At 39.5% G+C, this 120,207-nt stretch overlaps 1 protein-coding gene and 1 pseudogene across 1 annotated transcript; one reads left to right on the top strand and one right to left on the bottom strand.

Moving 5' to 3' along the window:
• Positions 1-30,390: 30,390 nt before the first annotated feature.
• Positions 30,391-115,833, top strand: LOC139722680 (uncharacterized). Its single transcript, XM_071633974.1, has 8 exons — positions 30,391-30,523; positions 68,644-68,685; positions 71,171-71,341; positions 107,296-107,573; positions 108,267-108,348; positions 113,300-113,431; positions 113,922-114,009; positions 114,567-115,833. Exons 1-8 carry the CDS (start codon positions 30,391-30,393, stop codon positions 115,831-115,833), a joined length of 2,193 nt encoding a protein of 730 aa, XP_071490075.1.
• On the bottom strand, positions 72,379-75,194 carry LOC139722761 (uncharacterized; annotated as a pseudogene).
• Positions 115,834-120,207: the final 4,374 nt, after the last annotated feature.

The raw sequence follows: 120,207 nt of genomic DNA, 5'->3' as shown, positions 1-120,207 counted from the left end.
TTCACGCTTATTGAAAACATGAGATTCTTGGCACGTAGATTACAACTATGGTTTAAAGAGTTAACTGAGATACGCATACCGTATACGGGCATTTCGATGAAAACATTTAGATACATGTACAAGGTACTGTAAATAATATGAAAATCAAACTTGATACCAGCCCTTATCGGCAACCAATAGAGACTATGGAGGACTGCAGTTATGTGTTCAGATATTGTTTTGGGTGATACACGCATGCCAACTGATTCGGGATCAATTCGAGTCGAGCTAAGATTCCGGAACTGCAATGAGCAAACCATCATTATGAATAACAAAGTGACTGAGAATAATGCATGCACCAGTTTCTGTTTCGTGTTCTATACACAGAAAGTTGTTTCGTTTTCCAATTCTGTGCAGGCACACAGAGATTACAGAATTCAATCATCTTTGGCTATAACGCCATGGTCGCGTGCAAAATGGATGCAGCTTATCTAACTTAATCTGTAGTTACTGAATAGGGGACTTCTGTATATTCAATTTATACATTATTAATCGGATGATAGAACCTGTCAAAGAGTAAATTGCGGATATCATATACCATTGTCAAATTCACTTTCTGTTCTATACATAGTATCAATGGAATGTTATGAACCACTTCAGCATTACCAAATCATGAAGTAATATATCATAATTATTTCCCTGAAACGGCTGCATTTGTATGAGCGGGAAGAGTTTGGCATCAAACATAGCAAGAGTCGTGACTACAAAACTAAATACATGTATTATACAAGGTTTTAGGACACTTTGAATCATGCCCCCCCCCCCCCCCCCCCCCCAAAAAAAAAAAAAAAAAACCTACAACTTAGTGAAATGTTGTATACCCTACTTCCATTAACCTATGATCTTTGACCTTTGAATACATGGCCCGCATTTTTTCAACGAATAGGCATTTGGATGCAACGTAGGTATATTAGGAAGATACATTTAACCATTTCAGAAATAATTATGGAACAAATAGCAAAATATTGACACGTTCACTTCTTTCGTAATGACATGACAGAAAACTTTCCTCACCGAATCGTTTTGCCGCAATTCATGAGCAAGTCATGGATGTAATTTAGTTCGATTAAAAGTATACATTGAGTCATTGCAAAAGTATCTAATGAAAAGTATGCTTCAGAACTACATCATTGTCATTTATTCTATAACACTAATAATATAGAGCTATTGGTCCGCCATATTGCCTAACAGGTCGTTGTCCTCCTACGACGTTTGTTCAGCAAATAAGGCACAGAATTTAGTTTTGCACTTGTTGCCACAGACACTAATCTTCTTTACCGCTATTCTCAGACATGTATGCTGGTGCTGTATGAATTAGAAACGGAAGCTTACAAATATTCACCATCTAACAAGGCAAAAGCGAAGTGATGTCTCGTCCACGTATCGACTTTGTGCTCACAGAGATTTTCAAATGGTATAGTTCATTGACTTTTTGACTGTTGACGTAGTCGGACTTCACCAATATTAACACTTGACAGCAATCATTAGATGATCTGAGGAGTGAATTTGGTGGTCATAGCTCAATAGTGTGGAAAGTTATTGAAAGAACACCAGAATACTATGTCGACAGTGTTTATCAGGTGAGATACAAACATAGAACAAGTTCCAGTGGGTTTCAGGAGGTTACTTTTCCAGCCAGGGCTATAGTCTAGCTGGTAAATTGGGTCTTTGAGGGCATCTGGCGGCTACCCCCCCCCCCCCACACTTCTTAAAACGTCTGACAACGGCCATGCATATATCCTGTAAGTGTAAATAACAAGTTCCAGTGGGTTTCATTAGGTTATTTTTTCAGCTAGGCTAGCCTAGCTGGAAAAGTTGGGTCTTTAAGGGCGTCTGGCGGCTACCCCCACCACTTAAAACGTCTGGCAATGGTCATACATTTATCCTGTAAGTGTAACGATCAAGTTCCAGTGGGTTTCATTAGGTTACTTTTTCAGCTAGGCTAGCCTAGCTGGAAAAATTTGGGTCTTTAAGGGCGTCTGGCGGCTACCCCCCACCACTTAAAACGTCTGGCAATGGTCATTCATTTATCCTGTAAGTGTAACGAACAAGTTCCAGTGAGTTTCATTAGGTTACTTTTTCAGCTAGGCCAGCCTAGCTGGAATAATTTGGGTCTTTAAGGGCGTCTGGCGGCTACCCCCCACCACTTAAAACGTCTGGCAATGGTCATTCATTTATCCTGTAAGTGTAACGAACAAGTTCCAGTGGTTTTCATGGGGTTACTTTTTCAGCTAGGCTAGCCTAGCTGGTGTTGGGTCTTTAAGAGCGTCTGGCGGCTACCCCCCACCACTTAAAACGTCTGGCAATGGTCATTCATTCATCCTGTAAGTGTAACGAACAAGTTCCAGTGGTTTTCATGGGGTTACTTTTCCAGCTAGGCTAGCCTAATTTTGAGGGGTCCTTTTTTTGGCCCTCCTGGCCACACCCACCACTGATGACCAGCCAGACGTGCATTTCCATACTTAGGGGCATATGTACTAAATTGCTATATACATAAACATTGGTAACCTTTTCAGCTAGGCTGACCCCCGCTGGCTCCCGTACTACAAGGCGTTTAACCTCAGAATTCCAGAGATCCAGTTTGTCAGGATGTTCGGATAATTACTAGTCGTTACTACTTGGGAAGTTTTGTGCATGGATTCATCATGTCGAATACAATTTGTTTTGCTTAACATTAGCTTCAGAAGTCTAGTTTTCTCTTTCCTGAAAGTTTATTTTCAGAGGCACTCCCTTCAGGGAGTAGATTAGATAGGAGATATGACGTATGTCCATGTTCGTGAGGTAATCACTTAGGGGTAAGGCGGGATTTTTCAGTAAATGTGACCACACAAGGAGAGTCGAAGTGTGGTAAAATCAGGGGTGAAAAAATATTACCTCCCTGGTAAAATCGAGTGGATTCTTACATGTGCTTTGCAAGGTTCACCGTTATAACATTTGAAGTCAGGAAAATGTTGTCTTTGAACCGACAAGATGGGTTAAACTTGCTCTTACTTATAGCTTCATAGACACATCACAAGGAACTGTTATTTGAAATTTCCCATCCTATCTATTTTTACGAAAATTTAAAAGAAGAGATTTTCTTCAAACTTCCAAGGTAGATCTTAGGATGCCTAGTATTTTTTTCCTTTTTTTTTACCTCTGACGATATGGAAATGGAAATACCACGTAAGTCGAGTATCGAAACAATATTTTAAGGAGAAAGTAGTGCAAAGTACCATTAATAAAATGGCTTATATAATCAATGACCTTTATATGCACCACTCATTGAATGACCAATAAAAATACATATAATCACATAAGCACAAAACGCTTATGCTTGACGTCCGTGCAGGAGGCTGCTCGAGGGCACACATTATTTGCCATGACGTTCTCCATCTGATGAATAAATTTTCATATTCCTGTGGTTGGATTCAAGAGGATTTGTGGCGTTAGGTATCAGATGCGGACGGAAGAGTATGGAAGCTCCTGTAATCGCGACGTGAAGGACCTAAAGAGGAGAATTCTGATTGGCATGAAAAGAAAGAAGAAGAACGATGCGACAAAAGAAAGAACACGAAGCTGCAACAGATTTGTCTGACCGGCCGAAATTACTCGAGTTTTTATTTTTCAAGCCGTTATCAGTAATTATGGATCAAAATCAAATTATGCCCGAGAGACATGCATGAATCGCTTTGGTCTGATTCTAGCAGAGGGCATTGGTGACGTGTAGTCTGCATTCGTGGCGTTAAACTTTCATCTAATATTATACTTAATTGCGTGTATTTAAAGAATACGCATGAATACTTCATGGATTGAAATCCTGGTCGAGGGCTGACAGCTGATAAAGAAATGTTGAAAGAGAATTAGGAGAGGAGTGTGTCAATTTTGGACCAGTATAAAGTATATGCACCACTGACAGCAATATTCGGCAAATCAGATTTCAAGATCGAAAATTATTCCAATAACAGTATATCCCTTTCTTGTAAACCTGACTATGACATCATAATATTCTATTGATTTCGTCGGATTCAAAGTAGGTAATAGATAGTCTGATGAAGGCAGTATGTGATCCAAAGAGACCCAGGACTACCACTTTTCATCTGTATCAAAACTAGTGATCCGAATGTAGGGTACATCTTTACCCATTTATCAATGCATGTATCTGGCAATATATCTTTTACGCAGGAATTGCTCGGGGTGTTGTTAAAGCTCGTCCGAATGTGTAAATAAGGTTGCCAATGAGTTCGTCCAAAAAAATAAAGAAACCACAAAAAGTACCTGAGAACTGCCACGGGCTCTTTTCGGCAATTCAAAACCAGCGTAAGTTACAACAATAACATGTAAGAAAATGTAAATCTAAATGCGAACTGCCGACTGCCTGCTTCCTTCCCATTGCCTTGGTGGGATATAACACGCAACAGCCCGTTTCATAATACGATGTAATTATGTTATAAAGGATGGTGCTAATCGAGTAGTCCTGTGTGGATCAACACTTCTGCCAGGCTGGCAAGTCTGGAGATACATGCTCATTGCAATCCATGACTGCACAAATTCATCTGATATGTTAACGAGGATGATTGTGTTGTAGTGGCAACCATGAATCTCATCGCATGAGGTAGGGTCTACAATTTTATTGGTTTTACATACCTAGCATGTGGAACGATACCAACCGCCAATGTAACTATGGTAAGACCGCCTACAACAATATTCATTGCCAGCAATTATCTGCAATCATTTTCGTATCGCAATATCTTAATGTTTCTTTTCTAGAAATGATTGTCTCCATATCATAAATGATTACATCAGCCTACTTACATGTCATCCTTGCGATGATCTTGTCCAGTCTCGTTCTTTCTTTCCGCCCTGTCCTTTCCTCCCTCCCTTCCTCCCTCTCTCCCTCCTTCTCTCTCTCTCTCTCTCTCTCTCTCTCTCTCTCCATCTTCCTTGGTTTGTCTGCATGTAAAGTGATATTTTAAAAACAGGAACAGAAAGAGCCAGGATCACGAAGGTGATCAACGTCAGAGAAGACGAGCGATGAGCATCGTACCTTCATCCAAATCCTGGCTGTAAAGTCCTCCCAGATATCATCTCATCGTGCTAATGCTAACGTTTCGACTGGTGCGATAAAAGTTTAATGTCTTTACTAATACCTTGGCCGAAATGTCTGGTAGAATAGATCAGATACTGATCGCACTTTAGACATGTGCTCAACGCCTAATGCAGGTGATACAGGATTATCTTATGTACAGATATCATACCTCTTGCCTTTTAAAATAAATTGTATCAATGGTCCCTTGGCATTGAACAATTTTGTTTCTTTGTATGTTTGAATATCTATCTGTCGATTCTTTCATTTCTAATAGGAATAATCAATCAAAGAGCGTCTGAAGGACAATCAAAATCATAGATCAAGTACATGATTACTAGTTACTAGAAGGCTAGCTATGACTATTTAATTGTGAATTTCATCTAACCAAAATGTCTGTCGGGGTCACATCGTTTATAACGTTCTTACGTTAGAATATCAACATAGACATCAATGCAGGGGCAGATCTAGGAATTCCGTAAAGGGGAAGTGCCTTTACACATTTAAAGAGGGGGCGCACGCGCCCCCCCCCCCGTTATTTTTTTCTTTTTATTTCTTTTGTTTTAACAAAAAATAAAGAGGGGCGCTCCCCCGGTGCGCCCCCTCTGGATCCTCCACTGCAATGCCCCCCCCCCCCCCCCCTGAAGATACATCATCCCGTAATCCACAAAATACTCTCTTAAAAAAAATCGAGTGAAAATATTCACTCCTAAAAGAGTGAATACAAAAAAGAGTGAATTTAGAGTGAAATTGGATTGAGTTTTGAGTGAAAATGTTCATTTTCACTCGTTTTAGAGTGACCTCAGGGATCACTCCAAAATCTTCGAGTGATCCCTGAGGTCACTCCAAAATGAGTGAAAATGTTCTAACATTTTCACTCAAAATTCACTCCAATTTCACTCTAAATGCACTCTTTTTTGTATTCACTCTTTCAAGAGTGAATATTTTCACTCGATTTTTTTTAGAGAGTACATCATGGGTGTAAATGGGGATCTCTCGCACACAAAAAGGTAAATGCATTCGGTAGAAGGGACGGCTTATATTATATAGCACGACATCTAATTTCATGTGCTTGGATGACATTACATATTACACGAGTTCCGACTTATAGATTATGACGCTTTTGTCATTGATATTGTTTAGTATATGATTTAAAGCTGCCATTACTGCATTCATTTCATTCAATATGTCTTCTGATTAAAGCCACCTACACACATACACATACACACACACACAACAAAACAAAAACTTAACCTTGGCATGTATAATGCCTGTTATTATGAAGTCCCGACCATGCGCATTTTAAGTCGCAGAAAGAATTCGATATTGTGCTTGACGACCATGAGGGAATGTAATGACTCTAGTCATGAATACGGTCTATCCAAGCCTGCCGGACATTTTACAGTGCGTCCATCCCACCTTCATCATGTCACTTGTCTCCATTTACATTTTATACTTCTACAACGGTACCTACAGGCTTGTGCGTGTGCGTGTGTGTGTGTGTGTGTATGTGTGTGTGTTTGTGTGTGTGTGTGTGTTTATTTTTAAAACTTCTGTGTAGGTCTATTTGGTTTGTACCTATTTGGTGTATTTGCCTGTATCAAAATTAGTTCCAGGGCCCCGTTTTATCAAAAGATAGAATCGACTTTAAATTTCCTTACCATACAGGCTGCCATAGACTTACAGTTGAAATCAACTATATAATCAATTTTAACTCTTCATAAAACAGGGCCCCGGCATACTGCAATCTTTAATGCTTTTTGTATTGACCTATTTTATTCTCTGACTTGAATAAAGAGTCATTACTCAACATGTGAAACAAGTCAAATAATATGAATATAGGCCTATAGGTGGTCACCTTCCCCCCCCCCCCCAAAAAAAAAAAGATAATGGGCTCAGTCCGAATAGTTCATGCGCATTATCACTCTAACACTTATCCTCAAAACACCCGCACTCTACCAACGGTAGCCACACGTCCTACTTGCAAATACGCACATACCATTTGCAGTCATGATACTATATTATTATGCATATACTTTTTTGAGTTTTCAAACAGAAAAACAATTTCTACTAGAATTCTCACGATGTCTGATATCAACACGGGATGACATAATGATGATATGCGAATGCGCACATTCGATTATTTCGCTTTGGTAACACACTTATAAGATCGATTCCGACATGCAATATTTCTCATGAAGTCATCTCACATGATATCAAATTCCCATTACTGTGATCACTCATGTAGGCTCTTTTTATCTTACTATCTTGAATATCTGTGCAAAGTAGTGTATAGGACGGTACATTATAATCTCTTAAAATCAGATCTCCATATGATTCCATATATGTCTAGGCGCTGAGCGGTTAGGCAATAACAGGTATACCAATGTTAGAATCCAATTAATTGTCTATGGAAATGGCATTGGTATAGCGATATGGTGTAAATAGCAAGATCGTGATTAGGTCATGTGCACATTGTTACAAATGGCGTTTGTGCTTTCTCATGCATGGGCCCAAAACTTTGAAATAGCCTTCCAATATCTCTTCGACAAGCACCTTCTACTGATGCTTTCAAAAAGAACCTCAAGACCTACCTTTTCAATTTAAATTGATAATTGTTTACCTGTTTGTACATAATAAACTATGTACGTATATTGTTTGTTTATTGTTCTTATATCTTCTGTGATACTCTGTTGTAACGTGATACATATGTACTCTGTTCCACAGCGCCATGAATATCTTTTTAGGTAGAATGAGCGCTTTATAAGAGTCTCTCTATTATTATGATTATTATTATCATTACTATTTTTATCATAATTATTATCATTACTATATTATTATTATTAGTAGTAGTAGTATTTTTATTATTGTTATTATTATTTCTTTGTTCTCACTTGGTTAGGCACTTCCCTCGTTATCAAAGTGACATAATGCACTACTAATGCATTAGCGGTGTCCGGTGCCACCAAGGTTTAAGGTGGATTGGATTAACAACTAGAGCACTCGCACAGGAGACCCGTTCGAGCACATGTATCCCCCGAACCCGTCTCCCATACCCCATCTGGATTACTTTTTAGGCCAGAATGTTGTATAATATATGGCAACTGTCGCAGGATACAATAAAATCCGACGAGAAATGAGGCTAGTATATAGCACATACAAGGAATATGACATGGCATCCTATAAAAGTCGAAACAATGAGGGCACTGTCAATGAAAACTTTTGTTACCTAGAATAACCACCCACAAACCTCCATAGCAAGTTTGAATAAAATCCGACAAGAAATGTGGCTTATAGTATACAAGAAACGTGACATGGCCTCCAAGTCGGAACACTGAGGGCGCCGTCACCACAAACTGCTGTGTCCTTCATGTAGAATGACCACTCATACACCTCCTTAGCAAGTCTGAATAAAATCCGTTGAGTAACAATCAAGTTATTGCATAAATAAGCACTTTTGCAAATTTTGACATGATCAGGGCGACCTTTGACCCTGTAAAAGGGAGAACAGTGAGGGCAGCATTATCAATAGGTATAGGTGTATAGATTTGACTATGATACATTAACATACCAAATTTGAAAAAAAAAAAAAATCGGTCAAGAAACAAGGCCAGTGTCGCACACACAAGCAGACCCTGTTAAATTTACTTTTTCATGCATGAAGACGGAACAAGCGAGGGAGCCATCACCAAAAACAATAGGCGTCCTTGTTTTACCATAATACACCTTCATGCCAAATTTGTAGATGATCGAAGAAGAACTGCAGCCAGTATATCGCTCACAAGAAAATCTCTGCGGCGGACGCGGCGCAACGAGCCCAAATTCATAGTATCCTCCGAACTCTGTTCGGGGAATACAATTATTTGTTACGCGTGTTTTTATTTTGGACTTCTTCACTTCTGTTTCGGGCCACTAAAATTTAAGATTTCAAGTTTTTATTGGCCCTAACTGACCACCAGAGAAAAAAAAAGTTAGTGTTGAGACCTGCATAGGCCTAATTCATAACCTTGCCTGACGTTAAAGGTTTTGAGCATGTTCAAAACCTGTCCAGGATGAGTCGCGGGGATTGCCCGCATAGGTCGACGCAGAACACCAGCAGGAGGTCCGTAGCGGCTGCACCTCGCAGGCAACTCCCACGCAGGTAATATACAGTTGTAACGCAGGTACTTCGCAGTGCCCGTATGTCGCCCGTTATAGTAGAACGGTAATAGCAGGGGCCGCGGAATGTTTTTCAGTGTGTGTGTGTGGGGGGGGGGGGTGGGGGCTGCGGGACCGGGTGGATGGGTGGGGGTTTCAAGGTCAAGCCCCCCCTCCCCCCTCCCCCCCCCCCCCCCCCCCCGGCTTAGATGCACCGGCGTAGCCAGGATATATGATATTGGGGGGGGGGGGGGGAGGTGGTTACTATGCGAGGGAGCGAAGAGCCCGAACGAGCGGAGCGAGCAAGAGGGGGAGGGTGTGGGACAACGGCGTAAATCTATGGAAGCAGGAGCCCGTCAAAAACACGGATATACGTCGCGTAACTCGAATTGCTACGCGACGTAAATAATTGCGTCGTGTCGTTATTCCAATTACTACGCGTCGTAATTCGAATTACTACGCGACGTAATTATTTGCGTCGCGTAACAATTCGAATTACAATTCGTAATTCCGAATTACTGCTCAACGACTTAATGTCACGACATTAAATGAATTAGTGTCGTGCTGCAATTCCTAATGCTACACAACGTAAATAATTACGTCGCGTATTAATTCCAATTACGACGCGACGCAAATAAATACGTTGTGTTGTAAATAATTACAACACGACGTAATTTCGAATTGCTGCTCAACGACTAACGCAGCGAATTAACGTAGCGACGTTAAATCAACCAATGAAATCGTTCGTTATTTGCTCAGTGATGCATCACGGTGCACGAGCCAAAGGGCTAGACACTCATTTCCTACAGCATGTTTGTCAGTACAGAGTACTTGGTTAGCGCTCGCTCGCAAAGACAGTAATATCGACATAAGGTATGGCCCAGACGTTGACAACGTCAAATAGTATAGGCCGACATGTAAACATGTAAATCCAAAATTTCACCAAAAGTGTGCACCAGATCGCTTAATTTCAGGTCTGAAAATGCAAAATCTTCCTCGTCTGAGAGCGGGATATCACCCCCTCCCACACCCTCCCCCCCACTCGGTATTCCAACTCCAAGTCCCTCCCCCACCCACCATCATTAAAACAGAACGATGCCCCTGGGATGATTGCTTTATTGACTTAAAGTGAAAACTAAGTTTCGGTAAGTGCTTGAGAACCCGTCTAGCACCATTTCATTTTTGCTTGCAATATATCGAAAGAGTCCACTCAGAAACTTACCTGGCTGACGCGGTTTGCCGGAATGATGAGTCGGTTTGGAGTATTTTGAGAAAAATAATGATAGTAGGAAAACCGACTTTTATTCCAGAAGGCTCCAGACTAACTCGGTCTCGGAAAAATTCGACCCTACTTCAGACAATTCACACGCAGTTCGTGATCGCCACATTCTACTGGCCACTGCATAATACCAAATGAGGCCTAACTGAATGGACAGGAAAGTGCGTGCTTACGTAATCCTGTACAAAACAAAACAAAAATGACAGCGCGCGGTCCTCAGTTGCTGAGACGCGCGGTCATTGGAGTTTTTGTTGTTGTTTATCAAGCGCCTTTGACTGTTGAGGTGCTTGATAGGCGCACACTAATTTTGCATGCGCGCAAAAGAGGTTTTTGATGCGCACGTTGTAACAACTCGGACCATTACTGCGAGTAGCCAGAACACGAAGCGCTAGTTTATACAGGCCGCTCCCATAGGACAACACTGTACAATCAGAGGGACAACCATTACAACTCATCCCGCCGTCAAAGCGAAGCCGAGTTATCCCCGAGTCCGAGTTTAGCCGGACCCCGTTCGGGTAAGTACTGAGACTGAACCTTTTTGGTTAATATTTGGCATTTTCGTCGTTACCCATCGAATATCTTGTTATAACATCGTTATCCTGCACATTTCCTAAGCATACGTTCACATTTGGGAGCGAAATTTGATAACTTTTGCAGGCGTACCAGAACTTTGTTTGGGCTTTAAATCAAGAAAATAGAAAAATACAATACCTACAGGAAGATAATACCGGTACGTTGATACATACAAAGAAATGGAGATCCATATTACCATTCTATTGAATATATTCGGGCATTATTCAGGGCTGTGCTACGTTTTTAAAGGGGGGTCAAAATCACCTGTCAGTCAAGAAGAAAGAAAATCAAAAGATAAGAGAAACAACAACAAAAATTCTTCGTTCTTTCAAGGTCTGATTTTCCGCCAAAAGTCGGCTGACAAGCAAAACAAACAAAAAAAAAACCCAAACAAACAAAAACAAAAACAAGAAGTCTTCATATGTTTGCTGCCACTTCCCTCATACTTTAAATATTTCATGCAAAAGAGTGGTACATTCGATCCCTGTTAAGTCTGTAAGTGTGTGTGTGTGTGTGGGGCGCCAAGCTTCCCCCCCCCCCCCCGGCCCATCCGTTGGTAAAAAAAAAATAAATAAATAAAAAACTTACCAAAATGGTAATTCAAGGGTTAGTAAACTAAGCTATTTCCTAACCTTTTCATGTATATAAAACACACAAGCACACAACACGAACAATAATATCAGAGGATGTTCTAAAGTGCAGATTTTGGATATCCTTCCCCCATTTGGTCACTTAGATGCCCCCTCGCTGGTCATATACCTCCCCAAATCATGAATATAAACCGACACCCTTGACTACCAGTGGCGGATCCGCCCCCCCCCCCCCCTCCTCTTAATATCCAAAGCGAAAAAATGTAGCTACAAAAGGCAGTTTTTGGACTGCAAATTGTCAAAATGTTCAAACTCGCTCGCTCCGCTCGATCGCATTTAATCGCTATGCCATTCTTCTGATATTGCTGCCAGTAATTGCCAGCAGTTGCGCCGGGTGCGTCCCCCTTATTCCAAAGTATAGCTAAAAACGGCAGTTTTGAGACTGGAAAATGTCAAAATTTTCAAGCTCGCTCCCTCCGCTCGCTCGCATTTAATCAGTTAAATCAGTTATGCAATTCTCCTAATGTTGCTGCCAGTAATTGCCAGCAGTTGCACCCGGTGCGCCCCCCTTAATTTTCAAAGCGAAAAAAATATAGCTACAACCGGCAGTTTTTGGACTGTAAAATGTCAAAATTTTCAAGCTCGCTCGCTTCGCTCGCTCGCATATAATTCTTATGTCATTCTCCTGATGTCGCTGCCAGTAATTGCCAGCAGTTGCGTCCGGTGCGCCCCCACCCCCGCCCCCCTAATTTCCAAAGCGAAAAAATATAGCTACACAAACGGCAGTTTGGGGACAGTAAAATGTCAAAATTTTCATGCTCGCTCGCTCGCATTAATCGTGATGCCATTCTCCTGATGTTGCTGCCAGTAATTGCCAGCAGTTGCGGCCGGTGCGCCCCCCTTAATTTCCAAAGCGAAAAAATATATCAACAAAAGGCAGTTTCTGGACTGTAAAATGTCAAAATTTTGAAGCTCGCTCGCATTTAATCGTTATGCCATTCGCTTTTTCGCTTTGGAAATGAGGGAGGGGGGACGCACCGGGCGCAACTGCTGCTGACAATTACTGGCAGCAACATTTTAAGAGGAATTCAAAGTTTATTTGATGAAAATCGGGTTTGGAATGAATGAACCATCCAAAAACAAAGTAAAACAAAGGGATCGTAATAAAGTGTGGGTCCCACACTTTATTAGAATCGCTTTTTTTGGATATCTCAGCCATTTCAAAACCAATTTTCATCAAATAAACGTTGAATTCCTCATAGAATTACATGCTCTTTCATATTTCATAAGAGGTTTCTCATTATCTTATCAAAAAATGTTAGAAACCTGAAATTATGTCTCAACCAAAACTTACGATCCCTTTAAGCAATCAAACAGAAAGGCATGCACACCAGGGTGTACATACTGGATATTTCTCCTCACACACGAAGGTGATTTTATACTTTCAGACCTGAAATTCAGCAATCTGGTGCAAACTTTTGGTGCAATACACGGTGTACTTGGATTTTTTTATAGCCCCCCCCCCCCTCCAAAAAAAAAATGATAATGGAAATAATTAGGACTTTTTTTTCAGTTAATAGCAAAATCACGGCATTTAGCTCTTATTCCGCGAGTGCATCATCTGTTTGTATGTACAAAGTCTAATGAGGTAGAGGGGTAGGATGTGGGAGGGGGTGCCCTCCCGCTCGACGGAGCTTTTGCGTTTTTAGAATTGCAATAAAGCGATCTGAAGCACACTTTTTGTGGGAAATTCGGAAATTGTCATTCCCCAAAGTGTACTAAGTCTATAGAGAGGACCAATCAATGGGAGGGTGGTAAGATACCTCTCCCATATTCGAGGGAGCTTTTTTCATTTTTAGAACTGAAATTCAACAATCTGGCCCACATTCCTGTTGGCATGTCTGGAAATTTGTCAATCAGAGAAGTGCAAGTCTGTGAAAGGAGACATAGCAGGATGATGTGAGAGGGGATAAGCCCTGTTCTCCCTCCTACATGAGGAAGATTCTGTATTTTCTGATTGCAGTTAAACGTTTTGGTGCACACATTTTGTGGCATATATTTGGAAAACTCAAAGTGTAGCCATAGTCTACTTGTATGCACAGGGGGGGGGGGGGGGGTGCGAACAGGGAAAAAGCATGGGAGAGTGCTATCCCCACCCTTCCCGCACGAGGGAGCTTTTGCCTTTTTAAAGTTGAAATTGAGATATTTCGTATACGCATATTTGATGGAATATTTGGGAAATTATCAAAAAAAAAATGATCGGGGGAACTGAGAGAGAAAAGAGTTGATTAAAAGGGGATATTCCCCTTGTTCATGAGGGGAGTATTGATTTTTCAGAATGTAAATGTCTTGTGCACTCATAGTTATTCAGAAGCTTAAGGGGAGGGGGCGACCGCCCCATCGCCCCCCCCCCCCCCCCCCCCTTGCTACGCAGGTGCTTAGACGGGAACTTTATGTAAGGGCGGAATCTTTCGAAATTCAAATTCATGGGTGTTGTGATTTTTTCCCCGAGTTTTTCCTCTTTTTTTTTGCACGAACCAAAAGTGTGTGTGTGGGGGGAGGGGAGGGGGGGGGGGGAGCTGCAGCCCCCCAGCCCCCCCCCCCCCCCCCGGTTCCGCGGCCCCTGTATAGAACGTACGTAGCACGCGTTCAGCAGGTAAGACGCACGCGAAACTCTCCCAAATCCTTGTCAACCCGCAGAAAATAATTCTGCGTGCTGGAAAATTTCTACACGCAACAAGCCCGGGTAGCTTGCCCTGAAAGGTGTGACAGGGCCTTTATAGACCTGTGGTATCACTTCTATGGGAACATTATACAGAACCCTTGGACCCTAGATTGTACATGCTTAAAATGCCCAACAAGCCATCCGTGACTCTCACAACTTTCGTGATGTTATCAATGGAGATAGTTATTAAGTACCATGTCGATGGACTGAATAAAAATTCTAGAATGGTGGAAATGGTAGGTCCTACTAAGAGATTTTTTTCATGTAAATAGGGGGAGATGATTAAGGAGAAGAAGAAACTTGATATAAGTTATGATAGTGCGTACCCCATTGTGCCATTCGTGTACGGTAAAATAACAGAAAGCTGAGAAGACAGTTGGGGTCCGTTTATGGGTATGATTGTGCTTTCTAGGATGATAATATATCCTGGGCATAGAGAATTTGGAAATATCATCATCTTCATGATCATCATCATCATCATCATCTGTATCGTTACTGATTTCATGTTCATATTTCATTTTTTTTCTCTGGTGTTTTCCACATTTAGATACCACATTTGTGGGGATCAAACAAATAGTTCAGGTTTCAGATAACAAAATTGTCCACATGTTCATTGAAGGTGCATTTACAAAATTTACTTACGGCGTATGTTATCCAATGCTTCCCTCCATACAGTGATGGAACTTTCCAATTCTCCCACACGTTCACATACAACTGCATAGTTTGAATGTAATAAGCTATTAAAAATCAACGAATTATTGCTATTTAACGTAGGTCAATTTATGTACCGGTATGATAACAGTTTACTCCCACCTATCTTTGATTATATGTTTCAAAAAAAATCAATCATTCCATAATTACCCCACCCGACGCTCTAACGAGTTTCACTTACCACTTCTTCGAACGATTCTAGGAAAGAATACATTTGTTTACACTGGACTAAATTATTGGAATTCCCTGAATCACGATATAAAATCTGCTCCTTCTTTATACTCATTTAAAAGGAGATTGAAGTTTTTTCTTTTACAATCTTATAATGACGACCCCAAGAATCAGATTAGTTTATAGGCTTATTTTGATACCCCTCCGCAAAATCTGCATTGCCGTTTTTTTTATTTTTATTGCTACTACTGACTATGATAAGATCTTCTTTAACCTATACTTCGCAGTTGAAGGGTTTATTGTATAATGATTCTTTCTTCTTCTCTTTTTTCCTCAAACCTCCGAGGATCGTTGTATGTGTTGCATATTCCTGTCTATTCTGTTACCTCTTTGTCACGCTATAGTCTTGTTTCCTCTCACGTCAAGTCAGTTTTTTTTTCCTACAAGCAGTCTTGTCTCATGCTCATTATTTTGTTTGTTTGTTGTTTTGTATATAACTGTTTGTCCGTCTGTCTCTTAGTGGGCTGCCAAACTTTTTGTGCTACTTTGTTGCTATTTTCAATCATTTTTTGCATCGAGCTTTTAGATACAAGAGGGGTCCACATTCTACAAGCATTGTCTTTTTAGTGGGTCCCTCCGTTTTTTTCACACAGTGCATATTGGCAATTTATGTCACTTTCGGTACCTCAGCAACTATTGTAATGTATCGACACTGTTAGTTTTTTCTATTATTGTTGTTTTCTCTGTACAAATTTCCATGCATTGTTTTTGTCACTCAAGAAAGTGAGATTTACGTTTGTATATTATTCTATTGTGGAAAAAAAACGAATAAAATTTGAATTTGAACTTGAACTTGAATAATCGGTAGACAGCACAAAATAAAACATTGGATATCAAAATGATTAAAGAAGGGAACTAATAGATAAAAAGACCAACGAAGTGTTTTTCGCATCCTGAAAAGAGGAGAATCACTCGAGTGCTTGATATCTGCATGCATATCAGCCAGCTGGCTGATATGCATGCAGATATCAAGCACTCGAGTTATTCTCCTCTTTTCAGGATGAGAAACACTTAAAAACAATATACACACTCACAAATTTTTGTTGGCCCTTCCCGCCGGGCCACTCAGAGTTATCATTATAGTTTGTTTGTTTTTTTAATAGAAAAATTGAGCAAAGAAAATGGGATTCCATCGGGATTCGAACCCGAACCCTCCGGATTGCTAGCCCGGTGCTCTACCGACTGAGCTATAGAAAGCCGTCCCAGAAACTCTAAATTCTCAACGCTCGGATGGTCAGAAGCTCTGTGTTGTTGTGTGGCACACACGCACACACTTAAACCTGGCATAAACCCGAAGGATAATTCAACTTGGGGATAAATGCGAGGGATCATCGAAGTGATGCAGCTTTTTGAGTATGTAACAAACGCAAACGGAAGATTATTTTTCTAAAATAATGGTCGCTCGACATATTTTTCTTTTGGCCCTGGGCATTGTATATCACGTGTAAATAACTTTAATCACTCTCGTTACGCAAACATGTGGGGGCACGGTGGCATAATGGATAAGACTCCTGACTCTCAATCCTTGGACAAGATGTTATACCCACCATGTCCCCCTCGACCAAGGTATATAAATGGGTACCTGGCAACGCTAGGGTATAATAATAATTACAGCGCCCTCTGGTAGGGCAGTGACAACACTTAAGAGGCTATACCGTGTATGAATAAGACATTATTATCATTATTATTATTATTATCATTATTATTACTATTATTATTATCATCATTACTATTATTATTATTATTATCATTATTATTATTATCATCGTAATTATCAAAAGATATTCAAGTAAGACTCCTCGTTAATATAGTGGTTGTTTGCATACGCGTATAAAGGAAATATCTCTACTTCAAACTTGAAAGTCATTTGAATAATTATGGTTCCTGTTGTGTTAAATGAAAGAACAATAGTCAAAACGTATCACCTCTATTTTATGGTTACCAAACCAACGGGCTGACACTTTTCCAGTAAAATCAAGTAAACAGAGAGCAAGGCTGATCAGTATTCGAGCAGCTACATTTACCTCTGTGACATGATTTGATTAATATGATGAGCTCAATTACATCGTATGGTGTAGAAGAGCAATAACACAAGACTGGATTGAAGGACACTCTCCATTCTCTTTCACTTGTGGAATTTATCTTGAAAGATTTATAACATGTATAATGCATTGTGAGAAACTTGGTTGATCGTAGAATACTGGTATGTTGTTGAACTGCGCAATGATTTTGAGGAAGCATCTTTTCCTCAAATTTCTGTGAATAAAAATCTTAATGATGGCAAGTTTGGGGGACCTGTCGAAATGTTAAAATGGCATACAACAGGCTCCACTGCCTCAACGAGCTACCAGCTATTCAAAACATTATTGTTGAATACATTCAGACGGTTGAGTAGTTTGAACAGCTTTGTTATGAAAGAAAGATATTATTCAGAGGGGTGAAGGCCCAGGTTTGAGTTTCTTCAGTTTGTCTCCCTCTACAAACCTGATCTTTGTTATACTTTAAAGAAGCATATTCCACAAGCAGAATTCTGACAAAATAATCTACCTGCATCAATGGGCGCACAGTGACATAGACGTAGTGGATAAGGCTCTGGATCTGTAAACAGAAGGTCTTGGGTTTGACTCCTGCCCAGTGCGTTCATTCTTGGACTGCTGCTTGAGGACTGTCCGTCACCATGTCATGCTGCGGGTAGCCGAGGGTCATCTTGGAACATATCAGGTTGTAAATCCCCTTGTACACTTTCACGGATCGCATCACGGATCATCACGGATCGTCGTTCCGGGATCACCCGTGCTGATTCCGGCATTACCGTGTAGACACAGTGAAGTCATCCAAGGTATCCTGAGAGAGGAGTATGTTTTGAAACTGTCAAGGCACATATTCCGTAGATATAATGTGAACCTGACTGGTCAGTCCAGAGACGGTTCTTGCTTAAATGTGCCACTGAGAAGATGAGATAATTCCTCGCTTCTCGACCTTTCTTGCCGTCTCTACCGTCTCCGTGATTTCAGGGGTCCGAGAAGTCAAGAAGACGAGAGATGAAATCTCGTCATCTCGACCTTTGGGGGTCCGACAAGGCCAGAGCCAGCGGAGTGTTGTGAGATCTCTTCTCTTCATCTCGGGTCTGAAAAAGCGAGGAGGCGAAAAAGAGAGACGTTAGGTCTCGTCTTCTCAACAACTCGAGCGGATGCGAACTCCAACTGCCTGACTGCGAGACGACGAGATTTTACACCTCGCCTTTACGCCTTCCCGGACCCGGGAAGTCAAGAAGATGAGATCTTACATCTCGCCTTCTCGCGTTCTAGAACTGAGGTGAGAAAACAAGATCTCACATTTCGACTGAACAGGAAAGATCAAGTACATTTGTATTTGCCACAATAAGAACCCGACATAAATTAATGTTTATTGTAATCCTCTCCTTCAAAATTCATGTCAGCTAGATTAACAGGCATCAGGAGAAATGAGTTCAGGTGATCGTTAGCAAAGAAGTACTTGATGCCTTTTTTATATTGTGAACACAAAGATGACTTCAACGAACTACTGAAGTTCAATTCACTCTCCATCTTGTTATACCTTCTCCAATTATAAGGGAGGACGTTATGTTTTCATTGGCATTGGTTTGTTTGATTGTTTGTCTGTGTGCAAAATAACTTACACAGTTGTAAACGGATTCAAATGAAATTTGCAGGGAAAGTTGACTCAAGGAACAGATAAATCAATGTTGGTACTGATCCAGGAATTTTAATGGATTTTTGAAGGACATTTTTATCTTTTGGCAGATAGGGTTAATGAGCTTGGGAGTGCAAGCTGCGCGTATATAAGGTTTGCATACGCGCTCTATTTAAAAGCGTGCCCGGCTCGGGTGGGGCGCCACGTAGCTGGAAGCTGATGACAAACAAATAGCTTCTATATTGGGATATTGGGCGATTTTCAGTACGTGTGTATGGGTGGAAATGAGCTGCTTGGCGGAGGTCTGCGCTCTCCAAGCGCTTTTCTAGTTATAACAAGATATTGAGTTCATACTCATCAAACCTTTTTATTGTCCTTCATTTTCAAGGATCGGACTTATCAAAGACCTCTGCCATCTGGTGGTGGTCACGTTCATGAGTTGCACCCTTGTAAAAACGTAGCATGAGAGCTCGCGGGCACGTGCGCGTACCCATGCGTACATGTGTGTGAGATGTAAGTTCCTCCGTGTTTCTGTTTGTAAGATGCTTGTAGTCTTTGTATTCCACACCATTTTCTTTTCGGTCATCGTAATGTGTTCTCAGTGTAGGTCTATGTTAGTCGAGTACCTAAGGGGGGGGGGGGGGGGTCACCGTGCACCCCCCCCCCCCCCGGACTCCTCGAAACTTACATTTTCAGGATCCTCATGACATACCAAAACATAATCAAGATGTTAACAGGAACGAAATGTGGCTGTTCTAGGTGAAATTTAATGTATTCTATTGTTTTTCATAATTTCTTATGTATTTCTTTGTTTTTCAACTTTTTCAGCTTTTGTTTTTTCTTTGTTTTTCTATTGAAAATTGTCACTGACCACTTTTCTACCATAATTAGCACAAAACTAATCAATGAAAGTGATTAATTGTAAAAATAATCCGGTTTTCGTGACTTTCATAACAGAGCACCTGTTTTCCATAGGAAATGTACACAAAAGCACAAAATTGTGCCCGTTTTGGGACGACATTCCGTTACAATAATGGGTGTGACTTCGCAAAAGTATACGCGGATGTTGCAAATTTGGTCTCAAAAGTTGTGCGAGACTTGAACAAACAAAGTCAAGAAGCCTCGCGACAGATTTATAGCGCGAAACTTCGAGGGGGGGGGGGATTCCCCCCCCCCCGTACTTAAAGGGTTAATGTTGCATGAAAAAAAAAAATCAATTTTCACATAATCTCATTTTTAAGGAGGTGGTATGCTTTACTAAGTATTTATCCATATCTTTCTTTTTGATAAACCGAAAGTCACTTAACTTCGTGGGTGCGTTCGACATAAATGTATTTCTTCTGTTTCCACGACAACACGGAGTGCTATATATAGACAGTGTATGTATGTATGTATGTGCTTCGCAAACAAAGAAAAAACAAAAGTTGAAAAAGTTGAAAAACAGAGAAATACATAAGAAATTATGAAAAACAATAGAATACATTAAATTTCACCTAGAACAGCCACTTTTCGTTCCTGTTAACATCTTGATTATGTTTTGGTATGTCATGAGGATCCTGAAAATGTAAGTTTCGAGGAGTCCTGGGGGGGGGGGTGCACGGTGACCCCCCCCCCCCCCCCCCCCTTAGGTACCCGACTATGTGGCCTGATGCAGCAAAACAGGAATGTCTCTCAAGACTAAAAACCCTTGGGCCGCCATATTGGGGAAATCCAATATGAATCGAGCTCCTCAATCCAGGTCAGACCAGTATTCTAGGGGCAGTTAACTAAATTCGATCATTAAAGTCCTTTAATGGCAGTATCTTATCAGAGTAGGTGAAGACAATTCAGATGAAGGTTTTTTCTTATCTTTTTTTTTATTCTCTTTTTATCGAACGGAACCGTTTCTTTACTGAAAGCGCAAATGACTAGGGAAACTGAACACCTATTGATGTTGTATGGGATACTCATCCTGAAGAAAATAATCTTAACATTTTTGCGCAGCAACACTGTGCAGTCCTCTGAAAAGAGATGGTGATGGCACCACTCAAATCTCAATTTATGATTGGAAGAGCGTAGCGTCTTCCTGAAAATTAAGATTGAAAAATAAAGAACTGCCCTCATTTATCAGCGCACAGATATCCAAGAATAAATGGGACGGACAACTCATCCTGAGCACCTGATTAGAGACGGAAATATCAAACAGGAATTGTGATCTCACAACCCTTCAGCTTTCCAACAACTTAGATGCGATCTACGAAAAGATATCCTTACAAGGGATGACATAATGTTTTCTGAAAGCATTTTCTGAAAACAGTGTACAATCGCATGGATGAGCATAACATCACATTTTCGGTCGTGTGCTTTTTTTAAAAATCCCTTTGATCTGAGGGAGTTACGGGTGGGTCGTGGTATTGAAAAGATAAAGACCTTTTCAGCTCTTTCCTGTACAGCATACCTCTCTTCCAGAGCACAACATCAGGCACTGACAGGGTGCGACATTACTTCAGACTTGCTTTGATGTGGCATGCAAAATGCCTAAGTAGTATGGGTCAGCAAACCAGAGCTCACTGACACATTAACTACTTAAGTAATCGTGCTCATGTCCAGCAAGAACTGCAATGAGCAACAAGGTTTATGGGGCAGCCAGCGTCAACGAGGGTAGGCATCATCTCGTCATAAGGTGGGAGCAGATTATCAGAAACCACCCTATCTGCTCAAGCGGTGCTGTATCAACATTTCGAAGATGAGTGCTGCTGCAAGTGAGTTTCTACTGAAATCATGACAGCATAGGTCATGATGTGATCCCTGACTTCAGGGAGTGGAGTTGGAGGAAAAATGGCACAGGTACATGGCAATTACTAGTACTATCAGCCACTCTCCGCAATGCTTCATTACCAAATTTCATTCTTCTGCACCACAGCTGTTTCAATCCATGCATTTGGAAGTGGAAAACATGGAAATGGAAAAAAAATAATGAAATGAATGAATGAATGAATGAATGAATGTGAAAATGCACAATGTAGAGCAGTTGTCAGACCTGCCATGGTCAGTAGTTTGATATCGCTGCAAACTTAAAGTGGGGGTGGGGGAGGGGATTGAGGGCCTATCTGACGGGAGGAGACATTGTTGCAATGCCAGCGTCTCGAAGAAATTATTTTCGCTGTCACAACTAACGCGATTTCCAGGGCGACGTCCAAGACGTCTTCAAACAAAGGGACAACTTATTTGCTTGGAAGTCACGGGGATGTTGGCACGACTTTTGCAGTCGCAGGGACTTATCAGAGACATCTTTTCTCAGCGACTTCTCCATCTCGTCGCCATTAGGTTATTACGGCCTCCACAATATGCGGGGACATCTCGAAGATGTTGCAGACAAATTTAGTCCCCACGACATGGCCACAGTGATAGAGACTTCGCAGAGACTTCTCGGAGATGTCTCAGAGACAAGCTGGAAGACGGAAATAGTCTCTGCAAAAATCGAAAATGTTCGATTCTCCTGCAAATCCTGGAGATTGGGCTCGTCTCCAGATGCGTCGCAGAGATGTAAGGTAACAGTTGCTGTGGAGAGTAGAGTTGCAACCTATAGTCTTCAGACCAACGAGATACCAACTTATAAAGTCTTGTGATATCATACCAATTTGCGTCCAAGCACTTTGGATAGAATCTTAATAGACCCTAGAAGGTGTCATGAAGTTGTACTGTAGCATATCTAATCTGTGCCATGTTAATGGTGTCACTGTGGCACCTGTGAAATATGCTTGTTCCCTACATGGCGTCACCAGGACCGTCATGTTCTCTGAAGGGCATATTTAGCTGTGGAGGCACATAAAATTTCCTATAAGGACTTTAGAGTCGAACTTTCTTACACAAGTTCGAAAATAGCAAATTGATGCCAACCTGATGTACTTAAAACTCTCTTAAACACGACAGATTTTTTTTTTCTTTTTTCATCCAGGTTAGGAGTGATCTTCATGATTATTATTCCATTGAATTTAAATCTGAATTATGAATATCTATTGTGATTGAGGATCCCTGAACTGCAACAGAGAAATAAAAACACTTATCTTTTTAGTGGCAACGTCAAGGACGCTGGTAATATAGAGAGTAGCCCCCCCCCCCCCCTTATTGCTAAACTATTGATATATTAGGTAGCAATAGGATTCTATTTCTCATATATGTATGTTTTTATTGCATTCCTTGCAGATGAAGATGAAAATAATAATCCAATAATCAAATCTTGAAAACTCTTTGAAAGGGCATTACCTATAATTCTAACTAGCTCTTTTGGCTGTCATCAAAGCAAATGCATATATATTGAATTCCGCAAATATGACCAGTCGGTGATCACATTTCTTCTTAGCGCCTGTAATGTAAATATAATTAATGGAATGATTGTGACATGAATTATGATATTCCATAGCTTTGGACAGAACCTCACTTAAAAGCTTGTGTAGCCATATCATAACAGGCCATAATTGAAATGATGCAGAAAAAAAAAAGTATAATCATTGAAAATGAAATTGAAGGGCTACCAAGTCTACAAATTTAATTGTGAAATGAGGATCTGAGTAAGATCCCTTAAACCTAATTACTCTCAGAAAGGGGTTCTTATTAGAATTCATGAGTGTATACCTAGTGTTTGAAATCTTAACACGAAAGCAGATATATTGATGCATACTCTTGAGAAAGCCCACCTCTCCCTCTCTCACAGCCCTCAACAACCGCAATTCTATTAGCAGGGCTTACATTCCTCCTATATTGACTATAGGCAAGCCATTTTCTAAATTACCTATTGTGAATATAATGGTTTGACCCCAAATGACCTTTAGGGAGACCTTATAAGGAAAAGTTTACATCAGACCATAAAAATAACTTCAGAATCGAATTCCTTGACCCATAAAACTTCTAGAGCTGACTTTTCAAATTATTGTCACACTTTAAAGGTTTTTAATTGTTATACTGGCCTTTAAATGTAGGTGGCAGCCATATTGGATTTTGCAAATATGCCGCCCTGGAGGGCGCCCTTCACAAGAAATACGCCTTTTTCAGTGCAATTTTTACTGCAATTCTATTACCAAGGCTGGCATTCCTGGAATATTGACCATGGGCAAGCCTTTTTTTCAATAACCTGTTATGAATACAATGGCTTTCTGACCCCTATATGACCTTAAGGTGACCTTATAAGGAAAAATTGACTTCAGACCATGAAAAACAACTTCAGATTCGAATTTCTTGGCGCCCATCAAAAATCGAAATAGTATGGTTTGGGCTACATGTGTGCCAAATTTTGGTGCTTTTGGAAAAAAATTGAACCAAAAATCCCTTGCGCCCCCCACTAGTAACGGCGCACCGCTCGATGCCAACAAACGTGTCCGTACGCCCGAAGGTCGAGATGCATGCGTGCGCGGTAAATTAATACACGAGCGTACGGTAGGGCATATGTGTGCTGTAGCGGTGTGTGCGCGCGGTAAATGATCACACAAAACAGTCCAGGCAGCGTTTTTTTTTTTTTTTTTTAGACGGCACAGATTGGGGCATGGCGCGTATTAAACCTATGGGAAACACGTTGGGTTAGGGTTAGGGTTTAGGGTTAGGGTTAGGGTTAGGGTTTGAGGGTTAGGGTTAGGGTTAGGGTTAGGGTTAGGGTTAGGGTCCCCAATCTGTGCCGTCTAAAAAAAAAAAAAAACACGCGTCCAGGCAGTGGACTAGTGCATGACATAAGGAATGTCGTATTTGGAAGAGCCGCGTCTATTGACCATCGTATGACACAAAAACATGGCATAAAAGTGGACATTCCTTCCACTTGTTGCTGACATAATCAATATGTTGAAAATGATATCATTCCCAATGCCATCTGAGACAGTTCTTTCATTATGCTGGGAACCGAAATTTGATATGTTGAATTCTCTCTGTATTTTCTTTATATTGTTGTTCATCTATATGACATCACGAAATGCTTCAGTCTTCTTATCCAGCACTGATTGTACCGAAACATCACTGATGTGTTCTACTAATATTTCTGCATTTACTCAATTCAAATACATTTCCCCGTTAAAGGAGTTCAAGTGGTCAAAACGTTCTTCATCAGGGTCAGATTCAATTCATTATTTTCCCTTATTTCGATCCGTTACACCAATTCACTGTTTTGATGAATGGAAATTTTCCTCTTCAGGATTCTCAGTTATGTCGGCAGCAGCGTGGATGTACTTTAGTGCCAGTTGTGATTCAAATGTTGGCAACAAACAAGAGCCATTTTTTTTTTGAGTGGGGGAGTATATAGTTATCATCATGATAAAGGAGGTGTCAGTGTAGGGTGTCAGACGTCATTTAAGGGTTGTTTTACAATCAGGATACGAACTTCAGATTTGGACATTTTCAGGGTCTGCAAAAAACAAAAACAAAACAAAACACACACACACACACACACACACAGTGTACATTCATATAAAATATGGTGTGGCATGTTATCAGGCCTTTTCACCTCAACCTCAAACAGCGAAAATTGGGGGGGGGGGGCAGAGCTTACTAAATTCTAAAAAATGTCAAAATGAGCCACTCAGGGCATTTTTCGGTCTCATTTGATTTTTTTTTCAAAGTGGAGAATGTACATCTATGAAACCAATGACCACAACACAATAATATGGCATCAGGATGAGCAAATGAATTGTAGACATTGGAAAACTATATGGCTCGTGATATGTAGGACACAGTTTAAAAATTAATATCTAGGACATAATAGTTTAAGAATTCAGGTACGACACATAAATAATCAACATAATTATTTTCGTCCAAAAATGTCCTCTCCGGAAACATTTAAATGATTTTTTTTTAAAAGGCTTCTGTACATGAACAATGACATACGCTCTGCAAAACCTCACTCATACCCTATATATACAAACTATTTGTGTAACCCACACTCGTTTAATTTTCAGGTGGTGCACACATGAATTTTGATGGTTGCAGTTCCGTCCAAAAGTGTAAAAATGACATATTCATTCAGCTTTTCAAAGAAATGTTCATCTTTTAAATCTTGGATATGTAATTAGCAGTGCTAGTAGTTGTCTATCATTTACTTATTCATTTTCTCTCCTTTGTCTATCATTTACTTACACAAGTGCTTCAAGACTTATTCATTTGCTCTCCTACATTTAACTTCATATGTCAATAAAATATGTCCTCTCCGAATGGCAGTTTGTATAATGATGAACACGTGAATATGAAATTTAAAGAATAAATCTTCTTACCAAAATGTGTATTTTGTTTCAAAAACACACTTTACAACCATACTCACTCAATTTCTCATGATACAAGGGTTCTGTGGGAAGATGTTTCTTTGAATCTTCGTTTTTCTAACTTTCGTTGATTCCTTAAAATACTGTAAAAATAACGAAGAACACTCGTCATTCCTTGTTTTACTTTGGTACGTACACATTCTTTCTTAACATTTATCACACATCGAATACTCACAGAGTCCTTCCGGCACCTTCATTGATATCTATAATGATAGCATTCAATAATCTTAGAGGGGACAATTATTTTGCCACATTTACCCTATCATTGTGTAAAGAATATGATAAAATGGAGACACACAGTTACTAAGACTCATGCACAAACACATTGAAAAGATGTATGGTTATGTATCAACAAGCCTACACATTTATACATAGCAAATATTGTACTAGTTTTTCACTCAAAATATACTTAATACACAGTATACAGTGCATGCTGTATGCTCCAAAATATGAGAGTGCAAGACTCAGTTTTCTTCTAAAGTGACAAAAAGAACTGATACTGTCTGCAGACCTTTAAATTTGTTTTTCCAATCTACATAGTTAGTAGGCCTACCCAAGGAATGTTTCTTTACATTCAATGTGTATGCTCTCAAATAATGATGTTTCTTTGCATTCAGTCCGTTTGCTCCAAAATTTGTGAGAGTGCAAGCTGAGTTCTCTTACAAAGTGACAGAAAGAACTGATGCCATCTGTAGAACTTTTGCTTTTACAGTTCCACTGGGTTGTACCTAAGGAATGATGTTTCTTTATATTCATTCTGTATCCCTCCAAAATAAAATGTGTGAGAGTACAAGATTCAGTTTTCTTGAGAATTCACAGGTAGAAATAGTGTTGTCAGTACTTGTATGAAGTCATCGTGCATGATTGTAAATATTTGAATTCGTTCAAGCAGCTTCTTATGTTTAACAGTTTATGCTAGACAAATGGTTTGGATGTGAAAAAAAAAATCTGAAGGATTGCTGGATCGTACTGTTTGTAATATGGTTTGATAGTGATCTCCTGGTCATGGGTTTATGCTTTCATTTTGAACAACTTCAGCATCAAATTATTTGAATCACAGGTATTAAATCACTTTTCTAATAACTGCTTTGTAGAAAACAACATCTACCCAACACATGTTCTGTCTGTATGTTGTGTGTTTTTATGTGAATATCAAAGTGTCTTCTCCGAAAAAAAAATATTCTCCAACGACATTTTTGATGCTTCATGTGCTGCCAGTAAACATTAACTATCACTGCACATTCGACACATGCTCAACTATATCGTAAATGTTAAACATCCCTTTGAAATGCTCAGCATATTAGACTTTTTAGCATTTTTAAGGATTGACAGACCTTCATAGCCCATTCTTGAGGTGATCTTTAAGGGTCTCCTGGATACAATTCATTACTTTCTGGTAAAATTCTGACAAAAAAAAACATGTTTTTTTTTTTTTTTTTAATCAACAATCCTATTTCTTATAGATCAAAAAGGGAACAGATTTCACAAATTTGTATTTCTTTTCTCTGTGTCAAAAAATGTCCTCTCCGAATGATAAATTTTTGACACTATGTTTCTCATTCACCATTCATCAAGCTTAACATGTAAAACCACCTTCAACAAGTGCATATGTAAAGTACAATAAATCCGATACAACTGATTTGTTCTGACTTAGGATTGCTACCGGTTGCTAATTCTTTGTTGTCACTTGGCATTTTTAGGGGTGCTGATAGAGTTTCTTGCATGAAATACATCAATATGCTCTGAATTTGGATGTCATACCAAAGAAAATTTTGTTTTGCAACACAATAATCTTAATCTTCATAAATTCTTTCAGGGAAAACATTCTTTATTTGTATTCTGTATCTTCATAAATTAGGTAAGTTAAAAAAGTCCTCTCCGAAAAAGAAATGTCCTTTTTTTAACACTTCGTAATTAAGTAACCATTTATCGCATGACATTCAAACTTTACCTGTAGAAGCACCTTTGATATGCCTATCAGGCAAGCACAACAAATCTGGCATAACTGATTTGTGAAGTACAGGATCAATAACTCTTTACTATCATGGGGACAGCCTCGGGATTTTTTTTTCCATGAAAATTGTTAATTTGTTTGAATAAAAGTGTTTGAAACTGACAATAGTACTTATTTTCTTACTTAGCACCCTTCAATTGTCTTAAAATGTATCTATTTTTTTCAACTCAAGTTGTAATTTCCAGTCAGAGTGTGATGTAGGATGGCAACAGGGGTCTAAGGGCTCGATTTCTAACACCACTGACATGTTTTACACAATTAAAAGAAAAGTTGACAACTTTAAGCTCCAGTTTTTCAAAACAAAAAATCAGGAAATACGAACGAACCTTTTTCTCATCGCCGTGACACTGACAGGCATACACTGATTGTAAAACAACCCACAACGCTCTTTCTGTGTGTGTGTGTGTGTGTGTGTGTGTGTGTGTGTGTGTGTGTGTGTGTCGTGTCAATGGTTTGTTGTACTGTGTGCGAAATTGTCAAACGGGAAATCTGCAATGCGTAGTACAATACATTTCAAAGTCTCGAATACTTTTCAATTTCTTTTTGAATGAAATATATAACAACTGATAAAAAAAAATTGTAACAATATTCTCTCGCTAAAATTATTTACTCCTATGTGCACAATATCTTAGAATAGTCATGTTTCTATAATTACACATGAATATAAAATTCATTTTGAAATCACCTGGATACATTTCTGAAATTAGCCCTGCATCCACCGTCTATCGCAATCTCATAGTTTGTGGAAGTCTAATAAGGCGTGTGACAGCCTCCTGTTGTGGGCGGGAATCTTGTCAAATCGTTAGCAGCGAACCATGGAGTGTGAAGTCACTCGCCCTTGTATGACGGAGCCATTTATAGGAACTATTTCAGCAGATAACTGTGAAGTGTTGATGTCGGAGATACTTGCACGGATAACTCTGCTTAAACGTCAATAGACGATGAGTGCCTCTAACGTTCTAAAGCTCTTTACTGAACTAGCAAAGTTGCGATCAAATGATAAGACGGAGTTGCACATTCCGACAGGGGAAGAACTGTACCTTCAATAACTGACGTAGGTATACAGGTAAAGGTAGCGACGTACTAGTATATGACTAACTTGATGCCAACAACAATATCCTTACGTGCAGTATATGTTTCAAAAACTTTTCCAACACATTCGCAAGAAAAGTATAAAAACGTCGTTATACACTGTAATGTCGCAAGTATTCCTTTCACAATGGCAAGAAGTCGTAAATCTACCACAGAGATTTGTTTGTTTTGTGGTGACCCGGTAGTTGAGAACAAAATATTTCTCCTGTGAAAAAAATCGAAGTATCAATTCAAATAAGATTAACTTGTTGTCTTAGGAGCCATTTACGTACAGTAAGCTAATGGACGGTGCAACAAAAGCAACTATTCAGAGCACGAAACATGACATGCAGGTTGAACAATCAGAGCCGTAGCAGCATCGACTTAGGAGGAGAATGAGTGGGAGTGAATGGAGACAGACGGGTAAATATTCATTTCACCTAATTTACAGGGGTTAAATTTAATCTTTATTTGACAGCTCTAGTCCTGGTCGACTGTCTTTCCGATGTCCCATGCCTCGACGTCCAATTCATTTTCTTTGTCATATCTCTTGCTTCTTCATTTGCCGGAGGGGAGGGGGCTAGTGTTGGGATTATTGTGCCATTGATCTGAATGTAATGGATACGTGTGGCGCCTTGCAGCAGGCGAAAGTTTGATTCACGTCTTATAGAGAGCATACATCTTATCAAATTCCGTTTGTTTAGCTATCCCGTCGACTTTAAGCAGTCATGCAAATCAGTTGAAAGTCTGCGAAGCACAGAAGCATTTCTAAGTCCATAAAGTTTTTTTAATAATATTTTCCTTGTATTTTCCCACCCAGAAATAAAAGAAAAAGTAAAGGGCAGAATATTCAATTTGATGGGAATTTCTACAAAAACACATGAGGCATGGCATATGCCCTATGTACGGGAATCTATTCATACTCCGTAAGATATGATCCTTTTGAATAGGTCAAGCTGCTTTGTTATCCCGTTCCAACATTATTTTTTTTTTTTTACGCTTGTCACATATGAAAACTTCCGGAAGCCCGTCCGACCACCCAGAGCCCCTGGAGTCTCAAATTACGTCAGCGACCCCATCCCCCAATCACATCTTGCCTTCCGACGAGTCCTGCAAGCAGCTCGCCTACACCCGTCTTCAGCGTGAGTGCGGTCTGTCATCGACCGGAAGTGGGAATACTCTCCGTTCTCCCAAGGGTAGTATCGCCAGCTCTGTTTCAAGAACTTATCTCGTCCGTTGCATCCCTCTGCAACTATGTGAAGCAAGCCCAAGATGAGTGGGCGCAAGACATTGAGAACGTCGTTGAGGGCCAAAAGCGATTCACACAGGAAGTGCGATAATATCCGGTAATGCCCCAGGAATAGTCACTGCATGGAGATCCACATATATTACTGAATGTTTCTTCTTACTGCTAACAGATGAATAGGAATTAGCATGTTTCGACCGGGCAAACTTCGATCACCTATACAGGTGATTCTCTCACTTTTTAAAGTATCCAAAAGAGAGCAGGCAACAATTTGCACCCGAGGATATCCGAAGGATGCCCTTTGAACATTATGATGTTTTCTGTTCAAGTACATGTATAATGCATTTATTTTTAAGTAGACACATTAAAAGTGTAACCTATTCGCCGCGTATACAGGTATGACATACCGTATTTGACACTGATTTACACGAAAACATCTGCTAAGCCGTTGATGCGTTTTAGCAAAGTAACTTAAATGACTTGAATCATATCCTGGTCATACTTTTCTTTTCACTCACTGACACAAGGCAGCAAATAAAGCAACATCACGTTGCCTTATACCTTTATTGAAATTCTTAAAAAACAACAACAAACAAACAAACAAACAAACAAACAAACAAACAAACAAACAAACACTGTGATGATAGTAACGCCATTGTTACTGCAGACCTATTCCTGGCATAGACAGTACATTATGTACTTTCAAATGGGAGCACAATGACAATGAGCGCACGCAAACAGACAAATTACCACGTCACTTTATTTTGCGGGGAATCTTGTTTCTTGGCACAGTCACAAGTAAGTCATGGCTGAATCATGGCTCGTGCTCTTCATGTATATAAAATTAGTCAGTCGCGACCTGAAAAAACGAGAAATCGTTTGTATGCTTAAGGGAAGCAGGCTAGTGCAGACCGCCTGAAACACAAATCCCATGAGAAATACTGATGAATATACCATTTGACACACTTGATAATACCCTTGTCGATACTGGACACGTCCGATATATCATTTCTTCAGTTTTCACGCAAAACTGTCAAGATTTATCAATAAATTCAAAGGGAATCAAAATCTAAAAGTTCCGTGGATGTGACGACATATAAGCCTACGCGTAACAGGATCGCTGACGAGTTGTCAAGCTGGATGTGTGAGCTCGCCTTTAATAAGAACCGTCCTCTTTTTGCAGAAATCGAAGCAGAACAAAACTGTTACCCGAAATATAATCCCCGTCTTATAAGTGTCGTTTTTCTTGACTTTCAGCTTGTAGGACTTGATTTCAAAGAGGATTTCCTTGAAAAGGAAATTGCTCATGCTTCTTCAGGTCAGAGAAGCTAGCCGACGTTTCATTCCCAAATGCAAGGGGCAGATCAAACTGACGGAGAGGTTAGCCGGATTATGTCAGTTCAACATGAAACAGAAACCCATTGACACCGACTTTGGGTAGCACTGACATTGGGTTGCAAACCACATCAACGAGGTATACTCTTACACAGGAGACTTAAGGCTGAGGCCGCGCAGTTTTGTTCGGAAACAACTCTTCCACTTTGACCCTTCCCGCAGCGATGAATTGTCAACACTGTGCTTTTAAGGGCACAATATTCTGCACGTTAAATGTCATTCGGCTTTCGATTTTTTTTTTTGATAAAGTGCATTTACTTTCAAGAAAAATCATAACTTTTTGTAATACATTTTTTTTTTAATCACAGCGACATTTCATTACTCATTGTGAAACTGACGATACGTGTTTGAATAGTTACTTTGATTCGCATTATACTATGGGATCATGGTCAGAATGAGATTAGGCGCCATCATAGAAAAATATGAAAAAATATAGAGAAATAGTCACTTAATGACATTTGACAAAGATGTCGGTCTTTGGTCCGAACATGCTGTAGCAGGGTGGATAAAATCATAACAAAATAACGTTTTCTCTCTTTTTTTTTTTTTTGGGGGGGGGGGGTTTGAAGCTAGTAATCAGAAAATGTTGGGTGAATGGAGTTGAGTTATAAGTCATTAATGGACAAGTTCACCTTCATAGACATGTGGGTTGAGTGAATGCAGCAAGTTTAGTGGAACACATCAATGAGAGTTTGAGGAAAATCGGACAATCCGTTCAAAAGTTATGAATTTTTGAAGTTTCTGCTCAGTCACGGCTGGATGAGAAGACTACTATAGCTTGTGATGTCATATGAGTACAACTACATAAAGAAAGTACATGTATAAAGAAAATTCAAGATATTCTCACTTTTCTCACATAATAAAAGAACACTCGACTTCTCTCTTTCAGAAGTCAGGGGAAATAATATTACCCCTAACATACTAGTAAGTCAGTAACATGTCGAAGAAATGTGCACTTTATTCAAAAAGTCAAGTTTTGTGAAATTCTCTTTTTATTTTCTTTACATTGTTGTACGCATGTGACATCATACACTGTAGTAGTCTTCTCCTCCAGCAGTGATTGCACAGATGCTTTAAAAATTCATAACTTTTGAATGGATTGTCGGATTTCCCCAAAGTTTCACTGATGTGTTCTACTAATATTGTTGCCTTCACTCAATCCACATGTATATGAAGGTGAACTTGTCCTTTAAGTGTCGTGGAAAGTGCAGTTTCTTAACAGTCATTAATCATGCTACGAATAATTCGCAATAGTAAGTTTGTTAAACGAGTGTATCAATGGGCACAAGTTAAATAGTGTCACAACACAATTTCTCCACTTTTCTTTGGTTTTCCGGCACATGAATCTATACAGTCTCTTGATTTTGATGGTACATTTGTACTATACAATTTAATCAGCAAAACAAAGAAAAAAACAATTGTAGAAACTTAGGTGTCATTTTGGATGATAAATTGCTAAAAGAAAAACTTGTGTCAAAAAAAAAAATGTCGTTCAGAATGCTTCATTCGCATTATATTAACCTTGGAAGATTCGGAAGGTTATCCACAAACACGCAGCACAACATTTGGTTCATGCTTTCGTCATGCGCTGTTGAATTTTGTAATAGAATTTCTTTTTGGATTGCTGATCAAACAAATAGAGAGTTTGCGAGCTATCCGAAACTCCACTGCACGGGTGGTATCCAAACTTAAAACATGAACAAATTTCACCAGTTCGAAGAAGCTTACTCTGGTTCAAGTCCAAAGTTGTATACAGTTTACTCCATGTACTAGCTTTTGTATGTTTTGATTTGCTTGCTCGACACTATTTAAGAGAACTGTGCTTCAAATGTACACACCAGAAAGGAACATTCATTCCAAAAAACAAAACAAAACAAAAAACTTGTTATTCCCAACACAAGAACCAACTTTTATGAAGAGCAAATGTTTGCATAATTATGATTTATGTAATACCATGAACATATCATTTAAGGAATGTTCTATTATATGGAATAATCTACCTCAGAATCTAGACAAATTATCATTATCAATAGGTTCACATCTGCCTTGAAAACGATTCTCTTCACAATTTAAGCAAACATGTAACTCAGTACTGCTGCAATTGGATATTGTACAGTATTATACAGTAACCCCCAAAAATTACAATCGGATTCCACATTTACATACTTTAATGATTAAACAATGTGAATGCTATTTCAGGGTATGAAACTATAACTTCTTACCTACATTTTGCATAAAACCCCATTCACTTTGGTTAAGTGGTCACAGAGAAATGTGTATCGAGGTAAGCATATCACGGGTCCGTTTCCTCCAAGTTTAGCACTTGGATGCTCACGGAACTGTGTATTAAGGAGTGAATACAATGGACAAAACTTGAAGGGAATGGATTCCTGACATGCTCTGCAAAGATATTAATTTCTCTTTGACCACTGAAGCAAATAGAGTGGGGTATCCTGTAAGGTGTAGGTAATAAGTTATAGTTTCATACCTTAAAATTGTATTTGGATTGATTCACCACTTCACAAGTTATCGTTGCGGAAAGTCCGATTGTGCTTTCTTTTCTTTTTTCTTTTTTTTTTTTTTTTTTTGGGGGGGGGGAGACATATACTGTAGTCTTTCCCTTTCTTGAACGCATAGGGACATGTACACTGTGTTATGCGTTATATAAGCGTTGATTATTCTCATTATTATTCTTCTTCTTATTCTTATTATTATCATTATTATTATCATTATTATCATTGTTATTATTATTAACAAAATTATTATAATCATTGTTATCAACTTCGATTTAAACTTCTGGATGTGGATGACGAGACATTAATGCCAAGCAAAGCAAATACTTTGAATTATAAAACTGAAAACTGATCCTTTGATACGTTTTGAAGTTAGAAGTCCTTTTCATTCTGTCTGATTTAGTTTTTACAGTAAGTCTCTTTTGGTTTAAGTTACTAAGTGATCTGTCTACTTATTCTTCCTCTCCGCTTTATTGGAGATGGAACGCAAATAAAAAAGAAGAAAGGAAACACTTTTTCCAAATCGGATTTTACATAATTCTTTTATACTGTGATAAAAACTAGTAAATTACATATCAGATAAAACTAAATTTAATACTCTGTTAGCCTGTTAGGGTAACATAAAGCTCGATTCTATGCATGAATGCCAATAATAAAAAAGAAGAAAAAGAACAATGGTCTGTCATTGATCTGTTAATGCTCTTTCACATGGGAATAAATGATCAAGGGCACATAATAGCTTTATCGTTTAAGAAGAGATAGACTAGACTAAACTTCATGATTGAGCATGTACACTCTCTTCCTCTCCCTCTTTCTCACAAAAGAAAAAAAAAATAGAAGATAATTTGTTTGAATCAATATTCAAATAGGATCCGGAGTAGCCAGCCACTAGGGTGAATGCAAGAATTCTGTGAAATTGGATACTGAAAACAATCCAAAAGACAAGATGCCTGTTCTTTCCATCAAAGTAGGAGAAGTTGAATACCTAGAGTTTGGAAAAAATTGTGAGAACTGTTGCCGACCTGTTCCATGTGTCCCAAGCGCTACGATATCAAAGTTGTATAAATGCTACCGGCAGACAGGTAGTGTCAAAAGATCGGCCATGGTCAGGTCGTCCAAAAGTAACCACACCTGTCGAGGACAGACGAATCAAGACAATTGCACTTCGAAGACGATTTGTAACTGCGCCTGCCATGGTGGCACAAATCAATGAAGCCTGAGATCAAAATGCTCGCCTACGTATCAACACAAACCATAAGAAATCGACACTGAGGAATCAGATCAAGAAAACCAGCAAAAACAAACAAAAAAAAAAAAAAAAAAAAACTTTCATGCTTGCACACATAGAAGAAATACTACAGTGGGCAAGGAACCATGAGAGGTGGACAAGGGCTGAATGGCGCTCTTCAGAGATGAGTCCCGCTTCTGTTTGCAACACAACGATTGCAAAAAAAAAACCCAAAAACAAAACAAAACAAAAAACGTGTCTTGAGAAGGAGCAATGAGTGTTTCAGGGATGCCGTGTCAAGGAAGTAGGCCTACAGCAGGGACACGGAAGGAGTGCCCTGGTATGGGGAGGCATCACGTGTAAGGACCGCACAGAGATGGTCATCCTCAACGGTATAAAACTTGAATGCGGAAAGGTAGATCGATGACATTCCACTACCATTGATGAGAGGAGTGTAAACACCGTCTTCATAGATGATAACGCACGTCTTCATCGCACCTGAGTTATTCACCAGTTATGGAGGAACACAACATCGAGCGAATGGATCCATTGCCCGATATGAACCCGATATGAACCCGATATGAACCCTATTGAAGCCGTTATGGCACCATCTAGGGGTGGCCGAAAATAGGTGCATCCGGCATGTGACACCCTTCAAGGCTCACACGGGTAAATAACTCCCCATAGAGACGTGTGTTAAAATTCAAAATTCTGTAAAATAGCTGGAAGAAATGAGGTGTGTTGCGACACGGATTGTCGCCTAATGCTCGGGGCGACAATCCGTGTAGGGCGTTGGCGGCACGGATTGTCGCCCCCGTCACGGATTGTCGTCTGTCGACAATCGGTGACGAGGGCTGGCGGCACGGATTGTCGCCCGCCCTGAAGCACATTTTGCTGGGTAATATCGTTCTGGACATAGTCATTGAAATACTAACACATAACTTACATGGCTACATCCATGCAAAAATGTCATGTAAAAGTCATGGTGAGGTTGCAAGGAAGTGTGTATGTGCGCGTGCACATGATAATTTAGTGTCCGTTTGTGCGCGTGTGTGTGCGCGCGCGCGGGCGTGTGTGTGTGTGTGTGTATGATGGAAGAATATGTTTATTATGTCAGCTTTTTGCGTATGTGTTTTTTAGCTGCGCGTGGGGAGGGATACCTAGTAAGCTGTAGCTAGCAGAAACGTTGATATTGATTTTATCAGCAACTTTGACTTTGATGAGTTTGTTTGGCGGATTTGTTTATGAATTTGGAGTGGTGCTTGCGTGCGGGCGGATGCTGCTTTTCTGCATACGGTCCATTATGTCTTATCTATCAACATTGGGAAGTCGTTTCATCAGAAAGGAATGTGGTATCGGTTCGGGTGTGTGTGTATGTGGGGAGGGGGTTACATTTTGTTATTGCAAAAGTTCGTTATTCTGAAGGCTCTTTAGTCGGAGGTTCTTTATTCGAAGGTTCGTTATTCCGAATTTCATTTTTGGATCAACGAACCTCTAGGTACAGGGAATTGTACAGGGGATGCTGTAGATGAGTACGTCCTTCGACGTTTTCTGTTTTCCACTCGCATGGGAACACAGAGACGAGTGGGAAGCCACACAACTCGTGTTGCCAAGCTGCAGCGCATTTACCTGAAGGAATGCTACAACACACTCGGAGCGGTGGAGAGGCAGAACCGCAAACTCCCACATATTATGGTCATTTTAGGTGGCACCCACATACGCATGACATCGCTTGACCATTGGTGCTGAACATTTTTTCCTTGTACTATTTGAATTTATATTTTTCGTAACTCGGAAAGCAATTTTTGGGTTGGGGATGAGGTGACAGCAGGTGACAGCAAACGATATAAAATGAGAACGAATTCAATATTTCCCTATAGTCTTACCCACTTCACGCTCCATGGATATTACATTTTTTTAATAATCTATTGTATTTGGGTGTGGGAGGGGTGTCCGAATGTCCTAATTTTTTTTTTTTTTGGAAATGTAATAGGCTTTGCTTTATTATAACAATCTCCTTAACATAATCCAGAAAGTCATGAATATCGCTGCACAATGACAGCGTAACCACAGTTTGTCTATTCCATGACTGTAAGGAATATTTTCTTACTCTGTTTAACTTATCGATCTAGATAGTATTCTATTTGTGTATAATTATGTTATGTAGTCTTTACATTTATGATGTTTATCCATATTTGAGCTGCACAAAAAAAAATCACACTTCAAGTTCAAAATTTCATATATCTTTCATAACTGTAAAGCAAATTAAAGAAATGCGAAAACTTTTCACAACTTGTACGTAAATTCAATTTCAGTTTTCCCCAGTGTACAATGTAAGACAGTCTAATATGTGATAAATTTGCTGTCATAATACATTGATTTGGCAGGGATCGTCATATTGTACATAATTTACATAATTATTTATAACAATCTGTAACTATCCGAAAATATCCGCAACTCTCCGTAAATAGTCGCAACTCTCCGCAAGTGTTCCGAACTATTCGGAAGTTTATGCAAGTTGAAAGAACAAAATTACGTGCTAATTCGTAAGAATATCCGCAAGTGGACGCAAGTATTCGCATTTGGTCGTATCTCTCCGTATCGCCGCATATTTTTTCCCGTATGTTTTGTAAAAATGCTCTGGTGACAGGAAGAGATCCCCGGGTGTCCGCAGAAAAGAAAAATGACTTTTGGTTTTTGGACGTAACGCCGGACGCAGAGCATTATGTGACTGGGGCCTTTGCAATACGTGGACACACGAACGCTCACACACAACACACATACGTAGGGCCTACGTAGCCCACGAACACCACACCCCTCAGGTACCCATGCAGGCTCAAAACTGCGCCCACAAACACGCACCATCACATACCCTTTGATATACACATACGCCACTATATACCACATACACACGTAAGCATACAGGCACACGTATACACACAGACAAACAAACCACTACCACTATACAACCACCACACATGCACAGTTTCTACATATTGTATTATTATACTCCAAACACACATACATACACACACACACACACAACAAATCATACACATCACATATCATGCAGCTCACAATACACACACACACACACACACACACACACACACATACGCATAACTTACCAGTCATACCCATCCCACCAAAGCCTAACACCGGAGGAACCATCCCGAGCCCGGGGCGACAATCCGTGACGGGGCGACAATCCGTGTCGCAAGAAATTTTTTGCCATCACGGATTGTCGCCTTCGAGGTCAAAAACTGGGAACTGCACAAGCGTCACGGATTGTCGCCAGGCGACAATCCGTGCCGCCAACTCCGTCACGGATTGTCGCCCCGAACCGGGGGCGACAATCCGTGTCGCAACATAGGTATTTCATCTTCACTAATCTGGATAAGTGAGATATACCCTGTCATCTATCAAATTTTCAAAGGCAGGTTCTTCGGCTCAAACTCTGTCCAAGGGTCCACAAAGCCTGACTACAAGTTCTTTTCACTCAAAAAATCACCTATTTTCCGTACATGCACCCAATGAAATATAGTTCTTTCAAATTCCATGAGAAAAGCTTTCATCTTCAAATCAAAATGCTGTTTGTAGAGGAATTCATACTCAATATCTGCAGCTATTCAGTTTTATGCAAAACTGCATTAATGACTGTTAATTATTATTTTTTCCTTAATTTATTCTGGTATCTTTGGTACGAATTTGTGAAGGGGTCTGGGACATTCCATTATAGTCCAGGCTAGGCTCCATAGAACGTGCACCTAACCTTGTTTTTTAATATATATATATATATATATATATATATATACAATTTTTTTATGGTTTCTTGTCAATTCGAGGGTGCTGATTCCAAATCCGATTGATACCACTCGCGTAACCTTGAGCATTTTCGGCAAAATGCAAATATCCAAAATGGCCGCCAGATATGCTAATTTGGCCATGATAATCCCAGTTATGTCAATTTTATGACCAATTATTCCATCAAAGTTTTTAGAATTTTTGTTCCTTGAGTAATTCTACTTGCACATGCAAGAAATTTTTCATTTGAAAAAGTACTGTTAATATTTTAAGTTTATTTAAATTCAAAATGCTATACTCATGTAATATATGAATGGCAAAAAATATGCATAGAAATATAGAACACGAATTTTCAACCACATACCCACGATTTTTTATCAAGTTTTGCATGTGCAATGCAAATCTGATGAGTGCCACAAACAAAACAAGCAAAAAAACAAGCAAACAAACAGAAAATTTATCATTCTTAGGCTTACTATATTCTTCTTAATACAAAACTTCAAAATGGATACCACTCATATACCCCTGCACAATATGCACAATATGAATGGCAAAGTGTACATGGAAATAAATAAATGTTCTTTTTTTTCTATCACTCAGGTACACTGTTTATCAATTTGTGTGCTACATGAGTATAAATCAGAAGGTTGTTACTAACAAAAGCTGTTTACATTTTGATGCAAACATCCATAATCAACTTTGCTACCTCAATCTGAATTTTTCCCTATATAGGAATTTGGAAAAATCCACCAAAGCTTGAATTGACACCATGCAACATCAAGATCGTTTATCAGGAATTAATAGATATATGAACATTTGATACTTAGCCCTACTTGCCTTGAGATGTTCAACATCATAATATTCACTCTGATTTACTGAATTAAAAAGGCTGAATCCTAGATGATAACACAAATGAAATTTCCAATTACCTGTCCTGTTCTACATTATCTAAAAGCGATATCATACAAAGTTTTCCGTCCCCTCATCTGAGAAAGAGCATGAGGCAGGGGAAAGTGGAAACAAGGGACCACCTCACTTCCTGTCGTCAAACCTCTGAAATGAAAACAATGCCCAAAAGTTTTTCATGTTAACCCAGATGAATTATAAAATTATATGGTAGATGATATTTTACCACCAGTTTTTTTTTTCTCCGGAGTCAATGTGTTTGCATATACGATGTCAAGGGGGACTCTGAGATCTGTACTGCCCTACTTTGGCAAAAGGAAGCAAGTGACATACCATCCGAATTTGAGTTATTGATGTTTTCATAATTCACATAATGAGCTCTTCTTCCAGGCCAAATTTCATGCAGAAACACTCATCCTATTAAGAGATATGTTAAATAAGACATCATGATAGTCCATTGACGTCAGTGTAAATGACAGACACATTTTGCTCTTTTACGAGAAATGTCACTTTTGTCACTTGCTTCCTTTTGCCATAGTAGGCCAGTGTACAGTGCTGCCTCATTCTGAAAGCAGTGGTATAACAACTTCACACTGCTTGTCTTTAATCTTCAGCACTTGCAGATTCAGGATTGCTCTAGGTAACCAATGTAAAGGGTTTTTAGTTGAGTCATTAATGTCCGATGTGTTTTTGTCAGCAACCATGTATCTTTGCACTTACTGTACAGGATTTTTCTGTACTTTGTTAATATGGTTTTAGGAGAATGTATATTAGAAGGTTTGCTTTCTAGCTTCCCCTCCATTTTCAACATTTTTGATGAATACCGTGCATCTAGGCTTCTTAATTGTGTTAGTATTACATTTCTATATTCAACCTGCGTGTAGAATATTATGGTACTAGTATATTGATTTGTTGCGAGACGTTTAGTGAACTTATATTCGTTGTTGAGACAAAATGAAATATATACGAAATTGTGTTAAACATCGTAAGGTTTATGAATATTAAATGCTCAAATATACATGTAGGCCCTCCATATTGTAAGTGACACCCAACATATTTGTATTACACATGCAACACTTTATGACAGCGTAGGTACGGGACTGGAAATACAGTGAATTTTTCCTATATTTCCATTAATATTACGTTTTGCCATTCATTACATAAGCGTAGGAATGGTGGCTATTTTGAATTAAAAAAGGAGCTTTAAATACTAAATGAACCTATATGAAATGAAACTTCTCTTGCAAATGCAGATGGAGTAACTCTAGGAACAGAAATGTACAAAGTTTAGTGGAATAATTGGTCATATAATGCCCATTATTGTGTTTATCACGGCCGAATTAGCATATCTGGCGGCCATTTTGGATTTTTGCATTTTGCCGAAAATGCTCAAGGTTACGCGAGCGGCATCAATCGGATTTGGAATCAGCACCCTCGAATTGACAAGAAACCATAAAAAAAAACATTGTATATATCGAAAAAAAAACATTGTATATATCGAAAAACTAGGTTGGGTGCCTTCTAGCCTGGACTATTACATTTACAGGTGTGAGCCCTTCAAGACCTGCGTCGGTAAGTGACCGAAGAGTGGAAGAAGCTTCCACAAGAGAGAGCACACCGAGTGATATCCAGCATGCGCCGTCGATGTGCTCCTCTGATTGACAATTATGGTGGCAAAACAAGATACGGACTTTAAAGAAATAAAGGAAATAAAACACCTAAAGATACAGAGATTGTGACTTTAAAGAAAGATTTATTTTCTTACTATAATTTTTATTTTCAAGCGCAATGGATGATGTAGACTTCTATCATGCTTTATCTTACTTTTATCCCCAATATGTGTGATTTTTGATTCGCCTGGCTTTTTTTTTGTATGTATATGCAATTTTGCTATTTTGACTTTTGCACATTGGAACAGAAAAATAAGTGTGTTCACTCATGCGTAGAGCTTCAATTTGGCTTTTGCTACCATGTTGAAAAACAATCAAATTTAATTTGATCATATAATTTATTGATTTTTTTATTACAGTCTAATATAAGAAACATGAAGTTGAAAATGTGTTTACTATTTTTGTCTTTTTTTTTGCGGAGTATAATGGATAAGGCGCTGCATTTGCACAAATAATATCGTCATCGTTGGTTCAGTTCTGCGGGGTGCAAGTATATTTTTTGGACCCTCAAAACGAAAACAAATCACGTTGTCCCTCTGATCCTACAGAGTTTCACCAATTTACTGGCATAAATTCGTACGGGGGGGGGGGGATGATCGGCGATAATCATCACATACTAGTACGAGTACAGGCCCACGATACACACGCGCGCGCGATGTGTACATACAAAAATGAAATGAAAAGAAAAACAGTAATATGGATTTTATTTCTGAATGAAAATTATGTAGTAGATCGTTTCTTATTTCTATGGGTTTTGTTGATTTTTTTTTAATTAAGTCAATTAAAATTATCATCCCAAGGGGCGTATAACCTTTTTCATTATGGGGGGGGGGGGGGAGAAGAGGGTGGGGGTGCAAAACTTGTGGTGTTATACGAGGGAAAAATTGCATTTTCAGGCTTGAAATTCAGGAATCTAGTGCATCCTTTTGATGAAATATTCTGTTGTTTTTTTTCTATCGAAAAAGTAAGACAATTATATTCAGGGAAATGTGCGGAAGGAGAGTGCGGGACGGGGGTTACCGCCTCCTACGCGAGGGATGTTTTTTGCATTTTCAGACGTGGAATTCAGAGATATAGTGCACACTTCTGTAAGATTTTAAGTTGATATTTTATAAGCGATTGAAGCGAGCGAGCACTTGAGAAATTATGGATGCAAATCCTAAAATCTCTTTACCTCTCACTATGATAGGCGGGCGTAAGATCGAACGTAATGCAGTATGCCAAAATTATTACAACCACATTTCTTCTTCTTCATTTCATTTTTTTTTTAATGGGGGGGGGGGGGGGAGTAATTGTACAGGCCATACCTCTCTCCTCCAAGAGCGGGGGGATGCATCCCCCACCCCCTCCCATTTACGCCCATGATTATTATTATGCTTTGACATCAATCCAAGGGATAACGATTTTTTTTTTTCAACGGAAACAACAAACATAGAAATATACATGACGTTATCATCTTCAACGCATTGTGTTGATTCATGGGAACGTTGTAGGCCCTATTTGTGAACATATCATTCACCATGCTGTATATTTATACAAATAGGACTTAATTGTTACTACGCTCTGACATAAATTCAAGGAAAGAAATTACATTGAAATATTCATAATGTTATCATCTTCAATGCAATGTGTTTATTCATGGGAACGTATTAATGAACATTAATCATGCTGTTGTATTCATTAAGGATTCTTTCGATTTGAACATCAAGGAAGGGGAAGGAACGTGTAATCTAGTGTTCTTATGTATTCATAATCATGTTACCCCCCCCCCTCCGATTATTGGGCAGATACATACAGACATTTTCTTTAAATAATCTCTTGAATTTGGGGCCTTTGCCCCACCCCACCCCTGCCCCCACCCCACCCCCCCCCCCCCCCATGGACTTGGTGCCCTTCGAACAAATTATTGGATTCTACTACCCTAGGGACTTTTGTTTTAATAAATGAATAAGCAAAATATGGCAAACGTTATAACGTTCAAAATGAATCTTCAGATTGCTCAGCAAGACGGCGGCGTCGAACATCGATCATCAAAGGCACAAGTGCACCTGTGGAATTATTTTGTACATCAATAGAAATCTGACAAATGTTTGAATAATTACAGCCAGTTGGAACTCCATGTATAAAACCTCCTTGGTCCGATGTCCGACCGTGCTTTCTTGTTACCACCATTTCACTTCCAAAATCTAATTGAAATATCAAGTCTGGAGTCTACTGGCTTCTGCATACATCTTTTGTTGTTTTTTTACATTGATCAGATCTGTAGGAATTAATAGGACACCTGCTACCAAGAGAGGGACTCGTGCAGGTGCAAAGGGTGAAACTTTCTCACTCCAAGAACCAAAAGGAGTATATTTCTACTGCAAGGAAAAGTAAGACAGCTGAAGGGAATGCCTCTTTTGGTTTTCTGAATGCGCGTTCAGTGAGAAACAAAGCATGTGAGGTCAGTGAATTTGTAAAAGACAATCAGATTGACAATCTCGGGATATTTGAAACATAGCTTACTGAAGGAGGCTCTGCAGTTTTAAGAGAGCTCACACCTGATGGGTATATATTCTCCCATGTGCCAATTAGCGAGGCGTGGGAGAGGTGTCGCCGTGTCGGTCTCCTTTTAGTTTAGAAGTGAACTAATAAGTCTTCATTTGAAAGCTTCACCAGTGGAATTTAAGTCCTTTGAATTGCTCCAGGTGTATATTTTAACTGACCTTGGCTCTACACGTTTGCATGTGATTTATCGTCCACCCTCTTCTGATTCTCCATTCAGCCCTTTCCTCAAAGAATTTTCATATCTCTCGGACCAGTACCAGAGGAGGTCTTACCTGTCTGCGCCAGGAGTGCTGCTGTGTGACAGACATGACGCATTAAAAGACTCCATTAATAATAATAATAATAATAATAGTGGCTACTTGTATAGCGCACAGGTCCACTTATCAGTGCTCATGGCGCTTCAAAAATGAAAAGATATCATAATTATATTTACATGCATATACATATTCAAACATTTCAACAAAGAAGAAAATGGTCAACAAAAACAAAAAAATACCAAATAAAGAATACAACATTTATACCAATTAAAAATACAATATTGATCCAACATTAATGACATACAGCAATTACAGTCCTCAGTATGAAAGGAACAGATAAGTTTTAAGTTTGGATTTGAATTATTATTATTATTATTATTATCATCATTATTATCACCATCATCGAATGGCGATTGAGTCAGATTGAGTCAGACACACATATCAAAATATTATTATCAGAGTATGTCGACTTATACGCAGAGTAGAGTCTCGTAACCGGGGAAAGGCTTAAAAAGGCTTGAAAAGCGTTTGTGATGATCAGATTCGACATCACACACCCGACATCAGTATGAATGAATGTATGTGTTTGTGTGTGTGCGCGTGTGTGCGTGTGGGGGGGGGGGGGGTTGTACATGTATACAAGACCCCTTAAAATGGTTTTGGTGCCTATTCCACCCAATCCCAACCCACTTACATGCACCGCCACAGCCTCACCTCTGATGCATCTTGGAATAATATTTACATTTTCAAGGGAGGCAATATCGCTTTTGACAAGGCATGTAAATGGTGGGATGGCCGAAGGCTTTGTTCTCCCTTACACAATACACATACACACACAAACACACACACACACACACACACACACACACACTCACACACACACGCACACATACACGAATACATACACTTGTTGACGAACTAGAAAATAGACAATACTGTAATGATCTTTAATTGAAATATTGATGATGAAGTCAAATTGAGTTGGCTTCTGCTCCTGTTTCGTACGTTTCTCCTCTTCCTCCTCTTCTTCTCTGCCTTCTTCCACTTATCCTCCTCATTGTCCTTCTCTCCTTCCCTTCTCTTAATAACAGTCATCATCATCATCATCATCATCATCATCATCATCATCATAATCATCGTCACACGTACATGACTTAGAAATAATGTTAAGAGGCCACTGAAAGGGGAAAAACCCACGCGTAGGAGTACCAACAGCAGAAAGCTAATAAACAAATAAGTATCAACGTATTACAGTCAAACCTGCCTCAGCGGCCACCTGTCTATAGCGGCCGCCTGCCTATAGCGGCCACTGAAAAATCCCCCGAGAGAAAAAGCCTGTTAAAAATCCTGCGTATATAGCGGCCACCTGTCTAACGCGGCCAGCGGCCACAAATTTTGTTTCCCGCGGTAGCTTTTAACCTGTCTATAGCTGCATTCATCACACATTCAGTCATAATAATGCACTAATGAAGCTTTCGTCACGACATCTGCATGCTACTGTGCAACAATGTCATAAACACCGGCATTGTTAATGCATGAAACACACGTGTACATGTAATATACACATACAAACATTATTTCGTATTCGGAGAAACGAACCTTTCGTGTATTGGATCCTATTTAATTTTCGGGGGAAAAACCCCGAACTTTTGGAAAAACGTACAAGTGAATCGATGCAACGGACAGATAAACCCCAGTTACAGGTGAACGAATTGTGTGTGTCGCGAAAAATTAACCCTTGGGTTATCAGTGGGTGGAGCAATACAAAGGACTTCAGATATGTCTTCATGTCTTTCTTGTTTCCAGGCTAGCACTCGTCACGCTGAGAGTTATGACGCGCCATACTAGACAACAACTTAATAATGCGCAAACATTCGTGTAAAATTCTAACGGAATTTCTATCATTCTGCTCATTTGATTTTGTCTCTTTTTTGATGAAGTGACCATGAATATGAAACGAAATTACGCTTTAAGGTGGATGACACGCTAAAAGATATTTGAGATGAGGTTATCCGCCAAAATCACTCCTATTCATTGTGTGGGTGTGTGTGTGAGTGTGTGTGTGTGTGTGTGTGTGTGTGTGTGTGTGTGTGTGTGTGTATGTGTGTGTCATTTTTGTCTGAGAAGATGGCTGGATAGCTCATATTCAGCTGCAATAGCTGGTCTTCCATGGGGTCTAGCTGGATGTAAGGAGGGACCACTTTACAGGGTTAAACACCCTGCTCTTTGCGATGAATAAATGAAGCGGGATCTTGCTTTTACGTGCATGAGTTGTGACTCTCCCACACACGGGACCTCTATTTTATGTCCTATCCGAGGGACAGTGTTTCGTCTCTTACTAGAGGGGACGGTATGACTACAAACGACATTGCACAGAGAGACCTGGGAATCGAACTGGGGTCCTTTGAGGCAGACGCACTACTAGTCCACTGCCCGGACTGTCTTCGTCCTGCTTTCCACACAGTAATACAGGCAATGAGAGAGCATACCAATATTTCGTCGTTGATGGCGTTGTGGGAATGCGAGCCCTGTTTTTTTCGGGAGGCAGTAGTAAGTCGACTTCGCGATGCGTGGACTGTCGCGATTAAAAAGCTTCGCGCCACGTAACCGGCCTATGAGGCCGCAAATCGGGGGAAATGAAAAAAAAAAAGAAAAAAAGAAAAGAGTCCCGAATCGGGACTAACGCGCTACCGACTGAGCTAACTCCCCGTCCTCTCTCTCTCTCTCTCTCTCTCGCTCTCTCTCTCTTCCTCGGTGTGTGTGCGTGTGTGTGTGCGCACGCGCATGTGCGCGCAAGGAAATTAGAAATTTATTTATCAGACCTACAAGCACGACTTTACTTAGTAAACAGGGAATTTCAGTTTAAGTTGTTACACGGGGTGATATATACAAGGGAACATTTGTTTAAGTTTGGTTTTGTGAATGATAATCTTTGTTCTTTTTGTCAATTGGAAAGGGAAACTTATTCACATATATTTTTTGATTGTGTGAAAGTAAAGCCGATATGGCAGTTTCTTATTGAGTTTTATGATTTAGTTGAGTTAGTAGAATTAGAATGGAGAGATATCTTCTTGGGTTTACGAGGTAGTTCAAATCGAATCAAATGTGTGAATGCCTTGATAATTTTGATGAAAATTGTAATATTTCGGTCAAGAGAACAAAATAAGTTACCCAAGAGGGAAAAGATAAAGAAATTTGTTTTGGATTTTATAGAGGAGGAAAAGAACGTTGCGGTTAAAGCAGGTAAACTTGGTTTTCATTTGCAAAAATGGGAGCAGTTTAAATTTTCATAGAGTCAGATGTATGGTCAGTTTAGGTTTTAGCCGTATTAATGTTTAGGAATTGGTATATGTATCAGCATTATGGTGGTCACTTTTTTTCCCCCATGTAAAATGTTTAGTTGGCTTCGGTTTTAATTTGGTGTGTGTCTAACTGTAAAAGAAACAGGTGACCAAGATACCACAAGTATGTAGTGTGATTTGGCGTGCAAATGTTGGTGTTTGTGAGTGCGCACTGGTGGGTATGTTGTTGTTGTTGTTGTTTTGGTTGATGTCTAGTGCATATATGGGTGTGTGTGTGTTCAGGGAAGGCTACGGGGGGAGGGTTATGTTAGTGAGGAAATAGGTGGGGATGGTTAGGGTTATAGGTAGATGTAGTTAGAATAGAGTAATGGTTAGTGGGGAAATAGGTGGGGATGGTTAGGGCTAGGTAGATGTAGTTAGGCAATAGTAGAATAAGGTTATTTTGTGCTGCACGGGGGGGGGGGGAGGGGTGGTTGATAGGTTAGATAGAAAAAAATGATGAGTTTTGTTCGGTTAAGTAAAGAATGCTTTTTTATGATATGTTTCAGGAAATGCTGTATTCTCAAGAGAGTGTAAGAGAATTTATGTAATGAAGTGGATATTGAGCAATATGATCAAGTTGATCAAGAAATTTGTTTCCCTTTTAAGAGTTATACTTTATCTGATATATTTATGTATATAGCGTGTGCTCTGCCAAAAAAAAAGAAAAAAGAAGAAGGAAGTTAAGTAAAAAAGTGATTGCGTAGCACACATTTCTTATTAGGTGTGTGAGTGATAAGGCACATTCGGATTGGCTTGATTAGGCTGATTAAAATAGGTTTTTTTTTTCTGAGAATTATGCAGATTTTTATGTCATTTCTCTTATAAAAACAGGGTATGATTTGGTACAAAGAATCAAATATATTGTACTGTATGTTTGAAAAATGATTTAGCAGCACAAGAAAAAAAATGTGCGTGCGTGAGGATGCGTGTGTGTGTGTGTGTTGTTTGTTTAAATCGATTGCGCAACTTGTTAGGATTGTACTTATGAACAACACTGATCAATGAATTTACATTTTTCATGACCTTAAAGGGATCGTACAGTTTTAGTTGAGACCTAATTTCAGGTTTCTAACATTTTTTGTGAGATAATGAGAAACTTCTTATGAAATATGAAAGAGCATGTAATTCTATGAGGAATTCGACGTTTATTTGATGAAAATTGGTTTTGAAATGGCTGAGATATCCACAAAAAAGAGCGATTCTAATAAAGTGTGGGACCCACACTTTATTACGATCGCTTGCTTTTACTTTGTTTTTGGATGTTTCAGTCATTCCGAATTCGATTTTCATCAAATAAATTTTGAATTCCTTTTAAAATGGTATGCTCTGTACTACATCATAAGTGTTTTCTTGGTATCTCGCAAAAAGTTAAAAGCCCAATTCTCATCTCCACCAATACTGTACCATCCCTTTAACTTCCCGTAAATCAATGCTTTATAGTTCAATTATGTGATTTTGGTACCTTTGAGTGTGTGGATATCTCCACTTGCACGACCTCGCACTCGTAATGATGCGATCGATGAGTCATAAAACAATGAATACGGAATCAGCCTGGATTACTGTTGTTATGTTGTATCAACCGAATCAGTAATATACGTCAGATTAAATTACATCATTTTGTAACATGATACATTATTTCTAAATCAAAACCGCCCGAGAAACGTTTAAAATAAGTAGACCATTACTGATTGACATGGACTGTCACCTTACAGTGCTTGCTGGTTATTCGTTCTAACCTTAAAGCATGAAAAAACACCAGTTTTCAGCGCATGTTTGTTTGATGTACTATCACACTAAGTTGCATTATGATGATAATTTGGGATTCAGTATAACCAGCAGAAATCTATATTCAATGGAGGTATTGTTCCTGTTCATTTATCATTTTCTAAATCAATGGAATGCAAATTTAAGGAGAATGTGCCGCAGAAGGAACAATCTCATGAATGAAGGCAATGTCACTACACAAGCACACACGCAGGAGGGTTAGACCTTGAACAAACTTATGCAAAGAGGGTCGCGGTCTAAGTGCGAAGTCCTATCTCGTCAATGTATTAGTCCAGATCGACGGATTTCACATTCCACTGGCAAGAAAAATCATAGACAATTTGGTTAATACTAACTCTTAAAAACGTGCAGTAGCGAAGGCATCCTTATCAAATTAATGGCTCGTCAAAATCTTTATAGACACCCTAGACTCAGTCGATATTCTTGAAAATCCATTTGTTATAGTGATGGATTTAAAAAATGTGATACAAATTGCAGAAATAGTATCCAAAAGTTGCCACATTCAGTGATCTGGCAATTATAGCTTTCTATCTTGGATTTGTTGAATAAGTAACAGGTGTACAGCAAAGCTTATTGTGTTGCCCCTTCCCTCATCCTCTTCCCTTTCACACCTTGGTTCACCCAACGGAAAAGCCCCCAACGTGAGATAGGAGAATACGATCAACAGCTGACGAGGGAGGGGTAGCATGGTGACGTCATATTGCCTGGAGAGCCACGTTTGTGCCAGAGTTTCCTTCGGCTGCTTTCTCGTCGCGCTGCTGTCTGCACCAATCCCTCGCCGTCGCAAACACAACTCCGTGCCATATAGCTCTCCTCCCTCCACGGCTACGACAGACTTCACACGGGGCCTGTGATCTTAAAGTTCCTCGTTTGTGATTAGCGGCGTTTATCTAGGCTAAGTTGTCAAAAACCAAAGGAATATATCTCGACAGTCCATCAGATTTGTTCAACCATGCTCTTTATCAATATGTCATGGATTCATTTAATCGCTGCAATTACTCTGGTAATGCTACAGTCAGCAGCAGCACGTAGAGGTGAGAGATGCATGTTGAATGCGCATAATTATTTGCTAACCAGAATCTAAACGTCCGAGAAAATAGAAGTGTCTCTCAATATTGATGACCAACTTCTATGATCATTTTTGTCTGCAAGCATGAACCTAAAACTTTTCCCTCTCTTCTTTCATAGCAGATTTTGTAGGTGCAAGATGTCGATGGTGAATTCTACGTCAGGGAAATAAAGCACTAATGACAAGCTTTCCTAAATCCTCTCATGATTATTTTTTCCACTGTCGATGTACGAACTTGGGTGATCAGATATTGTGTCTGAGCTACCCAATTTTTGTGATGTCACAAATGCACAGTAAAGTCTGTTATTTGTGTGGAATGGTAAGACGTGTCCCTATTAACGCATGATTTTGATTTCCTTGAATGGCGCATCAATACTCACCGATATAGTGAAAGCAGTGTTTTTATCAAAGTTTATCTGGTTTCTCACTGATTCGGTTTTGAACGTCAGAAATCCTGGCAAACTGAGCGTAAGGTGGATTACAGCCAACAAACATTTGTCAAGCTGTGCTGAGAGAAGGTGTCTCATATGCTCAGTTGCGCATGTCACCTGTTGTGTTGCAATCCTTGCTTCATTCGTGCTGGTACAGTTGCAGTGAGTCATAGTTACATCTACCAAACATGAATTTGACAAAATCGACAATACAATTTAGGTTTAATGGAGCATGGAAAGTCCGAAGCAGCTGAAAGGCTGCGCAAAAACATAACTAGATTACATTGCATCTCTAAAAATCCAGAGGACAATTGTTTGTCATTCAGTGTTCAATATGAACCACTGAAATTAAACATCCCACTATGATCCTCTCAAAATTCCTCATATTGCTGTATTTCGTTTGATGTAAAGTTAACAAATTCACAGTGCTTGCTTTACGTGGCTATGTAGGCCCTACTAAACGCAAGGGCGCGAAGTATATCAATTATCATTTATCAAACATAATTGGGGGAAAATGCCACAATTAATGTGTACATGACAAAGAGTGTATAAACTGGACAAAATCATATAACAGCTATATAGCAACACATTCCATTTTATTCATGCCCGTCTAACATCCAGAATTCCTGGTAGAGAGGCATCTTTTACTTGTTTACTTTTTTTTGTCGCTCTTCTTCTAAAGATTCTTATTCTTCTATTCTTCTATTCCTCTATTACTTCTCCGTTGTCTATCCCGCTCTCGACCTACACGAACAGTATGGGTATCCCGTAGAAAGTGTTATACTGAACACTGAGCATGAAACAAAAGGTGCGGGCCGAAACAAGTTTTTGGCGTCACAAGATCCTATAAACGACTGTTTATCAATGAAAACTATAGCTACAAGGCAGATGTGAAATTTAGATCAAATCCATGCTGCACAAAAAGAAATTAAGATTCCGTGAAGAGCTAGCATTTTAAATCACTGGCGAAAAAAAAAAAACAATCTAAAAACAAAACACAGTGTAGATACAGGTCTTTGTGGAATTAAGAATCGTGATAGTTGTAGATGCTTTAATTCAGGCAAGGAGCCAGGTAGGTATGGAAGTAATGAGGACGCCTATACATTCGCAATGATGTGTTACTCATTCATGATGACGCCCCCCCCCCCCCCCCCCAATTCGTCAACTGATCCAGCAGAGTAGAACAAACAATATAACTGAAAAGTGCACATGGTGCCGATGTCAGGTACGTCGCTGACTTGGAGCGCCTCACATTTGTCATTCCCAAATGTGAACTTGCTGTCACAAGAGTTTGCGGCACCGTCACCGAGTTTGACTCCACAATAACGTTATTGAGTGAGGGATAGCTGCAGAAGGCAATCCTCGAGGACGGTATCCCTTTATGGGGTCAGGTTTGTCGCAGTTGAAGCGCCGTCGTTAAATTTCTGGTTGCGCGTATACACTTACCATCATAGTTTTGCGTAAGTGACGCAAAATATGACATTCTGCTACACGCAGGCATACATCCGTACGGCATTGGCATACTTGAAGCTCAACTGCCCTCTGTTACATTTCAAGGAACAGTTAAGTAAGAGAAAAGACAATGATATAAGTCAAAACAATCAGAACTAGAATCTCGTGAAATATAAACTCATTCGGCCCTCAGAATGACGCAAACAAGCTTCAGATAAGCTGTTGATAAGGCTACGTGAACTGGTGATCACGTGGTAGAAAGTGTATGTGTCAACAGTTCGTGACTTAGTCTCCCCTGCCCGTACTGATTAATGGGTGACATCCCCTGGTGATTGCGTGACGAGGTTTTTGCCGCTACCAATTAGCAAGAAGTCCTTCTTGTCATTTTCTTCCCAGGAATATTCTCCGTCCTTGTTAGATATGGACTATGATAGACACAACCATCGCCAGTTGTATGGGGGCTATATAGGGGGTATAGGGAAGTAAGAGAGCGAATCTGATTTGGAGGAAAGAGTTTGAACATCGTATTGTTACTGAGTCATTATATAGGAGACTTTGCGAGGTTCTTTTGGACAAGATAGTTCATTTTCCTTTGATGCTCTCAGTCACAGAGTTGTTAACATGTCCATTTTTTTTAAACATAAATGGTGGGGTTTTCTATCTTGGAGTTCAGGTGTTCGTTCATTTTTAAGGCTGTGTGGGAATTCACTGGGGTTGATTAACAACGATTAAGGCATGGATTATCATATTTTAAGGTACATTGTCCCCTGTCTTGAAACGATCAAAATAGTGATATATATAATATATATATATATATATATATATATATATATATATAATATACAATATATAGTTTTGTGTGTAAGAGGAATCGGTCTGTCATATCGAAAAGTAAAGAGACTTTCTAGACAACTAGCTCTGAGCTGTTTCATTAGAAAGCTGGATTCGAATGCATTGACATTTCTATACACTACCTTGCCGATTTAGATCTGTACGCACACATAGACATTTATGAAGACTCATAATCCCATCATTGATCATAAGTGTAATCTACACCCAACATTAAGATTTATTAATTTCCTTCCGGTATTTTGCTCTCTTTGTTCTTATATACTGTATGATTAACTCTTCATCGGTGAAGGTATCGTTGCATTGCACGCTTAAGGGACGGCGACGTTCACTTTCCAACGTATGTGCTAAGTATTACATGAAAGCTAGTATAACGCACTGATATTACATTGATTTGTGGATCTTTAAACTGATTTTCACTGATGTCTATGGACTACTAACTGCCATGACCTAAATGAACTGCAGCAAATGGCCTATAAGACAATGGTTTGCACTGTCTGTGTTTTCGAGGAATAAACATAATTATTACCGTGAAAACACTGCGCTGAAAAGACAGTGCTAATGAAAAGTAAATTGCGGATGCGAATCAGAAGACCCTACAAAATGCTCTGTTTGTGACCGCTTTGATGTCCATGTAGTTCATGTCTTAGAAAAATGGTTCAAGACAGACCGTTTTGTATCCACATGCAGGCTTTGAAAAATACTCGACAAATAATCAAGAAAACGTGTATAGCGTTTTGTGGTGATTCATGCATTTTGGGGAAATCTAGTTGTAGACAGGTATGTTTTCACTTTTTACTTCGTTTATTAGCTGCGTGGTATCCGAAACAAATGCTGTTCAAAAGTTGTCGAAGTAAAATTACATCGTCTTTGAATATACTCACTCACAACTTATGGAGCATTGCGGTTTGCGTCCATGTTTAAAGACTAAATCATTGCAATGTTGAGGTATAACAGAATCCCAGTAAATCTTGTACAATTATGGAGTTTCTGGTTCCTCCGCAGACACAGACAAGACCGCGTAATTTCCGTGTCGCATTTGCCATCGGAGAGGAGTTCTTTTCTCGGAGTATCCATCACTTTCCGTACTCAGTTTCAGAAGCATCGAGCTAATCGTTGTTGAAGTTGTTATCGTTGTCTCTAGTGTTTGTTGCTTGTACAGGTGCAGACTATCCAAAAGGTAAGAAAAAGAACTCCTTGAATTTAGCCAAATCTTAACAAAAAGGTATATTACACAGAAGGGCCTTGAAGCTTATGCCGAGACAGATATTGAGATAATAATGATAGCATGTTAATGATGATAATAATAATGATAACAACAATAATAATACTAGTGATTATAACAGGGATGATGATATTGTTAGGTCGTGAGGGAATGTTGGGGAATTGGCATGTTGAAAATAATAATAATAATAATAATAGCTGGTTTTTATATAGCGCATTTCACATTTAAGTGTCTCAATGCGCTTTACAGACTATTATTACCCCGGTCACTGGATACATGATTTCCAACCAGCACTAAACAGTGCTCATTCTCCACTCCTTGGGGAGCATTCCAGCCAGTCGCAGCCATTTTACAGGCGCGCACATGCTGATCAACCAACATAAGCTTTCTCATCCTACCGGGTACCCATTTATACTCCTGGGTGGAGAGCAGCAATGTGGATAAAGTGCCTTGCTGAAGGGCAAACGTGTCGGGCTTGGCATGGGCTCGAACCCACCATACCCCGCTCATGTCGTTCACAGACGAGCGCTCTTATCCACTCAGCCACGACACCTCCACCATGAAAACCCTTAACAGCAAATGAAAAAAAAAAATATGAAGAGAAAAGAGAAACCGGACCACTGGAGGGTAAAATTCTTCGCGACCAGACATAATAAATAGGGGCCATGGAAGACTGGTCATTGGAGCGCTTGAGGAAAGGAGTTTTGAAGACACACAAGATCTTGTCACTAATGCCCACGATCAAGTAGATATATCTCAACTCTACGGAATATGGATTGAAGAAAGAAGGTCTGAGAAACAGAAGCGACATTACGATGTAACCAGCATCATCATTAGGCCTATGCTATGGCACCTTACCACTCAGCAAGGACTTCAAGCCATTCAAGATATAAACATCAGTTGCCTTGTTGCCGAAAAGTATAGTAGAAATTGTCGACTTCAAATTGCTCTAGGAATACAACATACATGGCAGACAGGTTGAAAGATAAGATTCTAGTCTGCAGGAAACCAAATACGGTAATGATGGATAGAAAAATAAAACCCCAAAACAACCACAACTGATGTTATACTGTGCTAGTTAGTAATGATTGGATTGCTGAGAAAGAAGAGGAAAAGATCAAGGAATGCAAGGCCTGCGGAATATGAAAGACGTCCATGCATGTTTTTGTGGTGTGCATGCACAGGGCATGATCGCTGCTTTAAAAGCGGTGTTCCCACTATCGTACGATCTATTACGAACGCCACGATTGGACATTCGTAACTGATCGTGGAAGTTTTGTTGAACTCGTCTGAAATTTCACGTTTGGATACGAGGTTATGCGAGTCTATACGTGTTGGTTCGCTTGGTTGCGATATGGTCACGATTGGTCTATTTCAAGCAATACGATCTGTCACGATCTGGTCTCCCGTTCAAATACGATCCGATAGGATTGTCCCGATTGAGGCCATGATTGGTCCCGATCTACCACGATCATTACGATCGGGATCCCCATTTGGTGCGTGCTGGTACGTTCTGATACGTTCCAATACGAATACCGCGAACCAATGTGGGCTGTTGAGATAAGATACGATATCTTGCACGATCGGGATCAAAAGCGACACCCATTTAAGATGCGATTGGACCCGAATGGGAATACTATAGTCCTGCTGACGATGGATTTCATTGTTTTAGTTCCTTTAGTTCCTTGTCTTAGTTTGTGTTTCAGGTTAAAGTAACTTTCATATAACTAACACTGTGAGACTTACTCGCCCCAAAGTGCTCTCATGTCTTAGTAATCATGCAATAATGGTTTCGTACCAGAGCCGTGTTGACTCGACACGGTACCGCGAGCACGTATTGTACGAAACCATTATTGCATGATAACTGCGACCAGCAGCCCCATACGCATAGCTAAATGGGGCTGCGCATTGTAGCATACAGGATCATGACAGACTAGTATCGCGGGTAAATATCAAATTAAAATCCAAAAATTTCTTCAATTTGAAGACTTACCACTTAAGTTGAAGTATTGAAAACAGGCTTCGGGCAACGTTTGGTTCTGCCAATAGTCCCTTTCTGTTCGAATTTATGACTGAATGCGACTCTGTCGAGAGGACCTTGGGAGAGCTACACTGAATTGACGGCCAGCGCATGCGCACACATCACATGCCCACAAATTTCAAATCCATGAACGGATGAGATGTCTGTGTGCGCATGCCCGAACCACAAAATCAGATCATTGCCTCATCTTCCCCAGAAAAAAAAAGAAAGATCAAGACAAATGTTTTCACCTTCCTTTGAAATTACATGAAGAAAATATGATGAAATTAACGCTGAAAAAGAGGATGGGATCTTTTTGAATGCTAACATAATATGTGTTATAAACGCTCATATAAGAAAGTTGGCCGAACTGATTGCATTGCTTGTGTGTTTAATTTCACATTCGCATAGTATGGATCATATGCATTCTTATTTCAAAATGCGGTTATCTCATGGGGTATTGACAGTTTGGTTGGTTTGGCTTGATTTATTGTTTTATTTAACAGTGTATAACAAAACCGACATACACACACAACAGAAAGGTAACTCCCCTAAAAATGTTACTTTTTAACCAAAAAAAAAGTGACCTTTCATCCACGACAATGGTCACTTTTCAAAAGTCACAAAAGTTACTATGTGGGGTATGTGAAACATTCTGCTTCTGGTGGATGTTTCAGTGGTGTTGTTATTTCATATTTCATTGTGCCACCCCTCCCTTATTTAATCTCGCGGAATACAAAATATTTGCGAGTAAAATAAGGGCAAATGTGCAAAAAAAATAAATAAATAAATAAGCAGAAGGAAACTGAAAAAAGTCGATCCCGATCAACATGATTAAGAAGCACGATTAGATAAGATTTGCTGCGTTTTTGATACGATCCAAGACAATCTGATGTGATGATCACGGTCAAAAATTAATCGTGTTAATTGTAGAAAATTTTTGAACCGTCCAAAAATTTTCTACGATCAACGCGATTACCACGATTGACCTCATGATCTGATACAATCTGATACGATCTAGTAAGATCACCACGATTGCTTCACGATTAAGACCACGATTTCAATCGTTGCGACAATCGTGATAGTGGGGACCCCGCTTTAGTAAGATTCCTATCACCGCACGACTCTCACGACTCTTACAAAAAGTGTTTAAGCTCGTCTTCAGTCTGTTAGTCAGAAAGGCCGGTATCAATCAAGCTTAGAGACTTAATAAAGTGATAATGATACAAATGCTTATAATATTATTTGCAGTAGAAGAGAAAGCAGATGCAAAATAGATGTTACTTTTGTTGTGATCTACAGGTGCTGCATCATAAGAAGACACAAGAAAAGAAATCTTGGTGTATGAACTGATTACCTTTTTACTTTTGTCAAATTTGCATCATACACCGCCCTTTCACAACTGAACAAAAGAAAGTGTTTATACAAAAAAAAAAAAAATGGTTTTACGTCCACGGCACAACCTACTCAAAGCGAACGAAACAAGGCAGATTTTTTAAATAAACTTTCGAATACAAAGGATGCAAATAGAGTATATGAATTCCCACAACTACTCATTCGAAATGATTTTCAATTTTTATTTTCAAAGCATAAGAATTATGGCGAAAGGACAGCTTGTACTCGTTTGGAGAACTTTACGTGTATCTATTTTTTTATGTATTTTTTTTTTTTTTTTTGCTCAACAGATGACCATATGCCATCGGGTATTGATAATCATCTCATTTCTACATAAATACTTATGATAATTAAAGAAAAGGGTGATAGATTTATAAATGGAAATATAGTAAAAAAAGTAAAGTATAGGTAAATGATATAAGTGGTTAGAACAACATAAATGCGGAGAAAAAAGAGGAGAAGATAAGAGAAGAGATCCGCGAGAGACACCACAATGGGGTTATTCCATGGCTTCGGAGAGAAATGAAATGTTTGAGACGTGATTATCATCCATACAGGCTTTGTTTTGATTTTTTCTAACGACAGATGCGGTTACTGTCACAGCTCTTGGCATTGACTTCTTATTTAGAACTCGCCGCAACGTTATCAAGGAGTCTACAGTTCCTCCTACGCGCATGCCTCGAGACCTATATGGCATCAGGAACAGCAGCAACCCTGTGTGAATACATGGCCACGTCTTGACAATCAATCCGCTTCTGTTGGTTGCCAGTTTTATGAACTTATCGTCTTTTTTCATAGGTCCTGCGGATTCTCCTGCTGAAATTGGTATATGCCTTCTCTCCCTTGACAAGACAGCGTCTGCATCTTCAGTGAAGGAAGCAATGGCCGAAACTTAGATTCTAGGGAATCGAGCTCCTCAACTAAGGCCAGACTAGCATTCTAGGTGCGGTTAACTACATGCGATCATTAGGGTCCTTCAATGGCAGTATCTTATCAGAATAGGTGAAGACAAGCTGACGGTTTTTTTCTTATCTTTTTCATTCTTTTTTTTTAATCAAACGAAACAGTTTCTTTACAGGAGGCGCCAATGACTTGGGAAACTGAATACCTATTGATGTTGTACGGGATACATGATGAGCAGCAACAATGTGCAGTCCTCTGACAAGAGATGGTGATGGCACCGCTCAAATCTCAAAGTATGATTGGAACAGCGCGGCGGCTTCCTGGAAAATATGATTGATAAGTAAAGAACTGCCCTCATCTATCAGCACACAGATCTCCAAGAATAACTGAGACGGAAAACTCATCCTGAGCACCTGATTCGAGACTGCAGTATCTAATCGGAACTGTGATCTCGGCCTTTCAGCAACTTAGAGGTGATCTACGCAAAGATATCCTTACGCAGGATGACATAATGTTGCAGAACCTTTTCTGAAAACAGTATTCAATTGCATGGATGAGTACAACATCACATTTTCGGCAGTCTGCTTTTTTAAAATCCCTTTGATCAGAGGGAATCACAGGTGGGTCCTGGAATTGGAAAGATAAAGGGCTTTCCAGCCTATATTTCCTTTACAGCACTGGCATACCTCTCTTCCAGAGCCCAACAGGCAGTGACAGGGTTCGACATTACTTCAGACTTGCTTTGATGTGGCATGCAAAATGCCTAAGTAGTATGGGTCAGCAAACCTGAGCTCGCTGACACATAAACTACTCAGATCTCATCCTGGACCCTGAGCTCCTTGACGGCATCGAGTCCGTTCACATGCAACGGGTAGAACGCTTTTATAATCGTGCTCATAAGCAGCAAGGGCTGATGAGCAACAATTAAGGTTTGTGGTGCAGCCATGCAATGTCAACGCGGGTAGGCATCATCCTGTCATAAGCAGATCATCAGAAAACATCTGCTCAAGCCGGCACTGGAAGCTGGAAATAGTCTTTGCAAAAAATAGAAAATGTTTGATTCTCCTGCGACTACTGGAGATTGGGCTCGTCTCCAGAAGACGTGCGTCGTGGAGATGTTGCGGGGACTAGAGTTGCAACCTAGTCTTCAGACCAACGAGATATAAACTTAAAGTCTTAAGCAATGTGATATCATACCCATTCGCGTCCAAGCACTTTAGAATCTGAATAGACCCTACATGGTGTCATAAAAGTTGTACTATGGCATATCTAATCTGTACCCCGTTAATGGTGTCACTGGCACCTGTGAAATATGTTTGTACCTTACATGGCGTCACCAGGACCGCCATATTCTCTAAACGGCATATTTCGCTGTGGTGGCACATAAAATTTCCTATACGGCATTTCGAATCAAACTTTCATACACAAGTTCGAAAATAGCGAATTGATGCCAACCTGATCTACTAAGAACTCTCGAAAGATTTAAGGGTTCGTTTAGTTTTGGTTGAGACCTAATTTCAGGTTTCGAACATTTGTTGGTGAGATAATGAGAAACCTCTTATGAAGTATGAAAGAGCATGTAATTCCATGAGGAATTCAACGTTTATTTGATGAAAATTGGTTTTGAAATGGCTAAGATATCCAAACAGAGCGATTCTAATAAGTGTCGGACCCACGCTTCATTACGATCGCTTTGTTTTACTTTGTTTTTGGATGTTTCAGTGATTACAAACCCGATTTTCATCAAATAAACTTTGAATTCCTGTTTAATTGGTATGCTCTGTACGATTTCATAAGTGTTTTCTTGGTATCTCGCAAAAAGTTAAAAGTCCAATTCTCATCTCCACCAAAACTGTACCATCCCTTTAAACACGACAGAATTATCTTTTTTTTCACCCAGAATAGGAGTGATTACTCCATCGAATTTCAATCTGAATTATGAAAACCCATTGTGATTGAGGATCTCTGAAATGCGAGAAAAAAATGAAAACACTTCTCTTTTTAGTTGCAACGTCAAGGACGCTGGTAATATAAATAGTAGCCCTCCCCCTTATCGCTGAACTATCGATGTATTACATGGCCGGCGGAGCCGGGAGAGGGGGGGGGGGGGGGGGGAGGGGGCAGGGGCTGGGCCCCACCCCCACATTTTTTTTACCCCGGAAGTACGTAAGTGGCACTAAAAAGAGATAGATATCTTGAAGTGCTGAGGGCGGTAAGGTTATGTTTTTGCGCTGAAGACCCCCCCCCCCCTTTTTTTTTTCTTTTGCTTGTCAGCTGAAGAAACCCGGAAGTGGAAGGAGAAATATGAGCTGAAGACCTTGTCAGCTGAAGAAACCCGGAAGTGGAAAGGGAAAGATGAGCCCAAGACCTCCCCCCCCCCCCGCTCCCCACTTTTGAAAACGCCCAGAACCCCAGAACCTTATTACTCTCAGAAAGGGGTTGTCATATATTCATGAGTGTATGCCTAGACATAAGAAAGCCTACCCCTCCCTCTCCCACAGCCCTCAAGAACTGCGATTCTATTAACAAGGCTGTCATTCCTGCTATATTGACTACAGGGAGGCCATATTTAAAGTTCCTATTTATATGTATATTGGTTTTACCCCAAATGACCTTTAGGGTGACCTTATAAGGAAAAGTTGACTTCAAACGATAAAAACAACTTTAGAATCGAATTCCTGACCCAGAAAACCTCTAAAGCTGACTTTGCAAATTATTGTAACACTTTTAAGGTTTTTAAGTGTTAGAGTGGCCTTTAAACGTAGGTGGCGGCCATATTGGATTTTGCCAATATGCCAACCGGAGGGCGCCCTTCACCAGAAATATGCCTCCTTTCAACCGTCGACAACTGCAATTCTGTTACCAAGGCTGGCATTCGTGAAATATTGGCCACTTTTAAATTACATGTAATGCATACAATAGCCTGACCCCCAAATGACCTTTATGTGACCTTATAAGAAAAAGTTGACTTCAGACCATAAAAGCAATTTCAGATTCGAATTCCGTGACCCAGAAAGCTTCTACAACTGAATTTTTAAAACGATTGTAACCCTTTTATGTTTTCAATATGGCGGCCATATTGGACTTTGCCAATATGGCCGTCCCAGAGGGCGCCCTTCTTGGCGCCCATTAAAAATCGAAATAGTATGGTTTGGGCTACATGTGTACCAAATTTGGTGCTTTTGGAAGAATTTGAACCAAAAAGTCCCTTGCGCTCCCCCCCCCCCCCCCCCACTAGTCAAAAATATAGCAGATCAAATCGGAAAGAAATCGAAGCAAAATGATCATCCCAAAACTCAGCTTCTGCTGGAGTGAGACGTGTACACTTGTCAAACGTATTGAATTCGAGCGTGATTCTTTGAAATTTATTGATCTTTCTATAAAATTAATGTGTGTTTGTGTGTGTGTGTGTGTGTGTGCCTGTGTGCGTGTGTGTGTGTGTGTGTGTATGCATGTGTATACTGACGCTAAATGGGATACATAAACGAACCTATTAATTATAGGTTACAGTGATAGCCCTCATCTGCAAAATGTCTTATGAAGGCTCCGAAGGAAAAACAAATGTAATGTCTGGCTGTAGACAAGAGCTCTGATGATGTAAGGTGAGCACCTTCAGCTCAAGAATGCTCAGAAATCCCAGATTTCTGCCATGGTAGCTTACTTCCCCAAAGAATGACTGTGGCACAGTACAATGCTGTAATGTGTAAGTGAAGTCTCTTGCAGCCGGCGTTTATTAAGCCCCCCTATAGGGCTCTAGAAATTAATCTGGAAGGTACTCAAAATGTATGGATACAACATTAATCTTTTAAACAAGAGAACGGCCTGAACAAAGTCTGAGGTCGAGATACCAGACATTAAATAGGCTAACATATGCAAGTTTAGCGTTGCCACAAAGTGATCTGGGTCACCAAAAATGGTGAAAGTTTGTGATTCCTGGAAACCATCGATGATAAGAATTTAGTCATCAAAATTATCATTTGGTGCTTTCGGAACCAGCAAAAAATAAATAATAGTAAGATATTACGATATTACTTAGGATTACCATCTGCTAATAAATGTCTAATATAACATTTAATAAATTCAAAGATAATACCAAATCAATATGGGTATTGATAAATCACTGGGCTTTCATTGTAGAAGTACTTCTAAGAGACTGAGTGAATTTTTGAACAAAAACGATATTCTTCATGGATATCAATTTCGCTTTAAGTTATAGTTCATTTCATGTTATCGCAAAATTTATATCATTACGGGATCAAGACTCCCATTAAAAATTGATAAATTATCTTCCAGATGCAAACATTTTTAATTCTCAGTTGTGATTGCACCAATCTAAAACAAGTTAAATGTGGAGTACCGAAGGGCTAAGCGCTAAGATCCCTAGAAATATATATATATTTAAGAGCTATGCTCCGTTTTTAAGATCTTCAAGATCTAGGATTTATTATCTTTCACGGCGTTCTTCTTCTACTGATTCGTTTACTATGTATATATATATATATATATATATATATATGATATTAACCATGTTCAACTCAAAATCTCCATTACATACTATTTGCCTATGATATAAGGATCATGTTAATGTTCAACCATGTGAATACAGTAACTAACTGAGAGCAAATAAACTAAAACTAATTACAACTTATACCCCTTTCAGGTAATCGTGGATGCGGATAATAGGAGCAATAAGTCGTAAAATTTTGATTACATGAACGGAAGAGGAGTAAAAAAGTGCGCATTATTTTGATGCTGCTATTATGCGCATTATTGCAGCATGAGGAGTTGATCGAGAATACATGAACGCGTTTTACGACTTATGCGCACTAACATTCCACAGTTCGGTCAAAGGTCACTCGATTTCCCGCACAACCGCTGATTGCTGAGCTTGAGCGAGAGCTGTGCATACACGTGAGTATATATCACCGGAAACATTACGTCATTATAGAGGCGTGCCCAGTAACCATGACAAATACTCCCGTCTTTCGCACCGTTATATGAACGGGCGCTCGTAAAAGTAGTGCGCACTTCATGGGATATATGAACGCGATTTTGATTACTTCATCCGCATTATTTGGATGCGGATAATTGAACCGCGATTACCCGAAAGGGGTATCATTCGCAACTCGCACCGTTATTGAAAAAGAATTGAATAAATATTGCAGAAATGAGAAAATAGATAGAGTGTCTATAATGTCGAATCTTTACGGGTGTTAGTTGATAGTAAGCAAATAATCAACGTTGGTGAAGGTGATGGGACAAACTATCACTTCCGAGGCGATCTGGATGTAGCTATCTTTCCGAAGCGCAGCTGAGGAAAGATAGCGTACACATTCAGATCGCCGAGGAAGTGATAGTTTGTCTCATTGCCTGAAACTAAAAGTTGATTATTTGCTTTATATTCCACATCAAGGGTCCTAGAAATACCCATTTTATCCCACATCTGAAACCGTTTTAGCTGTCTTTAGGTATCCTTAGGGCTTATAGGCTACGTGTGCGCGTAGATAACAAAACAATGAATTTGCTACGCGCACCGCTCGGCACTGAAGTGAAAGTGCGTTGCACTGTGTACTATCAAGTGACCTAGTTAAATGATAGACCACAGTGCAACGCACTTTTATTTCGCGCGTACTCATCTCGCGTTAAGACTGTATGGACTGCCAGAGATCAGCAAAACAAACAGCTGTCTTTATAGATGACAAAACAATGAATTTGCTGCGCGCACCGCGCGACACTGAAGGGAAAGTGCGTTGCACTGTGTACTATCAAGTGACCTAGTTCTTCTCAGGTGATGTGATGGGCAAAACTACGCTTTATCACGTGATCAGCTCTTGACCAATCCTATAGCAAGATTCTTAGTATGTGGAATATAATCATTGATAATTTATGTCAACTTTGTCCAGAAATGTTAATATCTTATACAGAATACAATTTCTTCCTCAAAATATCTTAAAGATGGTATGTCATTTACTTGCCTCATGCTATGTTTATCATTGCGATGTTGCCTGGGGTTTTACTTCAAACAAAAATATAGAGCGTGTTAAAAAATTACATAAAATGGGCTTTTAATTCACTCTCCACATTTGTCCACCAGCATACCTCTATTCTTAGAAACAAAATGGCTTCCTATCAAACAATCGATATCATTCGAAAAGTGCTAATTTTGTTTTGAATTACGTAACAACATTTTACCTAAAGTATTTAATGATCATTTCACGTTGAATTGTTCCGTTTATAATAACGATACTACAAATGCCCAAAATATGCATTATCAATTCAACTACGCTTTTATGTCATAGTTTTTCATATTTCAGACGTTTGGAATAATCTACCAAGTTTGGATAAATGTTTTTTTTTAAATTTATTTATTTGTGTGTTTTACAATGACATCGCAAGTTGTGTGAGGGATAATCATAGGTCAGTGGGGTATTTTAAACGATAGGGGGGGGGGGCATTCGCTAAAATAATCCCTTGTCGCCTTATAAATCAGCCATAAAAACACTTGCGTCTGGACCTGCTAGCTTTTATTCCATTGCAACTTTGATGTCTCAAGGTATTACTCTCTCCACTACTTACTAAAAATATCGAAAACATATTGAGATCCGAGAATTGAATATAACTAATCAAGTAATATGGAATAATAGATACATATTGTGTTGTGGGAAACGCATGTTGAGTACACAGATAACAGATTTTTTTTTCTCTCTGAAAATAATGGATATGTTACGTGAATATAGTCGACGAATACATTGGAAATTCCAAAGATAAAGGACTACAGTTTACGGAGTATTCCACTCTTCTTAATTGTAATAAGATGCCAGGCGAGTAGAAGCTTGTTTTTTAACCAAAATTATAACCCTTTGTTAAGACCACTCTGCACCCTAATTACGATACACTGTATATTCTTTTTTTTTTAGATGGATAAAACTACACAATGGAACGTCAAAACAGTTATACAATATCTATTCATAATTCAACAATCTCGGAAAATAATGTTTTTAATCGTCTTTGTGATATCACACGTGATTGCTGTCGTAGCGTGAGGGAAAAAACAAAAGAACAGCCCTTAGATTACCAGCTAGTCAGACTATTGAGTCAAGTAGGGGCATTCACACTTGCGTAAGAGTTGCATAGTATTGCGTACCGACTTCGCCGAGGTTATAACTTACCCTACGCCGGCCTACGTCACAATACGTCGAGTGACGCAAAGGGACACGTGGGGTACGCAAAAAGAATGGAACATGTTTAATTTGTTTCTGTACTTTCGGCGTAAAGCACAGGACGCAAAGATACGCAGTATAACGCAACATTACGGTACTGTGCGCAGTAAAGCGCAACACTACGCTACTTATATGCCAATGCCTATGCAACATTATGCTACCCTACGCCATTAAAGGGGAAGGCTAGTAACTGATCAGTGGGAATCAGTGGGAATGGTGGAGGGTGATTGTTCCAATCCTTGTGGCATTCATTTAAGAGTACATCATATATCTATTGTTGTGTGAAAATGTTTTGCTTCAGAATGGTCTCATATTCAAGTAATGTGCAGTTTAATGTTTCTAGGTTAGCGTGCCTGGTCAGTGACGGGGCATTAATGTGCACATTACTTGAATATGAGACCGTTCTGAAGCAAATAATTTTCACACAACAGTATATATGTAATGTACTCTTAAATGAATCCCACAAGGATTGGAACAATCATCCCTCAGTATTCGTACTGATTCCGACTGATCGGTTACTAGCCCTCCCCTTTAAGCAGGGTTCCCACTTAGCCGAGTTGGAGTCCCGAGTTGTGCCGAGCTGCGCGAGCTTGAACTCGCGTGAACTCGCGTGAACTCGCGTGAAATTTGTCAGTTTTAATGAGCTGCGCATGAGTGATCTACGAGGCAACATCGACATTACTACGATAGCGGTACGAGTGATCCGAGCATGATACGAGTCACACCGATCTTGGGGCGAGTTGTGATGACCTGTGTACGACTTAAATCGAGCTTTCATCGAGTTATAGAGAGCTTGTTACGAGCCCAATACGAGCCCGTTACGAGTCCGTTATGAGTTCGCGCAATCCCTGTGAAATGTGAATAATTCCATATCAATAGGTCAGTTCAATGCACTTTGAATAAGCGAACACAAAACTCGTTGTAAGTCGCAGAGCTCCATCTAAACTCGCGCTAATTTCGAGGGCAACTCCCCCTACACATACTGGTAGTAGGTTCGTAGTGCTCGTATTGCACTCTTTAAAACTCGAGCAGAACTCGCGTATATTTATACTTGAAGGTGGCGAGTTACGAAGAGTTCATCGCGAGCTTCGTCCGAGTATTGAGAGTTTGTTACGAGTAGTACGAGTATATTACGAGTTTAAAAGAGTTCAGCACGAGTAACTTCGAGTTAGGGAAAATTTTGAACATGTTCAAAAATTTTTGAACCACTCGCGAGTTCACGGGGAGTTTTGCAGATTGACTACGAGTTTCGCGAGTTGTCGCGAGTTATCCCGAGTTACATGAAGAGCTTTACGCGAGTTAGCGCGAGTTCCCCTTTGAGGCAACTCGCCACAACTCGCCAAAGCTCGGCACTGTAACTCGGCTAAGTGGGAAGCCTGCTTTACAGTGCCGAGCTTTGGCGAGTTGTGGCGAGTTGCCTCAAAGGGGCACTCGCGATAACTCGCGTAAAGCTCTTCATGTAACTCGGGATAACTCGCGACAACTCGCGTAACTCGTAGTCAATCTGCAAAACTCCCCGTGAACTCGCGTGTGGTTCAAAAAATTTTGAACATGTTCAAAATTTTCCCTAACTCGAAGTAACTCGTGCTGAACTCGTACAGCTATCGTAGTAAACTCGATGGTGCCTCGTAGATCACTCATGCGCAGCTCATTAAAATTAACAAATTTCACGCGAGTTCACGCGAGTTCACACGAGTTCAAGCTCGCGCAGCTCGGCACAACTCGAGACTCCAACTCGGCTATGTGGGAATCTTAATCCTTTGAGACTGGATTCAAGGATTTATCACACCACTTCTTTTTCTCATTCTTGTGGTCACTTGCTTTCTGACTTTCATGAGTACGCGGCCAATTCGGCGTATCATCGGTATGCGACACTATACGCAACTCTACCCAGGTCCGGTGGATATATTGTAAAAATGACTCGAAAAAAAAGACAAAACATTGTTTTTGCCTGCTCGAGGATTCTTCATATTTAGAGTCATTGCTTGGTTAACAGCAACAAGGTGTTATCTCCGTAAGCAGAGAGAGTATAACCGCAAGACCGGGCGCAAGGATGGGCGCTCTCCACTTTCTTTGCCTCCCCCCCCCCCCCCCAATATCCCTAACTCTCCCTCCTTCCCTCTCTCCATCCCACTCCATTTCTATATTTAATTCGGAGTTTTTCGTTGTCATTCACACTGGTGAATTGACTGTTTTGTCTTGCCCTTGTGATTGCAGTGGCTAGTGCATCCCCCTCGGATTGACGGAGAGATCAAGAAAATTGCACACCATTAGCCCAAGGCTGGTTTATGCTCATTCACATGAACGTCTATGGTCAATGCACTAATCACCCAGTCTAATAATATCAGTGACGCTTTTTCTTTTCGCTCGGTTTTTCAGTGTATCGACGTTCACACAGGTTGTGCTGCATTAATATTATTCAAGAACTGAAGCAGACGTCTTTATTTCTATTGATGTCAAGAATGATTGATTTTGTGATATGTGTCCACTGAGAAATGTGAAGATAAGAATATATCTTTGCAGGGATGCCAAGTTCAAAAAAAAATTTCATGAGTGAGATTTTCATGACTCGGCATCTCGGCATGGGAATGTGCGCGCGAGCGAGGGTGTTGGGAGGGTTTTTTTTTTTTTCCCTGTGGCCCGAGTCCCACGGTAGGGAGCTTTTTCAATATTTAGCTCTTAATGGTGCGATCAGGTGCATACTTAAGTGACCATAAGACAAAAGGGAAATATACCTTCATTTGCAACTACACATGTATCACTTTAATCTTTTGAGCTATGCTCATTATTATAGGCCCAAGTTGCAGATTTCGCCTGATGCGTGAGAAAAATGGGTGCCATGCGTGAGATCGTGAGTTGGCCCCTAAATGCTTGAGTCTCACGCAGAATGAGTGAGACTTGGTAGTTCTGTCTTTGTTCCTTTAATCAATGAAATCCAAAAATATACACACAAAAGTAATCTGCCAACTTTAGTTGTTTTTGTTGTTGTCTTGAAGACCTAAAATATTTTTCTTCTTGGTCCTTTGTTCTTTTTTATAATTGTAAGAATGATTTTGATTGATGAGGCTACTTTGTATATCGTACATCTGTTACTTATGTCCATGGGATCACTATCAACAGGCCTCCATCATATGCTTTTGGTGATTATCCCACTAAGATTTGCATGCTTTCATCTGTCTTAATGATCAATGTTTTTATAATGCCTACACATTTTATGTTTGGAGCTTTTATACGCTGTTCAAAGAAATGAGGTTACTTGACTGAGCAACTGCTGACAAAAAGCGAATTAGACTCAACTCTATAAAGCCCAAGCTATTTTTACTACTCCCAGGCCCAAGGGGGAAGGGGGCACATTGTGCGCCCCCCCCCCCCCCCATATAGCTTCTTTATCACTGATGCATCATTGTCATAATTTGCACATGAGTAAAGCAACACATACTAGTACTGTACATGACCCAACCTTTGGACTTTCTCAAGGTCCCTTCTTGAGGGCGTTATTCACCAAATAACATATCATATGGTATTGTATTATTTTTCATAGAGAAATACATGGGAGATATGCTAAATCATGGATTTTCTGTATGATTTCTTTACCCCAGTATATCCTGTCTTTATTTCAGACCAATCATTTTCATATTCGCCACAAAAGAAAAGCAAGTCAAACTTCACTATTAATTTGTTATGGTTGAAATTTCTCAATGTTACCACATGGGGGCGCTATGCATCACAATATGAAAAAAAAAATATACGAGACCTATATTATGTATTGTTTGGGATAAGCACGTATACGTATCATATTTCATATTTTCATAATATTGGGATTTTGAGTTTCCAGATTGATAATTATGATGAACAAAGTGATGCTACAGGCGAAACTTGTGGAAGATTTAAAGTGACACAAAATAAAAACAGGGTAGTCTTTGAAAATACTATGTCCCTTGGACTTTATAAAGGGTTAATGGTGCCACGGAGACTAGCCGACGATATTAGATGTTATTGCAGGCTATGAATATAACTTATAATCTGTACCCTAGTCATGCATGTACAGCACGATTTTCATCAGCCATTTCCAAACTTCTTTAGGAAGGTGGTTAGGCGGGAGGGAGGCGAGGGAGAGGGAGAGGAGAGAGAAAGGGGATCAGGGAAGGGGTGAATGAAGGTGATGGATTTCTTGTTATTTTCTCCTTCCTTAGGAAGGTATACCACTTAAGGAAGTACATACCCTGATGACGAGGTCGTTGATGATCACGCTATATTATTTTGATACCATCATGCAGAACTTTTTGAAACATTAAATCAATAAGAGTAGAGTAATTACATTATATGCGTTCACCTTTACGGTTTAGAGGAGGGACAAATTTCAGAATGAGAATTCTACCGCTATTTTTTTTTTTCGGGGGGGGGGGATGTTTCTGTGGTCCGGTGAAAATTTATTATATCCTGAAAGTTTGGTGGCATTCAAAGTATTGCCATGAGGCTTTTAAAAATATTTCTAATAAAGTATCATCCCTCCTTTGATTTTTTATTAAGAACTCTTCAATTGTGACTTCGAAGACCCCCGCTCTTCCTTGTGCGGCTTTCGAGTGACGTTCCCGCAGAAGAAGCTTGAACATCGCACTGAGCAGTGGGACGTGAGGAGGGCGTCGACGGGGCGCGGAGGGGACGGTCCTTCAGTGGACCGCACTTTGAACACTGGGCAAGGTAAAGCATTATATTTCTATATATTTTCTAAGAACGAATCTTCGAAAGACATGTCGTCTCGAAAAGCTCTAGCTTTTTACCTCAACAATATCGTTCCTACGATTATTCTTCTCGTAATGCTGGAAGCATAACAAAATGGTCAAATATTGCAGAAATTGATTGGTAGTTTGCAAGTAAGGGTTTCATAAGCTATTTTCACTAAGTTTGAGGGTGTGTATTTTTGGTCTAAATGGGAGTGTCCGAGAGAACAGCATGTCAATAAAATAGCGATGTGAGGTTGTGTTGAACCCACACACCACACACAATCTAAACACTCCATAATAAAGACGTCATGTATAGAATTGCCTGTTCTCAGGGAGTTCGAGATTGTATGTATGTTTCATCTAGTGGTTTTAAAGCGTTGAGCTGGTCAATATTTGGCAAACATGACGAAGATCCAGGTTTCTAAGTAAACGGGTCATATAGCCATAAATAGGTTATTTATTTGTTTCAATGCCCGGTGATTTATCTCGCTGCTGATGATGATGTAAGCATAGCATTTTTCCATGAAGGCAGCATCATCGACCATAGGAGTGTAGCTTGCAAGGTTTAACCCGTGGACATTTTGTTGTCAAAATAAGGTCGCATACAACGAAATTACTTTCTGTACACTACCATGGCAGTTTTACTCGGAGGAAGATTGGGACAGAATTAATCTTCTTTTGATCTTCAAAGAGCGGTAATTCCCTGCATACACTACATGGTACGCCTGTCTCGGAATTAATGGTTGCCTATGGGTCAGGATGTAGACCCTACAAATTGACGTCTGATGGGAACAATCGTTCTAGAAATCCTATCTAGAAGGAAAATGTATTATAATAAAGCAAGGAAAATGGGAATATCACCAATGTGTCACTATTTTCAATGGCATGGCAATTAAATCCACGGAACACGTTTCCGTCAAGTCACAGTCAGATAGCTCCATGGTCAAATGCAGCACTGTGAAATCCGCATCTTTGGAGCCAATCCAAAAGTTGATTTGACGATCTCATGAATGCTCACCAAGGCTCGACCTTCTTCAAGGTTTTCCTCTTGTAGAAAAAAAATAGAAAAGAATGACTCAATACAAGTTGGAAGTAGGATAGGTTTGAGCGCACTTTCCCATTAGGTGTGACAGACAGCTGAATATAGGCTTTTCCAACAAGATCTACAACAATGCATTCAAATGATAACCAAAATTGCGTCGACTTATATTCATAGACATTTTTCCCTTCGACAAAATATGTAACACTATAGGCAAACAAAGCCCACGAGACCGACACTAGGCAAAGAAGGCCCACGAGACCGACAGGATGAACAGCATTATCTACAAACCAATAGAGAGTGCGTAATATGTAGACAATTTGTCCTGGGGGTTTCACACCGGGCTTTGGGTAACTATACACAGCCCAGCCGCTGTATAAATAACGACAGGGCTGTACCGGAGCGGCCCACTAACACAGAGCAAGCTCAGCGTGAATTTTACGATCGCGTTGAATTTTGATACTTGGCATCATTTCTTGTCATCATTTCTTGTCACCTCAAACTCATTAAATGTAATCTTCATTAATGACACCCATACATAGCTATGTTATCGATATTGACATACACATTTTACAACTTTTACCGATGAAGGCGGTTTCGTGGGAGCATGACCGTGCTTTCTAACTCTCCCATGCGAAGACGCAAACACATAAACGTGCACATTAATCACTGTGTTTTACTTCATTTACAAGCATATCAAAGCCACGAAACCGGTAATTACAATTTGTGCCAGCTTAGATGCATGTAATGTCATAAGCAGCTGGGTAGTTGGCATTTTTTTTTTTCAGAGGAGGTTGAATCCGAGCAATGGATTAATTGTTTTAATTTCTAGTCATTGTATCACCTTCCCATTTTGTTTGTCTGTCTTTCTCTCTAGTGTCTCTCTCTATCTCTCTTCCAATCTTTTTTGGAGGATCACTATGGACTTTAGATTTAGATTTTATTCGACTCTTCCGACCCCATCCCGGGGTATGAGAGTACAACACATAAATACAAGATATGGTTATAACAATATCAAAAAAATACATGTTTGTGACATATTACAATGATGTATATAAAATAGTCTATACCTACAAAACATATATACAGTGATATACAAATTGGCAAGCAAGGTTAACTAATCGTATGAACCATACGACCAAACAATCGTGACATACAACTACAAAATATATACTAGAGATCGAGTATCACTGGATGCTTAATTTTTCTACCACTACGAGTTACAATATTTTCTTTCTTGACAACAGTACACTCAATTTGTTCAGGCTTCTGCAAATTTGCAAAATATGACATGATCATCCTCACAAATAATACTAATCTTTTAAGCTGTCCTAAATGCGAGCATGAAAATAATCTGGACATGTGTAATGAGCATGGACGTTTAACCAAATAATGATTGCTTAAATATAACTGCCTTTCCTTTTCAAAGAAGGGGCATACGAAAACATAGTGAAATTCATCATCCGTTTCATGCCTATCACAACAAGGGCATTGAACATCCCTTTCATCAAATGACTGTACAAATCTTCTATCATTAACTGGCAACTGATTTGACCTACATCTAAAACGACTCAATGAAATTCTATCCCTCTTACTCAACTGGACTAAATACCTTTCAAAGAGACTATTCGTCTTAAAAATCCTATAATTTAAACATACTCTATTTGACCAAACATTTGCCATCAAATCCTGTTTAGACATATCACTTAATCTCAGCTTCAAGGTGCTCAATATCCAGTTATTACTAAATCCTTCCCCTTTTCTTAGCCATACAACACCAAGACCAGTATTGTTTAAAATTTCCTCAATATGAGATATCCACTTAGATACAAAAGTCGTGTCATGTTGACTTATTAATCTTTGGAGTGTATAAAACCTGAATGAATATTTAGCAGAAGAACCCTTTATGATCCTCAGCCAAAAGCTAACCATACGATATTTAACAGTATTAGCCAGTCGTGTTCTCCCGGTTTCTGCATATACCATACAATCTGGTGTAAATTTATTTACACATAACAACGATTTCAAGAATTTCCTATGAAAAATTTCGATTTGACTCAAATCCTCAAAACCCCAAACTTCACACCCGTACAATAGTATTGGTAACACTAACTGATCAAACAGTTCGCATTGAATATCCACAGGAAGCTTGAGTTTCTGAACCTTTAGTGACATAGAAAAAAGTGCTTTCCTTGCCTGTGTCACCTGTTTAGAAATAGCCTTCTTAAAACTTCCATTGTAATTAAATTGAATACCTAAATAAACAAAATCATCCACCACATCAAGTTTGTCTTCACCAAAAAAGTGAACAATGGAAAGTTACGTACTTTGCCTCTTGAGAAAATCAGGACTTTAGTTTTTGTAGTATTGACACTTAACTTCCAATCATACAATATCCATGCAATGCATTCAAAGCCAACTGAAGCTCTTCTGCACTGTCGGCTAAAATAAGAGTGTCGTCTGCATACAACAATGTATATAAATGTATAAAAAGATCCTCATTGACTTCTTTGTCTAAAATATCAACACAAACTTTTTCAAACAAAAACTGCAGTCCCTTGAAACGGCAACTCAAAAACGATTCAAAATCATTGAGATATAATGCAAAAAGCAGAGGCGATAAATTTTCACCCTGCCGTACACCAACATTGCACTGAAAAGCCTCAGAATGTTGACCACCTACTAATACACAAGATTTGGCTTGAGCATACATATTCTTTATAACTGTAAACACCTTACCATCCACCCCAGACCTCAACATTTTATGCCAAAGTGATACCCTATCAACCATATCAAAGGCTTTCTTAAAATCAATGAATGCACAATAAATTCGTTTGCGTTTAGACAAATATATATCAATCAAAGTTTTCAAAACAAAGGCGTGATCCATTGTAGAATATCCAGCCCGAAAGCCAGCTTGTTCTTCTCCAAGCATACCTTGATTATTAAGGTAAGTTGTTATCCTATGATTCAAAATAGAAGTGAATAACTTCCCCAAACAGCTTAAAAGTGTTATTCCACGATAATTATCTGGGTCTGTATCCCTTCCCTTTTTCTTAAAAATTGGTACTATAGTACCGAGACACCAGTCTTTTGGAACTAAACCACTTTCCAAAATTATATTAAAGTACATTGTAATACAATCCAAAACACGACTTGAACAATGTTTTAAAAATTCATTCCTATAATCAAATCAATACCACATGCCTTATTATTCCTTAACTTCTGAACCATCTTAATGACTTCATCAATTACAATTGGTGCATTAACTCATTATTACCTGCTGATCCATCCAAATCATACGCTGGAACTGAAATTAAATTTCGAACCGAATTCAGTTTACTAAAATGACGCACAAAATCGACCAAAGGAGCTCTCCGCAGTTGGTCCGCACCTGACAGTATCTAGCGCGTAGTTGCCCGGAGGTGCTCACGCAAGTCCGATTTAACCGCAGCCAAGTTTTGAGCATGACCAAAACTTTTTCCGGGTGAGTCACGGGAATGCCCGTAGAGGTCCACGCAGAACGCCAGTAGGAGACCCTTAGCGGCAGTACTTCCCAGGCAATTCCCACGCAGGTACTTCGCAGTCCCGTATGCAGCCAAGATAATGAAATTTTGTGAGATTTCAGCCATTCCATTAGAGGAATTCCTTCACTAAGTTGTCAGCCCCCACGCGACTGGTACAAAGGTCACACAGTATACTCGCAAGTATAACCCGTCCAGCAAGTAAGGCACATGCGCTGACTCGCACAAATCCTTTTCCGCCCTCAGGAATGTCCGGTATGCTAGAAAATCCCTACACGTAACAAGCCCGAGTAGCTTGCCCGGAAAGGTGTGACAGGGCCTAAACACGGTTGCGGGTAAAAAAATATGCTTGCGCACCTCCGGGCGACTACTTTTGAGATACATGCTAGGTACTGTCATGTGCGGATATCTACGGGGACCTCCGGGTAGTCAAAATTGTTCTTTGCAAGTCGCACGCAAGGCTGGCGTGACACGGCCTTTACGGCCATTCAGTATTTCTAGCATACCGGACATTCCTGAGGGCGGAAAAGGATTTGTGCGAGTCAGTGCATGTGTTTTACTTGCTGGACGGGTTATACTTGCGAGTATACTGTGTGACCTTTGTACCAGTCGCGTGGGGGCTGACAACTTAGTGAAGGAATTCCTCTAATGGAATGGCTGAAATCTCACAGAATTTCATTATCTTGGCTGCATACGGGACTGCGAAGTACCTGCGTGGGAATTGCCTGGGAAGTACTGCCGCTAAGGGTCTCCTACTGGCGTTCTGCGTGGACCTCTACGGGCATTCCCGTGACTCACCCGGAAAAAGTTTTGGTCATGCTCAAAACTTGGCTGCGGTTAAATCGGACTTGCGTGAGCACCTCCGGGCAACTACGCGCTAGATACTGACAGGTGCGGACCAACTGCGGAGAGCTCCTTGGAGTAAATTTGTTTCCCCGCAAGTCAAGCCGCAGAAGTTCCCCCGTACAGCTGGTATCTCACTGAGCGGCGAACGTTTGCGAACGTAGCGAATTTGAGATTCGCCAACTTTTCTGACGAATGTTTGCGAAAAATCAAAGTTCGCTTCTGCCATTAGCGACAGTTAGCGACTTTTAGCGATGTTTAGCGACAATTAGCAACACTTTAGCGAATGTTTGCGAAAGTGTTTGCGAACACAGGTGGCGACTATTAGCGAATGTTAGCAAATGTTAGCGACAATTTTGCAAATGTTAGCGACAGTTTTGCAAATATTAGCAACTGTTTGCAAATCCTTTGCGACAATTTTGCGAATGTTCTTGGACCTAGAAAAGTACCAGGCGATTGTGTATAGTAAGACCAGAAAACGACATAAAACCTTCCACTGAATTCAGATCTCTTGTGACAACCGTTCAAGATGGATTTCCAGGATATGGAAATAAATTTCTGCCAAGAAGAGGCTCAAGGTGTTGCTATCCTTGAAGAGCTGCTTTGTCAGGCTGCTGCTACAGCTATTAATTGTGCAGCATAAGAGAAATAAAATAAAGAAAAACAAGAAAGGAAGAAGAAAAGAAAGAGAGTCAGAGAGTGCTTGTTGCAGAGGACAGACTTTAGTCAGTATGAAAAGCTTTTGAAGCAATTACAATCATGATGGGGATGTCAAGAGCTTCAAGAACTTTCTTAGAGTGGAACCTTATCTGTTTCAGAAGCTTTTATATAGGAACCATGTGGTTACTTGTTCGCTAGCAGTGGCGAATCATATAAAAATGTTAGCGACACCGTATTACGACCGTTTGCGAATTCTTACGAGTGTTTTGCGAATGTTTGCGAATGTTTGCAAATGTTAGCGAAAATACAAATTCGCAAAGGTTCGCAAAGAAATTTTGAACATGTTCAAAATTTCTTTGCGACAAGAAAAACTGTTTGCGACAATAAAAACCGTTTGCGAACTTTTTTGCGAATGTAAACGAACCTTTTGCAACCGTTTACGAACCCTGGCGAATTCCCAAATTCGCTACGTTCGCAAACGTTCGCCGCTCAGTGAGATACCCCCTTACGGTATGACAAGGCATGAATGAAAATTGCAAACATTCTTGTTCGCCCGCTGAAAATATTCTACGTGCTGGAAACTACCTCCCCGCCACAAGCCCGCGTTATGGTGTGACACGGCCTTAACTTCCAGTACTCCTGCGGGCTATCCTTTTTAAGTATACGAAGGTGATCATGCAGTGATTTACTATATGCCTTATTCTTCCTTCTCAACAATTTCTTGTAACTACTAGCAACAGTCTTAATGTCGGCCAGCATTTGCTCCTTCTCTCTCATAGGTTTCCCTTTACACTTCCGTTTAATCCTATTTTTGAAATTAAGATAATGCAATCTAGCCTGTACACACTCATTATCAAACCATGGCTTTTGTTCTTTGCGAGGTTTCCTAGGATTACCTATGCTACGAACCTTTTCCTCACAAATACCAACTTCTTTTCCAGCATTCATGAAAATATCACCCAACAACGCACTAAAGCTATCAATATGAGCTTGTGTGGATGACCTTTCTACCACCCTCAATTCACTCAACAAGGCATGAATATTCTGATCAAGCTTTAAACTGAAATCTAATGCCTTTTTACTATCCCACTTAAATGAAACATACTTGACATTCTGAAAGGTTTCATCCCTATGCTCAGACTTATTACCCACAGAATCATCAGAAACTTTAATATTAGAAATCGTCAAATTCAACGGGCAGTGTACATCAGAAATACATTTATCAAAAATATCCACTTCAAAATGAGTGATATATTGAAATAGGCCTGCAGATAGAATGACATAATCAACCACACTTTTTCCACCATTCTTATTGTAACATGCAAAATCCCCAACACCTTTATCACTGCCAAATCTTCCATTCACTATCTTCAAGTCAAGACTCTGGCAAATACTAATAAGTTGCCGACCATTATTATTTACAAAATTATCCATACTATGTCTTTTTGTAACATATCCTTCCTCTTGGAGTAAACTCTTATAATCAATATTGGACTCAGTTGAAAAAAAAAAAAGTATTATCGTATTTTTTAAAATCGTAATGTCTAGTATGGGATATCAAAGAGTGGCCAACAATATCTGATGCGAAACTTCATCTTGCCTCAATCCTATAGCTCACAAATTAAATCTGACAGGTGGTCATTTGTGTGCTATAAATACCGGCTGAGGTCGCTTTGGTCTACATTTGTCTCGTCACACGGCAACCTCTCCATTAAACATTATTTTGCCACTGAGTTGTCATCGTTGCCATAACAGCAAAATTTGAGCGACAACTTCAGAGGTTATTTTTGGAGAGACGAAGGCAGTGCTCTCTCTTCTTCCAGTAAAACCCAGAGGGACGTCTTGTATGAACGGAAGGAATCGATTTGGAATAGGTAGGGTTTATTGAGAATGGACAAAGCCAAGAAATGGATTTCTTGGGTGTATGTGATAAATCTTCGCTTTCTCTTCTTTATATGAAAATGAATTAAACTAGACTTTTATATTCCTAAATCTGTTGAACTTCTTTCCGAGTGGCTGTTACTGTGTACATTGTTGCTAAACATCTTGGGGACATGTTATCATAAGTTAAATTTGCAATAAAAAATCACGAGTAACCATAGTTTGACTTAAGCCAACCGAAACCCACCTAAAATGAGATAAGTATTGAAGAAAACAAAAATTATGCTGATATCACAGAATGATTTGCATATAAATTTACAGCGGAAAGGTCATCTATTGTGTACCAGTCTGTCAAATGTCGACTTGCCATGGCACCATTTAAGTAGGCCTACATGTTTGTTTGTTTGGTTTTTTTTTTTTCAACTGCAAAAAATGTGAGGGGAGAAAAAAATCACAAGGGATTTTAGGCGGAGTGTCATACAAACATTTACAGAACGGGATTGTGATAAAGTCGAGGAATTGAAAATGCTCTTCTGGCGTTCATATTTTATAGCATCATGCAAGCGCACAACTATACAAGGCACAACTTATTCACGCATTGACACTTCAGTGGAGGTGTGTAGAGCCCACTAATCTCAAAATCGCCCACTAATGTCAAAACAACCACTAATGTCATAACACGTCGACGACAAATGTCAAAATTTCCAAATTTACCGTAGGCCTAATGTCATGACGCGTCACAAGGGCGGATCCAGGAATTCCACAAAGGGGAGGCGCCTTTACAAAAATCAAAGGCTGGCGCGACCCTCCCCCTCCCCAATTTTCTTCTTTTTTATTTATGTTGTGTTGACACAATAAAGAGAGGGGGCACTTAAGGGGGATGCGCCCCCTCTATTAAATCCGCGATTGCGTCAATTACAAATATCAGTATTGGATAAACCACAAATGTCATAACCCGTCGACCACAATGTCATATCGCGCCACAGGGGCGGATCCAGGAATTCTGTAAAGGGGGAGGGGGCGGCGCCTCTACAAAAACTAAAAGCTGGCGCGACACTCCTCCTCCCCCCCCCCCCCCAATTTCTTATTTTTGTTTCTGTTGTTATAACATAATAATTATAGTGATTGTGCACCAGACGGGGATGCGGCCCTTCTCGATCCATCATTGCGTCAACCACAAATGGAAAAACCCATTGCTTCCATTAGAGGGGCGGATCCAGGAATTCCGTAAAGGGGAGGGGAGCCTTTACAAAATGAAAGGCTCCCCTCCCCCTTTTCTTCTTTTTATTTCTGTTGTGTTGACGAAATAAAGAGAGGGGGCTCTAAGGAGGGGGGGGGGTGCGCCTCCTCTAAATCCGCCATTGCGTCAACCACAAATGTCAATATTTGATTAACCACAAATGTCATAACACTTCGAACACAAATGTCATAACGCGTCACAGGGGCGGATCCAGTAATTTCGTAAAGAGGGGGGGGGGGAGCTTTACAAAATCGAAGGCTGGCGCGACCTCCCTTTTCTTATTTTTGTTTCTGTTGGTTTAACCTAATATAGTGAGGGTGCATTAGAGGGGGAAGCGCCCCCTTTCGATCCATCGTTGAGTCAAAATCAAAATCAAAATATGGGAAAACTCATTGCTTGAAATTATGGGGGCGTATCCAGGAATTTTGTAAAGGGGAGGCGTAATTCTTTACAAGAAAGTCAAAGGGTGGCGTGACCTTCCCCCTCCCCATTTTCTTCTTTTTATTTCTGTTTTGTTGACAAAATAGAGAGAGGGGCACTAAAGGGGGATGTGCCCCCTCATAATCCGCGATTGCGTCAACCAAAAGTCAAAATCGGGAATTAACCACAAATGTCAAAACACGTCGACCACAAATATCATATCGCGTCACAGGGGCGGATCCAGGGATTCCGTGAAGGGGGAGGGAGGTCGCCTTTACAAAATCAAAGTCTGGCGCGACACTTCCTCCCCCCCCCCCCCTTTCTCATTTTTGTTTCTGTTGTTTTAACCTAATAATTATAGTGAGGGTGCACCAGAGGGGGATGCGGCCTCTCTCGATCCATCATTGCGTCAACCACAAATGGAAAAACTCATTGCTTTGCATTACAGGGGCGGATCCAGGAATTCTACAAAGGGGAGGGGCGCCTTTACAAAATGAAAGGCTGGCGCGACCCTCCCCCTTTTCTTCTTCTTATTTCTGTTGTGTTGACAAAATGAAGACAGGGGCACTAAGGGGGTGCGCCTCCTCTAAATCCGCAATTGCGTTAACCGCAAATATCAATATTGGATTAACCACAAATGTCATAACACTTCGAAAACAAAATAGTGTCATAACGCGTCACAGGGGCGGATCCAGTAATTCCATAAAGGGGGGGGGGGGACTTTACAAAATCAAAGGCTGGCGGGACCCCCCCCCCCCCTTTTCTTATTTTTGTTTCTGTTGTTTTAACCTAACATAGTGAGTGTGCACCAGAGGGGGAAGCGCCCCCTCTCGATCCATCATTGCGTTAACCACACATGAAAAACTCATTGCTTGCATTACAGGGGCGTATCCAGGAATTCCGTGAAGGGGAGGCGCCTTTACAAAATCAAAGGCTCGTGCGACACCGCCCCATTTACTTCTTTTCATTTTCTCTTGTTTTAATAAAATATATAGAGGGGCACCATGGGGGATGCGCCCCCTCTCGATCTTTTTTCTCGGGTATCGCAGTTCTCGGCGTATCGCAATCCTCTGGTGTCGCGCCCTCATACGTCTTGTCGCGTACACTGAATCACCCCTACGAGTAAAAAGAGTCCAGAAGCTAGACTAGCATTACAGGGGCGTATCCAGGAATTCTGTGAAGGGGAGGCGCCTTTACAAAATCAAAGGCTCACGCGACACCACCACATTTTCTTCTTTTCGGGCATCGTGGGGGATGCGCCCCCTCTCGATCCATGATTGGGTCAACAAAAACAAAAATGACCAAACTCATTGCTTGCATTACAGGGGCGTATCCAGGAATTCCGTGAAGTGGAGGCCCCTTTACAAAATCAAAGGCTCATGCGACACCACCCCATGTTCTTCTTTTCATTTTCTCTTGTTTTAACAAAATATATAGAGGGGGCACCATGGGGGATGCGCCCCCTCTCGATCCATGATTGCGTCAACCACAAATGACCAAACTCATTGCTTCCATTACAGGGGCGGGTCCATGAATTCGGTAAAGGGAAGGGGGTGCACCTTTGCATAATTAAAGCCTGACGCATCACCCCATCTTTTTATCATTTATATTGTTTTGAAGAAAAAAAATAGAGGGGGCATCAGAGGGGGATGCGCCCGTCTCGATCCGCGATAGCGTCAACCACAAAATGTCAAAACTCATTGCCTGCATTACAGGGGCGGATCCAGGACTTCTGTAAAGGGGAGGCGCCTTTATAAATCTAAAACCTGCCGCACCCCCTATTTTTCATTTCTGTTGTTTCTGTTGGTTTAACCTAAAAATCGGGCATTAACCACAATGTCATAACACGTCGACCACAAATGTCATATCGCGTCACAGGGGCGGATCCAGGAATTCCGTAAAGGGGAGGGGGGCACCTTTACAAAATCAAAGGCTGGGGAGACACTCCCCCCACCCTTTCTTATTTTAGTTTCTGTTGTTTTAACCTAATAATTATAGTGAGGGTGCACCAGAGGGGGATGCGCCCCCTCCCGATCCATCATTGCGTCAACCACAAATATCGAAACTCATTGCTTGCATTACGGGGCGGATCCAGGAATTTCGTAAAGGGGAGGCGGCTTTACAAAATTAAAGTCTACAGCACCCCCCCCTTTTTTTTGTTGTGTTAACCAAAAAAAAAAAAAAAAAAAAGAAAGAAAAGAAAAGAAAGGGTGCACCAGAGGGGGATGCGCCCCCTCTCGATCCATCATTGCGTCAACCACAAATACCAAAACTCATTGCTTGCATTACGGGGGCGGATCCAGGAATTCCTTAAAGGGGAGGCGGCTTTACGAAATAAAAGCCTGGCGCGACCTCCCCCCCCCCCATTTTCTTCTTTTTATTTCTGTTGTGTTGACGAAATAAAGAGATTGGGCGCTAATGGGGGGATTGCGCCCCCTCTCAATCCGCGATTGCGTCAACCACAAATGTCAAAATCGGGGATTAACCACAAATGTCATAACGCGTCGACCACAGATGTCAAAATTTTCAAACTAACTGCAAATGTCATAACGCGTCACAAGGGTGGATCCAGGAATTCCGTAAAGGCTGGCGTGACCCCCCCCCCCCCCCCCCCATTATCTTATCTTTATTTCTATTGTTTTAACATACCATAGTAAGGGGGAACCAGAGGGGGAAGCGGCCCCTCTCGATCCATGATTGCGTCAACCTCAAATATCAAAACTCATTGCTTGCATTACGGGGGCGTATCCAGGAATTTCGTAAAGGGGAGGCGGCTTTACAAAATAAAAAGCCGGCGCGACCTTCCCCCCCCCCCCCCCATTTTCTTATTATGCCTCCGCCACGAAGTGGTGCCGGAGGCATTATGTTTTCTGGTTGTCCGTCCGTCCGTACGTCCGTCCGCTTTCGTTTACGCGATAACTTGAGTAATATTTGCTGGAATTTTACCAAACTTGGTCCAAGTATGAAGTATGATCGGGCAATTATTTGATTAGATTTTGGGTGAAATCGGCTAAAGTTCAAAGGTCAAAGATCAAGGTCAAATCATGAAATCGTATCCGTTTACGCGATAACTCAAGACTGGATGGAGCAAATTTCACCAAACTTTATGGAGGATGATGTATGATGGGACAATTACTTGATTAGTTTTTCAGTGAAATCGGACAGAGGTCAAAGGTCAAAGATCAAGGTCAAAACCTAAATTGTATCTGTTTACGTGATAACTCAAAACTGGATGAAGCAGCTTTCACCAAACTTTGTCCAAGAATGATGTATGATGGGACAATTAGTTGAGTAGATTTTAGTGACATTGGCAAGAGGTCAAAGGTCAAAAGGTCAAGGTCAAATGCTACATATGTTGCAATTTCCCCATATCTTTGCAATGCCCGAAGGTATTTCCTTGAAACTTGGTGTGAACATGTACTACTGCGTAAAGATTCTCCAGAGAGAGTTTCATGTCATAAGGTCAAAGGTCAAAAGGTCAAAGGTTAGGTGAAAATGTTGCAATATCAGTTTCCTCGCAAATGGTTCAATGTATCTTCGTGGAACTTGGTATATACGCATGTACTGTCCGGCAGGTATTATCTAGGGAATTTAGGGGTCATGGGTCAATAGTCATGGGTCAAAGGTCAAGGTCAACTCCTCAAAATTTTACTATTTCCCTCATATACTAGTATATGCAATGCTTGCATTATTAGTTTCAAAACTTAATACATGCATTGCCTAATGGAGATTCTCCGGGAATCTGGTTCCCCTCACTATAGTATGTTAAAACCACAGAAATAAAGGTAAGATAATTTTTTTTTTTTTTTTTGGGGGGGGAGCACGCCAGCCTTTGATTTTTTTAAGGCGCCCCTCCCCTTTACGGAATTCCTGGATCCACCCCTGTAACGCGTTATGACATTTGCAGTTAGTTTGAAAATTTTGACATCTGTGGTCGACGCGTTATGACATTTGTGGTTAATGTGGGGGCTTCCCCCTCTCGTGCACCCTCACTATATTAGGTTAAACCAACAGAAACAAAAATATGAAAAGGGGGTCGCGCCAGCCTTTGAATATGTAAAGGTCCCCCCCCCCCCTTTACGGAATTCATGGATCCGACCCTGTGTCGCGTTATGACATTTGTGGTCGGCGTGTTATGACATGAAATATTGTGGTTAATCCAATATAGTCTAGTGGGATTTGGGGAAAATGTGACTGTTAGAGGCATTTTTTAGTAAAAGTTGGGAACCGGTCTATTTTGTATAATTCAAGTACGCTGAATCCAAAAATTCCGGTTCCCAAGCGGAATTTTTAGTCTAAGAGCATCTAATTTGCATAAACAAAATGGCCGCCAATTCATTGATTTTTAAGGTGTTTCGATGTTCTAATTTTCATAAAATCTCCCTAGACATGCAGAAATAGTAATAATTTCAGAAATTAAGGTGCAAAGGCAATAGCTTGGTCATCAATTGTTCATAAATTTTACTTATATATGCAAATTAAGAAGTGAAATATGCAAATTAGGAGCTGCCGCTGATACAGCAATGTGTAGTATACTATACACGTGCATATATATACCTACGTGTTCACTTCTGTTTTTAATCATTTTAACAAGTTATCGGGCAAACCAAAAGTATTTGGTGTCGCCAAAGTCGAATCAAAATTAACCAATTCAAAAGAATTCAATAAATTCAAAAGAATTGAATTACACATATGCAAATATCTAGATGCAAATTGGTATACAAGAGGATACATAACTGGCAGGATTCTAGATTCTACAACGTATTGCCGCAATATATGGATCTGAATCATAAATCTGATGATAGTTTTCATTGAATCAAGACCGGTTCACGATTCCTAGTGTGATAAAGAACCAACTTAAAGTATTGAAATAAAATATGCATCTCATTTGCATAATAAATCATGCAAATATTTTTCAATTTTCTCAACATATTTTCCCCTAAAACAAAGTTTTACTATCGAAATGCACCTTGGCATAGTGAAAAAAATAGATATGCTATCGGTCAAACAAAGTGTACATGGTGTCATCTGAGCCCGAGGAAAATCAAGTACTGGAAGCTACCAATTCAGAATAAAAAAATCAATAAAGATATTTGCAATAACGTATGCAAATTGGTATGCAAGATTCTACAACACATTGCCGCGATTTATGAATCTGAATCATTATAGTTATGATATCAAGACATAAGTTGATGATTCTTTTGTGATAACGAGATACAAGAAAAAAACTATTAGAAATACCCTAATAATGTAGTTTGCATATAAATTATACAAACACTTGGCCATTTCTATGGATATATTCCCTTAAACAAAGTCTTGCTATCAAAATGTACCTTGGCGTCCTAAAATACAGCTAAGTTATCGGGCAAAAAAGTTGCACATTATGATGTCGTCAGAGTCCGAAGTAAATCAATTACTGGAATCAATCAATAAAGGAGAACTGAATGACATGAAAGGGAAATATGTTTGCAAATTGATATTCAAGAGGCCGTAGACCAGGCAGGTTTCGAGATTCTACAACGCACTGCCGCAATATATGAATATGTTTCATAGCAGTTATTACATCAAGACCTGTTACTGATTCCTGGTGTGATTACTATGATCTCATTTGCAATAATAAATTATGCAAATATTCACCCATTTTCTATGCATATCTACCACGAAAACAAGGTCTTGCCATCAAAGTTATCGGGCAATCACATCACTATACATTACTCTATGGATAAGTGCAATGTCACTTTATCCTTCCCTGCATGAACTTTGTCGTTTTCATTGGATAGATTGGTTTATAATCATTTTCAATCTGTTGAATTTAAAATCAAGTGGCAACTTTCATAAATCTCGTCATAATTTATGTTTTTTTTTCACCCCCTCTGCAGGCTCAAGCAAAAAAATAAAAAATGTAAGAAAAATCCTGGTATCTCGCGGACAGTGTCGGAAACAGAAACGAAGGATGAACGTTGTAAATCTAGTCATCAACACCTTTATATTTTGGCTGAAAGGAAACATAATCTGAGTCGAAAAGTCTATTTCTTTTAATCGAGCTAAATTGATCTACATTCATGCAAGGTTTGCATCATCACATTGTTGCTAACATGCACACACTGCTGTACATCGTAGGCCTGATTTGTGACATTTGCATCGAAAAATTCTGCATTGCTTTCGCATGCACATGAAATCATCTCAAGGTAACTTTGCAGGATTGGAGCTAGATATATCAGTTGTACAGGCTGTAGACAGACTGTAGATCAAAACCTTCCCACCCATTGTCTACTGGTGAAGAAAGATCAGGTCTGGCACAATGAGCAGGATTTTCTTCTTTTTATAATCTTTTTTTTTTTAAATACAAGAGTATTGTCGTTGAACTGCTTCTGCGAGAGTTCAGTATACTTTTGTCGGTAAAATGGCTGAATATATTTGTGCCAAACGAGCTTGTGTGATGCATCTTTTGAATCGAATATAAGTTTATTCTTATAAAGAAGACTGATAACAACCATGTTCTTTGAACCCTTTTATAGTTTTCTTCTCGTACAAGCAGCATCCTTGATGATTGTGAGTCATTGATCACTTGCTTTAATAAGAGTGCTACTGTCAGTATCAGTCTGGCAGAAAAAGCACAACTCCAGTATCTACGGAAGAAGGCCTCTGTAAGGTAGCTATAGGATCGATGTTATCTCTCAAGGGAACAAAAGTAACTTCATGTTCGCAAGGTGGTGGAAAGCCCATGTCCTCTATGAAAAGATCCATATCCTAATTCTTGGGCAGAAATTCAGATGAAACGTGGATATTTAAAAACTATACTTGATAAAGCATAATAATGAGAGGCAAAATGCCGACTATTACGTCTGATATGAAGTGGAATCTATTCTGTATGTTTCAATATGGTTTCTAACGAGTATCCATTATTCTTTAGTTCTTACAATCCACTGACCCTTAAAGTTAGATGCCCTGTTTGTTGAGAGTGTCATTTCTATGATCTGAATCACACCTGGTGAGATATATCATAAGTCAGACAGACAAAGGAGCGTGGCGTCGTCCAGTTTGGAATAAATTAAAATGCATCATACTTGGTGGTTGTCACTGGCGGCATGTTATCTGCGTATATTGAAAACAAAAATAAAAAGGAACAGGAAGGTGTAAACCCCTTATTTCGCAGATTGCATTGGCCGAGGCAATTTCACAGTTCAAACTGTCTTGGAAGTTGACTTAGTTACATTCTTATAACAGATGTATACGGATCAAATATAGGTAGATGAGTGCCACGCATCTTTTTTCCATTTCTTCTCTCTCACTGCTATTCTAATATCGTTATTTAAGTTAATCATGATAAAGCGCGGTCAGAGTGGCAAAAGATCGCAAAGTTTAATATCGCGCAGTCTTCACGATCTTTTGTTGTCCGGTCACACTGACAACAGATCGAGAAGTTTGGCGATCACAGCATTATAAAATGAAATATCCCTAGCTGTAATGGGAAGTTTCTCGGAAAGTTTGCAATCTCACGCACTTGAAAAACTTACGATCTTTTCGATAGCTTGCCAATTTGGCCGCGCCTTTTGAGATCTTGGAGATCACGATCTTAAACTTCTTGATCTTTAGCCATACAGTGCTATTCTACAAGCTTAACTTTCCAGTGGATCCTCTTCAGTCTTATATATAGATAATTAACTCATCTAACAGACTTACAACATAATTTTGTTTATTCATTGGGGCATCAGTAACGTTTGTTGTGACATTAAAGGTATTTTTCGTCGACTTTCAAGAAAAATAAAATGCTTCATGTTTGAAGCTTCATGTTTGAAGCTTCATGTTTGAATGTTTGCTATATATAATCAAATATAATCATTCATATATATGATTACCATGCTCTGGTTAACTGGGAAATAGAATTTCCGTGCTAATGCTACAGATTTGTATATTGGAACAATACGATATAGGATGTTGCACATGAACAAAACGGCATTGATCGATGGCATCCCCCCTTAAAAAGTTGAGTCATGATCCGCATAGAGAGAGTTTTCATCTGTTTGTTTTGCGATTATCGATGTACTACAAATATTTTTCATGGAATTAACAATTTTATGGCAATATTGCAGCTATATTTGCATGTATTATGCAAATAAGATGTTAAAGTTCATTCGCTTGAAAAAGACCATTTTTTGGTTTGTTTTGTTTTTAGTTTAGTTTTGTTTTTGTTTTTGTTTTTTGGCCTAGCACAATCAATTTTGATTAAGAATCGGATCCTACCTTGAATTCTTTAAAAAAAAATCCAAAAGGACCTTTTTAGAGGATTTGAAAAAATAAAATTTTACCAGGGTTTATAGGCTATTGAATGAACTGCATGCATCTAAAACTCATGAAGCCTACATATAATTTGCATACCAATTACAATATTTGCATTTATTTTGATACCACTGAGAAGGGATTCTGGTCACTATCTAACCCTCAAAACCTGGTATATCTTGTGTTTTTAACTGCTTTCTCAAGAAAAAAAATGAAAAAAAATCTTCAAGTGTTAATATATATTTATCTGCATATTTCAGTACTAATTTGCATAATTATGTAAGAAATATACTATTTACCACCTGAGAAACGTTTATCCCTCAAGTTGCTTATTCCATTCTATGTACATAGATTTGAAATCATTTTTTTTTCCAGCTCGTTTACCCCCCCCCCCTCTCCCCCTCCAAAAAAAAAAAAAAAAAAATCTAGAAAATGCGTGTCTGAAACTCACAATTTCTGTGGCTGGGCAGCCATTTTGTTTATGCAAATCAGATGGTCAAGATGAATTTTTCTTGGGAACCGGAGTTTTCCTAACCCTCAAATCTTTAAAGTCTACATATTTAGTGTTTAACTTGCCTCTCAAGAAAAAAATTTTAACAATTACTCATCCAGTGTTAATATACATTTATCTGCGTATTTCAGTACTAATTTGCAAAATAATGATTAGAACATACTATTGACCATCTGTGAAACGTTTATCCCTCAAACTGCTACTTCTATTCTATGTACAAAATATGAAATCACTTTTTTTCCCAGATCGTTTGCGAAGAATTTCTAGAAAATGCGTCTCCGAAACTGACAATTTCTGTGGCTGGGCAGCCATTTTGTTTAAGCAAATTAGATGGTCAAGATCGGTGAATTTCGCTTGGGAACCGGAGTTTTCCTAACCCTCAAAACCTTAAAGTTTACATATTTAGTATTTAATTTGCCTCTCAAGAAAAAAATAAAGGTTAAGATTACTCTTCCAGTGTTAATATATACATTTATCTGCATATTCCATTCCTAATTTGCATAATTATGAAAAAATATACTATTCACCACCTGAGAAACGTTTATTTGTAATTATATTCTCTGTACAAACATTTCAAATCACTTTTTTCCAGCTCGTTTGCAAAGAATTTTTGTTTATGCAAATTAGATGGTCAAGATCGGCGAATTTCGCTTGGGAACCGGATTTTTCAGATTCAGCGTACTCAAATTAGGCAAAAGAGACCGGTTCCCAACTTTTACTAAAAAATGCCTCTAACACCATTTTAGAGAGCCCTTTTTCAGAAGTCCCACTAGACTATTAGAATAAGCAAGGCGAGAGTATTATTCACGTCCTGGTAGTCAAAGCTTTCCTGTCAGCAAGTTTTTTAATGTGTATTCTGAATTATCGTATTACTATATCTATATTCCGTAATTATACAAGTTACATTAGGTTTGTAATTTCATCATATTTTGACTGTATATTTCATGGATGGTTCTATCTTCTTCTTTTTTACCCTGATCATGTTATCATGGCTAAACGATACAGAAAAAAATCCCGATATGATAAACGAATAGGATGATCGGAAAATAATATCGTACACAGACATTACACAATTATACAGCAGGACGAATCCCGTAGTATTACCATTCATTGTTAGGAGATTAACAAAAAGTCTGAGAGTGAAAAAGAAAGTATCGGCGAAATATACCTTCTACATCAAACTCGTTTGTGATTGCTACTATTGGGTTCGTTCCTTTAAACGTTTATTTCATTCACACTCCTACGTTTCCGTATTTTTGATATTTGCTTCGTTGATATTGATTTCGTTTTAACCTTTTTAGATCTTGATGTGCTCTTCGTCGACACTATTTGAAACCATTCTTCAATAGAAGATATTTTACATGAGGTGAATAGAATTAGGTCAGTTTACTCTTCCCTACTTTAGCTATATTCAGTTAAATAATGTCTTCACCCTGTGTCTCGATATCGTCAAAATCAATAGTAATGAAATTCCTTACATAATGCTGTTGAGTTTTGCCAATTGATCTTTATAATATGCTCACAGGCATTGTACATGTACTTCGTGTCTGAATTTATTATGCATGTGTTTGTCTGGATGTTGTTTGTTGCATGGTTGTTTGATTATCAAAATACACTCAGCATCTGATATCGTTGGTAATGATCACAGATTAGCACGTATATTGCCGACCCACGAGGGTGTACATGATATACTGCAAAAAGTCCGGTGTTAAATATGAAACACCGAGCTGGTGTTAGATTTCCGGTGCTCATTCATGGTGTTAGATTAGCACCTCCGGGTGTTATTTCAAAATTTAAAATTGTTTTTTTGAATAGTTTCTTAGTTACTGCACTTCTTGTTAATTTTGAACTTCAACAAGACGATAAAGAATTTTCCGATAAAGTACCTGATTTTTGAAAAAATGTGTTAACACATTTACACCACAGTAACACCAGTTGGTGTGGTCCCCTATTGAAGCTGGACAGGTGTTATACCATTGAAATTAACACCACCAATATCAAATCAACACCATGCGGTGTCATTATTGAATTAACTCTAGCGCAGTGTCAAAAATATCACCAGCCACAGTGTCAAATTAACACCACGAAGTGCCTGGTGAACACTTTTTAACATCGTCACAATACATTTTCTACACCTGTGGGTGTAGTCCTCTATTGAAGTTTGATCGGTGTTAGATTTAACACCCATGGTGTTAAATCTAACCCCGATGTTTTTACAGTGTATAGGTCTATACATGTGGCCGCAAATGAATCCAATACAACGTGACAAGAGGACGGCAATATGGCAGACAAAATGAAAGATGAGAAAAACGTGATTTGCATAAATCCCAGTCAAAATTATGGTCTTCGCCTCGGATAATGTGCATATATACAGCATAATATTATGACATTGGCGGATACACAACGACAGTCCGTATCTAGAGGCGAGATGACTAAAAGTCTAATACCAAACTAAGAGTTAGTACATTGTATTGGGGCATAACTAGACCCAGATGCTTATCATCAAATCTTACAAGAGAGACTTAACTGGTTTTATGATCTTCCCTCCTTTCCCTTCCTACTACCTCACAGTCTCACGATAACTTATGGCAAGCAGGTTCTAATGTACAATAGCTGACCTGGGACAAAATTAAATGGAAGCGGACAATTTTGTGTTAGATTCTGTGACTAAAATGGGGTCCTTTCCTGAAGAGGAGATCTAGAGTCGACTAATCAATCGCCTATATCTCTAACCGACTTTTGCAGCCTGTGACCTTTACTGAGATGATCGCGGTGCGAGATTATTATGTTTGGTACGCCCATGAGGGGCAGCAGGAGTAGACCGGGGGCCCAGAAGATTTATTCAGCTGAAAAGGGTCACACTTTTTAATGGTCTCATCATATAAGGATGTGTCCAAGGGTCAATAAAATGAATTGCTGGCAAGTCACATCCTGTACCGTAAGCCTAGGGACCACAAAAGGGGACCCCGAAAAATTGATTTATTCAGCCGAAGGGGTTCACGGACAAAAGTTGGTGGATATTGTTCCTTTGTGTGTACTTATCATGAAAACAGCAATGGCAGCTATTTTATCCTGTACGGGGCCCCAGACAGTAGCCCCAAAGGGCCCTACAAATATGGTCTTATTCAGCTGAAAAGGGTCACAGCTAATTTCTTTTGCAATAGAAGTAGTTCCCATCAGAGATATCCAAAACACCAATGCCAGCTATTTTATCCTGTACTGGGCCCTAGACAGTAGCCCCAAAGGGCCCCACCCCCATAGGCCTACGTACAAACACACAAAAACATTGATTTTATTCAGTTGAAAAGAGTCACGGCTAATTTCTTTTGCAATTGAAGTAGTTCCCATCAGAGATATTCAAAACACCAATACCAGCTACTTTATCCTGTACGGGGCCCCAGACAGTAGCCCCAAAGTGCCCCCCCCCCCCCTAGGCCATACGTACAAACACACACAAACATTGATTTCATTCGTGCAGCTGTGAAGAGTCACGGCTAATTTCATTTGCAATGGAAGGAGTACCCATCAGAGATATCAAAAACACCAAAGTCAGTTATGTTATCCAGTACGGGGCCCCGGACAGTAGCCCCAAAGGAGCCCCCCCCCAACACACACACACACCGTATCCGGGCACTTACCCCCTGGGCAACAACCCTCCGGATAACTACCACCCGGATAATTACCCCCCAGGTCTATTCCCCCTTAGGGCAACTACCCCCCGGACAATTACCCTCCTAGGGTAATCACCCTCCAGGGCCATAACCCGCTAGGACAACTACCACCCGGTCATCTACCCTCCTAGGGCAACTACCCCCAAGGGTAATTATCCCTAGGACATCTACCCCCTGGATATCTACCCCCTGGGTAACTACCCCCTGGATGACTACCCCCCGGATAACTACCCCCCAGATAACTACCACCCGGATAACTACCCCCCGGATAACTACCCCCCGGATAACTACCCCCAGGATAACTACCACCCGGATAATTACTCCCTGGATAACTACCCCCAGGATAACTACCACCCGGATTACTAACCCCCCCATAACCATACCCCGAACCCCCCCCCCGCCCCCTCCTGATACTTACCTACTGGACAACCCTCCCTCCCCGCCCCCTGAAAGTTACCACCCGTTGTAATTTTTCCATAAGTTCATAACACCATATCAGAAGATGCACCTTTCTCTTACATTGTCATCATTTGTGACCCTGCACCTCAAAACAAACAAAAAGTCGCCAGATATGAATTCTTAAAGTTAAGACCATATTCTGAAAGAGCAGACTTTAAGCTTTAAAATGATGTATAACTCAAATCAAATGGACTCTCCTAACCTATCTAAATATTGGAAAGAAAGCACAAACTCAGGAAAAGTGGGAACTGAGAAAAGAGGCTCTGAAGTACAGTGTCTATTCAACGTGTTCAAGCGCTTAATCTTTACCAAACCGTGCTGGCTGTGCGATGAATGGGACAAAAAACAGGAAGTAAACCACCAGATTTACAACAATGAAGGGATTATCAGATTAAACTGAAATTAAACATGCCTCATTAACACATTCTGTCCATAATTAATGCCAATTTTCAAAGCAGTATACATGTAGCACTATCCTTTCAGAAGTTATTAGAGTTGAAAGTGAAGAGTGGACAAGGTTTTTCAGAAATGAAAAAGGGATTCTAAAGACACGCCTAATCACACTATTCTACCTAAAATGTTCGAGATAAACTGCTAAGAAAACACACTTTCCTGCCCGTTTTATGATACCAAATTTTAGCATAAAGTAAAAGAAGACCCGCTCTTTCAGAAAATATGAAAAAGTCAAGTTCGGCTAGGTTGACCCATTTCACTTATTTTCAGTCCTCACGCAAAATCAGTGTGTGCGACTTTATGTTCGTTTTGAGGTGCACGGTCACATTTTCTCTTTTGGCTTGTCATTTTCTACCGTTATAACACATTAGACGATAAACATAAGAAAAGGAGAGTTGATTTCACTGCAATTCATATTCCGTTAACATTAGCGAGGGACCCTTCGATATAAAGCCATAATTTCTGATAGGATCCGGGCACGGTTTTATGAAAGTTATCAGTCCTGACAAGCTGTCAGTTCCACACAATTACCAATCGTTGGAGGTCGATCAAAGCAGGACCATGGTAACAAGTCAGTGACTCGAGCTTATCAATCAAGCAGAACCCATGGTTTTATTGAAATTATTAGAGACTAACAAGATGTCATAACTGGAAACTTTTATCAAACGGTGCCCTAATCTGTCATAAGAGTAAAATTACAGCTTGTTTTACATACAAGTACAATTGTGCTAGTTTTCAAATTAAATGTTCTCGACATCCAGTTCAAATATAAGTTAGTCTCATTAGAAAGAGAAAAATATTACGAGTTTAACGGTATTTCTTTTTTTTTTTTTTACAAAATATCCCTAGTTGTTAACGAAGTCTTTTGTCCTGCACCCTCTTTTTGAATAGATCTATAGAGAGTTGTAGTAGACAGAATCCTTTTTACATTATAGGGCTGCTCTGTTTTATCCCGGCCATTTCAAGAGTATTTTTTTTTCACAAAAACTTGAATCCTTCTTGGAATAACATGCTCCTTAATATTTCGTAAGGGGTTTCTGATTATCTCACCCAAAAGATGTTTAAACCTGAAGTTAGGTCTCGACCAAAACCAGATGATATGATTTTTTTTTTTCAATTCAAATAGCAAACGTTGTTCGAAAATAACAATGAGACACGTACTTTTCTGGGGGAGAGTTATTGTAAGAGGGGTGATTGTTTGGAGCCTAATTTTAATAAGGAGTAATTGTCAAGGGAGGTAATGCTCTGCGGTGATCATACCAAGGAGGTGTCAATCTCTTCCCACATCCTTGATATACTAGTTGTTAATGCCCAATAATGCAGTAGAGCAATTCTGAAATGAGCGTTAACGGTATAACAGTAAAATAGTTACAAAATTGATGAAACAATACAAAGAAAGCACATTAAGACGGAGACGAAGTACACAAATAAAGATACAGTCCACTCCCGTTACAACGAACACGGTTATAACGAAATTTCGTTGTAATACTTATAATATATAATCATAATAATCTCTGCATGAGCGAACGCATCATTGAATGTTCACTCCCGTGTATCACGCACAGTTTCCGAGGGGAACTTGCGTTATTGTAATTCAATAATCTGAATTCAGATAAGGTTTGTTTCATTGTTCCGAAGTCCTTTAATACAAAACACACAGATTCTGATACAACTAAATGTCCGTTAGTTCGGAAATGAAAGAGGGTTTGTTATTAAGCACATTTTGGCGTTATTCCAAAGGTTCGTTAATCCGATGATAAAATATGGTCCTTATTCTTATTCTTATACGGTTCGTTAGTCCGAAAATGACAGGAATTCAAAACGTTCGTTAATCGGAACATTACAAAAAGTATCGTTAATCCATGGTGGAAAAAGGAGAGTACACTAACAAAGCTTAAGAATTGCAATTCTTATAATCGCCTTAAGATAAATAAATGTTCGAAATAACAAACCTTTCTCATTTTTTTTTTTTATTAACAAAATTTCTTCGGAATAACGAACCTTATTTCATTTTCGGATGAAAAAGCCTTCGGAACAACGGACTTTCTGAATAGTGAAACTTTCTCTTTTTTTGATTCATAAACCTTCAGAATGACGAACCTCATTTCATTTTCAGATCAACGAACCTTCGGAAAATGAACAATATATCATTTTGATCTAAATTATGAACTCTCGGAATAATGATTCTGCGGAAATGCGAACCTTCACATAAACAAACCATCGGAATCCCGGGGATGGCGAAACTTCGGAATAAGGAGCCTTCGGAGTAACGTACTTTAGTAAGAAAAGAACCTTTGGAATAGCGAACTGTAACCAAATCGTACACCGTCATTTTCTACACATGTGTGACAACACAAACAACTTTATGCTCTTTTTAAAATGTAATATTTAAACGAAATTAAAAAGGTAATTTCCCATTTCACATAGCTTTCCAGCGTATGATGAGGATTCAACAAAAAGAATTTTTTATGCGTGGTTTCCTTCTTTTCGTTATACATTGCATATTATATTTGTTCGGTTATAACGAAATTTCGTTAAAACGAAAAAAAAAAACAAACAAACAAACAAACTGCCGGTCCTGAGCATTTCGTTTTAACGGATGTGCACTGCACATGAACACACACGAGATAAATCCCTTGTAATTAGAGAAAGAGGAAAGGTGAGTTATGAATTACAGGAATAGACTACCTTCACGGTGGACAGAGAAAAGCGAGAGGGAAGAGGAAGATGATGGGTCAAAACCAGGGCACGTGAGGCATGAGATATAAGCGCCTCAAAATAAAGAAGTGTTACATGGAGTTGTGGTAAACGATAGACGATTGTGGTTAAAAAAAATATTGCAAAAAGTTTAACTCATTCTGAAGTGTGACATTTCTTCAAAATGTCTTTAGTTCAATGGTAAAGGCATTCAAACTTAAAACTTTTTTTTATACTATACTATCAAGAGAAATCCAAGATTTCGGAACAGTAAAAGAAAATACAGATTTAGCGAAAATAGTTTTGGTTAAAGGCATTGACATTTACTGGATTACCGGGTAGGCTATGAAGGGACAGCTTCGTTTTTTATGAACATAGAGTCAAAATACAGAGGGAGAAATTAAGCTTGTACATAAATCGTCCTAAATGCAAACGATACAAATCGTAAATCCTTAAGATGTTGTTTTCATAAGATGATGTATCATTATGGCATCTCCGTGATTCCTGGCAAATAATACAAAGAACTTCGTTTCCTGTAGTAATGATATTCTTTTTATTAAAAGTAAGATTGGGGTGGGAGGGGGGTGGGGGCAATGACCCGGGAGGTAGTTACCCAGGGGGTAATTGACGTGGTGCACTGTCTTGGGGGTAATTTTCCTCTTGATAGTTATAGGGGAGGGGGAGTTGTAGGCCTACTTATCCGGGGTAATCATCCATGGGAAGTTATCGGAGGGGGAAGTTATCGGGTGGAAGTTATCTGGGGTCTAGTTTTCGGAGGAGGGGGTAATTAACCTGGGGATAATTATCCTGGTGGTAATTATCTGGGGGAGGGGGGGTAGTTATCCGGGGGGTAATCATCCGGGGGGTAATTATCCGGGGGGTGGGGGTAATTATCCGGGGGGTAATTATCCGAGGGGTAATTATCCGGGGGGGGGGGTAGTTATCCGGGGGGTAGTTATCCGGGGGGTAGTTATCCGGGGGGTAGTTATCCTGGGGGTAGTTACCCAGGGGGTAGTTCTCCGGGGGGTAGTTATCGAGGGGGTAGTTCTCTGGGGGGTAGTTACCCAGGGGGTAGTTCTCCGGGGGGTAGTTCTCCAGGGGTAGTTATCCGAGGGGGTAGTTATCCAGGGGTAGTTATCCGAGGGGTAGTTATCCAGGGGGTAGTTTTCCTAAGGGGGAATTGCCCTAGGGGGTGATTGCCCTAGGAGGGTAGTCGTCCGGGGGGTAGTTGTCCTAGGGGGTAATTACCCTGGAGGGTAATTGCCATTGGAGGGTAGTTGTCCGGGGGGTAGTTGCCCTAGGGGGGAATTGTCCTGGGGGTAATTATCCGGGTGGTAGTTATCCGGAGGGTGGTTTTCCAGGGGGTTGTGTTCCTAGAACCCACACACACACACACATTAGTTTCATTCAGCTGAAAAGAGTCACGGCTAATTTCTTTTGCAATGGAAGTAGTACCCATCAGCGATATCCAAAATACCAAAGCCAGCTATTTTATCCTGCACGGGGCCCCAGTCAGTAGCCCCAAATTGCTCCCTCCCCCCCCCCCCCCCACCCACACACACACACACATTGATTTTATTCAGCTGAAAAGGGTCATGGCTACTTTCTTTTGCAATTGGAAGTAGTAGGCATACTCATCAGAGATATCCAAAACACTAAAGCCAGTTATTTTATCCTGTACGGGGTCCCAGACAGTGGCCCCGAAGTGCACCCCCCCAACACACACACACACACACACACACACACACACACACACACACACACACACACACACACACACACACACATTAGTTTCATTCAGCCAAAATGGGTCACGGCTAATTTCTTTTGCAATGGAAGTATACCCATCAGAGATATCCAAAGCACCAAAGCCAGTTATTTTATCCTGAACGGGGTCCCAGACAGTAGCCCCAAAGTGCCCCCTACACACACACACACACACACACACACACACACACACACACACACACACACACACACACATTAGTTTCATTCAGCCAAAATGGGTCACGGCTAATTTCTTTTGCAATGGAAGTATACCCATCAGAGATATCCAAAGCACCAAAGCCAGTTATTTTATCCTGAACGGGGCCCCGGACAGTAGCCCCAAAGTGCCCCCTACACACACACACACACACACACACACACACACACACACACACACACACACACACACACACACACACACACACATATTGGTTTCATTCAGCCGAAAAGGATCACGGTTAATTTCTTTTGCAATGGAAGTATACCCATCAGAGATATCCAAAGCACTAAAGCCAGTTATTTTATCCTGTACAGGGCCCCAGACAGTAGCCCAAAAGTGCCCCCTACACACACACACACACACACACACACACACACACACACACACACACACTCACACACACACACACACACACATATATATATATATATATATATATATATATATATATATATATATATATATATATTGGTTTCATTCAGCCGAAAAGGGTCACGGCTAATTTCTTTTGCAATGGAAGTAGTATCCATCGGATATCAAAATACCAAAGTCATATATTTTATCCTGCACGGGGTCCTGTACAGTAGCTCCAAAGTGTTTTGCTTTATTCTCTTTATTGTTTGCATCTCATCTTCTTAAATATATGCGCTCCTTTATTCATCTTCATTTTCGCGACAACGACAACGCGTCCTCCTCCTCCTCATCATCATCTGTAGCCCCAAAGTGCCCCCCCTCTCCACATACACATACACACACACACACACACACACACACACACACACACACACACATTAGTTTCATTCAGCTGAAAGGGGTCACGGCTAATTTCTTTTGCAATGGAAGTAGTACCCATCAGAAATATCCAAAATACCAAAGCCAGTTATTTTATCCTGTATGGGGCCCCGCACAGTATAGCCCGGGTAATTTCCTTTGCACTGGAAGAAATACCTATCAGAGATATTCAACACACCAAGGCTAGTTATTTTATCCTGTACAGAGCCCCAGACAGTAGCTCCACAGTGTCCCATCTATTATACATGTACTGTGAATCAGCTGAAAATGGTCTTACAAATTCTTTTGTAACGTTGATTGGAGCAGGGCCTATTGAACAGAGATATCACAAACACTAAAGCAAGTCATCTTATCCTGTATACGGGGTCCCATAGGTTACAGTAGCAAAACACTCAAGAAATTTGCAAAGGAAGCATACTTCTGTATAGTGCACAACCAAGATGACCATATTTCCAAAACCAGTCATTTCATCTTGTACTGGGCCCAGGTTACAGTAGCCATAAAGTGCCCCTCTCCCACATAATTATTATGACATCATTTAGCTGAAAAGAGTCATAGTTGTTTTTCTTTTACAATCGTCGAAGTAGGCCTTAGTTTACATCATAGATACCCAAAACATCAAAGCCAGTTAGGTTTTCCCAGCCAATTTCGCACTTTTGTTGGTTCATTTGATAGAAGGTTCGAATTCGTAAAATGGGTATTCAAATTGGCTGGTACCCTACGTTCATTCAAATTCGCCTTGACTTGCTGAAAAAGGTATTTCAGTCATTAAATTTCGCGAAAGACAGTCAAATTCCAAACGTGTTCATTCAAATTCAAATCATGCTATTTCTTTGTTTCAGATCATTTTAACATGTCTTTCTATGTGTGTTTTCGTTTCATCTATAAATTACTGTTATAAAGCAGTAAATGTATCATATTTCTTATCTAGTATAACTGGATTTGGTTGTTCTGTAACCAGACTGGTAACGCTCCTTCTCTTTCATACATGTCATTATAGGCCTATACGTGTACCAGTAATGCAGATTAACTTCATTTTTATAGTCATGACAGCACAATAGATACAGACGTATATCTCTAGAAGACATAGAAAGAATTATTAAAAAAAAAACCACACATTTGAGGATCATAACCTTGACTTCTTGGAACTGGCCAACCGCTCGTAATAAAGCGCTCGTAACGGCCAGATAATTTGTGGCTTCTTATTTCTTTGGATTCAAAAATCACGTTGAAAAAATGGTGTCAAAGTCTCTTAAACGAATACGAAAACATGAAATGCTATGATGCTTACAAAACAATAACTACGACGAAAGAAAGCATGAACATATCTGTTTAATTGACTGCAGAACATGTTAAATTAGATGGCCAGAAATCAATTTGAATGAACGAGCGCAGCATGTAATCAAGTGACTATATCATTATGAATTTATGAATGAACGGATAGTGGAATGGTACTTGTCTTATATATGGATTTCAGTTGAAAAGGTGTTGTTTAGAATAAGGTTAGAGGTAATGTGAATGTTTCAAAATAAATTTGAATGAAGAGATTAATATGACATTGTACTACCATGTCATCTATATAGGCGAAATTTTTGCTAAATTTAATTCAACATTAAAGAATTCGATAAAATGAGGTGCGATATTGGCCCGGATACAGGGCCCTTGACAGGTATAGCCCGAAGGTATTCCCAACCCATATGAATTAATTGTTTTTAGGTGAAAAGAGTCATGTATGCCTATTTTCCTTGGCAGTGGAATTAACAGCTAATTAACAGCTAATTAACACAAACCCATCCAGTTAAGGGGCCCCCAGCCAGTAGCTGGAAAGTGCTCCCGTATTATTTTATTCTAAGTGAAAAGAATCACTGCTATAATTTCTTTTGCAATGGAAGTAGTACTCAAGGAGGTATCAAAAACACCGAAACCAGTTATATAGCTGTACGGGGCCCCACGGAGTGTTCCTAAAGTGTCCCCACATGTAATTCCACTATCAAGATCTGCATCCCGATCTATTCAATCTGTCAGATCGGGAGAGAGCGGCAAAAGTGTACGGGGACCGGGAGCATCGTAGCTGCAGCGTTTGGGTGATGGGGTTGGATCTGGCAATATTACAGATCGGGAAGAAATTTTGATCTGGTTCAAAATTTCTTCCTCATCCCCCCCATCAAGATTGACTTATTTTAAATCGTAGCTCAAACGGGGAGAGAGCAGTGACAGTGTAAATACCGCGGGATGAGCGTAACAATTCCAGGTTTTTCTGACCGTAGTAACAGCGGCACAAGAACGGGAAATAAAGTCTAAACTAGACACCGACGACATGGTCCCGCTGCTGCGACGCTTTCTTGATCAAAGCACGACCTCCCCGCTTTAATGACGCTCTCACTAAGTTCTCTACTCTCGTATAAAATCAAGGCCTGCTCCTACGACGCTTCATTCCTGCTTCGATAACGCTGTTGGCCGCTTTAGCTACGCTGTTCCTATACGCTTTCCCAGACTCAATTATGCACGTCTTCCACTCTCGCCGCTCTAAAATCGAACGTAGACAATACGCTGGAAAATGTTTGCCAGAACAGCAAAACTGATGATGATGATGATGAGGACGCGTTGTCGTTGTCGCGAAAATGAAGACGAAGGAGCGCATATTTAAGAAGAAGAGATGCAAACAATAAAGAGAATAAAGCAAAACACTTTGGAGCTACTGTACGGGACCCCGTGCAGGGTAAAATATCTGACTTTGGTATTTTGATATCCGATGGATACTACTTCCATTGCAAAAGAAATTAGCCGTGACCCTTTTCGGTTGAATGAAACCAATATGTGTGTGTGCGTGTGTGTGTGTGTGTGTGTGTGTGTGTGTGTGTGTGTGTGTGTGTGTGTAGGGGGCACTTTGGGGCTACTGTCTGGGGCCCCGTACAGGATAAAATAACTGGCTTTAGTGCTTTGGATATCTCTGATGAGTACTACTTCCGATTGCAAAAGAAAGTAGCCGTGACCCTTTTCAGCTGAATAAAATCAATGTGTGTGTGGGGGGGGGGGGGGATGGGGAGGGTGTAAGGGGGCAATTTGGGGCTACTGTCTGGGGCCCCATGCAGGATAAAATAACTGGCTTTGGTATTTTGGATTTCTCTGATGGGTACTAATTCCATTGCAAAAGAAATTAGCCGTGACCCCCTTTCAGCTGAATGAAACTATTGTGTGAGTATGTGTGTTGGGAGGGGGGGGGGGCACTTTGGAGCTACTGTCTGGGGCCCCGTACAGGACAAAATAACTGGCTTTGGTGTTTTGTATGTCTCTGATGGGTACTACTTCCATTGCAAATGAAATTAGCCGTTACTCTTATCAGCTGAATAAAGTCAATGTGTGTGTGTGTGTGTGTTTGTACGTAGGGCTTATAGGGGGTGGGGCACTTTGGGGCTACTGTCTGGGGCCCCGTGCAGGATAAAATAGCTGGCTCTGGTGTTTTGGATATCTCTGATTGGTACTCCTTCCATTGCAAAAGAAATTAGCCATGACTCTTTTTAACTGAATAAAATCAATGTTTATGTGTGTTTGTACGTAGGCCTATGGGGGGTGGGGCCCTTTGGGGCTACTGTCTAGGGCCCCGTACAGGATAAAATAGCTGGCATTGGTGTTTTGGATATCTCTGATGGGAACTACTTCCATTGCAAAAGAAATTAGCCGTGACCCTTTTCAGCTGAATAACACCATATTTGTGGGGCTCTTTGGGGCTACTGTCTGGGGCCCCGTACAGGATAAAATAGCTGGCATTGCTGTTTTCATGATAAGTACACCCAAAGGAACAATATCCACCAACTTTTGTCCGTGACCCCCCTCGGCTGAATAAATCAATTTTTCAGGGTCCCCTTTTGTGGTCCCTAGGCTTACGGTACAGGATGTGACTTGCCAGCAATTCATTTTATTGACTCTTGGCCACATCCTTACATGATGAGACCATCAAAAAGTGTGACCCTTTTCAGCTGAATAAATGCTCTGGGCCCCCGGTCTAGAGTGTCAAATCACATTTTTCGAGGAAAAAAAAATCCACCAAATGACCGCAATAGAACAAGAGACGACAAAGACAGATGAAATAGATGTACCTATATCGTTGGTAATGAATTTGTGGCCGAAGAGCTGATCAATGGGATTGACGTTTCGCATTCTTCATTCCCAGTTTGGAAGTCTTGACTCTCATTCACAGATTGCGAAGAAACGTTGAAGGAAAAGGATTAACTTTGTTGCGCTAGCAAAAGCTGTGAAATGTATGGTTGACGATGCCGAATGTCGACAAGCAGAAAAAGAAGAATTATAACATATACTTTTAAAAGGCCTCGTTTGTTCAAGGCTGTGAAGCTTGCTATACACGAAGGAGACAAGCAGAAAAAAATGTGTTATTTTATATGAAAGCAGTGATGCCAAAGCAATAACGAGCATAATCCGACAAATAGCAGGAACGCTGCATATGACATTCTAAATGTTAACTAGAATGGTGTCCCATCTCACAAAAGCCACCGCGATCACGTGATAGGGCTGTCGTACAACTCCTCAATTCATAAAAGGGAGCTTTAGATTTGCGGCGCGGTCGTTTGAGACGACGATTGCGTTGGACGTTCTTCTTTCTCCCTGCGTAGTGTTGAAAAGTAGCTTGAGATCACGCGGAGACGCAACCTATAAAAGATAACTAGACTTGGAATTTGTCAACACTGACAAATTAGGTGATCCGATCTGTTCGGAAATCAATGATTTGAGTCCTGATCCAAATAGGCATGACCATACAGGTTTCATCGGTGTTGAGGGGACATTGGCCGTGTGATGTTCGGATTCTCATTTAGAAAAGAGAGTCAGACCTGCCATCTTTGGTACCGAATTCCGTATACACTAACGAAGATACAGAATGAAGTATATTTGACCTTTGACCCCACTTTGCACACCCAAGATGGCGTCTGAGCAAAAAGTGGTTATTTTATGAAACGATCCTTGTAACATGGTCTTTGCGTGTGCAAAATATGGGAAAGATAGGACATGTATATACCAAGATACAGGATGAACCATTTATGACCTTTGACCCTAATTTACATACCGAAGATGGTGTCCGATCAAGTAGTGATTATTTTATGAAATAATGTACGTGACATGAACTAAGCATGTGCAAATAATGGGGGTGATAGGGGCTTTTTTTCCTGAGTTATTACAAAGAAAGTTGCAGAAAGAAAGAAATATCTCAGTACATCGAAGATAAGCTTTAATTTCAACCAAGTTTTTTGACGTGATGTCGACGTCGTATAAAAAAATTGAGGGTACAACGACGATAGCCCAAAGTCTCAGGTACAACATACTAAAATCTGGGAGAAATTCACCGAAGCATAAGTGAGCTAGTGCTCGATAAAGACAATCATGTCAATTTTCACATCTAGAAAAATTCCCTCCCATAGAGATAACACGTCATAAGAAGATAAAGAAAGAAGTACATATGACCTTTGACCCCACTTTGCACAGACAAGATGGCATCTGAGCAAAAAGTGGTTACTTTGTGAAATGATCCTTGTAACATGGTCTTTGCGTGTGCAAAATATGGGAAAGATACAACATGTATTCACCAAGATACAGGATGAAACATTCATGACCTTTGACCCTAATTTACATTCCCAAGATGGCGTCTGATCAAGTAGTTGTTATTTTATGAAATAATGTACGTGACATGAACTAAACATGTGCAAAATATGGTGGTGATAGGGTATGTTTTTCTTGAGTTTTTGCAAAGAAAGGTGCAGAAAGAAAGAAATATTTTAATACATCGAAGATAAGCTTTAATTTCAACCAAGTTTTTTGACGTGATCCCGACATCGTATGAAAAAAACGAGAGAACATTACTGATAGCCCAAAGTCTCAGCTACAACATATTAAAATCTGGGAGAAATTCACAGAAGCATAAGTGAGCTAGTGCTCGATAAAGATAGTCATGTCAATTTTAATTTCCAGAAAAACTGCACTCCCATAGAGATAACATTTAAACTGGTCAGATTTGACAAGGTTACTTTCAATCCATATTTATGAGGTGATGCCGTCATCCAATCAAAATTGTGTTACTCATCTATGAAAGACCATTAAATAAGCTACAACATACTGAAATTTGGGTGAAAATAGGCAAAGGATAAGTGAGATACGCTCGAGTGAACTTGAACTTTGATGACGTCATTTTGACATTTTACTTTTTTATTTTATTAAGAAATTTGATATCTTTTAATCATTTTGCCAGCATCGCCAACCCATGAAATGACATGTAAAACTCATCAGCTTTCAGAATATGTAAAGAAAATGGGGGTCACTGTCCATCCTGACGAGTAAAATCGGATTTGAAATTGGCGGTTTTTGGGCATAGTTGCACTGTATATCGCCATTGACGCGCGCGCGGAATTTCAACTTTGACGGGCCCGTATGACGTCATATTGAGTCGGATTGACTTGAAACTAGGTATAAATATTCCTTGACAATTCAGACATCCGATCAAAGAGAAAAGACGGGAAATTTCTATTGCATATGAGCTGTGCGTGCGTATATGCGCGCGCGCGTACGCGCCCGTCCATTTTTTTTTTCAATTTTTCAAAAAATGCTCTAAGTGGTCTGAAACGTGTGCAAAAAAATTTGAGCTTGATTGGAGCATACAAGTATTTCAACGCGCGCTTTTTAATAATAGATATGAATTTTGAGAATATGAGTAGAATGCGCTTGACTTGAAATATATGTGACGTAAATTTTATAGAAAAATTTCATTCCGTTAATGAGATATGAATGAAAATGTGTTTTCATATAACGACGTCATAGTGACGTCACGGTCGACTAATCACAATGATACAATAGATTTGTCGTCTTACATGATACATATATGGTATGAGTTTGAAATTGATAGGAAGAGGACTTTCTGAGCTAACCTCTGCACAACTTTTGAAGAGAAAGAGGAAAAACAAAGAATCAGTACAGATACAGAAGGTGATCCGAGCGGATACTCGGATCACCTAAAAAGGCGCCCCCATGTAATGATCAGTGCATCAAGTAGCTCTCAACGTCGTGAACTGAGCAGACGTAAAAGTACCCAGGAACTCGTAGTGAAAACTCAAGACGACGCGAGCAAAGAATAGATCGACTTTGGTACGCGATTTTGCGCATGCTCAGAACAGGGTTTTGTTTTTGTTTTGTTTTGTTTTGTTGGTTTTTTTTTTTTGCCCATGAAACCCGGAAGTGCCCCCTTTGCGTCATGATATCTTTGAAATTAAAAAAGTAATAATTGTTGAGAATACAAAATTCACAATTTCCAGTAATCTGCAAAAGTATTGGAAAAAGTTTTTTTTTTGTTTAATTCTTTGACTTCGAAGAATGATAACGCCCTTCTGCCTCTGAACGATTATAACCGTGAAACTTAACATTTCTTTCCTTATTGCAACATCCTTTGCTCTAACTTTTCCACGGTCTTTCCCGGCAGGCTCGTATGGTTTTACCAGATCGATGAACCAATCAGGACAGTACTTCTATAGCTTCCGGGTCATGATCACCTCGCCGAGTCTCGTGCTGTCAAGTGGTCGTGGTCGGTTAAGCTTCAGTGCTTACCTATGGACCCATCTTCACCCTGTACCGAAGGCTGACAATTTGCCAACTCTGAAAGTACGTGGGTGCGACGACGAAATTAGCTGGTCGCTGCAAGGGAAGACGGCTGCCTGGCAAGAAGTGGATTTTCCGATTACCTGCAACAAGACATTTGAGGTACACGTCGATGAGCTATATGTACTTTGGACATGACGTTCACCAAATATTAACTCATTTTCCGCGAAAGTCTTTTGATTGTAAATATGTATCGGTATTGGTGTACTTTTTGTAGTTCCTATACATACGATGTACGATTGTACCAAGGGTTGGCATCCTCTCATAACTTTTGATGTGCGCGTGAAAATCGACGATTGTTGTGACAGGACATGCGATTTTATATCGGAGTCCTTTATGATGTGTCTTTAATGAAAACAAAACCCAAACCCAGCAAACCCAAGACTAATTCTCGACAGCTAAATGAGAAGCCAATACACAGCCAGCTAGGGGCATATCTACAGCATTTTGTCGTGCAAATTAGGCAATGATCTATAAACGAAGATTATACAATAAAGAAGGCAATGGTAATAATGTCAGCAAAATGATAGCAGGAATGAGAAAACTGATGATTGTAGATAAATTTTATTGCTGTTTTTATCATTTTTGTCATTACTTATGGTAATATCAATACTATCTTTATAATTTGTATAATGACAAGCTGTCGTAGTGATGATGAAAATACAATAGTTAAAATCGTTAGAAAGCAGAGATGGAAAAAGAGACGTACAGAACTGAGGGCATCAAAATCCACAAACCGTAAGCACAATTAATGTAAGGGACATTATCTTCCTTTCTTTTCAACGGTGATGTTAGTTGGTGGTAGAAGCCATTCATAGGATGCCTGGCTCCAGTGTGGCTATCGACAACATCCGGGTCATTACCATCTTGGATCTCAGTACGTATGAAATTTATGATTTGCAGATTACACTTCTTCGAAAGGTACAGGAGCTAACTTGTTTCTGCAGTGATATCAAAGCTTAAAGAATTGTCTAACTTGTTTCTGCAGTGATATCAAAGCTTAAAGAATTGTATAGATTTTGATTTTGATTGTTCCGCGTTATGGCAGTCAAGATCATGTAACGTATGGGTGAATTATAGTTTGTGCTTGCTGCTAGAATTATTTCACTTCTATTTAAAAAAAGGGGGAATACACGACACAGAAGAAAACACATGCAAACAAAATAATATACACACAGAAAATAATCGTGGTTACTCGCAGGGTGTTCAAGGGTATTCGTACTAGCCGCATCTAAGGACTTCCGTGCAATATCAAAGTGTACTCACAGTGCTAATTCTATAGGGCCTATTCCTCATCACACCAATGTATCAACAATACTAGAAGTGATACCAGGATTCATTCATAAATTCGTCGGCGGTCGTCATAAACGTCGTATATCCCGATTTTCGGTCAAATTTTCGATTTTGAGATTTTCAGTCATTTCGATAGTGGATATTCCGTTATACATATTGTGAAATGTTCAGTTTCTAACTTGATCTATGTTTGTGTAATTGTCACTTTTATAGAGTCATGTAGTTTCGTTTTGTTCATTTCCCCATAGGCGCGTGTGTTAAAGCAATTTAAGCGATACGTCGTCCTCTCCTATACGACGGTTCGGATGACCGCAAACACAGTACACGCGGTCAACAAACATGGCAAACCGTCGTATATCGGGCGCATTGATTTTGCACGTAATCTTAGTGACACTAGTACAATTGTAAACGACGGTTCGTGGGCTGCAAGTCGAAAAACCAGTTGGCAACTGGTACTGGTACCAGTTGATTCCAGTTAAGGCAACTGGTTTCAATATGGAAATTGGAATGAGTGATTAGAAATCAACTGGTATCAACTGGTATTCATTCAACTGGTATCAACTGGTATTCGTCCAACTGGAATCAACTGGGATCCAGTTGATGAAATTGATTTTGTGTTGAATTATTTGATGTATGGGTGTTTCGTGTAAGTCAAGACATTGTTAATATCTAACCTAACATAATCCTACAGCTAGTCTTAAAGCCTACCTATAACTACATTTAGGCTTAACCTACATCCTAGACCTAGTTAGTACCAGGGATATTTCATTCACATATATATATATATATATATATATATATATACAGTGTATATATATATATATAGGGGGGGCTATATAGCTATAATGATTTAAGACATGGTTACCAAGTAGATTAAACTTTTATTATAAAAATATGAAAATACCTCATCAGAGGTACAAATTGAAATTGTGAATATCACGGCAATAATATTAGATAAATTTCTAATGCATTCCAGACATTTCTGAGTTTATTTAAATCAGAAAAAAATGAATTTAACAATATTTTGTCATTTTCACGAAGAGAATTTGAATAGCTTATGAATATTCACGAGCAAATGAACCAGCAGAAACCAATAGAAACCAACTGGTATCAACTGGTATTAGAATTTCAATGATTTAGTGGGTTTTAATCTGGAATGAAGTTGGACAAGTCCAAGATAAGGTCCCCTCAGAAGGTAAAATTTCATCTTTGCTCAATATTGACATGTTTGGTATCATTTTGAAGCTTATGAGTTGAAGTTTTGATTTCCGTGGAGGAAAAAATGATATGTAAATTTATGCAAATTTCAAGGGCTTCATTTGCATAAATGTGAAACACAGCGTTACGTATGGGACATTTATAAAAATTCATATTAAATCAAAGGAAAGCAAATAATATTTGATTAATATGTGGACATACGAAGTTCATCACATAGTTTAAGTTGGTATGAAAATTTAGGGATTATGCTAATGATTATGCAAACTAGCTCGTGTCCTATCATGAGATGTCCCATACGTAACAAAATGAGGCCATTTTTTAAGGTTTTTTTCTGAAATTGCTAAGGTTATTTTAATGCCCTTTTGGAAAGTTCTAATTTATTGTTTAGAGAAATTAAATACCATAGAAAAAAAGAAAAAAAGTAAAAGAAATATTTTTTATTAGGCATTGAAATAATGTTACGTATGGGACATCCTCATACATATTGCATGTGAATGCATAGCAGCTAGCTGGGAAGGTCTCTCAGTACACAAATGGTCAATCATCCTAAAGAAAGCATCCCAACATTGTAGCTACTTTTTGAGTTATAGACACTTGAAACAATACATGAACTTGACTGAACAATTTTCAGAAAGGGGGAGGGGAGATGGCAAAACACACAATGAAAAATCAGCATTAAAGGGATGGTATAGTTTTTTGTAGAAATGGGGATTCAGTTTTCAACATTTAAAGAGATGATTGGAAACCAATTATATGAATTACTTAAGAGCATAAAATCCTAAGACTAGAGGAATTCAAAGTTTATGTGATGGAGATCCAATTTGAAATGGTTGTGCTATATATCGAAAAAAATAAAAAGTTTTTTTTTATTTTTTATTGCAGGTGATACACAAATTGTCCTTATTCAGTTTTCAGTAGTAGCCACAACAAAATTCATGGGTATACATACTGAGGTGTGACTCGAATCAATGACCTAACTGCTAGACAGACATCATATATCTACTCGATCACTGGGGTTCCACGCAGCAGGTATTGCTTATTTATTAAACTTAATATTTCTTGTGTCAAGTTTTTTTTTTTTAAACTAAATGGCAAACTGCCTTTCATCAATGGAAGTAAACACTTTAAACTATTCAATTTTTCAGTAGTAACTATCCTGATAAAAATAGGGCATACATACTCAGGTTGGTCATAAAAAATATAGAATATGAATGTGATTATGATGGTAAATATCTGGGGAATATTGTTCCCTTGTCAATCTGGATCAGTATTTGAGTAATTTCAACTGATTCCACCTCAATCATTATGCAAACATTTGTTTATGGGTATTTTGCAAAATTATTTTGCAAAATACCCATAAACATGGTTCTCCACACACTAAACGAATGGGGGACAAAGGGCATGCATACCCAGGTTGGTCATAGAAATATAAAAATATGATTGAATATGATTATGATGGTGAATATTTGGGGAATATTGTTTCCTTGACAATCTGGATCAGTATTTGAGTAGTTTCAACTGATTTTACTTCAATAATTATGCAAAATACCCATAAACATGGTTCTTCACACACTAAATGAATGGGGGACAAACTGTCCCATACGTAACTGTCCCATACGTAACACGTCATGTCTGTCTTTAATTAGAACCTGTAATTAGAGCTTTTTGCCTAATGACATGAAACTTACCTGTGATAATCTTGAGTGTTGTGACTTTCATCACAGTGAGTTACAAGTTGTAGAATGATATACTTTCAGAGAGTTTTGAGGTTGAAGAAAATGTTCAAAAAAACAAAATTTTTCTGGTCCCATACGTAACAGCACATATTTTCTCTTCTAGAATACAATTGTCAGGGTCATTTTTCTCAATTTTTTACATGATTATACTTCTCCTAGATATCAATCACCATGATGAAGTTCAATGTGATCAAAGGCCATTAACACTATTTTTCAGGTCATAAAAGTCTCTGAATGTCCCATACGTAACGTGCGCGTTATCTTGGACTTGCCCAGTTGCAAGCAAGTCCAGTCAGTTACATGGGTGTCAAATTGTGTCAACTAATTTGCACACAAACCGGCACACACACGCGCGCACACACACACACACACACACACACACAAACACACGCACAAACTGGTCAAAATACAGTCTGTCAGTTATAGTGTCAACTGATCTTAATTGCTTCCAGTTTCATTTAGTTGAAATCATTAAGAGTCCAAGTTCAATCATGTCAAATGTTTTGTTTAATTGTGTTTTGTTTACTTTTTAATCTAATGTTTTAACTAAGTTTTGTTAACCTTTTAATTCAGTATTAATTGATGAACTAATCGAATTAAAAAAAAAATAGACTTCAGCTAGCGGTCAACAAAAACTGTCCTATATACATGGTAAATGACAACAGTGTCCTTGCAAACCGAAAAAACCCATAAAAGGTAGATCTCTTGCGATTTCTCGCATAATTCCTAACGATACACTTCGACGAATACATAACACATTAGAGTAAGCATTAAACTCTTACGTAATACAAAAATAATTGCAAATGCTAGACATAAAATAGTAGCAATCATGATCGAAAAAAAAAGGTAAACTTCAAACGCGCTTTTCTCGAAATGTCATTCTTACGCGAAAATTGTATACTATATATACCATAGACGACGGTTCGGATGACCGCCGACGAAATGTTGACCTGGAGTTGACAAAGTCAATCATAAAGACAACATTAATACGTTTTAGATAATTGCTCGTCATCACTCTTAGCAGGATTATTTCATGATGGTCAGAAGACACATTTAGCAAAGTGAATTCTGGTCAACGTATCCTTAAATACAGCGCAAAGTTTCCTTGATATAAGATCAACTTTTATTGCTTAATGTTGAAGCTTTCACGTACACATGAAAATGATTACAAGCACGTGCAAAAACTCACACTTATACTAATCCACAACAGGACAAAATCAAGCCTGTTCACAGCATATAACGATCAATAGCATGGTGTTCTAACAACAAGTATGTGCAGATGCCCACTGGGAGACCATACCGGTGTCAAATTGGACATGATTGATTTTTTCCCCTGGACAGTACGAAAGTACTCAGTATTCAAATCGCATTCTGTTGGTATTCACATTTCAAAAAATTAGCTTCTCTGCAGACACAAATTCTACGTATGATAAAGAGGGACAGACATAATTATTTTCCAAGGTGATGGGCTGTTTAGTCGGAGTGGATTGTTTTGTTTCCACTATTGTCCTCTCTTTCAATTCGCCATAGCACGTCCATGACTTCATGTTCCTAATGCCCATCTCTTTCCGTCTTTGTCAGAGGATCCTCTTGTGACGAGAGAGATGACCCCTGCGTCGGATCAAAGGGGGGAGCTAACGTCGCCGTCCACCACCTTACCCCACACCACGGCCAAAGGCAACGAGCCTCGTGACGGTACACTGCTGATTGCGCGTGAGTTCGATACTGCATTTGGTTCTGATCAGTTTCTCACAATATCATGTCACAACCCTCGCGGTCAAGGGACCGGAAATTCATCAAAATCTAAATTTGTAATTAATTTAGAATTTTGCAATTGTGCTCAATACAACCTTCAAAACTGATTATTAAAATTTAACATACTTGAATCATTAGATACTATATAGATTCTAGTAATCTTCATAATCGGGCGCGGAACAGGGATTGGGATGTCACAAAATCATGGAACAATGATGTCCATTTTATCTTCACAATAATGATTTTTTTTTTTTTTTTTTTTGTAAAAACGTGAGCAGGAAGGATGCCATAAGTTTGTGACAGAAACACGAAGAGGTTGCAGTCCACTACATTTGACGGAATGTTTTTTTGCCAACGCAAATCAAGATGTACCCTGCCACATTATTGCTCTACATTCACATCACTTGTAACTTTTCATGCCTGTCAAACATTCTATTCTTACTCGTAGTATCGGGTCCTACTATCGGCGCCATCGTGGGCATCATCGTAGTCATCTTGCTGCTGAATCTCCTTGTCTTTGTCCTCCTCAGAATTAAGTAAGTTTGAAATAACCTAGTCACTGGTATGTGATAAAAGCTTAACCATCTGTCACGATGTAGCATTTTTTTTTGCCGGTTGCTTCATAAATAAACATATTGAAATATCAACGATGTGATTACATGATGCTACATCACTTTTCATTAAACTAATGATATAGTATTGGTTGAGGTGACGATTTTTTTTTTTGCAAGATACTTGGAAAACACGTTTATGAAATCTTAACAAGCATACAATTCTAAAAGGAATTCAAAGCTTGATGAAAATCGGTTTTGAAATGGCTGAAATATCCAAAAACAAAGTAAAATAAAACGATCCTACTAAAAGATGGGTCCCACCTTTTGTAACGATCGCTTTGTTTTAGACATCTCAGCCATTTCAAAAATGATCTTCACTAAATCAACTTTTCAATTCCTCTTAGAATTCCTCTTTCATATTTCATGAGTTTTCTCTTATTCATCTTTAAAAATGATTTTAAAAAAGTTAGAAACCTGAAGCTCCATCTAAACTGAAACTGTACCATCCCTTATTTAATCGATTGATTTTCTCTTCACAGAATCAAACATAGCAGAAAAAAACTGGCCAACGTGCGTCGACGAAAATATGCTAAAGGTGGAGATGCATTCAACGCTGACGGCCAGTGCAGATACAAGAATTGTATCAGGATGGACCAAATGGGAAAGAGTCGACATATTGATGACGACAACTACATCGTTCCGGATGAGGGCTTTTTCGCTGATGACCACGAGGATACCTGTGATTCGTTCGTTGAAAGCCTAACGTACTCTGAATCCCAGAAAACCACCGAATACAGCGGGGACCAGAGCACAGGAAAGCAGGCGTACCAAAAGCGAGGGTCAAGCTGTTGCGCCAAGGGTAGCCGATGGGGTGCTGGTGGCAGTTTGAAGACATTACCAGCTCGTCCTGCTCCAACAGTCGACCCTGCAAACAGGAAACGGAAAGAATCTGTGCAAACAGACATCCCACTGCCACTAAATCGGCGCAAGGAGTCCGCCACACCTGACAACCAAATATTCTTGCCAAATGATAAGAGGAAAGCTTCCACCTCACCAGATATCCCACTACCTTTATACAAAATGAAGGAGTCGCTGACACCCGATATACCGGTTATGCCAGTTACTGGTAGACGAAAGGAATCCCTCACTCCTGAGCAGCCAATTGTAACACCCACAGGCAAGAAGAAAGAATCACCCACACCGGAAAAGAGGAAGGTGTCCAACACACCTGAAGTTCCAGCTGCGATTGTCACAGGGCGGCGACAGGAATTGCTTACCCCTGAAACGCTAGTGGTGTCCCCTTCAAACCGGAGAAAGGAATCGTTGACACCGACAATGCCACTCCCCAATATTCCATGCGTATCTGCGCCGCAAATTCATGTCAATGGCAATACGGTGGCCCCTACCGGAGGCTACATAGACCTGTTCAAGACGACAACGAAAACGAAAACAATCGACGAATTTAACGAAACTCGGGAAGAGGTCGAGGAGTGCAGCCTTAGTAGAAGTGGGTCGACTCGTAGAGGTTTCCTGAACGTAAGCCAGGATGATACTGGCTACCTTAGACCATCAGGGCTAACAGCACTTCCCCTCTACGAAACAGCTGACGCCCTTCGATTTGGCACGAATAGGCCTAAGAGGAGCACACGAAAACTGATCCACGAGTACCATGACCTGGCTGTCTCACAATCAAACTCTCTGCCGCAGTATGAATTGGCAGTTTTAAGCAACAACTCGCCTCCAAAGCGATCCCCTATCTCCGTCGTATGGGATGCTGATTCGGACTACGAGGAACTCCATATATGAAACTGAAAACAGTGAAAAGTAGACTGTTTGTGCACTCGGTGGACACAAACAGTAGAAATGGAGCGACCGTACTTGTTGACGCTGGTGCTGATGATAAATATCAGCGAGCGGCAAGCAATTTCGCAGCGAAACGGGCATGTCAGCATGTACATCTGCGTTATGATGCAGAGAACACGTGAAGCGATTGAGGGAACCATACGACCAGCATAACATCCTTGTTTCTTTTATTCTGAGCGTCATTATTTGTACAATTGTACCGCAGTAAGAGAAATGAACGAAGACATGGAGATAAGGACCTATGGATATACATGGATGTCTTTCAGACAGTATTGCGTTCTCTTTTGTATTTCAAAAATGCCATTTGCTCTTGAGATCCCACGGGAAATTAAGTATCTGAAAGATCGCCATGATACTAGATGAATTGTGATGATAAAAGAAATCAGAACATAGCAAGTTGGTATATGTATAATATGATATCATGTACAAGTATAATACTAATAGGCCTATCATTTGAGGTATTAAGAGTTAATATCTTACTTGTGCTTCTGGATCATCTGAATCTTTCACTTCTCCTTAATCTCTCCCTAATTTTTACTACACTACAGTGTACTGTACAATGCATGTAACTACGGGTCATGATCAACATGAGGTCCATGACATCAATACTTTTTATGATGTACAATGTATTTTTTTTTCAATGATTAAAAAACATGTATGAGTGCGTAAACGTCTCATACCGCACTTACCTGGCCCAGACACGTCAGTATTTGGTGCAAGATTAGTCGCCATATTATCTCTCTTCACTCTGCATTTGACGGCTGTGTAACGAGCCCATCCAGTAACCTACCTCTTTGCATCGCTGATGACGAATAGATCACTGAGCTACCTCATCTGCTATAATCATCAGCTCTAAATGCTCTGCGGTAGTGAGTGTCTGTCGGATTTAATGCATCCAGGAACTTTCGATATTTCTTATTTTCATTTTTTCCCCTCTCATCCAGGCACTCCAGATAATCCGTAACTAGCTGCCATGAAAGTTCATGGAAAGGTCATTAAAGGGAATGAATTACTAGTAGTAGTGATTTTATGCTTTTGTCAGCAGCTAAAACACTCATTTTGACGTTCATGTATGGCGTCTGATCAGTTATAAACAGAAAATGTCTGAAGTGTTCCTTTGGATTAGATGCTATATTCAATTTAAACCTACTCACGCTGACTATACTAAATCTGATAAAATTCGTACCTTTTCAAAATGTGCTCAAGTCAGTGAGGTATCTCAAGATGTATATTAGCAATATTTTTTTTTCCTGGTGTTGATAATCATACCCATGAGCTTGGAACGAATGTGTCAATTTCATGTATCTTTGCCACAACTTCAAACTACATTTTGTACATAGTGTGTAAATGTGTACGTATTACTTATAATATGTCATATTCAAACTCAATATTCGTCCTTCTGTTATTGAGGTCACTCCTTGTTTACAGTAACTTAAAGTGACTATTAAAGCAAAACCAAACAACCAGAACAGAAGTTTTGTTAAAATTGGACATAAATGACATGGTTAAGAAATTTGAAAGCATAAACAATTTTCTTTCAATTGACATCAGTTCAGACACAAAAGTCTCCTGAATGTCTATGCAAATCCACCATTGAAGATATGGACAGTGTTTATTGTAATTTAGCAATGAATGTTTGTTAGACACGGTTTCTTTTCATGTCAAACTAGTGGTAAAGGGAGACAATGGCATTGGGCTGGGTACATAAAAAGCAGCAATTGCTTGTGCTAGCCTTTTGCTTGAATTCGTATGCATAAAAACAAGCAATTGCTTGCGAGCAAAAGCTTTTGTTAGCAAGCACAAGCAATTGCTGGCTGCCCGCAAGCAATGCTTAGAGACCAAGCATTTGCTTAAAAATGTATGCATAAAACAGACCGTTTGCTTGTTTTTGCTAGCAATTGCTTACGATTTTCTAAGCTCTGTATAATGAACTTGAGCTTTTGCTTAACTTGGACATTCCCTTTTAAGTATGATTTTCATATTCATAAAAAGAAAGACAAAACTTGTGCAGGAGTGGTTTAAATCTACAAGAAATTTCTCCTGAGAATGTAAGAAACTTTTTTTCTTTTTTTTCTTTTTTTAACAATGGGAATGTCCAGTGGTTAGCATGCAAATGTGATGAGAAATAGGTCTGACATCTGTGGAGAGGAAGGAGACCTCTCTCCATGTGCAACCTGGCAGATCTGGGCTACAATATATATAAGCAGTGATGGGAGTCAGCAAGTATGTGTGTGTGCGTCTGTGTGTGCATTTACGAGTGTCATTTCATAGCTCTTTTGATATGACAGAAAATGTTTTCACACACACACACACACACACCCTTTTCTAATACATGTTGTCACACCCGCCTTTGTTCTCGTGTTTGCACAGGCGTGACGTCCCTTTTGTTGAAAATGCAAGCAATTGCTTGTGCAGGACAGGCAAAAGGTATAAGCACAAGCAAAAGGTTATGCATATGGATTCAAGCAATTGCTTGAGCTAGACCTTTCATTAAACAAGCTTGTGCTTGTGCTTGAAGCAATTGCTTACAAGCAATTGTTAGTTTTATGTATTTTGCCCATTATTACATTATCTTATTCGCATACAAAGTGTACAATTGTATATTGTTGCAACAGGCATGTCTGTTTTGTAAAGATGTGAAATTATCCTTATGTCCGATTTGAATACATGAATAAAATGTCTACAATTCTGTTCAACTTATTTTTTTCCCCCTCTGTTTATGAAAGTGAAACAGAAGACAGAATGGAGTTTCAGTGTAAAGACGAGACAGATCAGACAGTGTTAGCATTGTCCCGTGTTTGTCATTTGGGCAATACTGTAGACACAATGACATATCCATGATATATTTTGTGATAGCTACCAACTGGAAGATGCATTAAAGTGTCTCCTTCTATTACTTGAGTACAGACCTGTATTTTCGAGATTTGGTATACATATTGAATTTGTCGGACATGCTACTAGACGTTTTGTTTCAATTACATGTTAGGAGCCACAATAGTCTCCAATTGGTCCTTTGCTCCTTGAATTGATGTCTCATTGCAGTGTATCAAAAGGACTCAAGATTGAATGCCGCTGCCAAGAAGGTTAAATGCAGAGGCATGAAACACAACTAGCATACACTCAACTTTTCACCTTTTGGGAGATGACAATAATCTATTCCTTAATAGGAATTTGTTACTCACTATGGCAGCATGAGTATGTATAATTATACATTGTGTATATATATATTTGAAGGAAATATACAATGTATTTAAAGATGATATAAAGTTTTGGTACTTCAAAAGTTTCCCTGAATTTCCTTGTCTTAGTTTGTGTTTCAGGTTAAAGTACCTTTCATATAATTAACACTGTGAGACTTACTCGCTCAAAAGTGCTCTCATGTCTTAGTAATCATGCAATAGGTTTCGTACCAGAGCAGAGCGGGCTCCGAAAAATTCGAACGAGCCGTTAGTTTGACTCGACGCGGTACCGCGAGAATCAATATACACGTATTAGTGGGGTAGCTTAGTGGACAAAAGCATGATTTTTTTCACCAAAGCTACTTCATGATATACCTTCTCAAAAAATAGGGTGCTCAAAAAAAAAAAAAAATTGATGCTGGGAAGGAGGTCAGAGGTCAAAGGTCAATGACCTTTGTTTGTGAAATAGTTTTTTTTTTTTTTGGCTATTTCTCAAGTCAGGAATATCCAATCTGGATAAAACTTGGCAGGAAGAATATTGAGAACAAGTGAAATATTTTGATTGAATTTGGAGTGAATTTTCCAAAGGTCAAAGGTCAATGAACTTTTTCTAAAAATCATGTTTTTGCTTATTTCTCCAGGTAGGAAGATTCAATTTTCACAAAATTTGATATGAAAGTTATATAGAAGGTACCAAGAGTATAAAGCAGGGGTCAAATATAATTGTTGATTTGTACGTTGCCATGGCAACCCAAAACTAAGGTTTTTAGTTGAAGTTAGTTACAGGAGGCTATTTTCCAGTTTGGCAGAGATTCCATTTGAATAGGTACAACTGATCGACGAGATGTACCGAGGTTTGAAATACTTTTGATTAATGTTAAGTGGTATGTTGCCATGGCAACTACATATTTAGATTTTGGTTAAACTTAAAGGAGACTTTAGAACTGCCATGAATTTGAAGAGATTTCCATCAAGAATTGGTATGATTGATCAACAAAAAGTCGCCAGACATAGATTTTTCACCTTTATAGACATGTGGATTGAGTGAATGCCTCAACAATAGTAGAACACATCAGTGAGAGTTTGAGGAAAATTGGACAATCCGTTCTAAAGTTATGAATTTTTGAAGTTTCTGCTC

Source organism: Diadema antillarum, unplaced genomic scaffold, assembly GCF_040938485.1.
Source record: "Diadema antillarum isolate AM-2024a unplaced genomic scaffold, OU_Dant_1.0 scf00000170, whole genome shotgun sequence".
NCBI lineage: Eukaryota > Metazoa > Echinodermata > Echinoidea > Diadematoida > Diadematidae > Diadema > Diadema antillarum.
This window is presented reverse-complemented; position numbering and strand designations above follow the sequence as displayed.

Coding starts and splice junctions, on each gene's coding strand:
- LOC139722680 (XM_071633974.1), top strand. CDS start 30,391: ATGAAAACTTCCGGAAGCCCGTCCGACCACCCAGAGCCCCTGGAGTCT. Junction 68,686..71,170: donor GAGTATAACCGCAAGACCGG/GCGCAAGGATGG, acceptor TTTTTTATTAAG/AACTCTTCAATTGTGACTTC. Junction 108,349..113,299: donor CATTACCATCTTGGATCTCA/GTACGTATGAAA, acceptor CGTCTTTGTCAG/AGGATCCTCTTGTGACGAGA.